The 144,179-nt window shown below is 39.1% G+C and overlaps 4 protein-coding genes across 6 annotated transcripts in view; 2 read left to right on the top strand and 2 right to left on the bottom strand.

Moving 5' to 3' along the window:
- bcl7a (BAF chromatin remodeling complex subunit BCL7A) overlaps positions 1-6,176 on the top strand; it is a 14,504-nt gene extending 8,328 nt beyond the window's left edge. The window contains exons 5-6 of the mRNA XM_022206762.2: positions 640-743; positions 2,849-6,176. Of these exons, the coding sequence (XP_022062454.1) occupies positions 640-743; positions 2,849-2,923 (179 nt within the window). The 3' untranslated portion in view covers positions 2,924-6,176. The remainder of the gene's footprint in view (positions 1-639; positions 744-2,848) is intronic.
- A 3,219-nt stretch (positions 6,177-9,395) lies between these two features.
- On the bottom strand, positions 9,396-77,387 carry clip1b (CAP-GLY domain containing linker protein 1b). 2 transcript variants are annotated; one of them, XM_022206763.2, is made up of 23 exons: positions 77,256-77,387; positions 71,141-71,342; positions 67,508-67,888; positions 65,335-65,468; positions 65,053-65,177; positions 64,585-64,786; positions 64,269-64,466; positions 63,256-63,359; positions 62,628-62,688; positions 61,721-61,825; positions 59,120-59,281; positions 58,442-58,537; positions 51,624-51,681; positions 51,439-51,536; positions 42,308-42,382; positions 30,782-30,888; positions 22,352-22,397; positions 21,941-21,984; positions 17,945-18,050; positions 17,696-17,861; positions 17,556-17,608; positions 16,069-16,175; positions 9,396-14,642 (listed from the first exon to the last, which is right to left on the bottom strand). In XM_022206763.2, the coding sequence occupies exons 2-23, from the start codon at positions 71,247-71,249 to the stop codon at positions 14,408-14,410; spliced, it is 2,772 nt and encodes a 923-aa protein (XP_022062455.1). In that variant the 5' UTR covers positions 71,250-71,342; positions 77,256-77,387; the 3' UTR covers positions 9,396-14,407. The 2 variants fall into 2 exon arrangements, with proteins under 2 accessions (XP_022062455.1, XP_022062456.1); XM_022206764.2 differs by lacking the exon at positions 61,721-61,825.
- Positions 77,388-80,578: 3,191 nt separating this feature from the next.
- lrsam1 (leucine rich repeat and sterile alpha motif containing 1) lies at positions 80,579-119,893 on the bottom strand. 2 transcript variants are annotated; one of them, XM_022206765.2, is made up of 25 exons: positions 119,673-119,893; positions 111,737-111,900; positions 111,478-111,534; positions 110,856-110,900; positions 109,310-109,387; positions 107,767-107,835; positions 107,591-107,675; positions 107,375-107,496; positions 107,196-107,286; positions 103,658-103,764; positions 103,483-103,512; positions 101,100-101,222; positions 97,963-98,102; positions 97,814-97,858; positions 96,494-96,564; positions 94,530-94,629; positions 93,264-93,351; positions 93,095-93,169; positions 92,583-92,663; positions 89,542-89,637; positions 89,210-89,308; positions 88,995-89,126; positions 87,695-87,761; positions 85,190-85,407; positions 80,579-83,465 (listed from the first exon to the last, which is right to left on the bottom strand). In XM_022206765.2, the coding sequence occupies exons 2-25, from the start codon at positions 111,806-111,808 to the stop codon at positions 83,343-83,345; spliced, it is 2,214 nt and encodes a 737-aa protein (XP_022062457.2). In that variant the 5' UTR covers positions 111,809-111,900; positions 119,673-119,893; the 3' UTR covers positions 80,579-83,342. The 2 variants fall into 2 exon arrangements, with proteins under 2 accessions (XP_022062457.2, XP_022062458.2); XM_022206766.2 differs by having other exon boundaries at positions 119,805-119,888.
- Positions 119,894-124,959: 5,066 nt separating this feature from the next.
- Positions 124,960-144,179, top strand: part of lmo4a (LIM domain only 4a) — a 22,368-nt gene continuing 3,148 nt past the window's right edge. Inside the window, exons 1-5 of the mRNA XM_022206767.2 lie at positions 124,960-125,730; positions 136,401-136,648; positions 141,135-141,231; positions 141,357-141,515; positions 143,008-144,179. The exon at positions 143,008-144,179 is cut by the window's right edge and continues 3,148 nt beyond it. Of these exons, the coding sequence (XP_022062459.2) occupies positions 136,407-136,648; positions 141,135-141,231; positions 141,357-141,515; positions 143,008-143,016 (507 nt within the window). The 5' untranslated portion in view covers positions 124,960-125,730; positions 136,401-136,406 and the 3' untranslated portion in view covers positions 143,017-144,179. The remainder of the gene's footprint in view (positions 125,731-136,400; positions 136,649-141,134; positions 141,232-141,356; positions 141,516-143,007) is intronic.

Raw genomic sequence — 144,179 nt, forward strand, 5'->3', positions numbered from 1 at the left:
ACAGAGAAGTCGCTGGCTTCTTTAATGGGAGGCTATGCTGCTTGACGACTTTATAATGATGTGAAATGATGAAACCGAGGAGCCGCTGTGGAAAGAAGCACCTTGACTAATGACGGTCAATCATTATGAATTGAGCGGTTTTACAAATCAATCAGAGAATGCAGCCTGTCGGAAAACAAACACTCTTCTTACTAACGTGAAGCTGTGAGAACAATTTACAAAAACCCGTCAGCTTTTATAATACTTTCATAATACAGAAGAGAATGATTTTATGTTTTCATGTGTTTAATCATTTTTTTCATTCATTGTATTGTCAGCAAAATGTCAGAAAGTAGTAGCAAAATATTACTATCATAGAAGACTGAGAAGAAGACCTGAATTATTTTATTTAAGAAAAAGGGAACTTTAGATTTGAAAGCATTTATGCATTTGACAAAAAGCAGTCGAAAGTGAGTCCATGTGGATTCAGTGATGTGAACACCTGCTGCCATCAAACTGTGCAGTTACTTCTAACAACCACACAGTGTCATTAATGTGTCAGAAAACACAGGACCTCCAGTGTACAGTCCTCCTCTGTGTTTGCTGCCATATGAAGTAGTGAGCTCCTGTCCTGATGTGTTGCTCTATTACCATCTTCAGGTAAGACCATCCCTTCATCAGAGACCTCAGAGAGAGCACAAAGTGCCAAGAGAGAAAGTCTGTCCTCAGGGGAGAAGGACTCTTCAGACAGCAAAGCCACTCAGGTACCAACACATCTACATTAAACTACAAAAGTTTTTTTTTTTTTTTTTATCTGTGTAGAGATGAATGTAAATAATCTAAAGTTAGGTTCAGCCAAATTAGACAATACCACATTTTCTTAATAACCCATGTTTGATGTGTTCAGATTCTGACATGTCAGCTTGAGATTTCCAGTAAACTAAAGTAGCTTTCTCTGGGGAGGGGGGAAAGGCAGATGAGAACTTTGAATTAGCTCCTTTACACAACCAATAAGCCATGACTGACTCCACTGTGACCAGCAGTTACAAAATTCAGGAAGTTTTCTGCTGAACCACAGTCTATAGAAGACACATGTGGAAACACAATATCTATAGTATGGAGTCACCATTGTTTCTGGTTTTGGTAAATTGTAATATTGTTGTACATGATGATTTCAGATTTTTTCTATTTTATCTCTTGTTCATGATGTATGAAACTCTAACTGTGTCATACTGCACAGGAGACATGTCTGAGATGTCTCTGCTGCTATCAGTGGTTGTGCTGTTTCCATAGAGGAGCACAACTTTACATTGCAGAGAAAAATGAGGCGACAGTGAGGAAGACTATGACAGGAGCAAACTAGAAAAGCAGTCAAAGAGTGCAATACTCAGCCAAGGCTGCTCAGTCGTATCATTTCAGACGGCTGAAATCTTTAAAAACTTGTAGCAGAAATCACGGCACGATAGAAACAAAATGATCTTGCTCTGCGCACAGGTGTGTGTTATGCATGTATACGTTATGTACGGATAACAAATGCTAAATATGTAGCAGGCGGCAGGAATTGATAGGACTCGGAAACATCCCCACAATTTAATCAATTGTTCCTTGTATCATTTCTAATGGATAAGTCCACAGTGGTGGATTTATAGTAGGATCACACTCGTATGTTTGTCAGCTGTCTGCTGACGTAGTGCTCATGTGGAGCCTAAGCCAATGCTTGAAGCCTGGGAGGTGCTTCACCAGGACTTAAGTAATTGACGTGCCAATAAATTTAACCGCATCTGATGAAGAGAGCCCGAGACAATAGCTTGCATTTCAATAATCTGTGCATTTATTGCTCCAAAGCAGTTGTAGTCCAACATTCTTCATCTGAAACTAGGGCTGGACCCGAATATCCCAATATTTGTTTGCTACGGCGGTATCCAGAAATTAATTTTGGTATCTGAGTATTCGGCCCGCCCCCCGGTCGGACGTTACCTGGCGGAATGAATATTCGGCATTGCTGTCTTCCCTCCGCCTTCAGCCCACATCTGCTCATATCGGCTCATCCCGTCGTGTGATCACATAAACATATACACATAGGTCTATGACATATACACGCGTCTATGTGATCACCCCCTCCTCCCCCCAGACGAAAATAAGAATATTCGGAGCTCGTCTGTTCCCTTCGCCTTCAGCCCACTTCGGCTCATCCCGCCGTGTTCGGCTCATCTATTCATGTTTGTTACCACCACCTGAATGGCCGGGTGGCTGCCGACTCTGACGTCACGTTTCACTTCATTGCATAAACACAAGACAAGATGCTGAAGACCTCTGCTGTTTGGGAATTCTTTAGTTTAACTGAGGACAAAATGAAGGCAGTGTGCAAAATTTGTGTCCGGCAGACCAGAGGAATGGATCCGAATATTCGGGCCGTCTCCGCCACAGGCGTAGTGGTTAGCACTTTGGCCTTGCAGCAAGTAGATCCCTGGTTCAAATCCCATCCTGGGCCTGGGATCTTTCTGCATGGAGTTTGCATGTTCTCCTTGTGCATGCGTGGGTTTTCTCCGGGCACTCCGGCTTCCTCCCACAGTCCAAAAATATGCTGAGGTTAATTGGTTACTCTAAATTGTCTGTAATTGTGAATGTGTGTGTGATTGTGTGTCTGTCTATGTAGCCCTGCGACAGACTGGCGACCTGTCCAGGGTGTCCCCTGCCTTCGCCCGAGTCAGCTGAGATAGGCTCCAGCCACCCCCAACCCACCCCCAACCCACCCCCCAGGATCCTCGTGAGGATAAAGCGGTGTATAGAGAATGGATGGATGGATGTTGCAGTAGATCAGAGCTGTGTTTTGTTGCACACATGACTCTGGTTTTGTGTCTCCCTACAGGACCTGGAGGAGGAGGCCCCACCCAGCAAGAAAAGCAAACTGGAGTCCTCATCTCAGGACTTTGAGGAGAGTTAAATGTTTGGGGCTGAGTGATTCTCTCCTTCCCCCACCTACCCCCTCTCTGTACCTCCTCCATTAACTCTAGATGATTTAGGGCTAATGGACCACCGGCTCTCCTCTCACTCCTCTTTTTTTACCCTCCCCTTCTCTACCCAAACTCTTCAATACCAAAGGGAGAACGGACATCTCCCTGCTGCCCTCCCTCCCCCTCTAACACTCCCCCGCCACAGAGGGAGAATGGATATTACCTCTGGTCCCCTCCGTGCTTCCTTCCAATCCTCCACACTCTTCACTAATGCCAAGAGAAGTGCTGACCCCCTGGCTGCAACCCCCTCTGTGACCAGGGGTGGCACTGTCAGCCCAGCCACCGCCAGGCCAGACTACAAACCCTGACCTGCATCTGTGACTAAAAGAGTAAACACTGGGGATCTGAGATGAGGACGAGGTCGGCCGCAGACGCTGCTCTGAGACCGCTTTCTAATCACTGCTAACGGTTTAGCTCAGGAGGCTAACCCGGTCTCAGATCAGCGGCCGCGGGGGGAAACCTCCACCCTAAGACCACGTCGCTTCAATCCTCCCGATTCGCCTCCTGTTAGACTAATGTTCTATATTTGTTTAGGAAACGTTTAGGGTTTTTTTCTCAGGAGGGTCAATGCACTGTTATGGTATGTCACAATCGATCACAGATAGATTTGCTGCTGTAGTGGATGTCTTTTTTCTCCATTCACGTGTTTTTTAAAGTGAATTAGTTTGTGGTTTGTAGAGGAAGAAGGCGACGGTACTGAACGAGATAAACTCTTGGATAAGTAGTGAAGACAGGTAGCGTAGGTCCTGGAGGTGTGCCTTGAGTTGCTACGATTTTAAATACACGTTTTAGGTCAAGCAGGTTTTGAATTACAGTTTTGGTGCCATGTTTTTATTTTATTTTTGCCTTATAATTGTCACTAATTAGTTACATCCAATATTTATACTCAACCACAACAGTAATAGTTTAACATTTTGGGAAACATTTGCTTTCTTGCAGAGAGCAGCTGAAGTTTGACACAGCCAGGAGATGCTTAGCTTAGCTTAGCTGATATTCTGTAGAATATATTCGTGATTAATCGATTAGCAGTTTGGTCTCTAAAATGAGTAACAGAAAAAATAATAATAATATCAGGAGCTGGATTAGGAGAATTTTGATTTTTAAAAAGAAAAGACTCCATCTGATGAATCGAATACCAAAACTGTTGGAGATGAGTAGTTGACATTGCTGCAGCTCTAAAGCACAGTCTCATTATTTGACAGCCACACCTCACATGTTTTCTGCCAGAGTTTGAAATGTTCTGTGTTTTTTTTAAATTCACGTCCTACTTGTGACAGGTGCACTTTTGATGATGTCTCCTAGAAAGCACATGATTTGAATCTGAGTGTCAAACTACAGTTTGACTTTACAACTGTGTCGCTAAATATTTCCCCCAAATCAATCATACGTTAATTGTGATTTTTCTGAGAGATACTGTGATTATATTTTTGATACAGTTATTATATGATGGAGGATTCTAACTTGAGACGCCATCTAAAGTGTGACTGTCGCCAAGACGACAACATAGCTATAACACCACAGACACAAACAGCTTACAGTCTTTGGAGTTTGCTAATCGCATCACTTCAAATTCTGATTAGTTTAGCCAACTTTGGCATTCTCCAGAAAGTCGCTGTTTCTGTCTCAGAGGTAGTCTGGCACACAACTAACCGTAACACCACCACTTCTCTTTTTTACACTTTGTTTTTGTATAAATAAAATGAGATTTCTTATGTTAATTTGTGAGCTTTAGGAGTGCTGGTAGGTGGATTGAACTCACTAATTAGCACATTTTTTCTGACTTATGTGCCAGATTACTTCTTGACACGTGACCTGACCTGGAGGGAAACTAACAGCCAACTGTATCATGTTCATTTGTGAGCGTTAGGGGTTCTGTGGGTGGCCTTTTTTTTTTTTTTTTTTTTTTTTTTTTTTTAACTTTTGTAGTAATGATCACTTTCACTATTGATTTAGTCTGTCAGTTATGTTCCCAATTAGCCATTTGGTCTAAAAGAAATCCAAAAATATTGATGTTTCCCAAAGTCAACAATGACAAATGCCTTGTAATATTCAAACCCCAAAGACATTCAGTTTACTGCCCGAGATTAGGGACTAAACCAGAAAATACACACATAAATTGATTATCATAGTTGTTGACGACTAGTTGAATAAGTAATGGTTGCTACGCTAACTGCCTCCTGGCACATGCAGCTCTCGGCAAGGAAGCTCGTAAGCACATTATTCCTTTCAAAGTGGAAATTGAACACTACTCAGAAGTTAATTTGACCATCTGCACACCTCATAAGTCAGATCTCCTGGTTGTTGATCTGTGTCTCCTTCTGGTGGTGTTTTTGTGCACCTGAAGCAGAAACGGAGCAGTTTCTGGTTTTCCCGTCTCATTTCTCCTCTGTCAGTGTTCTGTGTATCACTACTTATCTTCAGCCTGCAGGTGTTTTGTGTAGCTCCCCACACAAGGGTCCAGTCTTTTAGCTCAAACATTGGTTCTGATCCTAATTCAAGGTGCTGTCTGTCGGCTGAATCCACGCACGTGTGGCGTCCAGCTCTCGGTTTTGTGCAGATTTGTGCAAATTTACTTGAACTTTCTCGTATGGATTCAGACCTATGACCTCTAATGTGCAAACCTCACACGTGTCACACTTATGAGTCAATATTGTGAGTATGGATTGAGATGAATTGAATCACTGCAAACCAATGACTTCATAACCTAACAGGGGCTACAGATTACTGATTTCAACAAATCAGCATTCACATGGATGGAGAGAAAAGAAACTCAAAATGATAATTGTGTCAGTTTAGAGGATGGATTAGCATATACCTCATTCCCAGTCCAGCAGCGCTGGAACTTAAAATGCTATTGTATTGACATTAACAGTTATAGACAGCATTATGTACACTCAGTTTAAGAAAAAAAATCTCACTTATGTTGTAGCTTTCACCTGATCGAGCCAATTGCTTATAGTTTGCTCATAACTGTGTGTTTTAAAAAAAACAACAAAAAAAAGATGAGCTGTGAGATATAAAATCTTGTATGTTGTTTTTTTTTTTTTTCCTTGGGACCATTTTGTTTTTTCTTTTGATCTTGTACAGATTTATGGTTTGGTTTGACTTATTTATTCCATCAGTAGTGCTTGGTTTTTATCATGTCCAATGGTTTTGTTTTCTTAATAAAAGTCACAAAACAGCTGTTTTTTCTTTGTTTCACCTCAAAGGAAAACTTCTAACGTACTGATCTTATCATCATGCATCTGAACATATCTGCTTTTAAAAACTACAAGGTATTCACATCTCTTTATTATTTGGACATTTTAAATAGTTGTAGATTTGATTTTAAACCATTTGAAGTGCTGCCTCATTAGTCCACATTCAATAACTCATGAAATACAAAAATTCTACTTCAAAATGAGGGGGAAAAGTACAAACAGGTCATAGAAACTTTTAAAATTTAATAAAAATTGTTAACTGAAATCTTAACCTTACAAAACCTTGCTTTACTTTTTTGGCTTTAAAGTTTTTAGTGGTTTAGATTTCATTTTAAATAACCAAAATTGCTATTTTCCCCTCATTATTTTACACATAAACTATAACAAATTAAAAATATGCATTTTTAGAAGCTTTTCAAATTGATTCAAAACAAAAATCTTGCAAGTGTTTGAGGTTGTGTTGTGGCTCCGAACCGTGTCCAGGTTCATGTGCTGGTTGCTGATTTCCCCTGTAGCACACTGGGCTGACTTACAGTGGGTATGGAAAGTATTCAGACCCCTTGAAATTTTTCCCTCTGTGTCATTGCAGCCATTTGCCAAAATCAAAAAAGTTTATTTTATTTGTCATTAATGTACACTCAGAGACCTCAAAATGACTGTCCACCAACGTTCACCGTCCAACCTGACAGAACTGGAGAGGATCTGCAAGGAAGAATGGCAGAGGATCCCCAAATCCAGGTGTGAAAAACTTGTTGCGTCATTCCCAAGAAGACTCATGGCTGTACTAGCTGAAAAGGGTGCTTCTACTCAATACTGAGCCCAGGGTCTGAATACTTATGACCATGTGATATTTCAGTTTTTCTTTTTTAATAAATTTGCAAAAATTTCTAAATTTCAGTTTTTTTCTGTCAAGATGGGGTGCTGAGTGTACATTAATGAGAAATAAAATGAACTATTTTGATTTTGGCAAATGGCTGCATGACACAGAGAGTGAAAAATTTCAAGGGGTCTGAATACTTTCCGTACCCACTGTATCTGTGTGTTCGCTCTGAGCCCCAAGTTTAAAGTTTAGAAATGAAACGTCTGTTAGGATAGACTACAAGTAACTTAGAGATTTGAAATCAGCCTTTTTGTGAGTGATCACAAGAAAAACAGTGTAAAATCCAGGCCTAAAACTCCTAACAGCTGTCAGACAAATGGAGTGGAGTAAAAGTTTACATAAGGAGCAAATGTGAGCATTTAGTTTGTGTAGTCAGATGCTTACAGTGTTGCATTTAATTTATTTCAGTCACAGGGAAGGGTAAAATGCTGTGTGACGGTGTTTACTGTCACTGCTCACAGCAGCATTGTTATGATAAAAATACATTTAAATCCCTCCAGACTGTCTGCTGGCCCTTTATAGTGGTTCATACACAGATTTGTGGGTGTCAAAATTATTCTAAACGGCATTCAAAGAGAGCAAACAGTAAAAATCTTACTATGAAACTACAGCCAGGGCAATATCTGCATTATTTTACCTTCAGTGCATTTATTGGACTAAAGTTTCACTAAAACTCTTACAATTAAGAACAAATGGTGAGAAGTTCCTCATCATGCCACTATTCTTGTTTATTTTAGGCTGTTGGATGCTTCAGTGAGCCCTCTAATGGACAACTTTTGGTTTGGAAAAATGTTGCAGGACAAAAATGGATAAAAATACATTTGTTAAGTGAAGTCATCCATCCATTATCTGTACACTGTTTAATCCTCTGCAGAGTCACAAGGGGCTGCAGTCCATCCCAGCAGACTTAGAGTGAAGGCAGGGGACACCCTGGACAGGTCACCAGTCTGTCACAGGACTACATATAGAGACAAACGAGAACACACACATTCACACCTACAGACAATTTAGAATCACAAATTAACCTCAGCATATTTTTGGATCATGGGAGGAAGCTGGAGAACCCAGACAAAACCACTGTATGCACAGGAAGAACATGCAAACTCCATGCAGAAAGATCCCAGGCTGGGATGCAAACCGGGGATCTTCTAGCTGTGAGGCACCAGTGTTATCCTCTGGGTCACTGTGCCACCATGTTGCACATAGAATTTTAATATTATGTTGAAATTTCAGTTACTATTGGTCCTTGTCTGTACTGTATTTTGTTTGAGTCCTATTGTTCTGAGGTAGTCATAAATTTACACGAATGGAGCTCCACATTCCGGAACAATGTTTGTGTAGAACGATGCCGAGTTAACTTATTGAACCCAGCGCAGAAGTATTTGTGAAGCTTGTTCTGATAACAATTAACCTCAGCATGTTTTTGGCCTGTGGGAGGAAGCTGGAGTAACTGGACAAAACTCACGCATGCACAGGGAGAACATGCAAACTCCATGCAGAAAGATCCCAGGATCTTCAAGCTGTGAGGCAACAGTGCTAACCACCATCCACTGTGCAGCCCTAAGTGAAGCCAACTCAATGTTTGGTTGATTTTTATGTGAATATTCTTAAAGAAAATATTAGAAGTTTTACTGATCTATATGTAACCATTTTAGATATTTTTAGGATTTTTTTTAGAAGACTTTCCCTCATTTTTTGAAAATGTTTAAAAGAATTTTCTTGCCAAATTTGGGGGATTTTTTGAAAATAAAACTTTTAAGGGAAACTTTGAAGGAATTATTGAAATTTTCTTCCTGAATTTTTGCAAATTTTCTGAAATTTGGGGAAATTTTTTGCTGAGTTTTGGATTTTTTTTAAGACAAGGAAACAGTATTTTTTAGTGCCTGTAAATGAGGACAACAGGAGGGTTAAAAGCACATACAGTGACCAGAAGACTGCATCTTTTATTTCATGATTTATGTTTATTTCATTTTTAATTAATTAGCATTTCTTTGTACAAATCTGTTTTCACTCTTCTTTTTTTGTAATTATTTTGTCAAAGTAGCTAAATTTAAACGACAATCATTCAATGTTGAAAAGAAATGAAATGTTAAAAAAATCCACAGTGGGTAAATACTTTTTAAAGGAACCGTATATAAAGCAGAACATCCTGAAATTAAGATGTCTGTAAGCTTGAATTACTGAAGTCAGGCTTTATTTAACAGATTATTTCTCTCATGAAGGCTGGAGCAGTGAAGCGGCTTCAACACTGGTGTCACTGCAGTCTGAGTGTTGGTCTGGTGAAAAAAAAGCTGCTGAAGTGAAGAGAGAACAACAAAACGGTGTTTTTCTTTCTAATTTTACTGCTCAGGAGTATACAGTACATAGAAAACAGTGACAGTTCACACCACATCCACATCTGTAGAACGGTCCTGAAACCACTGATACATGGTGCCTGAAATCATTACATATAAAACAACAATAATTAGACTCATCACTTATAAAGTACACAATGTTTTAAAGTCTATACAAACGGGCTGTTTTCCCCACTGGAGCAGAAACCTCCTCATACAACGCTATGAACAGGGCAGAAAAATAACATGTAGTACACATAAAAGCTATCTTTAGTTCATGGCACTGTGTACACGTCTGTCAGAAGGAGGCTTCTGATCAGTATTTACAGAGAAAGTGTCCCTTCCTGTGCTATCTGCACTGTTACACCACAAGATTCAATATGATCCAGAATTGTGCTTTAGAACAAGAGAAGTCAAATACACGTCACTAAACAGGGTTCTTTTAAAGAGCAGCTCGGCATTTTAGGAAAAACTTATTTGCTTTCTGGCATAAATTACTGACAATAACTTGATCTTCTTTCTTTATGTGGTGCAAAATCCACAGTATAAAAAGGACAATTTGCTGTTTCATGGAAGGCGATGTGCAGGGCAGAGCAGGCTGGCTGTTTCCAGTCTTTGTGCTGAGCTAAACTAACCATGTAGACTTACAGTTTCACTCATTTGTACTTTAAAAATGCATGAAAATACATCTCAGCGGACATTTAGCGCTACCACAAGCTTTTCTTTACTCAAAAGTGCTCTCATGATGTATTTTGAGCTTGCAGAGCCCAGAAGGACTTGAAAATCTACACACTACCATTCAAAGGTTTAAGGTCACCCAGGCAATTTCATGTTGTCCATGAAAACTCACATTTTTATTCATGTGCTAACAAAACTGCACAAGGGTTTTCTAATCATCAGTTAGCCTTTCAACACCATTAGCTAACACAATGTAGCATTAGAACACAGGAGTGATGGTTGCTGGAAATGTTCCCCTATACCCCTATGGTAATATTCCATTAAAAATCAGACGTTTCCAGCTAGAATAGTCATTTACCACATTAACAATGTCTAGACTGGATTTATGATTCATTAAATGTTATCTTCATTGAAAAACATGATGTTCTTTCCAAAATAAGGACATTTCTAAGTGACTGTAAACGTTTGAACGGGAGTGTAAATCAACAAATACAAATCTATTGTTGCTTCTATTTGAGTACATTTGTAGTTGAAATCAAAGATATCGATATTGATAAGAGAATTAAAATGAAATGTTAGCACTGACAGGCAGATAATGAAAATCCTAAAAGAAGAACACAATAAAAGCATACAGTTCAAATAAAAAAATAAATGTGGCATGTAATTTAATGTTGGTTATATTAATTTTGTTATATTATTATCGCTATATTATTTTTCTTATTTTCTTTGTTCTTATTTTGCCCAAGAGTATTGCATTTAAAGCCTCTGCTACATAATAACAGTTGGAATAATCTGTTCAGTGGACTACAGGAGGGATTTAATGTTCTCAGCAAGTGGGTTTAAAGTATGTGCATTTATCAGTATCGGCCTAAATGAGTTGGAAAATGCATCTGTGCTGCTAATTTTTAGAGATAAATTGTAACTTTCAATATGCTAATTTTATTCCTTAATTGTTTTCTTTAGTTTCCATTTTTGATTTGAAATCAGTTCATTTTTCAGCCCTTGTGCAAACACTTTGACTAAAATCTGCAAAGAAATCTGCTCCTTCTACCCCTCCAGAGTCTGTAGTTATTCCAGGTTTTCTCAAGACAATAACATTTCAGTAAGAGAGTCCAAAATCCACATTTAAACAGCAGGACAGATTGTGTTAATCATCTCATCTAACTGCCAAAAAGCAAATAGGCAAATTAACCAAAATGTCAAAGCTGAAGAACCTGCACCGTCCATCTTCATAAAATAACTTTTAAATAACTTTAGAAGCATAAAGTATATTTCTGAGTTCTGAATCGTTAAAGTGAACAGTGCAAAACTAAGTTAATCGAGGCTTCTATAGTTAAATCTGTGTTGTGTCATCTGTACAGACTACATACCTTTTATCAGTGCAAGCTTATTTCTCTGTAGAAAAATCACTGGCAAGTAGAAGATCAGACAATAAATAACAAAACTTTTTAGCAAATTCAACAAAACCTCAGTGACTTTCAGTGGCATCCTGTAAGGATATCAACCCACGGGAGGGAGATAAATGTTCATCCTGACTTTGGAAATAGCAGCTAAAGCCTATTTAGTGGACGTTCTGGAGATTTTGACTAAGCTGTCATCAATCAGTGGCCAAAGATTTATTTGCTATTTTTAATCCAGTACAAGTGAGCAGTCCTCAGCTGCTGAAGAAAAACGTATGATTTTGATCAAAAGCTCCAGAGCGTTACTAAATGGACCTGCCAGTAAAGTTGTTTTGTCAAGCAGAGAACCACTTTAGACAAATAATTAAGAAAATCCATCTTTATGTGAAGAATCTACACAGTGGCTCTTCTACTCAAGGCCCACTTTTAAGATTTTTATTCAGCCTTCATTTGCACCTCACCTTCATTCATTGTAGATTAATGCTGAATATTCACACTTTTTGTTTACAACATAGTTCCACATGTATTCTTTTATAGTTCTGATGTCTTCAGTATTAATCTACAATGTAGAAAACATTTAAATAAAAATCACTGAATGAGGAGGTGTGTCCAAACTTTTGACTGTTGGTGTATATTTTTGTCAATTTCCAAAGTTAAGATTGAACTTTTCTCATTTTTTTTACAATATTTCCCACTAGTTAACATTTAAATTACAATAGAATATTAAGGCCACTAAAAAGTTGTATTATTTTAAGATGAAATTTGTAACATTTATTAGAAAAATATGAAATACTACAAGAAATAAGTCCAAACAATAATCAATGATATAACTAGTTTTGAGAGTAAACGAGTGACGTATATCATGAAAACATTAAAAGGGAAAAAGTTGTAATATTATAATATAATACGAAGAGAGTAAAGCTGTCAGAATAAAATTTTACTATTTTGATTTTAAAAAAGTTCACAACTCAATGTTAAACAATAAAGTATTGATATTTCTCTGACAGAGCAGTATTATTGTGAGAATGAAGTTGTAATATTTAAGAAATGCATGATGCATAATTACCCCAACAAGGAACACGGCAGAGTAATGTGACGATCGGCGTACGTTTGTCTGTCTGTCTGCAACATTATTAAAAAACGGAACAACGGATTTGGATGAAATTTTCAGGGAAGGTCAAAAATGAAACAAGCACCAATTGATTAGATTTTGGCAGTGATGTGGCTTATAATTCGGATCCACGGATTTAGTAAATACTTGTACGTTATTGCGAGATAGTGGCACAGCGTCACTGTAACTATGACAACAAGAGAACACTACGTCAGCTGACTGCTGACAATCACATGACTGCAATCCTACCACAAATCGACCGCTGCAGACTTATTGGGACTTATCCATCAGAAATGACATGAGGAACAATTCCCACCACCCGCTTCATGTGATTCGATATCCGTACATGAGGTACACATGCATAACACATGCCTGTGTTCAGTGCAAGGTCATTTTGTTTGTGGGTACATCTATATTAAATGACCACTTTCTATAGTGCCGTGATTTCTGCCACAATTTTTTAAAATATTTTAACTGGCGGAAATTAAATAACGACTGAGAAGCTTTGGTGGAGTACTGCGCTCTCTGAGTACTTTTCTTGTTTTAAAATAGTAACAATTTTATGAAAATGAAAACATATTTGAAGTATAAATCATATAACAAGATTTTAGTATGTGACCTTGTAATACACAGGTCAGATGTTATTATCAGCTTTGGACATAAAAAGAGAAGTTTCACCAATAAGTCCCTAAATATCAGAGCTTTTAACGTTCTGAAATGAAACCAGTTAGACGCTGTATGAGGAATCTTTTGTTTGTATTGTCTTTGTCCTCAAAATATTACGACTTCTTTTGCTAAAAATTGAGTGACCATTTCTCTAAAGGTTACTACTTTTTAGCTCAGCCTGTGACAACTTTCACCTCAAAATATTACAACTTCTTTCCTCAAAATGCCATGAATTTTAGCTTTTTGTTTCAAATAAGTTTGTTTCCATAACATTTTAGTCAATATGTTGCAACTTGTTTTCTCAAAGTATTAAGACTTTTTATTCTCAAAATACAGCAACTTTTTCCCTAAAACATTAAGACTTTTTTAGCTAAATATTTAACGTCATTTTCTGCTCAAAATGTTACAACTTTTTTATTTTTGTTTAAAAATCTTAAGTCTTATGGCAACATTTCTCTTCAATATTGTGCCCTTGTCTTATAAAATTCTGACTTTACTCTGAAGGTTTCTATTTGTTTTCCTCGTAAATGCCCAAATACTCCTTTGTCAGTAGATGCACTGGAAGAGAGGCTTTTAAAAATATTACTAAACATAAAACATCAGTGTAATTTGGCAGTATCACTCTGTGATTGGTTTAAAGCCTTCCAGACTGAGGAAAGTGATGCAGAATAAAGGAGTGTTGAGGCTGATAGAGGTGCTTCATTTTCCCTTCAGCTTGAACTGTGCTTTGCTCGGTTGCATCACTGTGTTGCCAATCAACAAATAAAGCATAAAAAACAACAGATGTGAAATGTCACCGCTAGCTATTTAAGAAAGAAACAGAAACGCAAAAAACACATTAGAAATGATGAGTGCAGAGGACGGATTCCTTTTGTTATAAACATCAATATTGCACCAAAGCAGCATATTTGGACGAGCATTCTGCATTAGAGTCAGAACAGTACATCTTCCAAGGAGAGGATTTAGATCAAGACTGTAGCTACTAGTGTTATGCATAAATACAGTATAAAAATACATTATGGAAAATCTGCAGGGGCTTTAGTTGGGCATATTGGGTTGTGGGAAATGTAGTGGGAGAGGAGAAGGAGTTTGAAGGGAGGAGGAAAGAGGTAAGAGGAGAGGAAGGGGCTGAGATGCTCAGCACCTCTAGAAGGTCTGATCATCGTTGCAGGACTCGGTGGCATGTCCGAAGGCCTCGCAGATGTCGCAGTAGGGCCTCTCATCGGCCGGGTTGCCGTGGTAGGTGGTGTGAGGTACGGAGTCAGGGCTCTGAGCCTGAGTAGGACAGTCCTCAGTGTCATGGAGGTCGAAGCAGTCGCAGATGTCACAGAACAGACGAGGGGTCGCCTTCTTTTCACGCTTCGACACACCTTCATCAAAACTACAGGACGGAGACAATTGAAAGTGTATTACAATGAGTGTTGGCTAAAGAGACAGATGATGATCTGTATTTTTCTGGACCTGTAGTCCACAAATCTTTTGAAAAGATACAAACCAAAAGTGTTTCCTGTTCCCTAACCAATTTACATGCTCAACATGACTCATACCAGAAGCCACATTTAACCTCAGAGTAAATTTTGATTTGACCAGTGGGTCTCTTCTGTCTGGAAATTACATTAACAAGTGGCAAAAGACAGGAAGAAAGTCTGTTAGAGATGTTAATAATGGGCCTGCACAGTGGAGTAGTGGTTAGCACTTTCGTCCTGCAGCTAGAAGATCCCCAGTTCACCTCCTGGCCTGGACCTGGGATCTTTCTGCATGGAGTTTGCATGTTCTCCCTGTGCATGCGTGGGTTTTCTTCAGGTTCTCCAGCTTCCTTCCACAGTCTAAAAACATGCTCAGGCTAATTGGTGATTCTAAATTGCCCGTATGTGTGAATGTGAGTATGATTGTTTGCCTGTATATGTAGCCCTGTGACAGACTGGTGACCTGTCCAGGGTGTCCCCTTCCTTCACCTTAAGTCAGCTGGGACAGACTCCAGCCCCCCGTGGCCCTAATGAGGATTAAGCGGTGTATAGAGAATGGATGGATCACTGTTAATAATGCATTTGAACCTTAAACTTCTATGTTTTTTGATTATATTTGTATGATTAATGAAACACCCAGTGGGCTGTACCACAAAGCAAGTTCAACATATCTAGCCTTTCTTTGTGTCAGCTAGCTGTTGTAAGGCTGCTGATGTGTCACTTTTCTCCTTATGAAAGGAACACCAACAATCATCTGTTCAATGAAAATTTAGTCTGATGAAAGCAAACCAACCCACATATTGATCAACTCACCAACATGATTCTGGCCTGACAAAGGCAGCATCTTAAAAATTTCATCCTGTAGGTAAACAACGCATCCACCCCAATCAGATATTATTATCATTATATGCTGCATCAGACCAGTCAGTGAACGAGATGACTCAACAGCTCTCAGCCCTGCGTGGCCTACTTCTCACCTTGAATTTATTCTGAAAGAAGTTTTGATGGATAATCTGAGGGATGACATTTGATGTTTCCAAAACAGAAGGAGAAAACATAAACAGTGACACACAAATGTCAAAGTGTGGAGAGACGCTAAGGGCTGGTTTTCATCAGCCCACAGTCTAAAACCTGAAAAAATTTAATTTACAAGAATATAATAAAACTTAAAAAAGCTGTCAAAGTTCAGATGATGGAAACAGGAACTGTTTTGATTTTTTTTTCAATATACATGTTAAAATAATCACCAAAACGGCTGCTGATCAAATGGAGTTGTTTGAGCTCCTCTTGTGAAGCTGCAGTTTTCAGTCATTTTCATTTTTATTTACATTTATTTCTTACCCATCAGTGTTGCCATTGAACTCAGCTAGAGCGAGCTTCTTCAGTTTGACTTTCAGCTCCTCGTTCTTCCGCTGCAGGTCCACAATTACACTGTTCAAGAAGTTGATCTGAGGGAGACAAACAAACATCACCACCTGAACAGTGCTGCATTTTACATGGCACAAGCAGGAACTGAAAACTAAGGATGTCCTGATCTGATCTCAGAGGTTGGGGTAGGGGCCGGTCGAGGCATTTTTTAATTCATCAGTGTTAGCACAAACCTAAGCCTGATCCTTTGTTTTTCTGCTATCACACCGGTATTGTAAAGAGAATGCAGAAGTTGCAGCAGGATGCCAGGGAGACAAATTTTGAAAAGCTTTCAAGATCAATAATCAGAAGTGGTTTCAATCAAAAACACAAACTGAACAAATTGGACATTTGTTCTGTGTTGGAATGAAGTTCTCATCAGAGGACATCAAGCGTCACAAAAGTCTCTGTCATGGTGCTCATTGCTAGCTAAACTCCCAAAATGCTCTCTTCTTGCCAACATAGATCTGGATGCAGTGATGCCTCCTCAGGTTGCTATGGCATTAAACAATAAGAGGCTCCACCTGGTGGAACAACGAGCTGCTACAGCTAATCTACAACACATTTTCACACATGCATGCAGAGAATACAGGTTTTAACTGTCTTTTGGAGCTTGTGGAGCCACAGTTCACCCCACCATCCACACTACATTGCAGACAGTGTTTAACAACATACCTACATACATCAATCAGCCACAACATTATGACCACTGACAGGTGAGAGTGACAGGTGAGAGTGAATAACATCAGTGATCTTGTTATAATGAGTCAGAGTGCTGACATTCATGTGGATGTTTGATATGTACACCCACCTAAACATTGCAGGTCAACCAACCCCCCACTCCTCATGGCAACAGCAGGCCTTGATGCACCCCGACACACCACAAAAACTGCTTGGGAGTGGCCCAGGGAACAACAGAGCTAAGGTGTTCACTCGGGTTCCACACTCCTCAGATCCAGATCTTTTGAGCATCTGTGGGATGCGCCAGGTTAAGCCTGATCTAGGCAGGTAGCACCCTGAAACCCACAGGACCCACAGAATTTACTGCCACCACCTTGGTGACACAGGACATCCCCAGAGGTCCTGTGTCCATGCCCCACTGGGTCAGAGGAGTTTTAGCAGCATAAAGTGGACCAACACAATATTAGGTAGGTGGTCGTACTGTCATGCCTGATCGGTGTACATTCAGTCACAATCTAGATGCAGAAATGCATTTTCTTTATGTGTTGGAGAGCTATTCAGTTGTAAAATATATGCTTTGCATTGATTTCAAGAATCTTTATGTAGTTCAAGTATGTGTAAAATCATGGAAAATGCTGTCAGATTGGGGCTCAGATCAGATTGGGAGCAAAAAAACATCCGTACACATCCCTACCAAAAACCCTTGAAGGCAGTGTAAAAGGCATTTACGGATGTCTCACCTGTCCCTCAGCAAACTCCTTCTCTTCCCTCAGCTGCTCCAGAGCTGCTTCGCCTGTGGAAGAGCACCGAGGTTCAGAAAACACGTCAACAAACACAAGTTTCATCTCAGATGCAGAACTAATGGGAAATATCTCCTCACCTGAGGGTGGAGCTTCTCTGTCTTCTCCCTCTGAGGCCTGTGTTCCCATGAGACTTTGCTCTAAACTGTGAACTCGGCTTTGCAGCTGGGCTTTGTCTCTCTCCAGTGTCTCTACGGCCGACTGCAGGGTCTTGGCCATGGCATTTTCTCCTCGCAGCACTGCGATCTGCAGTGACACAGCAAACAGATAAACATTTTACAAACCTGAGATTACACTGGATCAATATAGAGTAGGTCATGCTTTAGTACCTCATTCCTCAGTGTTTCCAGCTCCCGGTCTTTGTCGGAGATTAAGGCTCCAGTAGATTTCTGGAAGTTGACATCTCCCTCTGTTTCCTGATTAGAGACGGTTTCTCTGCAGGAGATTTAGTGAATATAAAAATGATGAAACTGAACCTGAGTAACCCAAAAGTGTAGGATGAATGAAATCACAGACAGACAGAGAACCAGACAGGCAGACATCGCTGATTCTTTTTTGTTGCTTTTCCTTTGTTAATTTGCTTTCTAAAATGTCTCTCAACAGTGTTCTCTGACTGTCCAATTGCCAAAATTCAGATACAAGAAGAGATGCACGTATAGAAATGCTGATGGATTTTTCCAGGTCACCTTCAATAATTACCGGAGACTCCGTGATATTTTAAGCTTTGTGTGTTTCGGGACAGTTTTGGCCCTCTAAAGGACTATTAAAGTGACTGTACTTGATTTTATGGACTAAAAAAACCCCTGTGTTGTGCTGTAGAAGGACTCTACTATGTGCTTAAAAACCTGACATTTCATTACTTTTTTCTGCATGTTTTGAATTATTAAAGACTGTGTAAAATAAATTGTTTGTATTTAAGCAGAATATTAAGAAAAAATATAAATTCAGCACTTCTTGGCACGACTGAGATACCATTAGTGAGTCAAAATGTCAAACAAAGACTTTTCGGCTGAACTGCAGGTAGTGTTTACACAGAGCAGGTATTAGACAAGCACACAAATGATAACTGTATGTAGTAAAATGTAATTTGGTGACATGTTTGTGCTCCAATGCACTGTGCTGATGACAGCTCAGTTATTACATAGTTTATTTTTTTGCCACAATGGCACAATTTCCCCTCTCCACTTGCTCTACCAGGCTCCCCACTTCTTCATTTTCCGAAAAAAGGGATCTGAGTTAAAGGGTTTTGGCACAGTTTAGGAAATTCAGCTCATCACAGATGGTGCTTGACATGTTTACATAATAGCACTTTCAGGGAGAGTTACAGGAGTAGTACAGCATTGAGAGCTTTGAGGCACAAAGAGGTGATGCAGAACTTAGCTCCCTATTTTTCATATTTTCATAACTTTGTAAGATTGAATGTCTCACTCTACTTCATATTATCAGGATAAGAAGTTCTTTTGACACCAGTAAGTTTGTCCTCTTGGCCTGCAGTAACAGCTAGCTAAATATCTAGCTTCTGCTCCTGAGAAAAACATTAGCATGGATTAGCATCCCTGTTACTGTGATTAGAGTAGGGTTACAAATAACAAATAAAAATGGTAGCATTGATGTGTAAGCTGAGCAAATCAAGCTTTGATAGTTTATTAGCTATTATTGATGAGTATGGAGAAGAAAACTGTAAAAAGAGAACTTTTTTTCCAGATATTTCGAACCCCAAATGTCCTCCAATTCTGGAATAACCCATATATCTATTCTATAATAGATATATAAATTAACACTCCACCTAATATAGCATCAGTTTGAAAGCAAAAACACAATTTTTTTTACATATATAATTGTAAATAAATTCAGGTGGAGGAATTAAACCAGTTATGGTTTTTGACTTTCATAGGGCCAGATTGTTAAGTTTTTGATGGCACCTTGTATGTATCCCACCACCTACATGCTTGTATCTTGCAGGAGATACAAACAAGACTCTAAATAAAACATGACTCTGTTACACTACTAGTAGTCCAAAACGCCACAGGATACCTTGATCCTAAAGTTTGCTCAAGTTACAGCATCAATACAGTTTTAACACATAAACCAAGTAAGACAATAAGAAGCAAGAAAATGCCTCCAAAATCAACCATAACAGACCACAGCTGACAACAACTTCTCTGCTACAGACATCTTAAAGAGTCAAAGTGAAGTGAAGCAGTCTGTTTCACTGCAACACACCTCCCATCTTTCCTAATGTTCACTTGAAATTTTTCTCTCCCTCCACATCTATTATTTCTGCTCTAATTGAACAACCTCTTCGTTTCCTTCCAGCCGACACCACACAGCTGCCAGCTCATTTCTCATCCTTCTGCCTACACTCCTGTCGTTCTGATCTTACACCACATACTTTGATACATGGCTGTCATCCTGTTTCAGTCATCCGTCACACCCTCTTTATTGAACATTCAACTTCAGTCACTGTTCTGTGCAGACACCTAGGTGTTTTAATCTTCTCATTATTGAGAGTGAAGTTTCTGTTTCTGGCGTGTACAAGTACAGAAGAGTTATATTCACGGCTTCTTTTGTTTCCAGACTTAGAAAGACCTTAAAATAAGACCAAGAGCGCGATGAATAGATGTAAAAGCAAAAAACAGATTTAGAAATGCAATGGCCATCTTCAACACAGTGCACACCTGGCTGTTTTGCAGAGAAAACTGATCTGATCAACATTAGCCAGGCGAGCTAACACGGGCTAGCTAGCTTCGTTGGAGAACCGCGGGGAGGGGATAGAGGAAGGAGGACTTGGGGCAGGCCGCTCCAGCCTTTTTTTTTTCGTCTGCAACTAATTATTTTATTAACCCTATGAGCGCTGGAATACTTCCAAGGTGCTGGAAAGGAGGTGCTACCTTCACTTTTAACATCTTACTGGTCATTGTAAGGACTACTTATACATGCAGTATCTTGCTTTTTCAAGGGGTGTCAAACATAAGGCCCGTCAGAGGGTCCAATCTGGTGCTCAGGATGACTTTGCAAAGTGTAAAAATTACAGAGGTGAAAATGAATACTTACTGTGAAAATATTTAAAGACATGGAACATTGTGCAATATAATGTCAGTCAGCAGCTTCAGTTTGACCGAGTTTGATTGGGGGAACCCTATTGTTGATAATAGGGATAATAGGCATAATATTGTTGAAATTTCATTTATTTTGCTACAGAAATTTCAGGTTGTTCGTAATATTCTGGAAAAAGAAAGTTCATTAAATGTGAACAAAGTCAGAATGTCATTTTTTCACTAAAACAAAGGGAAATATTTGGAGTTGTGGTTATTTATAGGTTACTACGTTATGATTTCATTGGTTCTGGCCCACTTGAGATCAAATTGGGCTGAATGTGGCCCCTGAACTAAAATGACTTTGACACCCCTGATCTAGATCCAGAACTTCCATCATTTTATATGATAACACTAAAGATTTCTTGTGTTATTATGAAATTGTTTTTTGTATGGTAACTGGCAACATCAGAACCATGATGGTAGGATACTATAAAAAAAAAAAGAGAGCTTAGTGCTTAACAAGAATATTCATTATATTATTCACTGAAATGTACACATACAGTAATCTACTTGAAGAGGTAGAAAACTAGGCAAATGTTTAAGAAAATGGCTCTGTTCAAAAGTAATGAAAGCTCATTTTGTATTTTAGAACAGTCGCAAGCACTCCATTAGGCCACTAGTCAGTTGACAGCAAGTCAATTGGTTACTCTTTCAGTAATTAAACAATGGTTTGGTGGTCATTTTTTAAGGAATAAAAGCTATATTTTTCTGTTTCCAGTTTGTCATAAGTGAATATTTGTACAGTTTGTTAGTTTTTCAATAAATCAACAAAAATCTGCTAAATAAAGCTGACAATCAAAAGATTCCTCTCTGACAATTAAAATGAAAATAATCATTAGCTGCTGCCCTATATAAGTGTATATACACAAGGTATGGACGCTTTGTCAGCTTTTGAGACAAACATCAGCAAACACTAAACCAACGTCCTTAAATCTGCACATTCAACATCACAGTGTGTATGAGCACACTGTGATGAGCACAGGTTACAAAGGCTAAGTAAGGGGTTAAAATAAAGTCCAAAACTGGAGAAAAGTTACAAAATGTCCTCACACACAAAGTAGATTCTAATGTAGACATGGTAACCATGGTTATGATGCAACAGCAATCTAATCACAAATTTTTTGAAATATTTTTAAAAGGCCAACAAATAATATTTTTGAAGTGCCTGCAACTAAAGTTAGATTTTCAAAGTGTGATATAAATGCAGAGAATCAACAGACGTCTTACCTGCTCTTCATGTCTGCCTGCTGACTGTCTCGGTCGTCATTATGCTGAGAGGCAAACACACACAAACACAGAGAATTTAAATAGAACCTAAAGCCATCTGAGCTTAAAGAGTTTACTCTCCGCAGGAGGGCAAACTCACAACGCCAAATCCTATCTCTAGAAATCATCGATTCTGGACTAACAACAACTGTATCTCGAACAGGATAAAGGAAATCCTTTCCATAATATGAACTGTGATTGTGTCTCTACGTGTAGCTCTGTGATAGTCTAGTGACCTGTACAGGATGCCCCCACCTCCACCCTAAGTCAGCTGGGATAGATTCTAGCCCCACATGACCCTAATGAGGATTAAGTGGTGTATAGATAATGGATGGATGGATTTCCATAATATGAAATGATAAAGGCCAGTACCTCATCAAGATGTTGTGACTTCTGGGAGGCCAGCTTCAGCTCCTCACTGAGAATGAAAACAGAGAAAAAGGAGATGACATATATAAGGATTGAGCTGAAGGCCGTACAGTCAGATATTTGTGTCTCGATGACTGCTCTTTGTTTAAATCTGGTGGTGACAGATGTTCACATCTGTTAGCATCACTGAGACACACACGCTTGCACAGAGTATGTACAATAAACATCAAGCTACATTTTTGCTGTGGTTCTTTTTGTGCACTGATACGTGATCCAAATGCAATGTGTGTATATATATCAATGCTTATGCCTTATTTATTTAGTCAGCAATTGTAAAAACCTTCCAACAGTTGTTGAACTAATCATGTGTGATAGCAGTTCAATTGAAAAAATTATTAAATCTAAGCTTAAATCCTGATATTTCATTAAAATCGCTTTAGTCTACAGACGTCATTAAAAAAACACAGTAAAATTTCTGCACTTTTCTGTACAACTGAGAAGCCATGAGTGAGTCAACTGTGACCAAAAGCTGTGATTAAAATTAAGAGAGTTTCCAGGTGAACTGCAGGCAGTGTTTCCACAGAGCAAACAGGAGACGACAAGAAAGACTGAGAGGAAAATAAAACACACTGCAGCAATTAGAGAAATGCAGCATGGCTCAAAAACGGTACTTAAAGGAACAAGTTGTTGGAAGATACATTTATGGTGAAATATCTTCCATGAGCTGATGAGCAAATGCTGAGTTTGTATATTGCAATAAAATAGCTGCAGCACATGGGGCCACTATTTCTTCTCAGTACTGGGAGCAACTGTGGCCACTGGGAAAATGCTGGACATGCTGATCCTATTTTAAAAACACTTGTAAAATAATTCAAAAATAGAAAATTCAACTTGGCCTGAAAAGGTGGTGATGAGTGCTGGTATCCTATCTCCCGAAGGCTGCTGTATGATCATCCAGCATGTGTGTTTTCTATTTTATGGATTTTAGATATAGTGGTCTATATGTTCTGCCTTTTTCCTTTTAAGTTCCCAAGGAGTTGGATTAGCCAGCCAATTGAATGGTATGATGTTAAAGCCAATGCAAATGTACTTTATAGTTACTAGATGCTGGTTCCAACTGATTGAAATTCAAAGAGAATCCGCTTTTCTACAACATTACTGTAAAATACTTTTTCAACAAATCATTACAGTCTCAACATAAACTGTATATAAAGCATAGATGTAGCTGCAGCCAATTACTTTGAGAGCTACAGTTTTGAAACCTCAAGTTTCGAATTTAGCCATCTTGGACTTTTGAAACCAAACAAAACCTTCCCTAAAACAGACCTTGCTTTGTTGTCTGTTTTCCTACAATGGGGACCGTAATTTACCATGCTTTACTGAAGGAAATTTGAAATTAGCGATTGAGGTTATAAACTCATTACGAAAATGTTTACCGAGGTAACAGATCAAGTAAGAAACAGGGTCGTTTTCTGATAGAATTTTGTACAAACAGACTTGTTTTTGCCACTAGAGGAGTCGCCCTCTGTTGGCTGTTAGACAGAATGCAGGTTTAAGACACTTCTGCATTCTCATCATTTTTCAGACCCGAAGGCTTCGTCCATCATTTATATACAGTCTATAGATTTCCGTTACTAAATTTAGGCCACCTAATACAAACTTCATTTTTAACATTGCATGTGAGGACTGACTCTGGAGCACACAGAAAATGTATGCCTTTTTTTTAAAAGATTCAACAACAACAAAATTTCTGACAGGACACTTGAACTATAAACAAGGTCAATCGCTGCTCGTAATGCAATATGTTAAAGCATAAAGTATGACTGTCCCGATCCTGATTGAGCCAATCAGGGAAACTTCTAACTGATCAGTGGACCAGCAGAGAAAACAGCAAGTACCAGAGACATTTACTTTTACACTACCATTCAAAAATAAGAACAATTCTAAATGGCCTCAAACTTTTGAACGGTAGTGTATCTGTACAAAAACCACAACTAAAGCCTGAGACAAAAGGGTTGAAAGCTGCATTGGTTTCCACAAGAAGTGACTCATATAACTAAAAACAAAAACTTCATAAAGAAAATGATCAAAATCAATTAAAAGATGCTATAATCACACAGAAATTCTGCACAACTTATTTTTTGTATTATTCTTGACATTTAATTCAGCATGGGCTTTAAAAAAAGCAGTCAAATGTTCAAAGACTTTGGACTAAAAGCATCCTGAGTTGAGTGAAGACCAACACTAATGAGTAAATATACAGTGCTGAAATGCAATGATTTCTAATCTGCAGACTAATTCTCATTATCCAGGAAACCATCTGTTGGCCCATCTCTGCTGCTACACCCTCTCATTTTAAACATCTTAAAGGATTTGCTGTGTTTTTTTATACAGTAATGATATCCGAGACAATGTGTACCGCAGTGACTGTAAACAGCATCAGACATGCTAAAGCTGATACTGTAATCTGTGCAATGGATCAAATGTGGACCCAGACACAGCTAAATAAATGGTCCTGTCTGGGAGTTTATGAATCTGGATATTCTTGGATGCTGGAACTAAATGATTTCCTGGAGAACTTGAGTTTAGCCCCATGTGGGTCATTCATAGGATTTGTGTCAAATGAAGAACTCTGAGCGCTATGTGTGACTAATAGCCGGGTCTGAGCACCATCTGGGGGAAATATTTAGCGGCCTGCTGTATAATTACATCCACCAAGCTTTTAAAACGTACTGCACTCTGACACAATAAGAGCTGGCTAGCAGAAAGAAGAACAGGACTGGCTAACAGAAAGAAGAACAGGACTATTAGAAATCCAGGCTATTGATATATTCATCACTGTTTTTGTTGGTACACAGATTCACATGGATAAATGCTCTGTTGCAGTAGAGCCAAAGATGTAGCAGAGAGAACCAGGTGGGATCAGCTTCTCCAATCTTACTCATGAAATAGTTTGATACATTATGTATAATTTAATGCTGCTGGTTTAAAACTGTGGGCCTGGGATCTTTCTGCATGGAGTTTGCATGTTCTCCCTGTGCATGCGTGGGTTTTCTCCGGGCACTCCGGCTTCCTCCCACAGTCCAAAAATATGCTGAGGTTAATTGATGACCCTAAATTGTCCGTAGGTGTGAATGTGAGTGTGATTGTTTGTCTGTATATGTAGTCCTGTGACAGACGGGCGACCTGTCCAGGGTGTCCCCTGCCTTCGCCCGAGTCAGCTGAGATAGGCTCCAGCACCCCCTGCGATCCTAGTGAGGATAAAGCGGTGTATAGAGAATGGATGGATGGATGGCTTAAAACTGAAGAGAAACAGGGTGGTTTTCTGATAGAATTTTGTATAAACAGACATGGTTTTGCAACTAGAGGAGTCGCCCTCTGCTGGCTGTTAGACAGAATGCAGGTTTAAGAAACTTCTGCATTCACATCATTTTTCAGACCCGAAGGCTTCGTCCATCATTTATATATAGTCTATAGATTTCCGTTGCTAAATTTAGGCCACCTAAAATAAACTCCATTTTTAACATTGCATGTGAGGACTGACTCTGGAGCACACAGAAAATATATGCTTTTTCTTTTTCAAAGATTCAACAACAACAAAACTTCTGACAGGGCACTTGAACTTTAAACAAGGTGCAATATGTTAAAGCATAAAGTATGACTGTCCCGATCCTGATTGAGCCAATCAGGGAAATTTTTAACTGATCAGTAGACCAGCAGAGAAAACAGCAAGTACCAGAGACATTTACTTTTACACTACCATTCAAATGTTTGGGATCACCCAGACAATTTCACGCTTTCCATGAAAACTCATACTTTTATTCATGTGCTAACATAACTGCACAAGGGTTTCTTTAATCATCAATTAGCCTTTCAACACCATTAGCTAATGCATTGTACCATTAGAACACAGGAGTGACTGTAGGTTTGTGCTGCAAGTATCTTCAGTTTCTGCCCCCATAAACACAAAACTAAATCTTAACGCTGCTCTAATCTTGTTTAATTTCAGCAACACTGGATGCATTTCCATTAAATTTTGTACAAACTTTTAGGGTCACCCTGTGGACTCTGATGATTGGATAACTCTTCCTCTCACATCCTCACAAGACTTATTTCTGTGCTTGAGCCCTCTGAATCACAAAACATAACAGCAGGTATAAAAGGCCTGTTTTCTTTTTTAAAAAGTAAATTAAATTTAAAAAAAAAAAATCGCTAAATTCTATCACTTATCGGTGCAAAGAATGCACCATCAGCTGCATATCTCTCCAAAATAACAACATGTTGACTGAAGTCAAAGAAGAGTCACATGGCATGTTAAACATGTCCTTTTATGTGAAGAAGGCCTATTAAACAAAGGAAGGCTGATAACCACTGTTGTTATTCCCTATAGGTTTTGTTGAGCCAGAGAGCCTGGTTATGTCAAATTTGCTTCATAGTACACCTCTCGGGTCCATTTTTCTGCATTTTGCACAATAATTGTGTGTTGATCTCTGAGTATTTACAAAACACGGGTGAATTTACAGCTCAGTGCTACACCTGAACACCTCCCATGGAACAAACAAAGCAGCTGCTCTGCTAACAATGCTCCTTCCATGGGGTAAAACATGTTTTGATTGCATAATTTGTAAATGAGGAGTCTTTCTGAACAAAATCAGCAGCAAATCAATACTGTACATGAATGTTTCGGCATCAGCTGTTGAGTTTAACAGACAAACTAATCTGGATTTGACCTGCAGTGGCACAAAAAAAGTATACAAGCACTAAGTGAGATGCCACAAAGCCACATTGTTTCCAAATGCACAAGCTTGAAAACACATTCACACAGACACACTCTGTGATGTCACAGTTCCATGTTGGAGCCAGGCGGTCCTAGGAGGAGAGGAGTGATTACATAACAGCATCAGAGAGAGGAAGGAGGAGCTCGGAGAGGATGGAGGAACACACTGCTGGGACGAGGAAGGATGAAAGCGGAGGCTGGGACAATGTAATCTAGGGTTTAACATGAATTGTGCATTTAGAGGTATTTTAAACTATTCAGGCATACACAGAAAAGGACAAACTTGTTTGACTGTAACTGAGGTCATTTGTTGACACATTGTATTTCCATCTGCTGCTCCTCCTACAGGACTCTACACATTGATGACTTGACTGCAGCCAGTTACATCCATCTGGAGCTGTGACGTCACAGCTCGGGGCTCTGATGACTCAGGGTAGGTGTGGCAGGATGATGTAAACACACCAAAACATACTGCACACACACACACAGACACACAACAGCTCCACACAAGCACAAAGTCTAAAAATAGATCTCAGCATCAGGCTGGAGATCCACCGTCAACATAACGGAAGGCAATTAAAAGATGGAGTATTTTCACCGCATCATGTTTGTGCTGCACAATCAGTCAAAGATCTGCAGCTAATTAGTTCTTCAATCAAAGAAATTGTTTCCATGCCAACACTGTGCAAGACTTGGAGGAAGTCAATTATCCATCTTGATTTGCCGTGTTATTAATCTCATCTATCAACGGTGGGGATCTTAAAGGATTTTTCATGCTTTGGCCAAGAGATTTCTGACACTGACAATCTGAGAATGTTAATAAAGTCAAGCTTTGAGTGGCAGGTTTCCTAATATTTCTGCAAATTGGTGCCATTAAAAGCAGCTGAATTAGCTATTATCACGCCCTATTTAAATGTTTTCATGGATGCATAGACAACTAATAAGAGATTTTAATAATACTGAAGAAAACTTAAAAATTTGACAATACTCAGGGGAGTATTTGACAATGAACATGATGCTGTTCTGAATGTAGAAATGTGTGTCTGTGTGTTCACATTAGAGATGGAATGACAAATTCATTAATTGACTCATCAGCTATAAAACTAATCATCTACTATTGTGATAATCGATTAATCAGTTGAACTAATTACAAAAATGGTGTAAGTTCTTCAAATGCAGCTACCGAAATGTGAAAACTTTTTGGTATCTTTTCTCCTGTACGGTGGTAAACAAACATGTTTAACCATTTTATTGACCAATAACTAATCAATTAATTGAGAAAATAATCAGCGAAGAAAATCCTTCATTGCAGTCTCATTTCAGATTTGACTAAGTTGACTCAAACCTCATGTTTCTTCTCCTCCCTTCAACTCTCCAGCGCCCCCTAAGGAGGTTTGCCTCAGTTTAAAAGCTTCTGCTTCAGTCAATCATGCATCTTTTTCTTCTGCTTGATGCATCTACTGATTATCAATACTTTCTACTCCACACAACAAATAATCAGTTAAATTACATAATTCCATTATATAATCCATTTCATTTAGTCAGCGTTAACGTTTGTCAAAGTTACATTATCATTATGAGGTATTGTACTGAAGACTTTGCACAGATTATCTACAGCTGATTGAATGCTGAGATACAGCTTCGGACAACTTGAGTGACATTGATTACCTTATTTACAAAACAGCAGAGTATTTGCTAATATAATAAACATAAAGGCAGCATATGCTACGGTTCAACAGTTTAGAATCACTTAGAAATTATTTTTGAAAGAAAAGCAGTTTTTTCAATGAAGATCACATAAAATGAATCATAAATACAGTGTAGACATTGTTCATGTGGTAAATGACTGTTCTAGCTGGAAACAGCTGATTTTTAATGGAATATCTACAAAGGGGGGTACAGAGGAACATTTCCAGCAACCATCACTCTTGTGTTCTAATGCTACATTGTGTTAGCTAATGGTGTTGAAAGGTTAATTGATGATTAGAAAACCCTTGTGCAGTTATGTTAGCACATGAATAAAAGTGTGAGTTTTCATGGAAAACATGAAATTGCCTGGGCGACCCCACATCTTTGACTGGTACTGTATATATGAAAACTAGGAATACTGTTTTGCATTAATATTCCTGCACTACCAAGTAACACTGGATTTTACACTCATTTTTGTCCAGACTTAGACGATATCTTTCATAAAGACTTTGCATAGATGAAGATCCAAGATTATTGGAACAGTATCTGACCAACACTGAAATATGGTGACAATCTCTACTTCTTTTCCTGAGTTATGGTGTTCATTAACCTGAAGTGTTTCTGCAGAACATTTTGATAACATCTTATGTCTTTGTTCTCCATAATTGTCGTATATTGATTTTTTAAAAAATGTCTGTTTCTTTAGGTTGAAGCACATTTTCTTGATGAATCTACAGATCCAACTAACCACAGAGATAGGCAATTGGATTACTGGTGGTGCAACAGACTGTAGCTGATTGTTGTAAAATCTGGTTTTACTGCTGCTATTTACTTTTTTTGAGCAGCTAGGAACACTTGGAGTGCACAGTTCTCCAAAAAAGCAGACTACTAATCTTGCAAATCTGAAGAAAACTTAATAGCTCTACATCTCCAAAAAGATTCATGAATTTCAACTTGGTAGTTTAGCGTAATCCTGTTTACACACAAACAGACAGACATACAAATGGTACTGAAAACATTCCTGCGCTTCAACGAGGGATAATTCCCTAAATTCTGATGTAGAGTTTCAGTGGCAGGATGCAAAAGAGTTGTGCCTTCACACAAACGGCACATGCTGACAGCAGTTTACAGTGACAGTCATGCCAGTATTTGTCTCCCATTTTAGTGATATGAAAAATGACCTAATCTGTGATTCAGAGGCCATGATATGATCTGAAACCATTGCTTCTCTATGGAAAGCTGGTGAATAATTTTCTTACAGGAGCAGAAAATGCACATCTGAAAATCTCAATACTCTAAGGTGGTGGAAACTTTATATTTTGCTGCTATTCCTTTATTTCCTTTATTTATTTACTTATGTCAACCGTGTGCTTGCTAATGTGAAGGTTTGTCTGTCATACACTCTTGGTCCAAAAAGACACTTTTTCTTTGTGATTTGCTTTTGTGGAATTTCCACAACACATAACATGGATTATGCTCATGATGTACAGTCAAGGATACTAAACTTGGCTGTACATCATTTTAAACAAACATTTCCAGTGAGTGTTCATAGTTTAGAAATGTTTTATAGAGAAGCCATAATACCCAGGAGGGGTTCTTTATAGTGATTATGAGCATTGTGCATTGTACTCCACTCCATCATCACATCCATAATCACATAATAGCATGCTCAGGCTAATTATGTGCTTTACACAACACTTTATAGCATATTTACAAGTGGGAGCTGGTCTCTAGAGAGTTATAGATGGAGCCACTTTAATAACATTTGACATTTTAGTTAGACCAATAATTTTGCATGTTTTCTCAATGCAATTCAGTCGAGTTGCAGCATTAGAGCCTGGCAGACTGGCTGTTTAATCATGAGTGTGGACCCCCAGGACAGCAGCAGTAATGAACTGGCTGGCTGGGGTCACCTTTACAGGAGAGACAAGGCAGGAAAAAACACATCACTTATCCTGAGTACTCACATTTCCTTGCATAGGACGCCGATGCGCTGGTTTTCTGAGCTACTTCGCTCATTGGAGAGACTGAGCTCCTCCTGGTATTTGGAGTTCTGCTGTTTCAGCGCCTCAAGCTGGAAGGAGAGGAGACACAGATGGAGGCACCAAGTTATTACATACACACTTACAACCTTGTTACACTCAAGCCCCATTTAGACTGGATTTATTTCTCCAGGGGAACTGGGCTGATTTTAACTTCCCCCATGTTGGTCAGTGATTTTCCCTTCTGAAGCACTCATGAGCAGATTTCATCTGAGATATAATTACTTCGCCAAGGAAAGCGGCGTAGTTATGTGACCATCGGCAATGGTTTGTCTGTCTGTCTGTCCATCTGTCTGTATGTCTGTCTGTTCTCAACATTACTCAAAAATGGACCAACAGATTTGGATGAAATTTTCAGGGAAGGTCAGAAATGACACAAGGACCAAGTGCTTAGAATTTGGCAGCGATGCAACTCATGGTCTGGAACCACGGATTGGTTAAAGATTTCTTTATCATTATGAGATAGCAGCACGGCGTCTCCGTAGCTATGACTGATAAATGTGAACACTCCATGAACTGCCTGCTGACGATCACATGATTGCGATCCTACAACAAATCCACCGCTGCAGACCACAAACAGTTTAGAATTTCATCCTTTGGAAATCCTATAACTGAGCAGCCTTGACAGAGTACTGCACTCTGCATACTTTTCTTGATACAACTACAGTTACCTGACACTTATTACAGTTTTGTTTGGTCCTCATGGACTTTGAATGCCATCCGCAGTGAAATTCTTCACATCATAAAGTGGCTGACTGAGCTGTTTCTGCAGGAACATCAGTTTATCGTTATACTTTATTGATAAGCTACATATGAAATTACATTTTGCAAGAAAATTTGATATTTTTTCACAAATCTGGAAACATGCCAAGACTAATATACAGGAAAAGATGCTAAAAATTAAAGCCATCAGTAGAAATCGACCTCAAGAGCTGATACCCTCATTAAAGACCTGTGTGTTTATGTGTATATTTATTTGCATTTATTTGTTTGTGTTTTGGTGCCACTATTAACAGCCTCTGTTTGCTGTGCATTCGTAGATGTACAGACAACTATCACTGCATTGCTCTGACACTGAAGAAAACTTCAAGATGTAAAGACTCCCGGGCAATTTCTGAAGCATACTGCGGCATGATTTCAATATAGATTTACAGACATTTATTCCCAACATACATTACAAGTAATGAGGGCGGTGTAAGTCACACTGAATGATAGAAATATGTTCGGTGTCTGTGTGCTAAGAATTGGAAGAAAATACAACAGAATGCTATTTCGGATTGATGCATTAAGGCACACACAGAGAGCAACCCGAAAAACAAAGTGATTAGTGATTAGATTAGATTATGAAAAGGATTGTGGTTTTTACATTTTTCAGAGGACTATTGGTTTTGTGCAGCACAGTAGAGACAGACAGAAAATGGAAGTGCGTCCGAACCATTTGGATGTGTTGACCTCAACTCTCTCTCTCGGCGTTCTGTTGAATGTGCATGTCTATTATCTAGGGTTAAAATGCAACTTAGAAGAATGAAACTCCTGAGAAGCACAGCAGAAATTTCTTTTGCCTCCTCCCCTTATTAATAGTAATCCTGTTACAGCTTTGTGAAGCTTCACTTATGCTACACACGTGGACAAAATTGTTGGTACCCCTCAGTTAAAGAAGGAAAAACCCACAATTCTCACTGAAATCACTTGAAACTCACAAAAGTAACAATAAATAAAAATGTATTGAAAATTAAATAATCAAAATCAGCCATCACTTTTGAATTGTTGATTAACATAATTATTTAAAAAAACAAACTAATGAAATAGGGCTGGACAAAAATGATGGTACCCATAACTTAATATTTTGTTGCACAACCTTTTGAGGCAATCACTGCAATTAAACGATTTCTGTATTTGTCAATGAGCGTTCTGCAGCTGTCAACAGGTATTTTGGCCCACTCCTCATGAGCAAACAGCTCCAGTTGTCTCAGGTTTGATGGGTGTCTTCTCCAAATGGCATGTTTCAGCTCCTTCCACATATGTTCAATGGGATTCAGATCTGGGCTCATAGAAGGCCACTTTAGAATAGTCCAACGCTTTTCTCTCAGCCATTCTTGGGTGTTTTTGGCTGTGTGTTTTGGATCGTTGTCCTGTTGGAAGACCCATGACCTGCGACTGAGACCAAGCTTTCTGACACAAGGCAGCACATTTCTCTCCAGAATGCCTTGATAGTCTTCAGATTTCATCGTACCTTGCACACTTTCAAGACACCCTGTGCCAGATGCAGCAAAGCAGCCCCAAAACATTACTGAGCCTCCTCCATGTTTCACCGTAGGGACAGTGTTCTTTTCTTCGTATGCTTGGTTTTTGAGTCTATGAACATAGAGTTGATGTGCCTTACCAAAAAGCTCCAGTTTGGTCTCATCTGTCCAAAGGACATTCTCACAGAAGCTTTGTGGCTTGTCAACATGCATTTTTGCAAATTCCAGTCTCGCTTTTTTATGAGTTTTTTTCAGCAGTGGTGTCCTCCTTGGTCGTCTCCCATGAAGTCCACTTTGGCTCAAACAACGACGAATGGTGCGATCTGACACTGATGTACCTTGGCCTTGGAGTTCACCTTTAATTTCTTTGGAGGTTGCTCTGGGCTCTTTGGATACAATTCCAACGATCCGTCTCTTCAATTTGTCATCAATTTTCCTATTGCGGCCACGTCCAGGGAGGTTGGCTACTGTCCCGTGGGTCTTGAACTTCTGAATAATATGAGCCACTGTTGTCACAGGAACTTCAAGCTGTTTAGAGATGGTCTTATAGCCTTTACCTTTAAGATGTTTGTCTATCATTTTTTTTCGGATGTTCTGGGACAATTCTCTCCTTCGCTTTCTGTTGTCCATGTTCAGTGTGGTACACACCTTTTCACCAAACAGCAGGGTGACTACTTGTCTCCCTTTAAATAGGCAGACTGACTGATTATGAGTTTGGAAACACCTGTGATGTCAATTAAATGACACACCTGAGTTAATCATGTCACTCTGGTCAAATAGTTTTCAATCTTTTATAGAGGTACCATCATTTTTGTCCAGGCCTGTTTCATTAGTTTGTTTTTTTAAATAATTATGTTAATCAACAATTCAAAAGTAATGGCTGTTTTTGATTATTTAATTTTCAATAAATTTTTATTTATTGTTACTTTTGTGAGTTTCAAGTGATTTCAGTGAGAATTGTGGGTTTTTCCTTCTTTAACTGAGGGGTACCAACAATTTTGTCCACGTGTGTATATACTAAAAGTCAGCACATTGTAACCTCTGCTGCTTTGACTTTGATAGTTCTTTATGTTCATTTTAAAATCAAATTCATATACCCTCCAACTCAGCTGTAGTCCACCTTTAAACAGTGTCAGGTTAGCATAATTTTTGTAATTGTTTTATTCATTAGCTAATCACCAGATTATGAAATGTCAGACATCGTCAGTAAATTGCTAATTTTGACTGACCAATGTTCCAAAATCCTACTGTGATCCAACTGTATATGTGCACATTAACAACAGCTTCACTTGTCCCTCAACAACAAAAATATTTTACCTGAAATTTGTCTCTACTTCACATAAATAAAGACATTTCCTCCACAATTTGCGGCAGAAAAGGAACAAATTGGTGCACAAAAAAATCCCAACAATGCAGGAAACTCTTGAGAAAGTTCAAATCTCCTACCTGATGTGCCAAACCCAGCTCAGTGTTCAGCCTAAATATACACCCATGGCAGTTTAAATTCACTGGGGACCTTTTCCACACCTCTTTCTGCCTCATTTCAACTAATTGTTTGAGCTCTGCAGCACAACAATGTATTCACCACACTGTTTCCAATACAAGCATCTGCCTCCAACCGCCATTAAAGAAGAGAAATTCTGGGTCATTAGGAGTGAAACCGAGGGTGATACTTAAAATACACAACGCTTAGATATTCCTGACGAGCCTGAAGACAGCAGCATGAGTTAAGTCCACGTGAAACTAAAAATAAAAGCCCCAGAAACAGCTGCTCTTTTAACTTCACCTCAAGCAAACTTTCTACTTCTCATCTGAGTCGGACATCTGGGATTCTGAACGCGTCTGAAATCACTCATGACACTTCAAAGTGCTTGTCAGACACGTGCAGCATCGTGATATGAGCAGCCTTAGGATGGCTATGGTCAATAATTAATTAACAACAGTGAAATCAGTGCCCTAGCTGCAGCTGGCATCACAGACGCCATGTGTAGCATGTTTATGTTTGCACATTAACACATGTCAACTGTGAGCATCGGATGAGATTTTTTAATGTTCAATGTGAGATCTAATCTGCAAAGCATGCACACGGCAACACATAAACATACATGAATGCAGAGTATTTATTTCTGCAAGTTCAATTATGTGGGGGGTCGCAGACAGAGGCTTTGATATGAATCAACCATAATTTACAACAATAAAAAGCACTACGACTCTTTAATTCACCTGCTTACAGTAACAACGAAGTGCTACTGTCATGTGACTGCAACACTGACCACCTCTCAGTGTGAGTCCTGTGCTAAATAACAAAACAGACATCCTACCTGGTAGTGAGGCGAGTAGATGTTGCTGGAGTAACCCTGATGCAGAGCAGCTATGTCCATATCTACACAGCTATGCACTGCTGGATTTGTCAGCTCTGTCTACCTGCTAAACGGCAGCAGTGTTGTTACTTTGCCTCCGCTCTCGCTCTCTCTGTAACACGCAGAGTCGAACGCCAGCTGGGCATCAATAAACCATCAGCTCTCGTCCCCCACTGTGTACGGCTGTGAGAGGGAAATGGAGAGCATGTCGCCCGAGCAGCCTCACTCTCTCTCTCTCACAGCCAAGCACTGCCATTATGTAAGCTGGAGTAAGCTCCTCCCCAACCTCACCCCCACCACCTTCCTGCAGCTCACAATGTTGTTTGCTCACAACATATCTACACTCACTCCTCAGAAAGCTTCGCTGTTCATTCATAGTGCAGCTCAAACTGAAGAATCAGCCAGTTCCTGCAGCAAGGTCTGATAAAAAAAACAACCTAACATTTCCAGCAGCCACTATTTTTAAGATCAATGAATTTATGATCATGGTAGCGATTCGTAATTAATCTAAACAGAAATATAATTTTTATCCAAAAAAGCCCAGTGACTACATTTCTGTTCAAACGTTTGGGGTCACCCAGGCATTTCAGGATTTCCATGAAAACTCACACTATTATTTATGTGCTAACATAACTGCACAAGGGTTTTCTAATCATAAGTTAGCCTTTCAATACCATCAGCTAACACAATGTAGCATCAGTTTTTAATTGTGTTTTTGCTCTTGTCATATTTTTACTCACTGTGAACTTAAAAATTTAAACAAATGGAAAAAAAACCTTAAAAATCCATATCTGAAATTATCTGTAAACTGCAATTTGTTTTTAAAATTTAAAAACCGTAATACAATTGTGGTCAAACATTGTAAAGGAACAAATCTCACTTTTTGTAAAACTACAGATTTTGATGTGGACATTATTTACAGTTTTGGTCTGCAGTTCAACAAATGGACGAATGCCAATTAAATTTTTTCTGTGATTTTTACTAATTATCTCTAATTTCAAAAAACTGTGAAAATCTTTAAAAAAAAAGTAAATTGTAAAAAAAAAAATGTCTAGAAGCAGCGGGCACTTACACATTCATTAATTAAATCGAATAAACATATAAGCTAATGAAACAGCAGATGAAGGACATGCATCTCAAAAAATGTATTGTAGATTAACTGCAGTATCTAGTTGTTTTACCAGATGGAGCCTCTTATTGTTTAATACTAGAGACTCAAGGGGCTGCTTGTCGGACTACAGGTAACTGATGTTGGCAACCAAGAGAGCATTGTGGAGGTTTAGCTAGCAATGGGACAACATGATAAAGACTGCATAATTAATGGTCTACAGCTAGTGGTCCTTCTTTGAAAACAAGCTGAAGGTTACTAGAATTGTGTCCTTGGAGCTAAATGACCAAAATAAGAATCAATTATGATTGTTAAAAATGACTGCATCAACATAGAGAAAAAAATGTCCACTGAACTTCATTTGTTGCAACAAATCCTGGGTACAGTATGACAATTATAATGCTATGCATCATGATAAAAGAAAAAAAAAAAGACAAAGTTAAATTTCTTTGATTATTTTGTGAAAACTACACAGAGACAGACAATCGCACTCACATTCACACCTACAGACAATTTAGAGTTACCAATTAACCTCAGCATTTTTTTGGACAGAGGAAGGAAGCTGGAGAACCCAGAAAAAGCTCACGCAGGGAGAACATACAAACTCCATGCAGAAAGATCCCGGGAAGGTGATGATGCAAACCAGGCTACGAAACCAGGCTTCTTCAAACTGCGAAGCAAAACTGCTAAACCCCAAGCCACTGTGTAGCCTATAAGATATTTATGATTTTTAAAAATTCATTTTCATATGCGTCTCTTTTTTTTTGACAAGCTGCATGTCATTGTATAATGTAGCGCAGTGCAAATGTAAACAAAAGTTTACATATTAAAGTGCAATGTGTAAATATATAAACAACAAGGCTTACTATTTAGGTCAACAGTGCAACTCCAAAAGAAATACAAAATTTTAATGGAAAAATGTAAATGAGAACAGCTTTATTGGGAATTTAGCTGTATTAAAATACATTATGTGTGAGCACAGAGAGTAGCCAACAGATGTAAAGTGCCTCCTGTGGGGTTCTCTTTAGATGTTTGTACATTGTATTGTGCTGCAGTGGTTTGCCACCGAAACTCAGCATAGTGTACAAACCACCTTCATGTTCTGTGATCACTTGAAATATTCCCAGACCTTCAAAGCCTTCAGGTCTTTTTAAACTTTTACTCTGAACAGAGCCACTCTGTGCAGCTGTCATTGTGTGAAACTGTAGTGCACCTGACTGTAACCAAAAACAACTGATGCCATAATACTGCAATTACACAGTGACACTGCAGAAAAACATTTGTTATCGTGAATTAAAGCCCTTCAGAAAGATATTCTACAACCATGCGTTCGGTTAATATATTGATGTTAACACATTTTCAGCATCGTTTATTGTGCCCACTGCACTGATTGTGCCTTTTTTTGTTGTTTCAGCATGTCTTGCACTTCTTTCTCTCATGTCAACATCTTTCCTGATGGTTCGTTCTCACTGCTGAACTTCATTGTCAGCATTCAGCAGCTGTTCCTTGACGTCAAAGAGCTTTGCAGAGTGACTCCCGTTGATGCCACCGAGTCGACGGACTTCCTGCTCCCTCATGGAAATCTGTTCTTGCAGGAAATCGATGCTTTTCACCGTCTGCTGACGGATCCAGACTTCTTCCACAACTTCTTCTCCAGACTCCTGATCTGGTGGAAGTTCTTCTGATCCTGGTCACTCAGCTGCGTCTTTTCTTGTCTTGTCTGGAGCTTTACAGTGCGTTTGTTCATGCGATTGTTGATGCGCTCCTGCAGAGGGTTGCTGCTCTTTTGCATCTGTTGCATCTTCAACCCAAGCTCTTTAGTCATTTCTACCATCTTACTGTTGTCCAACCACAGGTTAGCATTTTCCTCTTGCAGGTTTTTATTCCTGTGCCCCATTACTTGGTCTTCTTCTGTGTGGAGGTTTTTGGATTCCTGCAGCATTGCAAAAGAGGCCTTTGTTCTCCAGTTTATGCGGAGAGACTTCAGTTTCTCTGAGGATGAGCTGCTCCTTGACGTCATCCTCAGCCTCCATGATGTCAACCCAAGTCATGGTCTGTGAGGAGGCCTGGTCCTGTCTCTGGATGGCCTTGTAGTTACTTTTAACGAGGTTGGCCCATGTCATGATTGACGTCTGGCTCTGTGAGGCCTGGTCTTGCTGGGAGGTGTTGTTTTTATGGCTCCCACCCACCTGCTTTTCTTGCAGCTCTTTAAGCTGCTAGCTCTGATCCATCAGCCGTCCCTCCAGCCTGCAGGTTTTAGCCTTGCTGGTCTGAGCCCAGCAGAGAAAATGCTCCTTCTATGTGATGAGCTGTTGAAGGCGGCAGCCCATGGTGGTAACTCGCTCCTTCAGGTGTTCATTTTCTTCTGTGATAGCAAACACCCTGTGAGATCCAGGTTACTCTTTGCCATTGAGGAAGCAGCCTGTTCAGGGGTAAGGGCAAACCTGACTTTCCATTCAGTTTGACTTTTCTGAGCCATCGTTGTGGAAACTGAAGCAGTGAATACAGAAATACACAAGTAATGAGGGACACTAGTCTGTGGTAGTCAGTTGAGTCTACATGGGACTTGCAGAACATGGTCTGTGGTTTGTAGATGTTGGCTGTCGTTTGTCATCTGTTGTAGATGGTTTAAAAAAGACAGTTGCTGCTCTGACTGTCAGAAAGTACAAAAAATGATAAGACCTGTCCTGTTTTTCTAAACTTTGTGACATCATCAGTGTGTGTGCTTGTGTGTGTGTGTTGCTAGGTAACAGGGAACAAACACACACAGGCGCACACACATGTGCTGTATTACATCACAACCTATATCATCATCATGGCTGAGCAGAGAGGCAGATGTAAGAGCATCCCTGCTGAATCATTGCTCGACATGTGTTCCTCCGAGAGTCACAAGTCCTGCTTGCTCTATCTTGTAGCTACGAAAACATTTTCAATTTTTGATTACAGTCGTGTTCTTCTGAGCAGTCTTGCTGTCTTGATGCTGCTAGATTTAAGACAGACTGTACAGTTGAATGTACATCATCTCTCTTTATCCTGTGTTTGTCAGAATGATTATGCATGAAGGCACCCTCCAAACACATGTGCAGGTAGATGCACTACCAGTCTTGATCATAATGTATTTATTAATAATGATTTTTAAAATCACTGCACTTAAGCTGTATGAAAAATAATTAACTAAAAGCTTTAAAAATGTACACAAATAGTACCTGAGTAAATTTGTGGTTGTGCAGAAGATATTCAGCTTGGGTGCATATTTGCACAATAATAGCGCTCCAAAACTATGGAACTCCAAAATGACTCATGTAAAATATATGAATAACTAAAACGGCATGAAACACATGTAATTTAAAATATTAAAACACTACTCCATTGCATCATCATAGTCTCAGCAAAACAGAGCATTGTCAGATTTGTAACTTTCCAACAGTTTTTAAGTAATTATGTGTGATGTAAAGTTCTGTTTAAAAACTTAAAAGTGTGATATTTTATCAAAATTACTCATTCATTTTCTGTATGTCTAATTAATGAAATTACCCAAAAAATAAACAGTTTACACAAGAGTCTGTAAAAAGCAAAAAAAAAAAAAAAAATGCATTCCTTTTTAACTATAGTCAAGAGTGGTTCTGAAACTACTGCTTATTTTAACTACAAAATAATTCAAATTTCTTTTCAAAAATTAATTTTTTAATCTCTCAAAGTTTCTAAAAGTAAGAGCAATATTCCTCATTGAATCTTGACCAAAAAGAGCAGCAGAGCAGGGTTTTAAACGTGCATGAAAGAGACTGCTGCTATGGAATGACAAATATAATTACTATCAAACAGAAAGCATGTTTATGTCTAATCTCTGATCCATTTCTCTTGCTATTATGAGACTGACCATCTGGAGCTCACTGGCAGCTGCAGTCAGAGCAGAGATGAATGTAGAATAGGTGAGTAAGAGGGCACCAGAGACTGAACCATCTACAGCAGGTTGGACCATAGTTATACTGAGTGGCATGGACTGAGTATGAAATGATAAAAATATCAAGTTACAGATGGCAGTGAGAGCCAGTAAGACATGGAGGCTGAGAGGGATGAGACACATGCAGAGATGGGCCGTGGTATTTCATGCATGACTGATCTTGATGTGGATGAGCAACAAAAAAACGCTGCAGGCAAAAGATGCTGCGCTGCTCTATGTGCATGTGCAAATTCTGACATCAGGTGTACACGATGCTCACTGCACATGCTGGAAATATTGGTATGTTTGCATTAAAAGAGCACAAGTGGATGGATTGGACAGTGTATTCATCTGCTTTGATGTGAGCTGCCATGGTTAGCAGGTCTAGCTCACAAGGAAAATTTCATCTGTTTGTAGAATTGCAGATTACATTAAAAGATGTTTGCAGTTCACTGAGTAGTCTGTCCTGGATGCTACTACATCAGTTAACAGAAGTATAAATATGTCAACAATACATATTGTACAAATCTGTCATTAATTTAAACACTAAGGTTTAAAACACAGGTTTTACAACACTACATCTAATACAAATTAACATGACTAACTTCAATATTAACAAAGATTGAAAGCTGAAACATACTGTTTATACAATAAAGCAAAAGTTTAACTTCTGCCTTTCTTCTCTGTATCTGTGCTAAACAGCCAAACGGGGATATACTGAAAGAAATAGCTTACATTGCATTCAGCATATTGCACTTTACACTAATTTGCTCTAAACTGTAATAAAAGAAGATCAACAGCTTATCGGACTCATCTGCCGGACTGTAAAGCTGAAAGCTCGGTCATCCATCCACTCGCCATCCGTGCGATTTTCAGATGCGGTGTGTTGCCGTGCGGGAAAATCACATCGAGTGGACACACACCTGTAGTGTGTCTGGCAGGCTTGTATACATTGCACACTGCATCCAGTTGTTAAACTGTGGATGTCCTCTGAACCACAGCACTGGCTGTGACTCATATGTTAAAAACTCAATGTTTAAGAATTTTGAAAGTGCAATAGTGACATTTAGAATGCCATAATTTTATAGTTTTTGGATCTGTAGCATCTGGCAACAGTGATGCTACCTTAAATCCACTCTGTATCTATCAAATGAGCTGTCATCTGTCTATACTCTACTCACGCTCAAGCATGTGGAATTGTGACATTTGTGATGGATTTGGGGTCAGAATGGCGAGAAGAACATGCTGGATTGAATGCTGCACTGCAACCGGATGTACGAAGACATCTTGGTATTTATAGCACTGATAACATAACTCATATATTTGGGTGACTAAAACATTTTACAAAGCAATATGTCAAGGTAAGGTGAAAAGGTTGACAGCCATTTGTGCAATTAATATACTGGAATACTATATGGTAAAGTAATATAAGCGTGAAAACGTCCAGAAGCCTTCACGTACCTTTCTAATAACCCTTTACAAAAGTCAGCTTGAAACATAAATGTAAGCCTGACACAGTGTTTGTCCCAACTTCCTCATGCAGCTAACTTAACTTGTCAAGTAGCTACAGCTAGTAAAATCTACCAGTGAGAGTCATTTCAGCCAGAAAAACGACTCAAAATAAGAAGCTGCTTTGGTCTGAACTGCCAGTCCCAGTTCTGCCACCAACATCAATGTAAACTAAAAGCAGCATAGCAATCAGAAATAAGTCAGGGAAACAGGACCCTGGTGATTTTGGTATTCACCAAATTCTGTAGATAAATATGACTCCACATATTTTCTTTGAAAACCTGTGCTCACCTGCATCTCCAGTGTCTTCTTCTCACTGGTGAGCTGGCCCAACAATAGCGCCGTCCTCTCCGACTTCTCAGAAGACTGGAAAACAGAATGTGGACATATCAAACAGAATGTTTCACAGAGCACAATCAGTGTATTTGAATATACACACAAACACAATGTGTGTCTCTAGGAAAAACAGCAGAAAAGGCAAAAATCATTTGTGTTTGTGAAAAACTGTATATTTTCATTTGTGAGCTGTCAGAACAATATTTCTTTTAACTTAAAGTGAGCGGGTTAGAACCACAGTGGTCTAACCCACAAAAAAAAAAAATCTGAAGTGACTTAGCTATTATTCTATCAAATTTTGTCAAGTGGTCTAGATTTTAGTCGTAAAGTGGTCTAACCAACAACCTAAATATAGTGTTACAGTGGCAGTTCGAATCATAGACCATCCTTGAAAACACTAAACTTGGTTTGGACCACTCCAAACTCCTTAAGTGCATTCAATAATTTTCTGTCATTCAGAACATAATGTGTGTGTGTGTGTGTGTGTATACACACAGTGCCACTGTAACACTGCATAACACATGTTACACTGTAATATGCACACAATTTTTTTGTATTCTTCCTTTAAAGAAAGAAAAAATGACAATTGACCAAAGTAATAAATAAAAAATGTGCTGAAAATTTTGAATTGTGGTTCAAGAGGATCATTAGTTTGTTCTAAAAAAAAAAACTAATGAAATTGGCCTGGACAAAAATCATGGTACCCTTAACTTAACATTTTGTTGCAGAACCTTCTGAGGCAATCACTGCAATCACGTGATTTCTGGAACTCTTAATGAGACATTTGCACCTGTCAACAGGTGTTCTGGCCCACTCCTCGTGGCCTTGTAAACTCTTCCAGCTGTTTCAGGTTTGAAGGATGTCTTCTCCAGACTGCATGTTTCAGCTGTTTCTACAGATGTTCAATAGAATTTAGATCAGGGCTCATAGGAGGCCACTTTAGAATAGTCCAGTGTTTTGCTTTCAGCTATTCTTGAATGTTTTCGCTGTGCTTTGGGTCATTAACTTGTTGGAGGACCGATGACCTGTGATTGAGACAAAGCTTTCTAACAATGGATCGCACATTTCACTCCAGAATGCCTTGATAGTCCTGAGATTTCATTGAACCCTGCACAGATTCAAGACACCCTGTGGCAGATGCAGAAAAGTAACTCCAGTACAAAAGCGAGCCTCCTCCATGTTTCACAGTCGTACAGTGTTCTTTTCTTTGTATGCTTCATTATTGCCTCTGTGAACATAGAGCTGATGCGACTTGTCAAGAAGCTCCAGTTTTGTCTCGTCTGTCCACAGGACATCCTCCCAGAAGCTTTGTGGCTTGTCAACATGCATCGTAGCAAATTCCAGTCTTGCTTTTTAATGATTTGCTTTCAACAGTGGTGTCCTCCTCAGTCATCTTCCATTAAGTCCACTTTGGCTCAAACAAGTGACGGATGGTGCAATCTGACACTGATGTACCTTGAAGTTCACCTCTAATCTGTCTGGAAGTTGTTCTGGGCTCTTTGGCTACCACTTGTATTATACATCTCTTCAATGCGTCATCAAATTTCCTCTGGCAGCCACGTCCAGGGAGGTTGGCTACAGTCCTGTGGACCTTAAATCTCTGAATAATATGTGCAACTGTAGTCACAAGAACATCAAGCTGCTTGGAGATGGTTTTATAGCCTTTACCTTTACCATGCTTGCCTATAATTTTCTTTCTAATCCCCTGAGACAACTCTCTCCTTAGCTTTCTGTTGTCCATGTTCAGTGTGGTACACACCTTTTCACCAGACACCCTTTAAATAGGCAGACTGACTGATTACAAGTTTGAAGACACCTGTGATGCTAATTACAGGACACACCTTAGTTTAACATGTCCCTATGGTCAAATTATTTTCAATCTTTTCTAGGCGTACCACAATTTTTGTTCAGGCCAGTTTCATTGGTTTGTTTTATAAAATGCATTTGTTGAATCACAATTCAAAAGCAATGTCTGATTTCATTCATTCATTTTCAGTAAATTTTTACTTTTGCCATTTTCAAGTTATTTCAGTGACCATTGTGGGTTATTCTTTCTTTAACAGAAGGATATCAACAATTGTTAGAACAAATATATGTACATGTAATAAAGGACATTCTTCCACGCATAAAATCTCAAAAACAACATTCTATTAATACACTCTAGCGATCAGAGGTGATTAAGAACTGCAGCTATAAAAGGAGAGTTGGCTCTTAACTCTAGTCAGCCTCAAGATTCTGGTGCTGATTCACTTTTTACATTCATCTCTAATGAGTTTCATGAGGCAGAAATATGAAGACTCTGGCTGTAGGGAAAGAACAAAATACTCTCTTGTAACTCCAAACTGCACTTTCAACTGGGGCCTTTTTTAGAAACATGAAAGCAGCAGAAAGAAACTCCCTGCATCCATAGCTATGGCAATTGAGTAACTAGGCTTTCAGCCTGTGAATGCCCTCTTTCGGTTGTTTACCACTGCATTTATGCACCTGCACATATATATATATGTATATATATATATATATATATATATACACAGCGTCTTACATGTGCAAAAACTACTGAAAGATGTGTAACGGCATAAATACTAAATGAGAAGATTCAGAGTGTTCTTGTAGTTAGAATTTGTTTAAAGGTACAGAACGAATGAAAGGTGAAAAGGAATTCAACAACATTCAAGAAGGAAATATCTGGAACTAGTGCTAAAGAGAAAACCTGCAGAGCAAAGGTTCTCAACCTGGCAGCCAGTCTGAGTCATTGTGAAATGACATTGTGGCTTCTCTATTCTTTGTTTCATTACCATAAACTACTGAACAGTTTTACCTCATCAGAGATCTAAAATCTAAACAATTATAATTGATCTTTCGTTGATCTGCACATAACTCCTTCACATGTGCAATGTGTGACGAAGGGTATGAGACAGTGCTTATAGCTAATTTATTCCTAAGTCTCCTTCTTAATAAGTCATGAGGTGGTACAAGAAAATTAAATCTTGTACCAAATTGATATGTTTTCTTTATATAAAGGGTGTACAGCTTGGTTTGAAATGAGTGTGCTCAGATAGAAATATGTCACAAATCTCTGTGTACCACACACAGGTGAACAACAAAAACATTTGCATCAGAATCTTACAACAACTGTCAGGTTGTTTGCTCAGGTTAACAAATCACACCACCTATCAAACCACAACCACACCATCTGATGAAGCTGAATTTTTAACCTTTTGGGGCTTCTACATACTACTGATACTTTACTACATAGATCTTCATTTGTTTCCATACTTGTCTCCTCTCTGCTGTGTGTAAACACAGCCAGCAGAAAAGTATTTTCTTTTACAAGATCTTGTGCAAATGGTTTATTTTTGGCAAATGTTGTACATGAGACAAGTAGAGTAAAACGATTTTGATGAAATATCCTAATTTTAAGCTTAGATTTGGTTAATTTTCTTGAACTGCACACACAAGTAGTTCAATGACTGTTGGAAAGTTGAAAATCTGATAAGCCTCCATATAACAATCTCGGGCTTTGATAAATAGTGTAATTTTGTCAATTTTTAAAGATAACATGCTTTTCAACCCTGCTTGAGAGAGTTAATTGTTAAACTCTTAGTAAATATCACCAAAAACCATTTTCTACTTGATAAAACATGTTGAAAATTCTTTTTCTTTAAAAAATATCTAAAAGCTGCACCGTTTCTGTCATCTTGTTCTTTTATAGGCCCTTTGGTCATTACTACATCCATTCTGTACATGAGTATTACTTAGTTTACAGCTCAGCACGACAATGCCAGTTTAGTCGAAGAAAATTTAAATTTCCATCTGCAGCAATGTGTTAGCTGGTGTGGCTCAGTGCCTTCCCATGCATGCGGGGGGCACGAGGTAGGGAGGGAAGCAGCAAAGACCCCCCAGGGTATAGAACAGAGCAGGCATCAGTGACAGCACATATGCATTGATGAAGTCAGCATGATGGCAGGAGGCAGGCTGCCAGGTGACTTGCAGAGGAAGCAGCAGGCAAAAAAGCAGCGTAAAACGGGCGCCATGTATTAGATTCACCAACAGGATGGCCAGATGGGAATCAGCTGACATGCTGGGATTGTGGGCTGAGTTTGACTTTGAGTTTGACACCCAGGTTGCTTTTGAACACTGGCAGACCTGCATGTTTAACCATCTGAATGCCAAGCAGTTTCTTGACATTTTTTGTTCCTATCACATTTTTTCTCTCTGTAGGTTGATTTTTCACTGCAATATAAAGTCCTGTACCTCTATGGAAACAGCATAAGCACAGTTTGAGTCTTTTGCAAAGTATGACACAGACTGCCATAGATCATTAAAAAGAAAAAAAAAAAGATTAAATTCCTGTGATTATTTATTTTACAAAAAATGAACACAATCAGCTCATCCTTCAGTCCACGTGAAAATATCTGAAGAAATTCTCTAAGGGCGCTCAAAAGAACGTGATTGACAGCTCAAAACATAATCCATCCATCCACAACTATAGCAAGCACAGAGACCTGAAAAATCCCACTAGATATTTTTTTACATAATTCAACTATTATATAATACAATATATAGAACATTTACAGGCCGCATCGCTGGATTGTGGCAACATTGCTAATTACACTTAAACTGTATTGACAAGCAGCCACAGCTGATAAGTTCTACAAGACTGTACAACTTGAATAAAAAAAGACTGGCCGCCTCTGTAGACTTATTAAACTCAAATGGGGGTGAGAGTAATGTGTGCATGTGTGTGTTAGTAATGTTCTAACAACACTGCATTAGCCTGAGGCCTCAGTCAGCTTTAGAGTAGGAGAGCTTCGACGAGTGAATGCAGCTACAGTGGAAAGAAGGATTACTTAAGGACATATTCTATCAGGACATGCTGCTGCAAGCTCCCAAAACTAAACTAAAACTGATTTAGTTGGGAAATCAAGTAAGCTATTTTCCCCACTTTCTGTCTAGAAAATCCCCCATAATTTGTCAGAAGCAAACTGAACAATCTTAGTAAAAAACAGCAAATGGCAACACTTTGATTCATTGTCTGCATATAGAGCTTTTCTGTCTGAAGCTTCAGTCAGAAGCTAACAGTCAAATAATGCTCCAAGTTGTTTTTGAGATAAAAAAAAAAAAACAAACAAAACTGAATTGCTTTATATTATCATGGACAATGTGAAATGGCTGGATAATAAGACGCCCTGGTGAGGACTCAAGCAAGGGACTACTGTGAGTGTAATGCTATGTGTTTCTCAGAGACACGGCAACAGAAATTATTCTGGACCTCCTTGTTCTGACAGCTGGCTTTCAGAGCATACAGGAAAAAGAATGACACGTCTGAGAACGGCAAGAAAAAAGGGGGAAAGGTTTACTGCTCGGGCTGCACAGTGTTTGGAAAACTGGCATTGCGATATTTTGTTTGTGTGTGATGCATAATGTTATATGAAAAACACAGGAATTTGTACCAGATATCTTTAATAACTTGATTGTCCTAGAATGATTGTTGTGATTTTGTTGGGCAGTGCCTTTGCAGTGAAAATAAAAGAAATATTTTGAAAAAAAATGAAAAAAAAAGCTGCTGGGAACCTTACACATACAAAAAATTGGTTTCTGCTTTGAATGTCACTCAGATCTGACTTTTGCACTCGTCATACAGAGCTTTGCGGTTCTGATTTAATTGGTCAAACAAATTAGCCATGTTGCTTCATGTGGTGGAGACACTGCTGACAGGGAAGCTTTGGGAAGATTTGTTCAATATTGTTAACCACGCCTGACGTACATCAGCGGGGTTACTGCATTCGCTTCGGTATCTGGCTGGGTAAGTACACACGTGGACAAAATTGTTGGTACCCCTCAGTTAAAGAAGGAAAAACCCACAATTCTCACTGAAATCACTTGAAACTCACAAAAGTAACAATAAATAAAAATTTATTGAAAATTAAATAATCAAAAACAGCCATTACTTTTGAATTGTTGATTAACATAATTATTTAAAAAAACAAACTAATGAAACAGGCCTGGACAAAAATGATGGTACCTCTATAAAAGATTGAAAACTATTTGACCAGAGTGACATGATTAACTCAGGTGTGTCATTTAATTGACATCACAGGTGTTTCCAAACTCATAATCAGTCAGTCTGCCTATTTAAAGGGAGACAAGTAGTCACCCTGCTGTTTGGTGAAAAGGTGTGTACCACACTGAACATGGACAACAGAAAGCGAAGGAGAGAATTGTCCCAGAACATCCGAAAAAAAATGATAGACAAACATCTTAAAGGTAAAGGCTATAAGACCATCTCTAAACAGCTTGAAGTTCCTGTGACAACAGTGGCTCATATTATTCAGAAGTTCAAGACCCACGGGACAGTAGCCAACCTCCCTGGACGTGGCCGCAAGAGGAAAATTGATGACAAATTGAAGAGACGGATCGTTGGAATTGTATCCAAAGAGCCCAGAGCAACCTCCAAAGAAATTAAAGGTGAACTCCAAGGCCAAGGTACATCAGTGTCAGATCGCACCATTCGTCGTTGTTTGAGCCAAAGTGGACTTCATGGGAGACGACCAAGGAGGACACCACTGCTGAAAAAAACTCATAAAAAAGCGAGACTGGAATTTGCAAAAATGCATGTTGACAAGCCACAAAGCTTCTGTGAGAATGTCCTTTGGACAGATGAGACCAAACTGGAGCTTTTTGGTAAGGCACATCAACTCTATGTTCATAGACTCAAAAACCAAGCATACGAAGAAAAGAACACTGTCCCTACGGTGAAACATGGAGGAGGCTCAGTAATGTTTTGGGGCTGCTTTGCTGCATCTGGCACAGGGTGTCTTGAAAGTGTGCAAGGTACGATGAAATCTGAAGACTATCAAGGCATTCTGGAGAGAAATGTGCTGCCTATAGTGTCAGAAAGCTTGGTCTCAGTCGCAGGTCACGGGTCTTCCAACAGGACAACGATCCAAAACACACAGTCAAAAACACCCAAGAATGGCTGAGAGAAAAGCGTTGGACTATTCTAAAGTGGCCTTCTATGAGCCCAGTTCTGAATCCCATTGAACATATGTGGAAGGAGCTGAAACATGCCATTTGGAGAAGACACCCATCAAACCTGAGACAACTGGAGCTGTTTGCTCATGAGGAGTGGGCCAAAATACCTGTTGACAGCTGCAGAACGCTCATTGACAAATACAGAAATCGTTTAATTGCAGTGATTGCCTCAAAAGGTTGTGCAACAAAATATTAAGTTATGGGTACCATCATTTTTGTCCAGCCCTATTTCATTAGTTTGTTTTTTTAAATAATTATGTTAATCAACAATTCAAAAGTGATGGCTGATTTTGATTATTTAATTTTCAATACATTTTTATTTATTGTTACTTTTGTGAGTTTCAAGTGATTTCAGTGAGAATTGTGGGTTTTTCCTTCTTTAACTGAGGGGTACCAACAATTTTGTCCACGTGTGTATGTATGTGGGTATGTATGTGGGTATGTTCGGTCAGATATCTCTGCAAGTGCTGAAGTCAGGATAATCAAACTTGGCACTGAAGATCAGTCTAAGGTCCCCTGCTCAGTTGTGGAGTTACAGGTCAGCAGATCAAGTAGGGAGGGATATACATAGGATGATCAAAATTGATACAGAGTATCATGCATGGGCGTGGTTCTGCCCTCTACTGGGGGCTCGTCTAGTTCTTTCTGTAGTCTGTTTTGTGGTTACAAAAATTGGTATTTTTTGTGTGCCATACAGGGGAGTTTCCTTCTCTGTGCCTCAAATAGTTATTTAGACAAATCCACATTTAAAACAAGCAACCCAACAACATTCTGCTTTTCTAGCAGCCATCGTAAGCCAGAAAGATAATGTTTTCATGTACAGTCCGCCTTTAATGCAGAACAGCGAAAAGTATAAGGATCATTCCAGAATTGGAGAACATTTGGGCTTCAAAATTTTTGAAAAATAAACCTTCTTTTTTAGTTTCCTGCTCCATATTCATCAATAATAGGTAATAAACTATCAAAGGCTTAATTAGCTCAGCTTACACATCAATGGTACCATTTTTATTCCATGTTTTTTTGTTGTTTGGTAACCCTACTCTAATTACAGTAACAAGGTTGCTAATCCATGCTAATGTTAGCTATTTCTCAGGAGTAGAAGCTAGATATTTAGCTAGCTGTTACTGCTGATCAAGAGGTCAAATTCACTGATGTAAAAAAGTAAAAAGAATTTGTCTTAACCTGATAATATGAGGTAGAGTGAGATATTCAATCAAGGCTGACAATGTTATGAAAATATGAAAAATCTAAGAGAAAACATAGCTTTGCTCAACTCATTCTTTAGAAAAACTGTTTGATGATGTCAATTGGTCTGTATTTATATAGCGCTTTACTATACCTGGAAAGTACCCAAAACGCTTTACAAGATACGTCACATTCACCCATTCACACACACATTCACACACTGATGGCGGAAGCTGCCATGCAAGGCGCTAACCACAACCCACCAGGAGCAATTAGGGGTTTGGTATCTTGCTCAGGGACACCTCGACATGAGCATGACGAGGATCGAACCGGCAACCCTTCGGTTGCAAGACGGCCACTCTACCAACTGAGCCATGCCACCCCCAGCGTATCATGTGATTCACTATGCTAACATGTTGTGGGGCACACATTCCATGAATAATAATCATTATTTAAAATATTATATTGATGAAAAAAATAATACCATAAACAGAAGATTCAAATTTCATTTTAACTGTTTTATTTGAGATTCAATTTGGTCATCTTCGGCGTGGGACGAGAAAAATGGTATTTTAGGGGGAACTCCAGACTTATTTGGTATTTTCAAAAATATTTTCAAACATCTTTTCTCCAGTGGTTTTTAGATTTGGTCTCAGAACAAGAACATTTACACAACAACTGCATGTTTTAGTATTTTGTACATGGATTATTTGAAGATTGATGGGTGGGACGAAAAATGTCCTCCAATGCTGGAATGACCCATAAAGATGCATCAAATTAAAATACGGGAAACTTAAATTTACAATGCAGAGCCTGAGTAAATGTACTCAGCTGCTGTCTACCATTGACTACATGGGTAAACTTACCTGTGCCAGCTGTGCTCTCAGATCTTTCTCTCTGCTCTGACTCTCGTCTGTCAGGGTTTGGTAATCTTTCTTTGAACGCTCCACGCTTTGCTCCAACTCTGAGAGAAAACACAAGGACAACATCAGCTACAACCACAAAGACGAAGTAAACATAAAGCCAGTAGAAACACATCAGATGTGTCTACCTTGCATGGTTTTTGCCGTCCTTCTGCTGTCCTCTTCAGTTGTCTCGAGCTGTTGTCTCTGCAGTGAAGAAACATTTGAATCAGCGTGACTGCCAGTTAATCACTTTCATAGCAACATTCCTGTACCTTGAGCTAACCGGGGAATAATGACTATGTCCAGAAAACATGCGAGGTTCGTGGATGAAATGCCTCTCTTAATGAGGCCACTTTTACAATGCCCATGAGCAAAACACCTCACAATGAAAGAGTAAAATTGGACAAATCCACAGTTACAGATAAGACCCTGACGAATGTACTTCATTGGAATAATATGCTTCATGCAATTTTCAGCAGGCTTCATGTTTCAGTCACTTTTGACTACAATGGCAATATGGCCATGTCTTGGCTTTGTAATGTGGCATTTGTAGAGATGACACAGTTATGTGCTATTAAATTTGTTGATAAACAGCATGTTTATCTGCAGCTCTTTTTATGATGGATGAATGTTTAAGTCACTTTAATTCAAAAATACCCAGGATGCAGTTTTTAAAAAAAAAAATATATAAACACAGGAAATAACTAGCTTAGTGTTTCAATGCCAGGCCAATTTTTTACTACATTATTTCTTTATATGTGTATTTCGATGTTCTAGTCATGATTGTTTTTTTTTTTTTTTTTTTGCAAAATCCATTATCGAAAGCTTAAAGTACAGTTGTAAGCAAAACTATTCAACCCCCAGTCCCAATTTGGTTTTTAAGTACTATCTACAACTTTTAAGTTGTTTGGCATAAATTTAACATACAAGTGGATTTTAAACAGCTGAATGTATCCAATAATACAAGAGTTTTCTCTAAATTCTAAACAAAATGTTAATTTTAATAACTAGTGCAGTTTCAAAATTATTCAACCCCCTAATGACAAGTGTCTTTAAAACTTGCTGGAGCATTTTATGACTGTTATAACCTTTTGCAAATAAGATATTTAACCAAACAATACCTTCTGGCAATCCAAACGAAGAATCTGAGTTCCTTCCTCATGGGAAAGTGTCCTAGTTCAACATAATTCTTGAGTATGTCTGCTGCAACTGTCTTCACCAAATCCCAATAAAGATTTCCTGTGAGATTTAAATCCTTCAACTACCAATATCACTCTAGAATATTCTAGGATGTCTTGGGAAACCCAGCCTTAGTAGACAATGTGATAAGCATGGTCTTGTTGCTGGAAAGCCAAATGTCGTCCCCAAGCATCATCTTATTCAATGTCAGCATGAAATTAGCTTCTGAGATTTCCTGATATTTGATCAAATTCATCTTGTTTTCTACTTATTACAGTTTTGCAGTACCAGATGAAGCCAATCAGGCCAAGAACAGCATTCGGCCACCGACATGCCTTACTGTAGATAGGGTGTATTGTCATCTTCCATCTCCAGCCATATGTACTGATAAATCACAGGCCTACAGAAGTTCTTATTTTCTTTCAACGCTTTGGAAAATATGATTACAAAACAGCTATGGATTATATAAATGGTTTTAAGAAATTTTGAGCTGATTTTTATGTGTTTGCTGTGGGTCAATAGAGGTTTCCATCTTTGAGTACCTGAAGAAGCCCTTTGGTGTGAAGTTGTATCTTACTGTACCAACTAAATATCAGTTACTGATTAGTTCCTGATGTCAGAATATCTTATTGTAGCTTTTTTTATAGTCACTCAAGCTATTTTGCCACTCGTCTCCATAGAAATCTGGTGGTAGTGGTGGTTAAGGTATTCTTTCTCCCTGGTCAGGTAGTGTGGCCACTTTATGTAAATCTATTAACTAGCGAACTGCGCTTTCAAAAATATCCTTAGAACAATTTAGTACACATGCTACCTATTTGGATCCATTTCATTGCTTATGTACGGACATTGCCATTTTTCTTAATTTTTTAGGGTAGTGTTCTTGACTTTGATACAATATTAAACTATAAGATGCAAATCTAAGCATGTAGAAAAGAGAATTTGCAACTGTAGTACTAATGTTAGCTTTCACATGTTATAAAAGCTTGGGGCATTATTAACCACACTTGATTTGCAATTGTGTGTCTTTATAAGGAATGCTCCTTAGGGGGTTGAATAATTTTGAAACTGCACTAGTTATTAAAATTAACATTTTGTGTGGAATTTAGAGAAAACCCTTGTACCATTGGTTGCATTCAGCTGTTTAAAATCCACTTGTATGTTAAATTTATTCCAAACAACTCAAAAGTTGTAGATAGTACTTAAAACCCAAATTGGCACTGGAGGTTGAATAATTTTGGTTGCAACTGTATGAAGCCATTACATCTGGAATAGTTTTTATTGTAGAGCTGCAGACAGGCAAGTGCAGGAATACTAACTAGAAAATTAGCCTTAGAAAACTGTCGATTTAGACTTGTTCTGCATTCACAACTGTAGAACATTTATCACCACAACATTTTATTTGGCTTCATGACTGAAAAATTAAATGAATTTAAAAACTGAGGATTTCTGAATGTAAGAAGACTGTTTGCAATAAGAATCTCTATCATGTACTGACCCGTCATTACCAACTGCAAGCACTGAAATAAACTAAATAAAGTGAAATTTTCAGGTACTTCTGAGATTCCAACATTTCCTAGAAGACAAGACATCATTAAAAAAAAAAAATACCGGTTTTACATATTTAACAGGGAAATTTAGCTTTAGCTTTATCATTTAGCTTTGACTATGTATGATGTTTCTTTTAATGATATGGGTCATTCCAGAATTGAAGGACATTTGGGCTTCATAATTTTTGAAGAGTTACCCTTTTCTTTTACAATTTTTAGATTAGATTAAAAAAATTATTCGTCACACACTTACAGCATTTTCTGCTCCATATTCACCAATAATAGGTAATAAATTATAAAAGGCTTGATTGGCTCAGCTTACACATCAATGGTACCATTTTTATTCCATTTTTTGGTTGTTTGCTAACCCGACTCTAATCACAGTAACAGGGTTGCAAATCTACACTAATGTTAGCGTTTTCTCAGCAGTAGAAGCTAGCTAATTAGCTAGCTGTTACTGCTGACCAAGAGGACAAACTTACTGAAGTAAAAAAGTAAAAAAAAATAGTCTTATCCTGATAATGAGGTAGAGTGAAATATTCAATCAAGGCTGACAATGTTATAAAAATATGAAAAATGTAAGAGAATACATAGCTTTGCTCTACCCATTCTTTTGGAAAACTGTTTGATGATGTTAATTCCAGCATATTATGTGTTTCACTGTTTTGTTCTTTTTCTACCAGTTAAAAAGGTTATGCTAACGTGTTGTGGGACACACGCTCCATGCATGACAATTATTATTTAATATATTATGTTCTTAAAAAATAGTTTCCTAGAATTACAAGACATCAATGAAAAAAATAATACCAAGAAAAGGAGATTTAAACTTAATTTGAACTGGTTTACTTGAGATTCAGTTTGGTCATCGGAGGGTGGGACAAGAGAAAAATGGCATTGTAGGGAGAATTCTAGACATGTTTGGTATTTTTAAAAATATTTTCAAACATTCTTTTCACTGGATTTTTTAGATTTGGTCTCAGGACAAGTACATTTCCACAACAACTACATGTTTTAGTATTTTGTACATGGATTATTTGAAATTTGATGGGTGGGACGTAAAATGTCCTCCAATTGTGGAATGGCCATATATAGTTATATTTGCTGTGACAGAATATCATGTGTTACATGAAAGTGGCATCCAGAACTTATCCATCCTGTGAGAAACAGCTGAGTGCAGGCATTCAAAAGGTCTCCACCACCACTCCCTCCTCTTGTTCTCATGAAGGCAGGCTTTGTGTGGAAATTTTAGTTGCAGCCTCCTTTCAAAGCTCGTTGTACTAGGGCTTCTTTTCAAATCCTCACACAGTCATTTTATCTTTTGATGCAACAATTGTGACTTTAACCGTAGAAATACTCTGCTGACTATGTGCTTGCAGCACCATAACTACCTGCATTGCAGCAAAAGTGGAGCGTTTCTTGCAGGACACCTCCGACTTGTTGTCACAAAGTCCTCTGTCCCCCCGACAGACTCAGTCCATTTTATGTCACACTAAATATGACTGTTGTTTTAACTTAAAAAAATATCAGTTTTACGTGTACATTTGAATTCCATGTATTGATTATATCAAGAAACAAAACGTCTGAGCCCCCTATAATTTGTGTTTGTTGATTTATGTGTCTCTCTCAAGTGTTACTAAGTACAATAATTCCAGATACAGGCTACTTATGCATGAATATGTGGAAAGATTAGTTCATCTACTTTCAAAATCTGACATTACAATAAAATTTTAAAATGTTTTGACTGATTAGTGTAACTGTGATGGAGAGAGATCTAAAAGCGATGGAAAACAGCTGAAATGATAAAGCTAAAAGTAACAGATAAATGGTTGAAATACTTATGCAAATATAGCTGATACAATCAATATAGAGAGCTGAAATAACTTTCATGTAAAAAGTAAGATGAGCTTACAGTCAACCAAAGCAATGAATCAAAAAGTTTCATAACGCTGGAATGATTTGCAAATTAAGGGAAAACAAAAAATAATAATAATAAAAAAAAAATATATATATATATATATATATATATACACACACGTGGACAAAATTGTTGGTACCCCTCAGTTAAAGAAGGAAAAACCCACAATTCTCACTGAAATCACTTGAAACTCACAAAAGTAACAATAAATAAAAATTTATTGAAAATTAAATAATCAAAAACAGCCATTACTTTTGAATTGTTGATTAACATAATTATTTAAAAAAACAAATTAATGAAACAGGCCTGGACAAAAATGATGGTACCTCTATAAAAGATTGAAAACTATTTGACCAGAGTGACATGATTAACTCAGGTGTGTCATTTAATTGACATCACAGGTGTTTCCAAACTCATAATCAGTCAGTCTGCCTATTTAAAGGGAGACAAGTAGTCACCCTGCTGTTTGGTGAAAAGGTGTGTACCACACTGAACATGGACAACAGAAAGCGAAGGAGAGAATTGTCCCAGGACATCTGAAAAAAAATTATAGACAAACATCTTAAAGGTAAAGGCTATAAGACCATCTCTAAACAGCTTGAAGTTCCTGTGACAACAGTGGCTCATATTATTCAGAAGTTCAAGACCCACGGGACAGTAGCCAACCTCCCTGGACGTGGCCGCAAGAGGAAAATTGATGACAAATTGAAGAGACGGATCGTTGGAATTGTATCCAAAGAGCCCAGAGCAACCTCCAAAGAAATTAAAGGTGAACTCCAAGGCCAAGGTACATCAGTGTCAGATCGCACCATTCGTCGTTGTTTGAGCCAAAGTGGACTTCATGGGAGACGACCAAGGAGGACACCACTGCTGAAAAAAACTCATAAAAAAGCCAGACTGGAATTTGCAAAAATGCATGTTGACAAGCCACAAAGCTTCTGGGAGAATGTCCTTTGGACAGATGAGACCAAACTGGAGCTTTTTGGTAAGGCACATCAACTCTATGTTCATAGACTCAAAAACCAAGCATACGAAGAAAAGAACACTGTCCCTACGGTGAAACATGGAGGAGGCTCAGTAATGTTTTGGGGCTGCTTTGCTGCATCTGGCACAGGGTGTCTTGAAAGTGTGCAAGGTACGATGAAATCTGAAGACTATCAAGGCATTCTGGAGAGAAATGTGCTGCCTCGTGTCAGAAAGCTTGGTCTCAGTCGCAGGTCACGGGTCTTCCAACAGGACAACGATCCAAAACACACAGCCAAAAACACCCAAGAATGGCTGAGAGAAAAGCGTTGGACTATTCTAAAGTGGCCTTCTATGAGCCCAGTTCTGAATCCCATTGAACATATGTGGAAGGAGCTGAAACATGCCATTTGGAGAAGACACCCATCAAACCTGAGACAACTGGAGCTGTTTGCTCATGAGGAGTGGGCCAAAATACCTGTTGACAGCTGCAGAACGCTCATTGACAAATACAGAAATCGTTTAATTGCAGTGATTGCCTCAAAAGGTTGTGCAACAAAATATTAAGTTATGGGTACCATCATTTTTGTCCAGCCCTATTTCATTAGTTTGTTTTTTTAAATAATTATGTTAATCAACAATTCAAAAGTGATGGCTGATTTTGATTATTTCATTTTCAATAAATTTTTATTTAATGTTACTTTTGTGAATTTCAAGTGATTTCAGTGAGAATTGTGGGTTTTTCCTTCTTTAACTGAGGGGTACCAACAATTTTGTCCACGTGTGTATATAAAATTTTAAATGTTTAAAATGGTTACATATATGAAGTAGCAGTTATAACAGTAATGTAAATTTTACAATGCTCATTTACACAATGACTGTTAATTACCAGTGACAGCACTCAGTTTAAAGTCAAATCGGGTGAACATTTATGAAACAAATGTGTTGATGAAGGGCTGTATCTGACAGGCCTCTAAAGGGACATCTGACAAAAAAGGTTTATGAATAACCTTCTTAATACGCAGTTTACTAAAATTACATTTTGAATCCAAGTCATTATATATCCATGGCTGATATTTACATTAAGACTGAAGATAATTATTTGCTACGCTAGAGTTTTATGTGTTTGGTTTGTTTATCATTTGTACCATATGTGTCTCAAAAGTTCTAAAATAAAAAATAAACGTTGATTGCAGCCATGTGTAAACTTGCCCAAGATCCCTGTCTGAAAGAGGCTTTGCATGACAGTAAAACCCCAAAAACCAGTATTATTATTATCCTTATCCTCTTTAAGAATGTCATGGAACAATTTTTCTCTACTGTGTTCATTTCTGATGAGTTTTTTTCCCCCCCTTCTTACCAGGCTGGTCAGCTGCTGTTCCACAGAGGTCTTATCTTGTTGTACAGACTGAAGCTCTTTCTGTTTACTCTCCACATCAACACTCAGCTCACTGATCTGATGGGAACACACAATATAGAATGTACAGTATGCACGTGTACATCCGAGTAGGGCCATGAATTATTTACTGTCACAGCAGCAACAACAAACCACACATAGGAATAATCGAAAGGCAGACTGTAAACGGAAATTACATGAATTCTACATCATGCCATAAATTAAGTGGACTGTGTTATGTACACAACCGTTCAGAAGTTTAAGGTCATCCATGCAATTACATGTTTTCCATGAAAACTCACACTTTTATTCATGTGCTAACATAACTGCACAAGGGTTTTCTAATCATCAATTAGTCTTTCAACACCATTAGCTAACACAATGTAGCATCAGAACACAGGAGTGATGGTTGCTGGAAATGTTCCTCTGTACCTCTATATAGATATTCCATTAAAAATCAGTCGTTTCCAGCTTGAATAGTCATTTACCAAATTAACAATGTCTACACTGTATTTCTGATTCATTTAATGTTATCTTCATTAAAAAAGTGCTTTTCTTTCTAACTGTTGAACGGTAGTGTATATAGTTGGTGCAGCTGAACAGAAGATCAGTGCTTGGAATCCTCTGGTGCTTTCTACAAACCTTTTTCTCCTGAGACTGAACCTGAGCCTTGAGGCTGCTGATCTGCTGCTGCGACAGAGACACAGCGTCCTCTTTCTGCTGGGATGCCCGGAGCCTCAGCTGGAGATCTGCCACCTCTCTCTCCAGTTCCATGATCCTGGAACGCTCCGACACTGTAGCCACCTGCAGCACAAAATGGAAAGAGATAGGATGAGGGCAAAGAGGAGGCAAGAGATTAGCAGTGGTTGCATATAATCAACAGTCCGAAGCCCAAATATATGTACATTACAGTTATATAACAAAGGGAAAACCAGTATTGGAGAAGCTGGAATCAGTCACTGACACCCTGAACAACAGAACTTGTGGAACTCAGTGAGTTTCAAACGCATGCTGACAGCATTTATCAAAACTAGAATTTTCTGAACTTCTCATCTGCGATGCACTGTAAGGCTAGTTGTTTTCCTGGTGATGTAAGCTAACTGGCTGCTGGACACAGCTATAATGCTACAAATCATTAAAAAGGAAAACAACCAAAGTTGATTTTCTGTGAATATTTATTTTACAGAAATTGAAAATAAAAAACAGAATCAACACAAGCAATACTTGTCCAAGTACCCAGAGGGTGATAGGTTAACACTTGAAAACTGGACCCTACTTACATTTTTATTTGTTTCCATACTTGTATTTGCTCTGTTCCATGTAAACACAGCCTACAGTTCACCTGAAAAATGACAGAATTTTTGTCACATGACTGTTGTTCCAGCTATTCATAGCTTCACGGTTGCAGCAAGGAGAGCTGCTTCTTCTTTTCCTTTCCGCTTTTCCCCTCAGGGGTCGCCACAGCGAATCAATTGCCTCCATCTAACCCCGTCTTCTGCATCCTCTTCTCTCACACCAGCTACCTTCATGTCCTCTTTAACCACATCCATAAACCTCCTCTTTGGTCTTCCTCTAGGCCTCCTGCCTAGCAGTGGGAAACTCAGCATCTTTCTACCAATATATTCACTCTCTCTCCTCTGAACATGTCTGAACCATCTCAGTCTGGCCTCTCTGACGTTATCTCCAAAGCCTCTAACATGTGCCGTCCCTCTGATGTACTCATTCCTGATCCTATCCATCCTGGTCACTCCCAAAGAGAACCTCAACATCTTCGGTTCTGCTACCTCCAGCCTTTTCCTCAGGGACACTGTCTCCAGACCAAACAACATGGCTGGTCTCACCACAGTTTTGTAAACCTTTCCTTTCATTTTAGCTGAAACTCTTCTATCTCACATCACACCTGACATTTTTCTCCAGCCGTTCCAGCCTGCCTGTACACGCTTTTTCATCTCTTTTCCACACTCTCCATTGCTCTGGACCGTTGACTCTAAGTACTTAAAATCCTCCACCTTCTTGATCTCTTCTCCCTGTAACCTCACTCTTCCACTTGGGTCCCTCTCATTCACACACAGATACTCCGTCTTACTGGGGCTAACCTTCATTCTTCTCCTTTCCAGGGCAAACCTCCACGCCTCTAGCTTCTCCTCCACCTGTTCCCTGCTCTCACTACAGATCACAATATCATCTGCAAACATCATAGTCCATGGAGACTCCTGTCTAACCTCGTCTGTCATCCTGTCCATCACCATAGCAAACAAGAAGGGGCTCAGAGCTGATCCCTGATGTAGTCCCACCTCCACCTTGAACTCCTCTGTCACACCTACAGCACACCTCACCACTGTCTTACAGTCCTCATACATGTCCTGCACCACTCTAACATACTTCTCTGCCACTCCAGACTTCTTCATATAAAACCACAGTTCCTCTCTGGGCACCCTGTCATAAGCTTTCTCCAGATCTACAAAGACACAATGCAGCTCCTTCTGACCTTCTCTGTACTTCTCTATCAACATCCTCAAAGCAAATATTGCATCTCTTTCTTGGCATGAAACCATACTGCTGCTCCAAATGTAGGAAGCAAGGAGAGCAGAATTGTTAATTTTTTTCAGAATCTAGTTGATTTGTGAATACTGATAAGTGACGAATTAAATGAGAAATGGAAACAAGTAATTTTGATGAAATACTATGATTTTAAACTTAGATTTGGCTCAGTTTCCAAATGGAACAGTGCGTCACAGATGAGTTGTTCAAGGACCACTGGAAAATTAAAAATTCGACAGTTCTTTCAGTTTTCAGTTTCTGGTTCTGATGAACGATGTAATTTTGATTATTGATTGTGATGATTCTTTTCAAGATAACATGCCTTTCAAACCTGCTGGGACATTTTGGGATTCAGAGAGTTTACTTTTCTTTCGAAATGACATACTGTGGGTTTTGGTTTTTGTTTTTTTTTTGGACTTGCTGACAAGGCAAAAAATGTCAACTGATGCCAAAAGCACAGGCATCTCCAAACTATATCTTTCCATAAAATGAGATGTGCACATGCATGTTGTTCAGTGTGATAAACCTGGGTTACTCAGGAAGCTCAAGGCAGATGAGATTTTTATGTCCCTATGTAGGATCTATAGACCATCTGCAGTGTTCCTGCCCTGCAGTTTCTTCAGTATAAGCTGTGTAGCAATATTAAACTTTGTGGAGAAAAGCGCATCACTCAGTCCTGTGGACTGCGAATGCCAGCATTACCCTAGTGTCCTCTAAATCCCTCTGGAGTTTTTCAGCTTTGGTCTTTTCAAAGAGCAGGCTCTGCTCAAGCTCCTTTATGTGGGCATGCTCCAGCCTGGTCTGCGTCTGTTAGTAAGAGAAAGCAGGAAGAGAAGGAGAACAAACACCAATGCAACACTGACATGCCAGCCATGTGCCACAGACAGACAGAAGACGGGACTTTTAAGAGAAGAGCAGTAAGTAAGAAAGCACTGATGGTTCCCAGCATTTCAGTTGCATCAGCTCAGTCTGTTGTTTGAAATGTTCTGATCATCTCTCAGATTCCTCAGATCCTTCTGTTTGTGCACTTGAAGGAGTCTGATTCAGCCAGTAATTCCTTTCAAGAGTGGGAAAGAGGCACATGCAGAGGAGTGGAAGATGAAGGCTTTCAAAAACAGGCATGTGGATGAAAAGATGACAAGAGGATAGAAAGTGCTGCAGATGAGTAGAAAAATCTGAGTAGAAGCGCAAGTGAATTAAGCATGAATGAATAAAAAGAAGCAGGAAGGAAGATGAGCATGAACAAGAAGGTAACTGAATGATTTAAAGAGTGCAGGAAAAGGAAAAAGCTCAGGCAGAATGATTGATTTAATCAACTCTTCTTTTTTTATGCGGAAATGAAAAGCAGTGCTTCATAAAAGAGAAGCAAAAATAGCCAGAAATTATGGAGAGATGAAGGAGATTGAACTAAAATGACTAATAGAAACTTGCAAATAGGACTGGTTTGATAGTAGATGTGCTAATAAAGTCTAACTATTCATCTAGTTTGTCAATAATTTAGACAAGACTTTCATTAAACAAGCCAGATAAGCGAGAGACTGAAAGCTCAGGTTGACAGGAGAGAGGGACGATTTTTAATTGACAGTCAGATTATGTAACGACAGGTTACCTCCAGGTCTCCTTTGGTGATGCATGCCTCCTCGACACGAAACTGCAAATCCTCCACTTTTCTGTCAAACAGGGACAACAATGAACCTCTTTCACCTTACGACTAGCAAACATATGTGTATCAACAGCTTGTTCAAATCCATCAGAGCAACAAAGTTATACAGATTCAATGCAGGGCTTAAATGAGGAATTAGATGATTTTAACAACCTTAAAGCAACTTAACGAGAAACAAATGCAGAAAAGTGTATGTTAACGGATTGGAATCAGTTGCCAAATTGCCAAAATCTTAACACTCAGAACCCCATAACCTGCTGGCAGGTTTTTAAAGGCAATTAAAAAAAAAAATCAAGATAATTAGATCATTTATCGGAGCCAGAAAGCGTAAAAAAAGGAACGAATCATCCGATTTTTAACTTTTAGAAGTACATGTTATGACTGACTTACAGTAGCCCTGCTTGACTATCATCATCATAATCTTTATGTAGACCTAATTAAAATTATTTAATGTCTGTGACCTGTAACTTGTGCTGCCCACAGTGTCATCTGCTGTAGCTGATGATACTGTGGGCTTTAACAGTGTCCATAAACAGCATCCTGTGTAAGCTACAGGTGAAGTCAGAGCACCCACCTCTTCTCCTCCTCCAGCTGATTGAGCAGCTCCACTTTGTCTCGATCTGCTGCTTCCACCAGCGAGCGTAGCTGATCCAACTTGGCCTCCATCTCCAGTGCATACTGTAACACACAGAAAGAGCAGAGCCGACTTGGTCAGTGCACATGCATGTACATTGATCATGTGGTTTTTTTCCAGCACTTTCCTATGTTTTTCTGAAAAAGGATCTGAGTCAGACTTATAACAATATACATGTAAAAATCAAAATAAAGACTAATTGTAATCTCATAAATATCTAATAGCTTTAAAATTCATTTCTTTCAAAATTTATTTTAATCAGCAAGACTGTAAAGACACATGCTCGACTGCCTTCTATTGTTATGGGATACCTTGCATGGGTGATACAAAAATACAAAGAGACAAAACTGCAAACTGTGACTAATGCAGAAATTACTATTTATTACAATACAGTATTTAAGAAATTGTCAGATCATTAAATTCAAGGCATCTGTACATGCTTTGGAAATAAATGTTCATGCTTTTTGGGAGTTTTTTTAACACATGAACACAGAAAATGCCATAAGTTTTTCGGAACAAATGCATGTTAAAGCTGGATAATCGATTTTTCAATACTGAATATGGTGTCATATTTTATCATATTTGAAAATATAATAACGCTAAATGATCTGTTTCAATGTTTCTTGAGACTGCTGTGCCTGTCAAATATTTGTTTTAGCAATTAATGTAAGCCAAAATATAATTCCAGAACATTCACCATGTCTTTAAACCATTTCTGAGCAGCTTTGACTGTATGCTTCAGGTCATTGTCTCCATGGAAAACAAATCTTCTCCCAATTCACAGTTTTCTTGCAAACTAAATCCAGGTGTCTTCCTTCGTCTCTCATACTTTGCTGCAGTTTCTTGTCAAAAATGGCAAATTAAATGAACCATTATTTAATGTGAAAAAGCAATAAAACAAGAGAACCTGAAAGGGAGGTGGATACTTTTATTAGGCACTGTATGCTTCTGACCTGGTCTCGTCCTTTTCTTAGCAGGACCAGCTCCTGTTGTACCTCTCCCGCATGGCTGGTTGCTTTCGCGACTTCACACCTCTCCAGGTCTCTCTCTGCCAGCAGCTGCTCAATGTGTTGCTGCTTCTCCTTCAGAGCCTCCTGCAGCGCCGTGGTGCCCGATATCTTACGGGCGTACCGAGCAGATGTCTCTGTCAGCTGGAAAATGACGCAAACACTCATGTTTCAGTCTGTAGGATGTCAGATGATCCACAGAAACCAAAAACTGTGTCAGAAGCCTGTCAGGACTTGGGCAGATAATAGCACAGAGTCTTACCAGTCCTGCTCGGCTGGGTTTGCCACTGATGGAGGATGTGGCAGAGCTGAGGGAGCTGATGGAGGAGGCGCTGGGGCTCCTCTTGAGAGTAGACCTTCTCCGTGAGCTCTTCGCCTTGGTCGGGGTGGTGCAGGGGAAGCCGATCCGCGTCACTTTGTGGACCGGAGCAAACAGACCATACCTAGGCATGCACTGGAAGTATCTGAGAAGGAGCATTCACAAATGTCAGCAAGCAACATTATAAAATTGAAAGGCAGGGAAAACGAGACAAACAATGATCTCATTGATGGAGATGGAGCGTCAGTAACAAAATCACTCTTTTAAAGTATACAAGGAGGTGATAACGTGGTTCTATAGTGACTCTTCAAGAAGTTCTTAGAAGGTTCGCCAGTAGAAACATCGCCAAACCAGCACCAACCCAGGACTTGCATCCAGTAAGCATTAGCAGACATTAACAGTATTGTTTACCTGGTTCCAGCTACAGCTCCATCATTCTTCCCAAGAGGTTCATCTAGTTCCACTCCACACCACTCTCCTTTGGCAAAGTCCGTCTCTCCAAGAAACCGCACAACTCCGGCCTTGGTACCACCAACCTGCACACCAAACAAATTAATTAAAATTCAGCATTCATCAAGTTCAGTTCATCCAAAATGGAACACTTACACTTTGCAAAAACAAAAAGTGAAACTTAGCACAAAGCACAACTTTCATATTAGAGATCCAGCAGTCTCAGTTAGTTCAGCTTCTTACCAACACTCGGTCTCCCAGCCTCAGCTCCCTTCTGATCTTCTTCATGGAATCTGGGTCTGACAGGTTCGACACCGACTCACTGGATGCCGCCATTCGGTTAAGCGCACTGCTCATCTTTATGCCGGTGCCATGAGCTGAATACAGGAAATCAGTTTGAGTTTGGTGACATGAGAAAATACACTTAGGAGGGCAGTGGTGGTGCAACGGTTAAGTTACTGGACTGTTGATCCGAAGGTCAGAGGTTCAAACCCCTGATGTGGCCCCAGTTGGGCCTTTGAGCAAGGCCCTTAACCCCTCCTGCTCCAGGGGCACTACACCGTGGCTGAACCTGCACTCTCACGCCCCCAATTGGGAGGATATGCAAAAATTCGAATTTCCCCTCAAGTGATTAATAAGAGATAACAAAAAAATAAAACAAGATGACATGGTCATCAATATCCCCTGCCACATGTGATGTCTATGAGTCTATATCCAAAATAGTGATAAAGGGCCATAACTCTGTTAAATATTATCGCACAGGTCTCATTTTCGAACTTGATCAAGGTGTCCATGGTGTGAAGTTACACACTAAATTGTTAGCTGTAAAATTAAATGTTCACTCACATAGTGTGCATCTCCTGGGAGGCTAAGCCCCCCCTGTCCTGAAAACCTAGTGCCGCCCCTGCAGCAGTTTACAGCTTGTCAGCTGCAGTCGCGTTCTGTCGCTAATTACGGGCTAATCGTGAATGCTAGCTCAAAAATAACCAGATGGTGAGTGGCAGGATGAGTCACGGAAGAGGTCGGTATGTTTAATGTTGCTGCAGAGTGAAAAATGACCGAGAAACGGCAGTTTTAAAATCGCTGTGTGTGAAGCAGCACAAGGCATAAATTTGCATTGAGCCTTATGGAGGGCGATTCAGGTTCCCACGTCAATTAAGGGCTGGCACGTGACGTATCAATGTGCCAGGTGAACAATGTCGGACTCAAATGAATGTAGAGAGTCTTTACTATAGTCTGTGAAAGGATTGTCCTTGTAGTATGTACCGTTTGGCCAGGATGGCGATTTAAGTTAAAAAAAAAAAAAAACGGACAGATTTTGTCCCTCTCCACACTCTAGCACCAGAGGAGCACATGCTCTAACATAGGATTTTTTGCTCAATCTAGGGGTTTTTGGAGGCTCCTGTATGGAAAATCATAAATCCCACCATCACAATATGTACATGCCTGAAAAGAAGAGAGTTGGGGCTTTTTTTAAGACTAAAATGAAGTCTGTAGGTGAAAGTATGGCGAAGCAGTAGCGTTTGGAAAACAGTGCATGACATGGTCATCAATATCCCCCACCACATGTGATGTCTATGAGTCTATATCCAAAATAGTGATAAAGGGCCATAACTCTGTTAAATACTATCGCACAGGTCTCATTTTCGAACTCGATCAAGGTGTCCATGGTGTGAAGCTACACCCTAAATTTTGAAATCCTAGCTGTAATAGTTTCCGAGAAAAGCTGTCCCCTTCATCTCGGACGCACGGACGGACGGAGGCCAAACCTATATGCCCCTTTTCCACTTCGTGGAGGCAGGGGATAATAAACTATTAAGTGTAACAAAGATCTTGCTTAAAGTGAACCTAAACTCTGCTGTATCAGAAAATTTGAGATTTAACAATGCTAAACAAGCTATTCAAATTTCTTCTGCTGATACAGGAAACTAACATAGACAAATCTTAATACTCGACATGTTATGTACCAATAAACCTTTCACAACAATCTGTAAATAAAGTCTGGAAAGAAACCTGCTATGCTTAAAGAGAAAATAATTTTTGTCATGTGACTGTGGGTTGCAGTTGAGTCACTACTGGTTTCCAGCAGAATTTAAATTCTGTTCATTTTGTCCTTTTTTAATGAAACATGTAGAATTTAGTGATGTAAATGAAACATGATTATTTTAACCTTAGATTTGGTTTGTTTTTAGAGAGTAGTTATAAGTCCTTTTGAAAGTGCAAAATCCAACAATTTGTTCTTTCTTTACAGTTCCTCTCTCTCATAAATGGTGTAATTTGGGCTGTTAAACAAATAACATGCCTCTAAAATCTTCATTTATGCAAAAACGACAGATTTTCTTCTCTGAGATGCTTGAGAAATACAGCTGCACATCTTTCAAACAGAATTTTTGCTGTAAAGCTTTCTAGAAGTTACCAGTGGAGGTAGTGCCAGCAGGTGCAGACTCGCTGGTTGCTGGGGCTGCTGGTGCTGGGCTGGCCTGACCTCCGTTTGCCTCCTTCTCTGGCAGTGCAGTCCTTGACAACTTTGATGGCCGTGTGAATATCCCCCGGCCGTCCTCACACTGGAAGTAGCGAACTCCTGCTACTGACCCATCGTTCTTCCCGATGGGCTCGTCCAGCACGATGCCGGCCCACTGCCCGGGAGCAAACTGTGTCCCTCCAACAAACTGCACATAGCCGGGCTTGTTGCCGTTGACCCAGACCTTCTCACCAATCTGGAAGTCTGTGTTTCCATCCTGGGTGGGGGAGGTCACACCCCCGGAGGACTTCTCGGGAGGAACTGGCTTTGGAGTACCTGCAATCAGAATCATATTTTACTGAATTTGCACAACTCCAACTGAGATTTGATTACATTTGCTACAAAGGATTATCATTGCTAATTAAATATCTGATTTAATTTCATGATGAATGAATTAACTGTTCAGCCTGTAAAACGTCAGAAAGTCATTAAAACCCCAATGTGTTGTTTGGTCTAAAAAAACAGCAAAATGGTATCAGATTTATACTGTTAACCCTTTAAGCTTCAGTCAATTCCAGCCATTTTCAGTACAAAAAAAAAAAATCGCTAATATTCTATTTTTAAATAAAAAAAATTACGAAAAATACAGGGAATATTGGACGCACATCGCGAGGTGCATTTCCTTGAAAACGACCGATTCGTGGATTTTATACCGACTTCAGGACATGTTTTGGACAAAATAGTTTACTGGCTTGTGTTGCCTGGATGTAAAAGGTTGGATTATGGCCGTTTTTTGTGGAATCTTTTTTCTGTGTGTAATAATGAACCCGGAAATGTGAGTCGCGCTGTGTGCGTTGAAGCCGTGTATAGAGAACGGATGGATGAATATTTGTTTTTGTCGGACAAATGTGTTTTTCTCACCCGCTGTGGTAATCACATCTGAAAGTGGTTTATACCGGCGGATTCATGAGAATCTAAGCTTTCCATCGGCGTATAGTGTTTGTATAATCGTGTTTGCAGCCGTCGGACATTCTTGAAATTCCTATGCAAATTAGTAGGTGTACCGCCGGCGGTACACCTACGACGCACTGAAGCGTAAAGGGTTAAACAAATACAAGCAGCAAATCTTCACATGAGAAATGACATTTTATTAAAGAGTCAAAATAAAATCCTGATTTTAAACAATACAATTAACAAATCACAAAGGCTGCAATTACATAGTGTGTCTAAAGGTTTAAATTGTTGCATCAATGATTTCAGTGAATTACTTTCACTCATTTTGCACTTCACTCTTAAACATCATATAAAGACAGATGAAGGTTCGTCTATGGTTCCTTCCAGGGTCAAGTTCTACCTCTTCTTCTCCAGTTAAACAAAACACCAACTCTACACGGTTCAATGCAAAACACAATAAGTAATATGTGAATTTCGGTTTGCAGTCGGACACTGTTGGGTTGCAGTCACCTAAAGTGTGGAACGAAAAACTGTTTACTGCTACTTTTGAAAGGTGCATTTCTGCTGCATTGTGTCTCCACTGGAGGAATTGGCGTATAAATAATTAAGTTCCATTGACATGATCTCTGCTGTGGGCCAGAGTAGGAGTCTGAAGTGCTGAATTCAGTGCTGATTAGGTAAATATGCTATCATATTATGTAGCAGAAAGAGACAACTGCTCTACAGCCATGCAAAAAAATTACCATAGTCTAAACGAGTAGTGAAACAGACATGAATGTTTTTTAAATTCCTAGGGAGATAGTAAGATTTTCAAAACAGTTAATGTCTAAACTGATTAAAGCTGGTTTTGATCACAGCTGCACAGTGGATTAGTGGTTAGCACTTTTCCCTTGCAGCTAGAAGATCCCCAGTTTGCGTCCTGCATTCCTGGGATCTTTCTGCATGGAGTTTCCATGTTCTCCCTGTACATGCGTGGGTTTTCTCTGGGTACTCCAGCTTCCTCTCACAGTCCAAAAACATGCTAATATTAATTAGTAACTCTAAGTTGTGCAAAGGAGCAGTTGAAGGTCACTCTAAAGTTTTACACAAAACATCGACTGTATAAAGCCAAAGGGCTAAGAGTACCGTCAGAGTCATTCAAAAGATCCTTTTCAAACAAACTGACCACTTCGGTCTAATTTTTATTACACAGCTTAGATGCACAGCCAGTGTGCTCAAAGACCCGCAACCACCCACTTGTAGTTAGATTGTAGTTTGTGACCAACAGCAATCAGGGTGGAGCAGCTCAAGAGATTTTACAACAGATGGACTGAAACAAAGTCCAGGCTTTGTTGTCCGTACTTTTGATACATCGGTGGACTAAGCTGCTTACTCTTCCAGGGTTTTGACCTGGCTGTAGAAACCGAAATAACACTGTGCTGGAGAAGCCCTGGGAAAGTTTTTGGAAAATTAAAGTTCCTGGAAGTTTCAGTGGAGAAAAATCATAAGTATTTTGCTTTTAACAAGCACACTGGCTTTTGACAGACATGAATATTCAAATAGATTCTATTGAATATTAAAGTATTATATGTAATATTTCATCTAATATATTGTTTTTTTTACTTATCACAAACTGTATTAAAGTATTGCTATGTCTAATGATCAAAGTAAATATGTCAAGAAAAAGCAATATATAAGTTATTATAATAACATTATCCAGACCAGTGCTAGAGCTAGAGATCACTGGGAATGTTTATGTATTACAGCAGAACAATCCGTTTCCTTGGTTGTTATTTAAATAGAAGACAACAACAACAGTATCTATTTATGTTTTGATGAAGTACTAGACAAATACTATAGGTTTGAGTTTAACTAATGATATGTGCATTTTCAGTGAAGCAGACGATGCCCATCACAAGCTTCCAGCGTCCATGTTGACATCTTTAAAAGACAGTCCAAAACACATTCAGTTTGTATTTTCAACTAAGAAACTGGAACCAATACATTTTGTAAATCTTTCTTTTATAAAACAAACGTAGATAAATCTCCTGTTGTTTGTGAGAGATACATTTATTAATCATCTCTGAATTAGAAAAGAATACTGTGAAATAGTAGCTACTGTAGGAAATTCAGTAAATCCGTAAATACAACCTCCTCAATAACAAGTGTTTCCCCACCTCATAAAAGATGAAAGAAGTAAAGGACCACTATGACATTTCAGTCTGAATGTTGTTTTCCTTTACACAAACATTTCCACTATAAAATGATGCAGAAAATAAACAAACTGGTGTATAAAAATTCACTAGAAAGCAGAAAATGAAGCGTTTGATGCTCACATTCAACAACTCAGTTCAACGGTCAACAAACTCTACGCCCATGCCTCTGTCACATGGAGGTCGCTGCCTTGTTGAAGCAGTTCAACAGGGCAGCAGCTCACTGCTTAAAGGATGGACTGTGTAATCAGATTGACTCCCTGCTGGGGCCTAAATGGTTAACTGGGACAAAAAAGCACATCCTGTTTTTAACAAGGGTGCATGACCTTCCCTGATACTTACAAGGTCAAATTTATTTATTGATTTTACACAAACACGCTCTCTTGTACTTTGTTTTCATGAGAACTAATCACATCTTTAACTTTATTCCACTGCATCTTACCAGATGACGGGGACGTCCTTGTGGGCGCCCCTGAAGGACGGACTATTTTGCTGGGAGGTTTCAGCCCGCTGGTCTTGGCCGGTGCACTCGTGGCTCCGTGTTTGTCCATGGTTGGGGGGATGTGTGGGGTGTCTGGCCTGATCAAGGTGGGGGACTAGGCCTTCCCCACCACCCAACACAGTCCCAATGTGACAGAAGGGAGCTGGGAAACCAAAAACAAACATTTCATTAGAGTTGTACAAAAACATCACACTTGTTAAAGAGACAATGAAGGAATATCAGGGTTGTTTCCTATTCTAACCTTTGATCTTTAAGCTATGTTTGTCTGCTTTAGATATTAAACTCATCACAGTCAAAGTTTACTCAGATGTTTTCTTTGTCACAAATGCTTAATTCATGCTGGTTAAGACATACACAAAGCTTATAAAATCAAACACAGATGTTGTGAAAAAGAGTAATATGAAGTAGGGCCTATACACTTGGACTGCTGACAATACCAACAGATTCCAATAATAACAAATGGGACAGTCATCATTATTCTATTTATCTTTACTTTAATATAACTTTAGTATATCGGTATTGTTGCAAACTATAATTCACTCCTGACTGTTAAATTACACTACTTTTTATTACATTTACCTCACCAAAAAATATGATTATTGTACAGGTATTTGCAGTTATTTAAAACAAAAAAAAGTCAGCGTATTCTGTCTAGAAAATGGTAAATTTTTTTACGCTGTCATTTTACAGATTTTTTATATTTAATTACAAGTCATACCCAGGGTTCTCGCCAGCGCATTTCAGCGTAACGGGCCGTTACGCTGTCAGTTTAAAAGATTACACTGTGATTAGGGCCGCTACGCTGCCTTTCAAGTTGTGGTATTGTGTTTTGAGCACATTCGCTTGCGTAATATTTCCATATTTATGCGAGAAATATTTTAAATATAAAATTTTATTTGGGGCAGTTGGCGCTGTGAAAGAGAGTTATTTTGACAGATAACGTTTGTTTTTATCGACTGGGTGCCTATCCAGGTTAATTTATGTCTCCCCACCTCAGCTGTACTTTCCTGTCGATTGACCCGTTCCCGTCTAAAATTAAGAGTCGCTTCCAATCTCGGGGTTACAATTAGCACGTCTCGGTTGTTTCCGTGATGCCATGTATGGTGAAAAGTGACCTAAATCACGAGCATTTGGAGCATCTGCATGACGCTCATTGGCTGACATCTGGGCCGTCCGCTCGCGAGATTTAATGAAGGCTCGTGCGTGTGCGCATAGCAGGGTTCTCGGGACCTGCCATTACGCTGTAAAAAAATCCTGGTGAGAACCCTGATACCTAGTAAGCCCACAGAGAAAATATTAATTTAAATGCTAACTGTAAAAAAAATAGGTCAAAACTGTAAATAATACAGAAACCTGTATTTTTAAGAATAGTAAATCTTTCATGATTTACTTTTTTTCAAACAGTTTTTGAATGTTACTGTATTCCACCACTTTAAACTAGCTTTTTTGGCAACTTTGCTGCCAGATTTTCACCATTACGTTTTACAGATTTTTTTTTTTTACAGTGTAGCATTGACTTTAGATGTTGGTATCATCTAAAAATTGCTGTTTGGTTTCTGGATCGAGCACACGTCTGCACAAGTTGAGGCATATTCTCCCTCAAAAACATCAACTTCAAAAAAGAAGTTCTCCTCCTATAATATTGTGTAAACAAATGTGTCAGGCAGAAAACCTTTGCAATCCAGTGGGCCTGAGGTGGGAACACTTTAACATTTGCTCAAAACATCCTCACATTCTTCAGCGGAAAAAAAGCAAGCTACAATTTTTTTTTAAAGGTAAACTTTTCCAGGACGATTTATCTAGGTGTGTGTTTATGTGTCTAAATTCTAAACAAATTTTCATCAAGAATAACAAAAATAAAACAAAAGACATATAAAATATAGCAGTGCTTGGAAAGATAATTTATAAAACAGAAACAAGCATCAAATCTTCAGATGTTAGAAACTGAACCGTCCTCCCTGTTTGATGCTAGTGGTGCTACCACATGTTGTAATGCTCATGTTATAAATCTCAAGAATCACATACACACGTGGACAAAATTGTTGGTACCCCTCAGTTAAAGAAGGAAAAACCCACAATTCTCACTGAAATCACTTGAAACTCACAAAAGTAACAATAAATTAAAATTTATTGAAAATGAAATAATCAAAATCAGCCATCACTTTTGAATTGTTGATTAACATAATTATTTAAAAAAACAAACTAATGAAATAGGGCTGGACAAAAATGATGGTACCCATAACTTAATATTTTGTTGCACAACCTTTTGAGGCAATCACTGCAATTAAACGATTTCTGTATTTGTCAGTGAGCGTTCTGCAGCTGTCAACAGGTATTTTGGCCCACTCCTCATGAGCAAACAGCTCCAGTTGTCTCAGGTTTGATGGGTGTCTTCTCCAAATGGCATGTTTCAGCTCCTTCCACATATGTTCAATGGGATTCAGAACTGGGCTCATAGAAGGCCACTTTAGAATAGTCCAACGCTTTTCTCTCAGCCATTCTTGGGTGTTTTTGGCTGTGTGTTTTGGATCGTTGTCCTGTTGGAAGACCCATGACCTGCGACTGAGACCAAGCTTTCTGACACTAGGCAGCACATTTCTCTCCAGAATGCCTTGATAGTCTTCAGATTTCATCGTACCTTGCACACTTTCAAGACACCCTGTGCCAGATGCAGCAAAGCAGCCCCAAAACATTACTGAGCCTCCTCCATGTTTCACCGTAGGGACAGTGTTCTTTTCTTCGTATGCTTGGTTTTTGAGTCTATGAACATAGAGTTGATGTGCCTTACCAAAAAGCTCCAGTTTGGTCTCATCTGTCCAAAGGACATTCTCCCAGAAGCTTTGTGGCTTGTCAACATGCATTTTTGCAAATTCCAGTCTGGCTTTTTTATGAGTTTTTTTCAGCAGTGGTGTCCTCCTTGGTCGTCTCCCATGAAGTCCACTTTGGCTCAAACAACGACGAATTGTGCGATCTGACACTGATGTACCTTGGCCTTGGAGTTCACCTTTAATTTCTTTGGAGGTTGCTCTGGGCTCTTTGGATACAATTCCAACGTTCCGTCTCTTCAATTTGTCATCAATTTTCCTCTTGCGGCCACGTCCAGGGAGGTTGGCTACTGTCCCGTGGGTCTTGAACTTCTGAATAATATGAGCCACTGTTGTCACAGGAACTTCAAGCTGTTTAGAGATGGTCTTATAGCCTTTACCTTTAAGATGTTTGTCTGTCATTTTTTTTCGGATGTCCTGGGACAATTCTCTCCTTCGCTTTCTGTTGTCCATGTTCAGTGTGGTACACACCTTTTCACCAAACAGCAGGGTGACTACTTGTCTCCCTTTAAATAGGCAGACTGACTGATTATGAGTTTGGAAACACCTGTGATGTCAATTGAATGACACACCTGAGTTAATCATGTCACTCTGGTCAAATAGTTTTCAATCTTTTATAGAGGTACCATCATTTTTGTCCAGACCTGTTTCATTAGTTTGTTTTTTTAAATAATTATGTTAATCAACAATTCAAAAGTAATGGCTGTTTTTGATTATTTAATTTTCAATAAATTTTTATTTATTGTTACTTTTGTGAGTTTCAAGTGATTTCAGTGAGAATTGTGGGTTTTTCCTTCTTTAACTGAGGGGTACCAACAATTTTGTCCACGTGTGTAGTTAACATCAAACTGACACTTGATTGTAATATATATATATATATATATATATATATATATATATATATTGCAAATCCAATCTTAATAATCTGTCACAAAAATTACAGATTTTTTTGTAGAAATGTTTTACATATTTTGCAATATCATTTCAAAATTGCAGAAATAAGCACCATTACAGAAGAAAAATACAATTTTTGCATCTTAAATCAATAATAAATTTCTTCATTAGCTCATCGGTGCAGCGCAGTAAAAAAAAAAAATCATTGGCACAGCACTTGATTAGTGGAGACCTGCAGCACCCACCACTGCACCAGTGTCTCCGAGAGAGCTGCTTCACCGCTCAGCAAAGCCTCAGATCACCGTCAACACCTCCTACTGGATGTAACCCAGTCACAGCACGTTTATTAAAAAATGATTTAGGATCACCAGCTGATCTTTATTGGAGTAAACGTGTTTTGCTTATCTCGCATTTACTAAATAAAATGTGGTGCATTTTCCCTGTCAAACACTAAAATAAGAGCCGAGTTAAAACAAACACGACTGGATTGTTTTCCTGTAAATCTCTGCTGTGGTGGATTGTAGCCCGACACAGCTGCAATGCTGTTCATGGAGTTTCTGATTCAACATGACTTGAACAGACAGTCACTATGTTTCACACAAAAGAGACTGTGTTCAAAACGAAAACATTAAACTTAAACCACTGCAGAGAGGTGTCAAGCCAATATTACTGTAGGACCGATTTTAGTTTTGTTTTTTAAAAGAATAATTTATTTGGTTGGTTATTTCATTTGCTTGTTAATTTGCCTACAATATTTATAATAATAATCTGCAGTGCAATCAACAGAAAATAAGATTAAATCTGTTTGTGCTTTGTCACAACATAATGTCATTTTTGAATCAAATAACAAAAAGTGACAACTAATGTAAATTACAGGGATATGTAAGTATCAATAAAACCTTTTGGGGGCCTTTGAGGATTCCAGAAATGCTTACCAAACAGAGCCCGATGTTGCTTGTCAACAATTAAATTCGTCACCATTTATTTTGATAATCAATTAGTTAGATTTGAGATTTACTTATTTTTTAATCCTCTAATTGCAGGTTATGAAATGTGAATATTTCTTGCTTTCTGTCCTTTATGCCAATAAACTGAATATCTTTCTGATGTGGAAAAAGACAACATTTGTCATATTAGCCTTTAAGAAACACTAATACACATTTTTCTGGCATTTTACAGAACAAATAACTAACCAGTTAATTAAGACAAAAATGACAGATTATTCAAAAACTAATAGAATAATCTGTTGCATCCATTTTAAACATACCTTTCCTGTTTTCTGAAAACTTTTTTTTCTCCAAATTTCAAAGTTGTGTAGATTTAAAATGTGTAGAGTATTTGCTTTTTTGTATGACAGGACAGACAGAAACAATCAGTGTATCAATTTAGACAAATATAATTCATAATAAAACTTTTTGGGATCTTACAGAACTATGGAAATATTTCCAAAAAAAAAGCATCTGTTCTTAAGTGCCTTAATAGAAAAGTGCTATATAAATCTAATCCATTATCATTATTATTATTATTATTATTATTATTATTATTAAGAACAGAATAGAGTATTTATCTTTTCAAAATCAGATCCTCAGGGGCCCCATCTTTGCCACTGGGGCCACTCAGTACATTGATCCACCCATGGTGTCTTCCACAGGGTGTGTACAAACCTTAGCAACCAACACAGTGATTTAGGAGATCCTGACAAAAGCATTTTGATGAATGAGGAGGAGACTCAGTTTGACTTACTGCACTTTATCTCTGCACTGAAATCCTTCTAACTGCATAGAGGGAGAGTCTGATGTAACGAGCAGGTAACAGGAGGAGGTTGTCAGTGGTAACATCATCTCAGCATCATATCACCCCGCCCAGGTGGTGCCACCACACCAAAACAACCAGCACACCTACAGCTGTCAAAGCTAATTCAGGCAGCACCTCAGGGACCAACATTGCAGCTCTACATCACCCATAAATACATGTAGGAATCTGCACAGTACAGGACACACACGAGCAGACTGGCCCGTGTTGTTTATGTCTGGGCTGGGCATCTGTGGAGTCACTGGGAGAACTTAACCGCCTCGACACTTCTCTCTCAACACGTTACACATTTTAATAAAGCACTTCAACTTGGCTGGGTGTTATGTGGCACGGTGATTTGGTTAAAGACACTCGTTGTTGTCACAGAGTGCCGCTCTGCTCCTTCCCTGCTGGAATGCCACAGCTAGCTAGCTTCAGATTAGCAGTAAAGCACAAACTGAGGGAAAGCAGCTAACGCCCAACACAGGAGCGACTTCAAGCAAATAAAAGCAGACAACGGAGGAGAAAGTTGCTGTGGAGCTTACTTGGTCTCCTCAGGTGAACTGGTTCTCAGTGAGGGATGTCTCGGGAAGGTGCAGCGAGCCTTTCTCCGTTATTCCATGTTTTCCCAGCCCAGCCCCGGACCGACTCAGTCTGACGTCAGCCTGGGAACCCGTACTGCGTTCACGGACACAAACACCAGCTCGGACATCCGAAATCCTCTCGGAAATCTGTATTCCCCGCCTTTTATGTCAAAGCACTTTGAGATGCATGTGCTGCATGAAAGTTGCTTTACAAATAAAATATTCTAAACAGACTGTCAGTATTTCATTATTGCTATAAGGGTCTGATCCGTGATCTGTCCTGTCATCGGTCTGCTGTTTGTGTTATCTTGCTGGTTGTCTGTTATCTCTGGCCTGCACCCTCAGCCAAACCTGTGGAGGCAAATGGATGCCCTGCCTGAGCCTGGTTCTGCTGGAAGTCTCTCTGTTTTAAAGGAGTCAAGCCTCTCCACTATTACAAATAAAATACAATAATCCATCCATCCATTGTCTACATACCACTTACAGTGGGTAAGGAAAGTATTCAGACCCCTTGAAATATTTCACTCTCTGTGTCATTGCAGTCATTTGCCAAAATCAAAAAAGTTCATTTTATTTCTCATTAATGTACACTCAGCACCTCATCTTGACAGAAAAAAACAGAAATGTAGAAATTTTTGCAAATTTATTAAAGAAGAAAAACTGAAATATCACATGGTCAGAAGTATTCAGACCCTTTGCAGCGACATTCATATTTAACTCACATGCTGTCCATTTCTTCTGATCCTCCTCGAGATGGTTCTGCTTCTTTATTGGAGTCCAGCTGTGTTTAATTAAACTGATTGAACTTGATTAGGAAAGGCACACACCTGTCTATATAAGACCTTACAGCTCACAGTGCATGTCAGAGCAAATGAGAATCATGAGGTGGAAGGAACTGCCCAAGGAGCTCAGAGACAGAATTGTGGCAAGGCACAGATCTGGCCAAGGTTACAAAAGAATTTCTGCAGCACTCAAGGTTCCTAAGAGCACAGTGGCCTCCATAATCCTCAAATGGAAGAAGTTTGGGACGACCACAACTCTTCCTAGACCTGGCCGTCCAGCCAAACTGAGCAATGGTGGGAGAAGAGCCTTGGTGAGAGAGGTAAAGAAGAACCCAAAGATCACTGTGGCTGAGCTCCAGAGATGCAGTCGGGAGATAGGAGAAAGTTCCACAAAGTCAACTATCACTGCAGCCCTCCATAGTCGGGGCTTTATGGCAGAGTGGCCCGACGGAAGCCTCTCCTCAGTGCAAGACGCATGAAAGCCCGCATAGAGTTTGCCAAAAAACACATGAAGGACTCCCAGGCTATGAGAAATAAGATTCTTTGGTCTGATGAGACCAAGATTGAACTTTTTGGTGTTAATTCTAAGCGGTATGTGTGGAGAAAACCAGGCACTGCTCATCACCTGCCCAATACAATCCCTACAGTGAAACATGGTGGTGGGAGCATCATGTTGTGGGGGTGTTTTTCAGCTGCAGGGACAGGACGACTGGTTGCAATTGAAGGAAGGATGAATGCGGCAAATTACAGAGATATCCTGGAGGAAAACCTCTTCCAGAGTGGTCAGGACCTCAGACTGGGCCGAAGGTTCACCTTTCACCAGGACAATGACCCTAAGCACACAGCTAAAATAACAAAGGAGTGGCTTCTGAACAACTCTGTGACCGTTCTTGACTGGCCCAGCCAGAGCCCTGACCTAAACCCAATTGAGCATCTCTGGAGAGACCTCAAAATGACTGTCCACCAACGTTCACCGTCCAACCTGACAGAACTGGAGAGGATCTGCAAGGAAGAATGGCAGAGGATCCCCAAATCCAGGTGTAAAAACTTGTTGCATCATTCCCAAGAAGACTCATGGCTGTACTAGCTGAAAAGGGTGCTTCTACTCAATACTGAGCACAGGGTCTGAATACTTATGACCATGTGATATTTCAGTTTTTCTTTTTTAATAAATTTGCAAAAATTTCTTCATTTGTTTTTTTCTGTCAAGATGGGGTGCTGAGTGTACATTAATGAGAAATAAAATGAACTATTTTGATTTTGGCAAATGGCTGCGATGACACAGAGTGAAAAATTTCAAGGGGTCTGAATACTTTCTGTACCCACTGTAATCCTCAAGCTGATATAGGGCAAAGGCAGGGGACACCCTGGACAGGTCACCAGCCTACCACAGGCTGCACACAGAGACAAACAATCACACTCGCATTCTACAGACAATGTTGACCTCAGCATGCTTTTGGGCTGTAGGAGGAACACACAAACACACACACACACATACGTTTGTTTTTCTATACCGGTGGGGACTTACCATTGACTCCCATTCATATCTAACTCCTAACCCTTACCCTTACCCTAACCTTAACCATCACCAAATCAATGCCTAACCCTAAACAAACGTTTTTGCACTTTTACATTTTTTATTAACAACAATATGGCCAAGAAAACGGTGTTGCCACCCGTGGGGACCTCATTTTAGGTCCCCACCGTAAGACAAGTCCCCACCTTTATAGCAAATAGTCAGGTCAAAGTCCCACCGGTATAGCAGACACACACACACACACACACACACACACACACACACACACACACACACACACACACACACACACACACACACACACACACACACACACACACACACACACACACACACACACACACACACACACACACACACACAAACTAAATAAATATCTAAAATGTACTTTATGGGATGAAGGATTTCGGAATTTTATGTTTCTATATTGCATGCTAAGGACCTTATTTATTTTTATGACATTTGTTTTTTTCAAACACTTGGCAACTTTTCTGAAAGTGGCATACAAATGATCATCAAAAGTTAAAAAAAAAACATTCTAACTTTCAATCTGTTTGGTAGACCGTTTTTTTCATATGAATCATCTCACGTGACTGTACAAATTAGACAGAACTGGCTCCACGTTAACATGATCTCATAATAACAATGCATCAGGTTTGACAAATAAATAATACATAAAACAATGCATCAGTCACTGGGGACCCTTTCCTCAAAAACAAATACATAGTGCTAAATTGTATCCTCACTGCTTTTACCTTCTGCTGATTGCATTTTGTTGACTTATGAGAAAGGATAGAACTTTAAAAGAATATTACATCATTATTTTTAATGGTCAACAGGTGTCTGACTATATAAATTTGTTTTTTCAGATGTAACAAAAAAGGATACTTCAGTGTTTGCAGATGTTGCAGGTCCAGTAGAGGCAGTGCATCTCTCCCATGACAAAAACCGCAGACACAGAAAGATGACGTGTATTTTATCTCATTTTATCTGATGACATGAAGTGTCAGCTTTACAATGAAGTGGAATCTCTTACACACAACATCAAACTGGATCATTTACAGTTAGTAATATTTCCTGAAACATGCTGAGAAGTTAAGAGCACTTGGTATACTATAACAGCATTAGTAATGCTACAGACAGGTGATGCGTTCTTAGGTCGTACATATATAATGTACAGTAAACAGCAACTAAAAAAAGAGAGTGGGATCCAATGATATGTCAGAGACAAATGGACAAGAGACTAAGGAGGTGCCAAAGGTTGGACGACCATCCAGGGATCTCCAGTGCGACCATTTAGCAAACAGTTTGCGGTCATTTGATTAGTTGTGATTTAGTCCACAGATTTAGGAATTTGTGCACCACTAAAGCACAATGTTGCCTGTAATGACAAGAGAATAATGTGGGTCCTGCTTTATTATCAGAGCTGAAAGAGGCTCTCTGCTTAAAAAAATAGTTTCAAAGGGATACTTCACCAATTTAGTAATGCATTTTCACAGGAAGAAGAGCAAATTGTCAAAATGGCAGCAGCAGATATTGGAACCTTTACTTCCTCCTATGAGTCAAGCTCCAAAAACAGCAACGTTTCCCATAATGCCACAAAAGAACATCTCAAACAATCAAATGCACAGTGCGTAGTATGAACATCAACAAATACCAAAAATATGCTCATCATTTATGAAGCTTCCCAGTTATTTACAGCTGTTAGAACCTTTTAAAAGCATTTTCCAGGTCGCATTGATGAGTTACTTCCTGTATCTGTCTTATCTTCTAGAAGTTCTCATACACTGACATCAAATCACAGTTGCATGATGGAGGTTACTGCAGCCCGGATGTTGCACAAAGCACACCCTGCTCCACTGTTTGGTGGTCAGGTGTGGATGAACAACCAAAGCATCTCTAGTGGTTTAGTGGGAGGTTTTCAGCCGAGGGGGTTCTGATCCAAACTGAGGTCTTTTGCAGCATTTGAAAGTTGTTGCTCCTCTGTTTCTTTTAATCCAGCCAAATGCCAAAGTTTACCTGATAAGCTACTTGTCTGGACACACGGCAGGAGCAGGAGTGAGGCAGGTGAGGGAACTAGAAGCTTCCATGAGTCCAAATTTGCCTTGAGACACTTACTGAACATATGTTAGTTGTTGCGATTGTCTGATATGCGTTCTGAATCCCTCCATCATGCTCCGATTTAGCTTTAAAATGACTTTGTTCACGATTGGCATGAACACTCATTTCTCACGTACATTTTATCTGCAGAGCTTTTGTCATCAAAACTCTTTAATATGAAATAAAATGCTTCTCTGAGCTAAACCTGCACCCAGCTGCAGCTCCACCATGTTCCTGTGACAGTCAGTTAGAAATGTGAAACAATACTGTCTCCATCAGGTTAAACTGGAAACTACAATGTTGCCTCTTTCCATTCAGGGTTTCATAACATATTACAAAGCTTTGCATCAGTTTTGATAGTATAACACCAGACTACTGGTAAAGACAGAAGTATCAGTATATGAAGAGTTCATTTGCTAAAACAGATAACTCTGTTTTATAAATTTTCAGAAAACTCATTTTTTTTATTGTTTATTTGAGATAATAATAACACTAATAATTTATTTTTCTCTATTTTGTCATGTATTTTTCTACTGAGTCAAATCCACTCAACTTCAGTCTGATTGATATCTCAAGTAAACAATAAACAAAAAAGTTTTCTGAAAATTTATCAAAACGGAGTTATCTGTTTTTGCAAATGAACTCTTCATATTCTGCTTAACTGTAGATAAAAAATAAAATGACACGATGTTAAGAATAATTGAATCTTGTCCATCGGGTAAGCACATCTTAAAAAAAGCTACACGCAAGAAGAGTCTGAGTAGAACTGAAACGAAATGGTAACAATTGGTGGAGCTCAACTTTATGATGTTCATTACATCAAGTGACATTGTGCTTTGATGGTGCAAATGAAAATATTTGTTTCAGATTACCAGAGTGTGAGAAAGTGAGGATTAAAATAGGGGACCAGCAGCTGGTTTCTACTCTGATCAGAATTTGGTGTCCTATTAAATGGTCTCGATATGCATTAGTATATAATTTACTCATATAAAGACAAGATAAGTGATTGCATCAGACCCAGACAGCCCAGGAAGGGAAGTGAAAGAGGTCACTGACAGTGAGGTCACAATGACTTGAGAAATGGATTGAAGTGCAACAGCATTAGATTGCATTAGTGATAGCAACCAGCAATGGCAGCAAACAGCAACAATCAATAGATTATATTTTTGTCAACTTATAGAAATGTTGGAGTTATGCTATTTTTGAATGACAACAGAGACAAACTCAATTGTTTAAAAAAAAGAGATTTCCAGAAAAAGGCACACATCAATTGAGAAGGTATGCTAAGGCAAAGAACAGTCGGTCTTCAACCAGTGAGTGGTGTAATCCACTCAGCTCTTAATATATAATACAAATAAAACATTAAAAAAGAACGCAAAAATAAACCAGGCTCATACATCACAGACAACTAGAAATACAACCTAATTAAAAAGATTATTACTCAAAGTTGTTGCTGCATTTACATCACAAAGTACTATTTGGTTAATACAGAAAAGTGGCTCAGCGCTTTAAAAACCTGCTATAAGCTTTTTTTATACATGACAAAGTTTCCTCACAGCAGCTTTATGATCATGCATAAATAGAGAAAGTGGTGGTCGGTGAAGGAGGAGCACAGTGATGCGGTCGGCTCTAGTTGTGGTAGAGGCGTATGCGTTGGGATATGTTGCTGCGACACAGAGGGCAGTTCTGCAGCGCCTCGCTACAGACCTGACAACAGCATACATGACCGCATGGCAGGAAGATGACCTGAGACTGCAGAGAGGGAGAGACAAGACAGTCAGCCATCTTTATCACGCATATATGTATGGTTTAACTCTCTGAATTCCAAAACATGCCAGTAGTTTTCAAGTGATGCTATTTTTAAAAACTAATCAGTTATCACATTAACCCTGTAAAAACCACTGTATATATATTCTGCTTTATTTATTGCTCAAAAAACAAACATTTTTTTGCTAATGTTTTTCTATATTTGACTTTTATAAATTAAAAAAAAAAATATATATATATATATATATATATATATATATATATATATATATATAAACATGTACACACCCCCAAATATAGAAAAAAATTTGCAAAAAAATATTTATTTCTTTTTCTATATTTAGCTTTATGTGCAATATTTATTATCTTGTTCTTGCACTTTCGTGACTTTTGCACTCCTCTGTTTTTTTGTTTCTAAGAGCCCTGTAATGGTAAATTTCTCCTTTGTGAGATAAATAAAGTCTATCTTAATCTTAATTCATCCATATATACATATAAACACACACACACACACACACACACACACGTGTGTGTCTTGCTATCATTGTGGGGACATACCAATGACTCCCATTCATATCTAACCCCTAACCCTAACCAAACCCTAACCAAAACAATGGCTAACCCTAAAGAAACGTTTTTGCACTTTTACTTTTTTCAGTAACAACAACATGGGCAAGAAAACACTGTTTAAACTTGTGGGGCCCAAAATGAGGTCCCCACAAGTGACATAGTTTTCGGTTTTCCTACAGTTGTGGGGACATTTGATCCCCACAATATAGCAAAAACATGGGCACACACACACACACACACACACACACACACACACACACACACACACACACACACACACACACACACACACACACACACACACACACACACACACACACACACACTTTTTCTTAGTTTAATTAATTTATTAGTTAATAGTTAATTTTATTTTTATTTGTGTCCTACATTGGAGCAAGGAAGAACATTAGGTTTTCAACTTTCCAACAGTCCATGAACTCATCTGTGACACACCAATGTGTAGGAAAAATAAACCAAATTTAAGTTTTATGATATTTGGTTCAAATCATTCTATATGCATCATTCAGAGCTGTTACAAAAATAAACCATCTACTCAAGATTCTGTTTTAAGAGATAAAATTTAACAGTCACATGACAAAAAATTCCAGGACTTTTCAGTTGAAGTGCAGACACACCTGTGGGCACTTCTCAAAATAGAGACATTTTATGATTTATGGGATTATAACCTAATTATACTATATAAAAGACATGTCCGAGTTCTCTCTGCTTCTAGCCGTGGTTGTGCTATTCCCATAGAGAGATAATGACATGTTCAGAAAGTTTAAAAAAGTACTCAGACACAGTTACTATCAAAGTCAAGATGCCCGTAGCTAAATGTGTTTTGTGAAATAGTAATCATATTAATGCTAAACGTGTATAAATTTCCTGCTTTCTGTAGGCTTCTGTTGATCTGTTTGTGTTGATTAAAGGAGGTCATCTAATCATTTGGCAAAGAAAGAAAGCAGGACCCACGACAGAACTTTGGGACAAGGTACTGCATTTACATAATACATATTATACACTAGAAATTCTGAGTAATGGAAATATTATACCTGATCTGAGCTTTGGTTTTTTTACATCTAATATTTATTAATAGTAGAACTACAGTGACTACTTCCTGGTTTTGCTGCTGTTCTTACCCCAGTCTCCATGCAGACCACACATTCAGAGCTCCCTGGTCCCTCGACAGGAGTGGGTGCAGAGGGGGTGACGGGAGTCCCTGGAGTGAGCGGCGGGCTGGGCATCTGGACGCTCGAGGTGGTGGGAAGAGGAGGAGATATGGATGGGGAAGGAGCTGAAGGAGCTGAAGGAACTGTGACTTCTGCTTCCTCCTCCATTTCGACAGCCTTACAAGCTCCTGCAGGAAGAGGACAGCAAGAGGTTAGACAAAACAAGACAACACAAGATAAGCCTTTATTAATGGTGCAGTGGGGAAATTTGCAATGCTACAGCAGCAAAAGATAGTACAAACATATAGGAAATGTAGTACAAAAATAAACATAAACCAACATACACATAAGTGCTAGCTAAAGAAATAACAGCATTGCACATATCAGTGGTACAGATTCTTTCACGAACAGAAATACTGAGAAGTTAGTCAGGAACACAATTTTTAAAAAATCATTGACTTGCATGAGTTTCATTACTCCAAAGATAACCAAAGATAATCTTCCACACTTAACACATCAAATAAATTTTTATGTAAGCCATTCTTAGAGCTGACAAATTTTCTGTCTTCACTCTTCCTTCTTGGATTCCAGCTTTGGAGGGAACCTTTCATTCACAAGGAAGACATATTTTTTTGCTTACAATTTGCTTTTTTGTATGTTCTGTTTTGAGGGTAACTGTATTTATTACAAACATAAAAAGAAATGGAAAACATTAGGTATGTCTCCGTGTGTTGGCCAGTTCGAGACAAAAACTTACTAAGCCAAACAACCCACAATAAAAAAAGAACATTTAATAATTTCTTAAAATATAAACAGGCTTTATTTACATTTTAAATGGGCACAAAGTCAGTCTGCTATTAAGTGCTGCTGGCTGAAAGCTTAAGGATGCCATGTCCTGACCTTGCCCAGTCGCTTGTGGGCTGGGAAAGAACCCCATCCGTTTTGCTTTACTTGCATAAGGGTGAAGCACGCCAAGACATCGCTGGAAAATTCAGATTCCTGCAAGCACTGATGCATGATACCAGTTCGAATTTGGAAGCATTGTTTGCCAGTGTTGGCCCATTCTAAAGACAACCTCTGTCTCTCTGGCACTACAGCAAAGCCCAGGTTGAGCCTGGCTCAGTCTGTGGATGCTGGAGGCACACTGTCAACAATCAAGGCACAGCATTTTCTGCCTCTATGCATTAAGCTCCTCGAACTCAGGACAGAATAATATTAACCTGGATCTCTTCGACAATGTTAACAATGGGGATGATTAGGATGTCTTTTTTTTTTCTCCAACGCAAGTGCTGTAGCCTGGCAGTTTTATGGCAGCAAGGCTCAGTCCTTTCTTGTGCTCTGTGAGGCCAACTTGCAGCCAGTTTGGCTATCGACTGGCCCACATCGCAGGATGACAAAGGGGAAGAGAGAAATTTAAACAGCGAAAAACCATGCCTTTTCACCAGGGCCCTGCCAAGCCACTAATACTAGCTGCTTGACGTTATTGCGACAGATCCTTACACAGAGTCCCTGTTAAGAGGTATTTTGACCTGGATCTCCCCAACAGTGAAGTTCTGGGGCTCACTGATCCACCTAAAGCGGAGCAGCCAGTGACATACCATCCCCATCCTCAGTGCAGTCTCATACTAAAACATGCAATTGCCAAGTTTGTCCATGAAGCAAAGCGTAGTGGCACGTGGCTTCATTGTAAAAATGTGGGATGCCAACATTTGTTTTGGCTTATTGCTTTTATTTGGTCTGCGTGAACACTTTTCTGCATAATATATTTTAAAAAGTAGCTGATTGTCCTTTACTTGCCTCGATATCAACTAAAATTAGCTATGTGATGTGATAACTTAGATTGTATTAATAGAGCACAGCAGAATGACAGAGCACTGTCTTTTCAATGAATGCAGATGTGCTTCCAGATCAATCCAACCATCTTTGATAAACCGTAGAAGGCAGATGCCAGCATGTAGAGATCATATTTACCAGACAGCAGCCAAGAGTTGGATTTAGTTATCTAGTGAAAAACATTCTGACCGGCTTGCCGTTTTGTGGTGAGGTCCAAGATGCAGCATTGATTATTATCCACTACGAACACTACATAAGATCAATTACCAAACTTGACACCCATATCCAGCATTAAAAGGGCTTAGTATCAAATTGTCTCACTGCATCTTTGAATTGTCTTTCACTATCAGTTGTTCAGCTGACTGTAAACATCACTAGCCTGTAGGAATGGTTCCAGACAAACACATTTCAATTTGACTAGCAGACTGCCAAATCAAACTCCAGGCTTCCAAACTGGTCCTCAGTCTGGTGCAGTTTGTGTTTGGCATGCGGCATGCTATTACGTTTGCTGAGATGCATGGAAAGAGGGGATTTCTATGCTTTGAAACTTTATACACCAGAATACAGATGGCCCAACAAGTAGTAGCTCTATGTACAATATATCTGTCCAGTACACAGTAATATAGTTTGTGTGTGATTTACCTTCAGGTTGGCGTTCCCGGGCCCAGTTCAGGAGAGCTTTCTGGATTCCTATCTCACTAATGCCAAGCTGAAAACAGAGAAATGAATAAAAATCGTGATTCAGATTCAATAACAGGTAAACCCGCATTAATTATTTTTGGTATAGCAAGCTATATCCACAACACTGACATTTTCTCAGCTTTGATGGAGATATGCTACATATTGTAGCAGATAGTTGCCTATTTACGTATTGGAGCAACAATATTCCCGGTTTAAACTCTGCTTTGGTCCTTAGGTGACCCATGAAGAGGGGATATAGTCCCTGACGCAGTGGGCATGGGTTCGAGTCTGACCCACGGCCATTTGTTGCATGTTCTCCCCATGTTTGCTGTGTCTCTCTCCACTATCCTATATAATAAATGCTAAACAGGCCAGAAAAAATTACTTCAAAAAAACTGCTCTGGTCCTCAATGTCTCATGAGGGAAATATCCGGTTGTTTTCCTGCTAAATGCTCTTCTCTGTACAGCAGCTAGTCTCTAACTGTGTCTATTTGCTGGTTGGTGATGGACAAGTCATATACATTGAGTTTTTAAAACGTTATCATAAAAACACATCTCCCAGCTGCAGCCAGAGACAATGCTGACAGCTGTGAAAGTGAGCAAGAAGAGTAAAGGCACAAGTCAGAAAATCAAAACATTGAGCTGAAAGATGCTCTAAATCCCCACATAGCTGAGAAATGTAGACATTTGATTCACTATTGCTATTAAAAAATGTCTTTGCTGTTTTAAAAACGGTGGCTAATTGTGATTTCAAGAATGGACCTAAAGTTTGGAAATCTGGAATTTCAGCTTTTGTGGGAACATAAAATGGCTGTCTTAGAAATAATGAAATTCTGTCTTGCTATCAGGCTATCAGGCTAGTTTCATAGTGGACATAATCCTGCATTTGAACACTTCAATATGAATGAGTACTGATGATCTGTGTTGATGACAGTGGAGAGTGTGTCTACTCTTCGACAGATGCTGGTGCAGAAATTCAAGCTAACATTACTTCTCAGTGGGCTGGTATGGGCAGGAAGGACAGCTGATGTTAAAAATGAATGTTGCATGGTTAAACAACTAACTGATGGGGTCCAGATACCTCGACTGGTTGAGTGGGCAACCCATGAACAGCGGCTGGCCTGGGTTCGATTCCCGCTCACAGCCCTTTTGAGCACCCCCCCACTCTTCTCCCCACTTTCCTGTCTGCCTCTCAACTGTGCCAAAAAGATTACTTCAAAAACATCTAACTGATGTGATAGTGATGTTTTTGTGAAGAGACCTTCTTGAGGTCAGAGGACTTCATGTGGCGAAGCGCTTCAGTTGTCACTCGATTATGGGCCAGAATGGGCAGGTAGTGCTGCGCCGACAGTCTGCACAGCAGGTTGACTAAATCCTTCTCCACACCAGCCTCCTGTAGTAAGATCACAGTTTTAGAACAACATACTCAGCTTTCAGATGATGTGCGTGTTGATCCTGCTCTGCTCTGTACTGTACCTGCATGCGTAGTGACAGGGGCTTAGCATCCAACAGTCTCTGGTATTGTATCATCCAGTAGTTCTGTTGGTTAGACTCAGACTTCAGCTCCATCTCCGCCTGGAAAAAAACGAAGTGATTCTTACATATTCAGTTGACACGTGAGCAATTTCAACCTCCAGAACAGCATAACTTCATGACATGAAATAAAGGAGTCATTCTCCAAACAGTGACATCAGTGCTTTTTCCCTATCTTATAAGTACTATCAGTTTTTCTGATTTTACAGTGCATGAGGCACTATTTCACAGTGAAAGAAAGAGAAAAAGAAGTAACCACTGATGTGTTTCCTCACCAGAACCTGCCGGAGTTCCTGCTCTCTCTGGTCCCTCTGCTTCAGCAGCTGCTGCAGTAAGTCACTGAGAGCTGTGCGCTGGTCTACCAGAACCTCCTGCACACAGAGGTGAAGTGACAATACAAACTCATCAGTAAATGCTGTCTAAATACTGATAACAACGTAAAGAAAACAGGACTTCTATCGTGCACATGTAGTAAGAAATCAAAATTATCACCTCTCACTCATTTTCCTGTCCAAAAGCAGCTCAAAATGCACACAGTACCATCACCAAAATCCAAGTAGTAAAAACAGAAGAATGTGAAATACATCGTCTGCAGCCATGTTTACCAGTTTTGGTTCATTTTTCTACCATGTAAAATCTAAGTGTACTACTTTACTTTAGTGTGTTTTCATGCTAACATTTGCTATTTACCCTACAAACACAAAGTAAAGCTCAGGCTGATGGAATGCCATTTGTTTTAAAGGTGCTTTTATAATAAACTTCCAACAATTGAGCAATCCAATTATTCAGCATTAAAGCAGCCACATGTGGGTTTCAGGCTTCACAAAGCTGAGCAGAGCCACTTCAGCTATACCTCCAAAAATATAAACACATGTGATGCTTTATAGTGGAGTAGTGGTTAGCACTTTCGCCTTGCAGCAAGAGGATCCCCAGTTCAAATCCCGGCCTGTGCCTGGGATCTTTCTGCATAGAGTTTGCATGTTCTCCCTGTGCATGCGTGGGTTTTCTCCGGGTACTCCTGCTTCCTCCCACAGTCCAAAAATATGCTGAGGTTAATTGGTTACTCTAAATTGTCCATAGGTGTGAATGTGAGTGTGATTGTTTGTCTGTATATGTAGCCCTGTGACAGACTGGCGACCTGTCCAGGGCGTCCCCTGCCTTCGCCCAAGTCACCTGGGATAGGCTCCAGCACCCCCCGCGACCCTCGTGAGGATAAAGCGGTGTATAGAGAATGGATGGATGGTGATGCTTTATTAAATTCTATGTATAGTTTTCAATAATTATTTCTTTCAACACATGGCATCTCTGCAACATAATGGGTGTTAACCAGCCAAGTTTGTAATATGTTGAAAGTTACAGTGGTAAATGCACAGACTAGAAATCATTAACTTCTGTTGGCAGCCCTCCTCCTTCTTTTCATCACCTACCTCCTTCCCCTTGGCAGTATCTTCCGTAAACACAAGATTAATTTTCACTGTTAGACAGGTGACACCCAGCTCTACCTATCCAGCAAACCCAACTCCATACTCCCACCTTCCTTCCTCACCACCTGCCTGTCTAAAATAAAATCCTGGTTCACCTCAAACCTTCTAAAACTAAACAGTGACATTCGTAATATTGACTCTCTGCCTCTCTTTAAATCCAGACTCAAAACTCATCTGTTGAAAACTATTTATTCTTTAGAATTCCCTCTTTCTTGAATGTATAGTTTTTATCTGTTCTTTTGTATTTGTTTTTCTTGTAAATCAACCTTGAGTGTCAAGAAAGGCACTTACAAATAAAATGTATTAGCAAATCATTGTTATTAACAAGTCAACCATGTGTGACATGGAGTTAATGTAGTTGTAATGTTGTCCCACTTTTCCCAAAGGACTTAGCAAATTTGGTGACTTATAAAAATGTACTGTATTCTTATTATGATTTCATGTACATTCTCTGTATTATACTGAACTTGTGGTAAACTACTGAGAACTCCAAGGTCATGCGAACTGATAAGGATCACCAACTGTTTGTGCGACTACAGGAACTCATTCCCACTGAGCTCCATCACACCACAAGTTCTTCTTTGTTCTAAATATTAATATTAGGTGTTCATTTGATGGTGATTGTAACAGCTCATGCAAACAGCTGCCTGTGAAGCTTGTGTGTAACCTACAGTCCATAATCATTTGCTCTGTCCTGTGCATATTGATTCACTTGCTGCAAATAAAGAATTGGACTTGAACAAGAGGAGCATTTAGGACTCCACTAGAGAAGAAATTTCCCAACAGTGACATTTTGGGAGACAACAATATGTTGTCTATCCAGAGCATCACACAGAAGGTTGATGATATGTCTAAAGAATGTGCAGATCGTAGATGGACTGGAACACTTCAGCTGCTGGAGGGACAGTGCATATGTACTCTGGAGACATGGGGTTACTCGTTGAAAAGTCAAGTGATGGCAGAAAATGGACAAGGTAACCATAGGTGTGCAGGTTTCATCTTGATATTGAGGGCCATTGATATTCCCATTAATAGAATGCAGAGATGCTCTTTGTCCATGATAAACAGTATCCCTGGCCACACCATCAGTCTTCTGTCTCTATGGGCCACTGTTCGAACAATCTTGACACCTGCATAGCATTCCCCTGTACGACATCAGTTTCATTGTCTGCCATCTGCTCTGTATAGCTGAAAATGAGCTTCAACAGTGAAAAAGACTCTCCTCTATCTTGCTACTATCCAGTGAATGTGAGCAATGCCTACTGGGGCCACTTAGACTGCTGTTCTACCACTAGATTAAGACCTTGGTGTGGACAAAAAGATCACAAGCGGCTTCGCTCAGGCAGTTCTTCACAGTCTGACCAGATATTCTCTGCTTCAGTACATCAACAACTTCATCAGGGTCTCTGTAGTCAATCTCACACCATTTCACAGATAGATGTGACAGTCTTGGGTTTAGGTGGTGACACATGTTTTGCAGTCATGTGGCAGATGCAGTGCTGGCTGAAACATTTTCTAAGATGACAAATCTTGTGAACACTCAAGTGCATGGCTCCAACTCATTCTCTTCTTTCTTATTTTTTGCTGTACTTGTTTTTACAAAAGGATAAAATAATACATTCAGCCAATTTTGTAGCTGCCATGTTTACCTCAATCTCTCTATTGAATTGATGTATTTGATGCCACTTTACTTCTGAGTATTTCCTCAGAACGCAGTGTGTACAATGTTAAATCGTTACAATGGAGCAATGACATGGAAATAACCAAAAGAAAAAGAACAAAATAAACAAGTCAATGTGGGAAGGCAAAAAAAAGAAGGTGGTGACACCCACCTGCAGGTTCTCAGCATCCAGATTGCGTCTTTTAATCTCCAGTTTAGTCAGCTGCATTAATTCACCCTCTATGAGCTTGATCTGGGGACAGTGGAGAAGCAGACATGAAGCTAGCAGGGAGAGGGGACATGCTGCTGAACGCAAAGTCAGGGTGAAAAACATTGGTAATGAGTAGGTGAGATGAATTTCTGCCTTGTTACAATAGTACACAGGGTTCTGTTGGCACCCAGTGGCTCTACCTTGAAAATAGTAAAGAAAATCAGCAAGAACATTTTTGTTAGTGTGAGTACAAATTAATTAGATTATGAGAAGGCTGCGGGAAAAACAAGAGAAAGAAAAAGGCAATAAAGCTCTGTGGCAGCAGTCTGTGTTTTCATCTTTACCAGGATCATTTTACCAATCCAAACAGTGATTTGCTTAAACCTTCATTAACCGAGTCTTTGGCCACTTAGCAGCAGTGGAAAGAAGCTGTAAACACAGCACTGAGGTATCTATCACCCGTCCATACATACCTGGTTGCGGATGTAGCCATGTACAGCATCTTTCTGCAGCTGCAGGGCCTGGAATGCTGCTTTCTGCATCTCCTCCTGCAGAGGAAAACCCGACAACACAACAGTTCACAGAGTCTGGCTGCTAAAACAAGCTCTTAGGACAATTAAGCCACATCAAAGGACCACCTACCTCCTGTAAGATATGGGCAATGGCTTTAGATTTGTCCAACACTTGGAGGGACAGCATCTTGTCGAATTTCCTGTCCAAATTCTCCATACTGTTACAGGACAAGGGAGAAGCAATTACAATATGTTTCTCAAACCTTTGATCTGTTACGTCCACATCATAGACTGTATAAAAGATGGATGTAGAAATCCTGACAACACCTATTGATTTGACTACTGTTTTCAAGCCTTCAGTTTGGGATTGGCCATCACTATATTATATTTTTGAAACTAGAACTAACAAGTGAGGGATGGATCTGACTGAGAACTCCAGGACCATATGAGACACTGACAGGGTGGTGACGCTTCAATCCTAAGGTAGCCTAGCCACGCTAGACCCAGCTCTGATGACGCAAGGGTCTAGTTACCCTCGGTAAGCCTCGAGGCTGTATGCTCCTAAAACTGGCCGACGAATCACCATGAAGTGTAGAGTCAGAAGGCGGGCATAACTAAGTGACGACAGAGGCGCGACGATTCTGACAGAAACAACCGGAAACAACTAGCCTAGCCGCGCTAGACAACCCACGGCAACGAATTCAATTCTCTGCCAGGGTCGACAACAAAAACGACAACAGTCATTGAGCTCCATTAGCACCCACTCTGAATAATCTTTCTGTTAACATGTCTTTAATATACTTGAGCTTCACCCATTGACTGTATAAATAAGGCTTCACCGAACTCCCACATCCTCTGATTTCCGGCGCTCTAGGAACTACGTCAGTCTATTCGTTGCGCTGATTGGTTGTATACCTACCCAACTGCTGCAGAGTGATTTGAAAGACAACCTTTAAGCCTGCCTCCCTCCCTGCTGAGGGTAACTAGACCCCTGTGTCGTAAGAGCTGGGTCTAGCGCGGCTAGGCTAATCCTAAGGTATCCTGCCCTAAAACATCTTACTTTAACTATACTCTTATTAAAACCGCAATTGACAAAATGAACGCCATGTTTTATTCAAAAAATTTTGTAACTACTGATTGAGACCAGAAACTTATTAGGAAAATGTTCACTGAGGTACCTGATGAAGGTTTCTAATGAATTCCTGTGCTTCTAGCTGCTTTTTTTCTGAAATCAGAGGAGTCGCCTCATGCCAGTTGTTAGAAAATAATGCAGATGTAAATCACTTCCTTGCTGGCTTCTCTTTTCAGATGTAAAGGCTACATCAATCTTTTATATAGCGGTAATGTTCCACATAAGTCTGATCTGTGCGTGCGTTGGTGAGAGTGCATGTTTAACCTCCTGCAGGCCTCAGAGACCAGGCTCTTTCTGCGACAGTCACTGGCCTCTTGGAGCATGCTCATCGCACAGCTGTCCGACAGCATCTTTTGCATGGCCGCTAAAAACAGAGAGGGAAGGGAAGAGAAAAGTGAGAAACAGTTCAGAGGAAAACAAAAATGATTCAAGGCAATGGAAAGACAAGCAGGCTTATGAAGATCGTATGTACTAATCAATGAGCCTGCAAAGTTTCAGGACCTTAGCTGTATTATTTCTCAAGTTATGGTACTTTAAACATTGCTCCAAAGATTTGGAGCAAAGGAAATTGCAAAAATTAAATTTTTATCCCAAAAATTTATATTATCTATGACCCCAGCTTTTCCACATTTTACTTAATCATATATGTATGCACCAAAAAAATTACATGGTTATATATGTTTTACATCCTTCTAAAAGAGAGCTTGCTCTCAGTGGTCCTCAGCGTTCAGAATACAGTAAAAAACTAAATAAATAAATGTGTGCAAATGACCATGTACGCATAGCCCTAACTATAGCACACATAGCAACTTGTGCTTGTCCAGTGTTGCCTATCTATGCGAAAACTACGAATGGGCCTGAAGTGACTATTGGATCATTTACTTCACTCATCTAATTACATTATTACTCCACAAAGGAACATGGTTGGTGTTTGTTTGTCTGTCTGTTAGCAGCATTATTCAAAAACGGACAAACAGAAATTTTCAGGGAAGGTCAGAAATGACACAAGGACCAAGTCATTAGATTTTGGCAGTGAAGCGGGTAATAGTCTGGATCCACGGATTTGTTAAACATTTCTGTATCATTGTGAGATAGCAGCATGGTGTCACAGTAACTATGACTACAAGTGAACACTACGTCAGCTGCCTGTTGACGACCACGATTGCAATCCTACTACAAATCGACCGCTGCGGACCACAAATTTTTTTTAAAGGTTTCATCCACCAGACATCATACATTGACTGAGCAGCTCCCAGAAAACCTGCTTCATAATGGAGGTAGTTCTGCATCGCTCTTGGTGGAGGGCACATCTAAAATGTGTTGTAATTCCTCCATCATTCACCTGATTTGGATGGAAACCTCAAATTAAAGCTGCAAGTCTGCACTTAAAGCACATCTTGATTGTTTCATTTCAAATCCAGTGTGGTGGTTTACAGAACCGAAATGCAGAAAATTTTGTCACTGTCCAAGTATTCATGCACTTGACTGTATTATGTATCTGAGGAAAGAGACACTGTCCCTCTTATCAAATTAAAACAATGCAAAGCATGATGGATGCAGGTCTGTTAGGAGACACTACCTGAACCCTTCTTATGTAAGGCACTTGAGTCAAATATTCAGAATATTTAGGAACAGTGCTGCAGGGCTAATTGTGACTGCCAGCTGTACAGGACTGGCTGTCATGAGAGATGAAGCTTAACAATATAAATGCAATATATACTTTTTTTTAATAAAAAGAACCTTAGCGCAAACCAAGAACAGAAATAAATAGCGTGAGGTGTAATGTACAATATGTCATTCTAAAATGGAGCAAAGCGAAAGTTTGGTCAATTGCTTTGTTTTCTCTGTTGTTTGTTGTTTTACAGTACATAACCATGATTTTTGCTAAAGATGTTTTAAACAAGACACTGTTTTAAAATTACATCAAAGAAGCCTTTGGTGTTTCTGTATTAATATTTTGCATGAGGGACAGTAATGTCATATCAACATGGAAATCCTCTGAGGACCTTTAATACGTAAATGTCATGAATACATTTCTGTATTCTGTACAACTGTGAAAATCATCAGCATCAAAATCATCAACATCATGAAAATCCCCCAAGATCAGTGTATTTCTAATACAGTGTTGAAAAAAAAAACAAACAAGTAGAACATGAGTCAAAAAACAACAATACTGCACATCAAGCATATCTGTAACAACAAATTCCTAATAATAATTACTTCCATACCTGCCACTTCCCTCTTTCTCAGTGAATTGGCCTCTTCTTGTGTGATGGCTGTCAGATGCTCCATACGGATCCTGATGGAGAACAATGACAACATTTTGAAAGTTCTCATTGTGCTAGAGAGCTGAACGTCATGGTAAAACGGAAAAACATCATAGGTACAAACATCTAATAAACTGCAACACAAATTCAGTTATTCTCATTATAATTATTTTAATCTACTTAATGAATTAGTGGTTTGAATACAACAAATAATATTCTATGTATCAGAAAGTGTAGGATTTAAATCGTGTTTACATCAAAAGTCAGAAATGTCCATCATCTGTCAAAAGGTTAATTAGAACGAAACACAGAGCACAGCTGAGGCTGATGGTCACTGCAGTTTTGCAGGTATTTAACCACAAACCAAAGTACATGGAAAAATTAAATTTTTACCAGAGAGATTCTAAAACTTTGACAGGGCTTTGTTTTTACTTGGTGTTGGTGCTAGATGGAATCAAAGCCAATTCATCCTAAAGTAAACAACTGATTGCACCAAATGTCATGGCATTCCATCGAACAGACATTAACTTAATACACTCTTGTCCAGATTGTTAAGCTCGTCTAGATTTTAGCTTTACAATCTTTGCTGCAGTAACTAAACTTTGCATTTTGCTCACAGTATTAAGACTGTAGATTTTGTCTCCACCTCTTACAATAAAGTGGTGCTATGGCAGGATTTGTTGAAATGACTTTAATCAAAATAATAGTTTTTTTTAGTGAATTTTTAAAATGAGAGTTTACAATGCTTGGACAGAAAAGCAGGACACCGAGCAGAGCATGCATGGCAAAATTAGGGTGAAAGTAGCATAAAGTTAAAACAAGAAGAAAAAAAATATGTCAAAATACCAAAAAAATAAATACAAGTAGAATAATAAAAACAGTAAAAACTCTGAATATCATTTCTGATATGATCACTGATTATGACTAAACAGCTAGTATGTATGGGAGGAATGCAGAGAGCAAAATTATTTTCTAACAGTACTTCTAACCTGTGAGCAGAGCGCGAAGATAGACTGTCCTTCAAACTGAATTTGCTATCAATACTCTGGTGTGTTATTCTTCTTTACGGTGATGTTTTTCAGACCTGTTACGTTGTGTTCTTTGGATTATATTTTCCCTCCCCTGAAAGCACATTGTGTATTTCACTTGGAAAGTGTTCTATAAATAGTCTGAGTCTGGTAAGTGGATAACAATTGGTTGAGTGCTGTCATGAGTTGGAGTGACTCGTATCTCTTACGTTAACAGATCTGGAGGATATGGATATGTCATTTATTCACTCACCGATCTTCCTCCATGGATTGGAGAAACTCTGCACTCTTTTTCTGCCTGTAGAGATCCAAATAAACACACTACAGTTAACAGAGATTTATCTGTGGAGACTGTATATTTACAGTGAACAACACAGTTTAGCCTCCGTCTTCAGGTCCTACCTGCTGTTGTCCATCAACATGCTGCTGATGCGACTGGTGATGTTGTTTTCAGCTTGTCGGACTTTCTCCAGCACCAGTAGCCTCTCGGCCTCCTGAGCCCTTTGCTGCTGACTCACGCCCAGCTCCATACGCTCCTGCTCCTAAACATCAGGCACATTTACACAGTAATGTGTGTGAAGCCAAAACAAACAGATAAACAAAACTCCTAAAAAGGTAAGATCTTCACTCACTTACATAAAGATGTAAAGTCAGCACCTTGTAGTTTGATGTGATTCCTTAATCCTATGATTTATTTGAGCTTTCGTATATTTTATAAACACTATTAAAAATGAATTAGATCAGAACAAAAAAAAAAATAGTTTGTGCATAGTGACTGTTTGTGGTAATTCCTGAATTACCAAAATGAAAACATGACTGAGTTTTGGAAGAATAGTATTCCCTACAGGTTGCTGCCAAATGATTCTCACCCGCCTTGCCAAGAATCCAGGCTTTTGATGGTGGTGTAATGTGCAGAATGATTTCTTGGACAATTTGGGTCATTAACTTCTTAAGCAATTTCTCCTTAGGGGTCAATGAAGTATTTCTGATTGTGATTCTTAGTAAGCACAATCATAGTTTGACAGTCTGAGTATTGCTGCTGACCATTTGCATTCCTTTGTGCCACAGGTTGCCATCTTCTAATGCCTGCTTTCAACCAGATAATGCACCATGTCAAAAAGCAAATGTTGCCTTCACTGATTTCATGAACATGACAGTGAATTCAGTCACCAGATCTGAAACCTGTAGAACACCTTTGGGAGGCAGGAAGCGGAAAATGCACAACATGAATACCTACCAAATCAGTCAAATCTCTGGTATCATTCCCTCTCCTGTTAGTCTCCTTATATGCATTCCTCTGTTACTGCCACTGTTATTTCACTGGGATTAATCAATAAAGAGGACTTTCCATCATCCACTATGAAATGGTTCTCACTCACCTCAAGTGTTTGTCCTTGTTTCCCCTACTGAGAAGCCCTTCAGATACTCCTCATACTTGGAGAGCTCTCCTAAATTGCCTTCTTTGACAGGACTGTTGCTGACTGGAGTCTTGTGTTGTTCATTCAGCATATACTGTATGTGACAAAGCAGCTTTTCTATCTGTCTGTGAGGCATAATGTTTCTATCTTCTGATGGTGAGCTCACACAACTGATCCAGTTTCCACAAAGTGTTTAGAGCCCTGTGCACTGCCTCTTAGAAACCTTCAATCTCTATATGATTCGACACTGAGACAGCTGCTCTGTCCTCAAACAACTGATTTCTAACTCTAAACTTTCTGATTATCTCCAGGTTTATGAAAAAACAGGAATTATTTCCAATGTGGTCTTGGATTTACTGTATACTACTGTATAGCGACATATACACACGTGGACAAAATTGTTGGTACCCCTCAGTTAAAGAAGGAAAAACCCACAATTCTCACTGAAATCACTTGAAACTCACAAAAGTAACAATAAATAAAAATGTATTGAAAATTAAATAATCAAAATCAGCCATCACTTTTGAATTGTTGATAACATAATTATTTTAAAAAACAAACTAATGAAATAGGGCTGGACAAAAATGATGGTACCCATAACTTAATATTTTGTTGCACAACCTTTTGAGGCAATCACTGCAATTAAACGATTTCTGTATTTGTCAATGAGCGTTCTGCAGCTGTCAACAGGTATTTTGGCCCAATCCTCACGAGCAAACAGCTCCAGTTGTCTCAGGTTTGATGGGTGTCTTCTCCAAATGGCATGTTTCAGCTCCTTCCACATATGTTCAATGGGATTCAGATCTGGGCTCATAGAAGGCCACTTTAGAATAGTCCAACGCTTTTCTCTCAGCCATTCTTGGGTGTTTTTGGCTGTGTGTTTTGGATCGTTGTCCTGTTGGAAGACCCATGACCTGCGACTGAGACCAAGCTTTCTGACACCAGGCAGCACATTTCTCTCCAGAATGCCTTGATAGTCTTCAGATTTCATCGTACCTTGCACACTTTCAAGACACCCTGTGCCAGATGCAGCAAAGCAGCCCCAAAACATTACTGAGCCTCCTCTATGTTTCACCGTAGGGACAGTGTTCTTTTCTTCGTATGCTTGGTTTTTGAGTCTATGAACATAGAGTTGATGTGCCTTACCAAAAAGCTCCAGTTTGGTCTCATCTGTCCAAAGGACATTCTCCCAGAAGCTTTGTGGCTTGTCAACATGCATTTTTGCAAATTCCAGTCTTGCTTTTTTATGAGTTTTTTTCAGCAGTGGTGTCCTCCTTGGTCGTCTCCCATGAAGTCCACTTTGGCTCAAACAACGACGAATGGTGCGATCTGACACTGATGTACCTTGGCCTTGGAGTTCACCTTTAATTTCTTTGGAGGTTGCTCTGGGCTCTTTGGATACAATTCCAACGATCCGTCTCTTCAATTTGTCATCAATTTTCCTCTTGCGGCCACGTCCAGGGAGGTTGGCTACTGTCCCGTGGGTCTTGAACTTCTGAATAATATGAGCCACTGTTGTCACAGGAACTTCAAGCTGTTTAGAGATGGTCTTATAGCCTTTACCTTTAAGATGTTCGTCTATAATTTTTTTTCAGATGTCCTGAGACAATTCTCTCCTTCGCTTTCTGTTGTCCATGTTCAGTGTGGTACACACCTTTTCACCAAACAGCAGGGTGACTACTTGTCTCCCTTTAAATAGGCAGACTGACTGATTATGAGTTTGGAAACACCTGTGATGTCAATTAAATGACACACCTGAGTTAATCATGTCACTCTGGTCAAATAGTTTTCAATCTTTTATAGAGGTACCATCATTTTTGTCCAGGCCTGTTTCATTAGTTTGTTTTTTTAAATAATTATGTTAATCAACAATTCAAAAGTAATGGCTGTTTTTGATTATTTAATTTTCAATAAATTTTTATTTATTGTTACTTTTGTGAGTTTCAAGTGATTTCAGTGAGAATTGTGGGTTTTTCCTTCTTTAACTGAGGGGTACCAACAATTTTGTCCACGTGTGTAACTCATTTAATTTCAGCTGAAACAAACATTCAATAGGTTCTACTGGAGACTGGTGCATTTACATAAAATAAAAGACCAGGACAAAGTGAGTGAGTGCTTTACCTGTCGTACTGAGTTGAGGATGTTTTCCTTGTGGGAACTATTCATGAGTAGAAGCTGGGTGTGCTCATTTTGCTTTTCCTCCCGGTGACGCTCAAAGGCCAGCTTTTCCTGCTGCTTCTGCACCTGAAGAACAAACACAGCAGTGAGATAGTTTTCATACATAAATGAGTGTGTCTACTGAAAAAATAATAATAAAAAGAACTTATAAAAGAAAGGTGACATGTAGTAACATCTAGTAAAAAGGCTGCAGATTGCAATTAGCTGAATGTCCTTCCTTCACCTTTTCCTTTCCAGGAGAACCTATGGTGGCAGACACCTAAAAATAAACACTTCCCTCTCTGAAGGCAGTGTCTGTGTGTTCTGGGCTACGATAGAAACACGGCAGCGCAAAATGTCAAGCTCTGTGGAAGATGAAAGAGTGGAAGGGGTCGTTCTAAGCTAACAAAAGCACACTGATTCATGGTTACAGGCGGTTCTACATTAGTGACAATATTATTATGACTACCATAGGAGGAACCTGCACCTGTGAAAGTGGCTGCAAAGTTTTGGAACAAAGTTTTCCAGAAGAACCTGGAGTTTATGTGAGAATCATGTTCTTTGATTTTTCAAATGCATTCAACTCCATCCAACCCACCATCCTCAAAGACAAGCTCACGGAGATGGGAGTGGATCCTTCCTGTGTTTCATGGATTACAGATTACCTGACAGGAAGGCCACAGTTTGTCAGGCTGGGGAACTGTGTTTCTGGGACATTAATGAGTAGTACTGGGGCTCCACAAGGAACAGTCCTGGCTCCATTCCTGTTCACTCTGTATACATCTGACTTCAAATGCAGCACTGAGTCCTGCCACATTCAGAAATACTCTGATGACACTGCTATCGTGGCATGTATCAGAAATGGACATGAAGCTGAATACAGAGATCTGATAAATGCCTTCAGTGACTGGAGTCACAAAAACTGCCTGCTACTCAATGCCTCAGAGACAAAGGAAATGATCATAGATTTCCGCAGATCCAAACCCCCTCTTCAGCCAGTCAACACTTGTGGCGTGGACATCGAGATGGTGACATCATATAAATATTTAGGTGTCCACCTTGATAATAAGTTGGATGTAAGTAAGTAAGATGCTGCAGATGTTTTATCAGTCTGTGGTAGCAAGTGTCCTGTTTTATGCTGCAGTCTGCTGGGGAGGCAGCATAAAACAGAAGGATGCAAGGCGTCTGAACAAACTGATTAAAAAAGCTGGCTCTGTGGTTGGAATCGGATTGAACACATTGGAGGATGAGGTGGAGAGACGGGCATTGAGCAAGATGGAGGCCATTCTGACAAACATGGATCATCCACTTCACATCTGTCTCAATGAACAACGAAACATCAGTGGACAGCTCCTATCCCTGTGCTGCAAGACCAAAAGATTTAGGAAATCTTTCTTGCCATTAGCAGTCAGGCTATTCAATTCAAAATTAAACAGATAAGAACCCTGACAACTGAATTTCCCTTCGGGGATGAATAAAGTGATTCTGATTTTCCTTTTCTGCTGTTTGATCCTCTAAATCCTAAACACTGATTCGTTATGGTAAGCGACAAACCTACACTGCATCTGTTCAAAAATTGGTTGCAACTAATCAAAACTAGCATTAAAATTAAATATAATTACATCTCTGTTAAAATTTAAACAATGAGCTGAAAAATGTTGAAAAGCTAAAAAAACAAATCAGATTTTTTATCAGTGTTTGGTCATAGTTGAAAGGGAGCTTGTGTGCTTGAGCTGCAATGAAGGATTATTTACATGGAAAAAAAATTACAAAAACACTCCCCGACCACTTTATTAGGTACATCTGTTTAATTGCTTGTTAACACAAATAGCTAATCAGCCAATTACATGGCTGCAACTCAACACATTTAGGCATGTAGACGTGGCCAAGACAACCTGCTAAAGTTCAAACTGAGCATCAGACAAGGGAAGAAAGGAGATGTAAGTGACTTTGAACATTGCATATTGCTGGTGCCAGATGGAATGGTCTCTGTATTTCAGAAACTGCTGATCTACTGGGATTTTCACACACAACCATCTCTGGGATTTACAGAAAATGGTCCAAAAAAGAGATAATATCCACACCTTGTACTAGCAAGGTGTACCTAATAAAGTGACCAGTGAGTGCGTGTAACTTTGATGCACAAAGATGAGTTTTCCTGGATTTAATCAATGGCTGGAGGGAGACACAAATATAAAAATATGGAATAGTACAGATTTAATTACAAAAATCACTGAAGGTAAAAAAGACATCTCAAATCATCCCCAACACGGTATGCCAGAGAAATGAGAGGAAAGATGAGCTGACACCAACAGTGACTGTGTTAATTATGTGTGGAGTCACAAACCTTTCTCTTCTCATAGTCACTGAATTTGTTCTGCAACAAAGAGTGAGGAAAGGTTGAATGAGACTTTCATAGTGTAAGCAACACATAAGGTCCAAGCAAACAGTGCTACACAGACATAAAACAGACTTTTCACTGCTTAGTATGTCCGTGTGTGTTAGCATGTCATCTGCTGTACCTGCCAGGCCTCCTCCAAGCCGTCCAAACAGTCAGACTGTTTGCAACAGTCACTCTCCAGTACCGGCAGGAGATACTGGGATGGTGGGCAGTACTCTTCTCCCAGCTCTGAAAATCATATCAGCCAAGATAATAAATAATATTCTCCAGTGCTATTAAAGTAAAGTGATACTTTACACTAAAGTAAAGTGATACTTTACTTTAGTGTGGTTGATCCTCAAATTACTCTATGACTGTATCTTCAATCTATTAAGAGTAGTTCAGAGTCATGTTAATGCATAATAGTGCAACAGGCTGTATATTTTAAATTTGATATTAATTAAATAGTACATTTTAATTCACTACAAACATTTACAAAAATCTCACTATTTAATACAGTAAAAATGATTAATTACTCATGTATTCAGAACTAAAATTTCATATTGGTTCCACCAGGACTCTAGGGTAGTATCACCAGTGCTGGATTGTGCGGTTCAGTGGAACAGAAAGAATGTTATTCTATCATCAGATAGGGCTATGCTCATGAAGAAATTAAAAGAGAGATAGACCTAAATGAGATAAAGTGCAGTACCGCTAAATGTGGAGCCAGAAGTGGTGCCAGCTAAATGTGGTGACAGAAGGTCAAGAACAGGCTGCAAACACACCTCTGGGAAATGATTAAAATGCATGGCAATTGTAGCCTGTTTTGTAGGGTAGAATCTCAGGTTCAAATTCAATAAAAGGTGACCTGATATGCCATGCTGATAGCTTGGTTTTCTCACTTTTGCCAGGTGACCACTTTTTTATTTACACAGAAAGCTGGTGGAAAGGGGAGCAGCTATTTGTCAGAAGTCCCTGGAATGTTTGTGTCACATGTTATTGTTCTGCAGTACTAATGTTTATTGAGACTGTTGGAAACTTTGTATTGCAGTACTGACAACACCATATTCTCTTTACTGTATCTTATGAAAATTCTACAAGCTATTTGTGCCCAAATACATGTTTGCTTGATATGTATCTGCACTCCCTGTCTACGGTGTCTCTCCTGCCATCTCTGCATGACCTTGTGGCTTCTTTAGTTCTCGATTGACTAAACCTCTTAGAGAAGAGGTGAAACATGTTCAAGGGCCAGAGAGAGAAGTCCAGCTGATTTGTACTGAAGCCTTAGGATAACCAGGGCTATTGTCTTTGTTGTTTATTTTACACGTTTATAATGCTGATGTCTATGTGCCCCAAAATGCAAGAAAGACAGTGTAGGCACATGTACAGTGGGTACGGAAAGTATTCAGACCCCTTGAAATTTTTCACTCTCTGTGTCATTGCAGCCATTTGCCAAAATCAAAAAAGTTCATTTTATTTCTCATTCATGTACAATCAGCACCCCATCTTGACAGAAAAAAAAAACAGAAATGTAGAAATTTTTGCAAATTTATTAAAGAAGAAAAACTGAAATATCACATGGTCAGAAGTATTCAGAACCTTTGCAGCGACATTCATATTTAACTCACATGCTGTCCATTTCTTCTGATCCTCCTCCAGATGGTTCTGCTTCTTTATTGGAGTCCAGCTGTGTTTAATTAAACTGATTGGACTTGATTAGGAAAGGCACACACCTGTCTATATAAGACCTTACAGCTCACAGTGCATGTCAGAGCAAGTGAGAATCATGAGGCTGAAGGAACTGCCCAAGGAGCTCAGAGACAGAATTGTGGTAAGGCACAGATCTGGCCAAGGTTACAAAAGAATTTCTGCAGCACTCAAGGTTCCTAAGAGCACAGTGGCCTCCATAATCCTCAAATGGAAGAAGTTTGGGACGACCACAACTCTTCCTAGACCTGGCCGTCCAGCCAAACTGAGCAATGGTGGGAGAAGAGCCTTGGTGAGAGAGGTAAAGAAGAACCCAAAGATCACTGTGGCTGAGCTCCAGAGATGCAGTCGGGAGATAGGAGAAAGTTCCACAAAGTCAACTATCACTGCAGTCCTCCAACAGTCGGGACTTTATGGCAGAGTGGCCCGACGGAAGCCTCTCCTCAGTGCAAGACGCATGAAAGCCCGCATAGAGTTTGCCAAAAAACACATGAAGGACTCCCAGACTATGAGAAATAAGATTCTCTGGTCTGATGAGACCAAGATTGAACTTTTTAGTGTTAATTCTAAGCGGTATGTGTGGAGAAAACCAGGCACTGCTCATCACCTGCCCAATACAATCCCTACAGTGAAACATGGTGGTGGGAGCATCATGTTGTGGGGGTGTTTTTCAGCTGCAGGGACAGGACGACTGGTTGCAATTGAAGGAAGGATGAATGCGGCCAATTACAGAGATACCCTGGAGGAAAACCTCTTCCAGAGTGCTCAGGACCTCAGACTGGGCCGAAGGTTCACCTTTCAACAGGACAATGACCCTAAGCACACAGCTAAAATAACAAAGGAGTGGCTTCAGAACAACTCTGTGACCGTTCTTGACTGGCCCAGCCAGAGCCCTGACCTAAACCCAATTGAGCATCTCTGGAGAGACCTCAAAATGACTGTCCACCAACGTTCACCATCCAACCTGACAGAACTGGAGAGGATCTGCAAGGAAGAATGGCAGAGGATCCCCAAATCCAGGTGTGAAAAACTTGTTGTGTCATTCCCAAGAAGACTCATGGCTGTACTAGCTGAAAAGGGTGCTTCTACTCAATACTACGCAAAAATTGCAAGAATTTCTTCATTTCTGTTTTTTTCTGTCAAGATGGGGTGCTGAGTGTACATTAATGAGAAATAAAATTAACTTTTTTGATTTTGGCAAATGGCTGCAATGACACGGAGAGTGAACAATTTCAAGGGGTCTGAATACTTTCCGTACCCACTGTAGCTCCTACTGTCTCCTGGAACAGACTACAACTGACAGTTTTCATAGGAAACTCCTAAGTAGAAAGTAATTTCCAATGAAAACTCTACGCATTGTTCTCTGTGGACGTGTCCTGAGTAATGACAATGTTCCTGGAAGGAAATGTTGCCCTTAATCTTGTAATTTAAACTTTGTGTCGAATCTTCTAAATGTGAGATATCCCAAAAGAACTGTGAGGCATATTGAAATTCTTGCCATGCATTAAATGGACATATGTTTGCAATGAGGCAACTGCAGTATCTACAGTAACATACATGCTAGGAACAACAATTTTTAATAAACTACTGTGATTCGCCAAAGGAAACCATATTTGGATTTCTGCTAAAAATGATGGTCACTTAAAATTCCTAGTGATTTCACAGTAGACACCAAATCTGTGTGCAGTTGTTCATCTACTTGATGTGAAGAAAAACATTCAAATTCAGTTACTTCCAATGATATCAGATTTATTGCAAATACTGAATTATGGTATTGCTGCAGTGCTACATGCCTAAACTGGGGAAACATATGGGGTAAATCCTGCTGCTGTGTGATCTAAAGCATTTTAATAAAGCTAAAGAAAGGGACCTGATATTCTACATTAATTTAGTCAGTGTCAGACACTATACTTTGCTGTAGTTTCATGCTTGATTCTGAGTGTAAGAAGTATGTAACATATAACAGACCCTACCAGTGCATAAGAAGCGTTGGATGCTCTCTGTTCCTTCTGCACACACAGATGCAGGTGGGTAGGACATCATGGCAGCATCAAGAGTAAAGCTCTGTCACAGCACATACATACACATGGTTTACACCAATACTATCGCTACGTCTTTTTCCTTTGTGTATTTGTGGACATTTACCACATACCTCTAATGTGCGGATGTAGGCCAGAGCTTTGGGAAGCTGACCAATGTGGTTGTCACTCAGGTCCAGGGTGCGCAGGCTTCTCAAAGAACCAACTGAGGACGGCAGCTCACTGAGATTGTTCCCTATTAAATACACAGTGATGAGAAAAACACAACAATATCATCTACCTTGTACATGTCGTCTCACTTACATTCAAGCAGACCGTGAGCATCATACCTTTTAAATTGAGTGTCTGCAGGAGCTGCAGATTCCCAATAGATTCCGGTAAGGTTTTCAAACGGTTCTTCTCCACATTAAGAATCTGACAGAAGAAGACCACATGTAGATGATGAGCACCATCTATTCACGCTTATTTTTTTGTGTATTCGGAATGGAATACAATTTGGTTTTACCTGCAGTGCCACCAGCTTCCCAATGTCCTCTGGGAGTGAAGTAAGCTTGTTCTCATGCAGATCCAAAACCTTTGGAAGCAGGCAGATTCTGGTGTTTATATTGTAATAAAGTGGAGGCCAGAAACTTTTCAAATGTAGATTTGTAGTCTCTGTCTTGTCTAGTCTTATGGTTCTAATGATCTGACTGCTCTGGAAGTCTCTGCCCAAGACTCATCATTTGATCTCAACAAAAGTGACAAAAACTGAAGGTGATACAGGAGAAGAATGCGACTTGAAGTGGTTTTACACAACCAACTCAAAGTAAGTGGAACTGCAGTTTTTAAAGTAGCTCTTCATACCTTGGACTCATTGATTTATGTCAGAGAAAAATCCACTCAGGAACATGTGAAACTTGCTCAACATAACAACTATAGTGTGAAACATCTTGGCACTTGGCACTATGAGCTACCATTATTTCATTTCTGGAGGATTTGTGGAGATCTGTAAATCTGTAAATCATGCTGAGGTCACTCAGCCTCGTCATTTAGCTGCCACATCATTCCATTCAGCGGCAGTAGTGTTCGGAAATTCATCAAGCAATATGAATACTTAACAGACAAGGGTGTCACTAAAGCTTGTCATAATTCTGTCAGGTAATGGAAAGTTATTTTGTCAACCTTAAGTGTGGAGGGCACTTTTAACAAAATAGTATATGATGATGAGGGGTTCTAATTACACTTTCTAGACTACAACGGTTGCACCAGATCAATTTCAGGAGGAGAACAGTATACTGAGGAGGAAATGGTGCTGAGATGAGCAGAGAGAAGGAGAGAACGAGAAGGGACACTGATGGTACATCACTGGATCAACCAGAAGTGAAGAACCAACAGCAGCTGCTGATGCAAAAGTAACACAGGCCAGACTATGCACTCCACAACTGCACTACCTGAATGTTTTTGAATGAGATTTCCTCTGTGCTGGAATGTTTTAGACAGAAATGTTGTTTGTTGTCCTCTTTAATGACCCAGAAGGAATGTGTATCTCCACTGTTGAAATCAGTCTTAGTTCAAAACATTCTTTTAAAGACAAAATCATGAATACAGTGAGTGAACATAAATCCATATGTTTGAGTTTTAGGAGTTTTTTGTGAGTATATCACCTTAACATGACTTACTCAATACTAAGTTCTAGTATTAAAGTTGCATGATCAACTAGTGGAGAAAAAAAAAAATCACCAGGTTTACAGGTTAAAAGGCCACTGGGTCTGTTGACCCAAACCTCGTGGAGCTGCTGAGGCAACAATAAAGCAAAAAAAAAAAAAACACAGCTGAACTACTGTTCAACATGGTATTATGGACAAATCAGCCATCCGCATTACATGGGATCCTAGCTGATAATGAAACATAAAGATATATTATCGTGTATTTGTGGTGAAAGCACTTTGAGCCAAACTATCATCTGGCCTGTATATCTTAAAAGTGTCAAAACGTGTTCATTAAATAATAAAACACTGTTATATGAATTCAGGCATATAAGTGCCCCACCATGCTAATGTCTGGTTTACCTTTAAAGTGGAGAGAGCGTTGATGTCACACCCTTTGGGCAGGAGACTCCTCAGTTCATTGCTATGGAGAATAAGAACCTGAAGGAGACAAACAGAGGACATGGGTGAGTGCTGACTGTTCAACTCATGACATGAACACATGCTGGCACATGAGAACTGTATCCACGAGATTTGAAAACATGCAGTCAGACTTTAATTTTTGTCAACTTAGTTGTGTTTTAAAATTAAAGATTATTTTCTATTAAAATCATGTTTTCTTGCACATTATATGGTGTTTTATATGCTGGAAGTCACAACATGAGCAAAATAAACAGCCAATGTCATGGTTGACCATTTTAACTGTGAAAGTCAGTGGATCTATGGCATGGAAAAGCTTGGATTCAGACTCCTGGGGGTTCATACAGTAACCAAAAGTTTGGGGTCACCCAGACAATTTCATATTTTAGACAGAAATTCACATTTTTATTTATTTGCTAACATAATTGCAAAAGGGTTTTCTAATCATAAATCAACCCTTCAACATGATTAGCTGACACAATGTAGCATTAGAACACAGGAGTGATGGTTGCTGGAAATGTTCCTCTGTACCCCTATGCAGATATTCCATTAAAAATCAGTCGTTTCCAGCTAGAACCGTCATTTACCACATTAACAATGTCTAGACTGGTTTTCTGATTGATTTAATGTTATCGTCATTAAAAAAAATGAGAACATTTCTGACCCCAAACTTTTAAACAGTAGCTTACGTAACAAACTACAGGAACCGACGCTGTCAACTTGCAGGAAGGTAACTTTATGTACCACTGTTTCTCTTTTGAAAGCATTTCTAATTCTAACACGTTTAGCTGAGCTATTACTCAATATTACAGCTTGCCATTGTCGAGCAGAGAGTAATTTTACAATGTCTGAGCAAAATTATAGGTGAAGTGGTCTGCTCGACTAGCAGCATGTGTCGAGGGATGCGTGGAGAGAAAAGGACGATATAGATCTGGACATTCTAGAGGAAGCAACAGTGTAGAGTTACATCTAAGCCATTTTAAAGAAGGAAGAGATTATTTTCAAATAATAAATAAAAATGTGTAACTTTCATACACAGAGATGGGTTTTACAGGCTTAATCAATGATGGGAGGTAGACTGATTTTAGAATTGTTTATAAATCTTAAAAAACAAAAAACTGAAGTCTCTCACTTTGAAAAATATTCAGACCCTTAGAAACTACATTGACAGCAATTAGTTTCAAGTCTTCTGGGGTAAATTTCTATAGGCTTTGGACATCTTGATTGAGGCAGTTTACCCCCTTTTTTTCTCACAGATGTTCTCCAGCTCCATCAGATTGGACAGAAAATGCCTGAGCTGCTATTTTCACATTTGTCTCTAGGTGTTCTGTGAGGTTTAAGTTTGACAGTCCTCGCGTGGTGCAGCCAAAGCTCAGAGACTTGTCATGAAGCCACTCCTGTGCTGTTGTGTCCGTTTGTTTCAGTTTTTTGTTTTTCTTTTACACATTTGTTTATAATTATAATTTCAAACTTTATGTTGTGTTCTTACCTTCTTCTGTAGCACCTTGCAAATGGAAAAGGCACTTGAGGGGACCTGTGGCATAACAGATCGCACAGTAGATGTCATTATCTACAGTATTAACCACGTTAATGAATTTTACACATACATCTTTTACACATATTAAACCCTCCCCCACCCCGACAAATTGATTTTCTATTGTAGGGCCAGTAGTTTTAATACAGTATAACTAAACTGTTCGTTTATAATTCCATAAAGGAACAAACACCTTCTGTTATTTTATAATTAATCCAAAAATTGCAAGGAGATGAAATTTTGAATTATTGACAATTAAGTGATATTTCACACTTACTTCTGTTGTATACTGTAATTATAGTTTTACTAAGTATCAAAAAAACCTCCTTAACAGTGTAATGTTAGCAAGCATTTAAAGGAAGATGTAGTTAGACACGTGACACGACCACTGCCCTAGATTTTGTTGGATTCAGCCTGATGAATTAAGTTGCTTCAGGAAAGACTTCAATCATCCATCCACCCATACACCACTTAATTCTTTGTAAGCGGTGGGGTCTGAAGTCTATCCCAGCCGACTCAGGGTGAAGGCAGGTCACACCCTGGACAGGTCGCCAGTTTATCACAGGTACATATTCACCTCTGAGAGCTCACAGGATGAGATGTCTAGGATGTCATCAGCACCTGCTTCCTTAGACTGACGAAAAAAGAAAACAGTTACAGGGTTAGTTTTAGAAGAATTTTCTCTGTTTCACACAATAAAAACAACTTACAGTTGTTCTACCAATAAAAATAATCTCATGATCATAATCACAAAAGCAGCAGTATTATACAGGCTGGTGTTGTCGCTGTCAGCACCAGCACTAGGATGTTCTCAAGCTACGAAGCACTCTTATTACCCGGCACAGCTGATATTCCAGTCTCTTCTGGCAGTCCTCGCTGGGCTTCCTCTTCCTGAAGAACAGAGGCATCCTGTGTCCTACCTGTCTTCCCTCCTGGACCTCCACTACAACAAGACACTTGAGAGGCCTGATGGACAGGACAGAAGATATGGCCACACTACCTGCAAAATGGAAAAGTGTAGATGCTAAGAACTAATCAGATGAAGCAGCATAACTTCAACATGTATTCCAATACAGGGCTCCAGACTGCGACCAAAACAGTGGAATTTGGAACCTTTTTTTTTAAATGTTTGAGTTGAAATTTCAACTGGCTGCATTCGTGCGAGTGAATAAAGATTATTAAGCTGCACTGGTGTCACTGTATTACTTTTATAACTTCACTGGCTCTGTCAGTCTACCCTGCCTGGTGTGTAAAACTAGCTGTTTAGCTGATGTGTGTTAAAAAGATAGAGTTGATTATTTAAAAAGAAAAGGAGGGAAGAGGTGGACAATATGAGGTCCGACACAGACACCTGATGATCAGAGGGCAAGTGGAGGCAGGAAGATACTGAACCGAGAAGGGAAAAAAGCAACACATTCACTTAAAATGGCTAACGCAAAAGTAGATCCGCAAAATTAAACAACCATTAAACACAATTATTTTAGCTTTGCACCTTTAAAGGAACACTATCTACTGTGGTATTTAGGCTTAAAAGTGTGATCTTTTCATGAAATGCAGAGCACACCTACAGTACCAGTCAAAGGTTTGGACACAACTTTTTATTCAATAGTTTAATTTATTATTAAAATTATTTTCTACATTATAGATTAATACTAAAGACATCAAAACTATGGAAGAACACATGGAATTACATAGTAAACAAAAAAGTGCTCAATCAGAATATGTCGTATATTTTATATTCTTCAAAGCTGCCCCCTTTTGCTTTGATGACAGCTCTGCAACTTTTGACTGGTACTGCACATGCAGTGTTTATTTCTGCTCACTGGAATTCAATCTCTTTTCAAGGTCATTTTTGGTCATACACCTGTCTGAACACATTGCAGCTACCAAGTACCTGCTACTGCATCCTGCAATGTGGGGCATTTATGGAACGTCGTTAAAACGGGGTGTCTATTGATAAGAAAATGCAAGTGATGCAGTTTGCCTGTGACAAGATGGGAGGTTCGACCTGATGAGAAAGCTGATCGCACCAGTGCTACCAGTGTATTATTTACTATTGTGTACTATTTGCACATTTATGAGATCCCCATTTACTCATGACTCATGTAAAACATATCCGTCTCTTCAGCCACTTAACTCTCCAGCATGTCCACCAACTACGGTACTTGCTAACTTTCTGTCTGCTGTTTGCTGTTGGGCAAGTAGCACTTTATAAGTGAAAATGTTTGCCTGTTGCCTGCTGGGTCTGGAAACAATGTCGACAAAAGTGAAGTCTGAGACTTTTGTATAGTGGAAAGACGTGTGATGCACTATCCATCTTTATAAACAGCACACATCCTGATTTTCTTTCATCTGTTGACCTTTTAACTACATTTCTACCTGCTCTACTGAAAAAGATGCTAATAAATATGTACACTTACAAGTGGGCCAACTTTTATCATGTTTTAACAGAAGTCTGTTGTAGCTATGCTTGGTAAATACTGAAAGTCAACAGGGCCTGCAGCTGCTATATTGTAAAAGCTTACCCACGTCTCCATTTGTTTGTGGATAATGAGAGAATTATTGGTTTATATGCAGCCAGCAGAAGACCAGCCCTATCAAATATGGTGTGTATAAAGTACACACACATTTCAAAGAAGCAATTAACAAAATTCATAACAACAAAAAAGAAGAGAAAAGCAACACAAGACGAGTGGTGATAAAGTCTACTATTAAAGAGGAGTTATCATGGACACATCTAACATAGTGGATTAAGAAAGTCTTCGAACCACTTCACATTATATTGTGTTGTAATGGTATATTTTAATAGGATAAATCTGCCTGTCAATCTACAATCAGACCCCCTTTAGTGTGGCTCCAAATTGTGGTTGGATGTATCATGTTTGCTTAAAAAATTTTGGAGTTATATCTCACAGTTCACACTGCATTTCAGGACAAAAACCAAGTCATGTAGTCAGAGGAAGTCTCTGGAGACCATGAAACTGTGCTGATGCATAGATCACAGGGCTCCAGACTAACTTTTTTTCCGAGGAGCACAGTGGCCCCTAACTTAAAATTTTAGGAGCGCAACCAGAAAATTTAGAGGCACACACCAAAATCGACTTGCAAAGTAAATATTCACATTTCCTCTCATTTTAACTGTATTACTGATAAATACTTGCTCAGTAAATGCGGAAACTATGTTTTCAATTAACATTTCACTGTGCAGCACTTGACAAAATATAACAAGAAAAGCCCTTATTTTGTGTTCAAAATAAGGCTGAACGTAAATGAAGGCTTTGTGAAACAGCAGGAACTTCTCGCTCGCCTTCTTCTTTGTAGTTCGTCTCCTTTTTCTTCTTTTGGAGTTAATGTCGGTTCGTAAACCAGCTCATTTGCGCATTACTGTCTACTGGGCTGAAGTGTGGAGCAGAAGTTTGTCAGCAACAAAAAATACTCAATAGTAATTTTTTTTTTAAAATCGGCCAATTTACTGGTCGCACCTGCACGACTAGATGAAAAATGTACTCGCACCCGCTCAAATTTTGGTCGCAAAATGCGACCATTTAGTCGCAGTCTGGAGCCCTGGATAAGGGTGAGTGTATGAAGCGATTTCTAAAGCTTTGAACGTTTCCAGCAGCAGAGTGGCCTCAACAACACTGAAGGGAAAAAAGGATTCATAATAGAGTTAATGTCCACTCAGACTAAGAAAGAAAAAAGGTTGTTGATCGTTGGTCTTCCTTGGGAGTTGAGAATGTTTCCCCTTTCAGTACAACCATGATGATGATGCCTGAGATGCTTCATGACAAATCTCTGACTGTCTGTGAGTGGTTCAGCAAAAGCCTAGTCTTAAACTCCACATAGTATGGCTTGCCTGATGTAGGATGAAAAGTTTTTCTGCAGTACCTTATGCATAAAAATAGAAAGAGGTCAGCTGCATCTGTTTAATAGCTCACATTGCGAGCAAAACAAGTCCTGCATCACAACTTATTATGGCCCTGAACAACTGGATGGCTTTAAAACTCCTCTGATTGATTCATTCATTCATTGAGAGTTTTTTCTATGAAAATAAACCTTTCATATCTTAAAATGGTTTAGATGCAAGTCTAACCTTTGCCTCTTTTACCCTGTTCAGATCCATGAATCCACCTCTCTGCTGCTCGGGCGCATACCTGCTTACCATGGGACGCAACGGCACGTTGTAACATTCAGAAGGAATGAACAATGTGAGGAAAACTTTAAGATGATTCCATTGGCAGATATTGCAATTTGATTTGTAATATAGTTTTTGCTTCAGGTTAGTATTTAGTGTAGTAGATCTTAATTATATGAAGTATGGAATGCTGTTTTATTTTAATAGCATAAATGTTGTCATATAATAAATAAATATGGATACTAAATAATTTCTGAAATAAATAATGATGCAATTATTCTATAAATAAATACAATAACATTTATCTATATGTTTAATATTGAAAAACATGCATTCTATAGTGAAGCATGGCCACATGACATCGTCGGAAGCATAACTGTCACACAATGAGGACAGAATGAATTTGGCACAACATTTTAAACCCTGAGTCTGACATGCTACAAAATGAGCATCCTAAATTGCTGCCTTTGCAATTTGCTAATTGCAATGCTTCAAAGTCAAGCACTAAAACACCAAGTCAGACTCCTTGTATATAAAACCTTCTTCGCAATAAAACCTTTCTGATTCTGATCCAAAAATTCTGACTTCAATTTGAAATGCATTACTTATTTGCATTACTTATTTAGCTCTGTGATTCAGTCAGACATGTTCATGCTAGAAACTGATTCTGAAGAGGAGAGAGATACTGATTCAGAAAGCCCCACTTGCAAGCAAGCTGGTAAAATTGAGCTTGGAAAATCCAAACTGAATCTCCATGTAATCTCCTATCTCCATGTTAGGAGATACAGGAGAGTCAGTTTGGCATTGGGCGAATTGAATCGCGTTTCCCTCCCGGTACAGTTTGGTACGACCAATCATAGCACGGGAGGCGGGAGTTAATGCTGCGTCATCTTCAGCGCCTCGAAGATGATGCCGGAGGAGGAGAAGGGGGGACAAAGCGAATCTTTTTGTGGTCTCTTGGCGTTTTGGATGGCGTTAGTCGTTGCCTCTTTTCACTTGACGTTTCCGACGATGAGGAGGCAGTGGATGGCTCGTTACTTTCGGCTTCTTGCCATTGTTTGTACAGAAGAAAATCCCGTTCCAAACGTGCGAGTAAATTTAAGCAACTTTTACACATACGCACCGACTTGGTTTGGCTCCGATTTAAAGTTATTCCTAACACCGCTAATCGTTCGGAAGGAGTCTTTTGTTGCGTAGCCTTTTCAAAAATAAGTGTTGTACTTGAGAGTAACCCATGTATTTGCAGATTTTTGTGACAAAAACGGCAGTAATCATTCACCGCGACGCTTTCTCGGCTGCATGCCATTGTTGTTTGGACTATATGGACTTCAAGGTCGATTTGTTTGTGTGTCACATCAGTATTATATTTGGCACAACACATACTTTACAAGAACAGCCTGATTGAATCTTATTATAAATAATGTGCCTGTTAAACAAGTACAAGAAACAAAATTTCTTGGTGTCGTGTTAGATAATAAATTGTCGTGGACTAAACATATAGATAAGATGGTATCTAAGATGGGAAGTGCTGTTTCTGTTGTGAAAAGGTGTGCAGCTTTCATGTCACTAAGTTTAATTAAACTAGTGTTACAATCTTTAGTTCTGGACTACTGCCCAGTAGTCTGGTCTAATACGTCACAAGAAAATATAAAAAAGTTGCAAAGTGCACAAAATAGAGCAGCAACAATAGCTTTGCATTGCAGTTACAGAACAAACATCATAGCCATGCACAATTGTTTGGACTGGCTATTGGTTAAGGAAAGGTTATTGTATTCATTGCTGGTTTTCTTTAGAAACATTTTAATTACAAAAAAACCATCAATCTTGTATAAAAATGTATATTTTAGTTCAGCTAGACACAGCTATGCCACCAGACATGCTACTAGAGGAAATTTTACACTACCCAAATCAAAAACAAATACAATTAAACGAATGGTTATTTACAGAGCTATGCAAGAATGGAATAAATTACCAGAAAACATTACACAAGAAAATAGCAAAATAATTTTCAAGAAGTTAGTCAAAAAACATTTGTGTACAACAGACTTAATATAGGTCAATTGGAAGTACAAGTATTACTTAAAATTGCACCTTTGCAACAGAAATAGTTCTAGCGAGATGAATAGTAAAAGAATGGGTGACTGTCAAAACTGATTTAAATTTAATTGTTAAACCGGGTAAATTCAGGGTTTGTGCTTCAGTGGCGTTGGGTGTAATATCAAAGGGCAAAAGAAATTTGAGTTTTGTGTGACCAATATACATAATATATGTAGATCTATGTAGATATATGTAAATATTATATATCACTGCTGACCTGGGAGCGGTCTTGTATTGTCTATGTATTGTTGTGTTGTGTATTTTTTGGTGGGTTTTTTTGTGTTTTATGTTGTATTTGTATATGGATTGTATTGTAAGTAATGCAACTGCATTGACACATTGTAAAGATATTGTATGGACCCCAGGAAGAATAGCTTCGGCATTGCCAGAGCTAATGGGGATCCACATAAATCAAATCAAATCATGCTGTTCGGAGATGAATATACTCAGTCACTGTGTTGAGTTGTGTTCTCGCTGTTCTTGGGTGTGAATGAACTGGATGAAGTGTTGATTCTGATATATTGTCTTGACATTTTAAAGCAAAAGTGAAAATCTATTACAACATCATTAAATTCTGTGGGCAGCCCTTGTGGCTATATGGTGAAGTCAGAGCACATGTGACAAGAGATGCATTTCTACTTCTGCTACAAGGAGGTCAGCAGTCAAACATCCAGTTAACAATTTAGTGCCCCACCAGTTAATTTTACATCTCCTTTTCTTTCAGTTGATGGCAGGTGTCTGAGCCTTCCACACAAACCAGCCATTTGTTTGTCCTATCTCAGCATTCTCCTGGCTCTGTCATATGGTCCACATGGTTTTATGTATTTGTAACAACCACAGATACCAGCAAACACTACAAAATTCATGTTCCACGTCCATTTCAAAACCTTTGACTGATATGGCAGTTTTCAGTGGTGACTATTGCAGTATGTAGGAGAAACTACCAAGCATTCTAGTCACCTTTATAAAGATGAGAATAACTAAATGTTGTTTAAGAAAGAGATTGAGAGATAAAGACGAACAATAACACAAACAGGAACGAGATCTCTGGAACTGCTGAACAATAACAAATTAAGTGGAAAGCTTTTTGTTTTCTTATTTACAGTTTAAGGGCAATCATACACGATATATGACTTTCTCACTAATTTAAGCTACTAAAGGTGGAGAATCTGATCATCTCACATCAAGGACAATCTTAATGTGGCATAAAATCTTCCCATCACATTGTGAAAGTTCAGTGCTAACCCTGTCCGTTAGCAGTGACGACTAACGGGGCAGATTCAAGAATAAATACTTCCATATAGCACCTTTAAATAAACAGAGAACAATGTTCAATACTACAATACAATGTTCACTGGACAAATTATGGATTTGAGAGATGTAACTTATTTGGTCAAGAGGAGACAGTATGGAGGATGAAGAAAAGACCAGACCAACATCCCGACAGGAGCTTCAGAGTGGCAAAAATACCACCACTACTGGTCAGACCTTTCAGAACCATACCGGAACAAAAACAGGGTGCACTGATGTGGGAAATAGGCTTTACGCCTTAAGTTGAAGAGAGAAGCTGTTGTCCAGAGACTTAATCAAACCAGAGCCATTCCAAACTGACTCACTTAACCCTACTAGGTCATGTCATAGATTATGTTAACAAAATAAAATCATGTGAAAACGTCTATTAATATCGTTGGATCTAGGTTTGCCCCCAAGTGCTGAATTTAATCATTTTCCTCCTAAGATGCACCAATCACTTCTTTTTCACTGGACTGGGTTGAAACTGTACTGAAACTGCAAACCCAAAGGATAATTTACAACAGTTGTTTCTAAATGTTTAGCACTACCAAATTATAGGTGATAAACATTATTGTTTACAACAAATGTCAGTTTCCAACAGGTAATTTCCAAATTCGAAAATTATGGCTGCATAATTTCAGATAAAATTCGTTTAAATTTCTTGAATCTTTTGTATCAGAAAGTATTATTATTCACTGCAAATACATCTACAGCACTGAAAGATGTTTTTATTAAATTAAAGATATTTAGCGGCTACGGATTATAATTTATGTGATATTAGTCCTTGTGTCTGTTCCCTGCTAGCTGGGAGGCAGCAGGCCTGTGGGTGTGGATGTGGGTAAGGGGAGGGAGGATGACCGTAAACTACGTAGCGGACGTCACACAGTGCAGCAAGCATAGGTGCGGCAAAAGACATGATATTTAAAAAAAAAAAAAAGGCAAAAAACATGATAAACCCAACACTAGTCCTGTAACCACCGCTGTCAGGCTACATGCTAACGTTCATAGCATCAATATCGATGATAGCTCGCTGTATGTGACTCTCCAATTCTGAGTAACGTCAGTGCTTCCCACAAGTAACAAGAAGATGGATAATATAAAGCTTTCTTAATGCACCTTGTCAGTCCGGATAAATTAACTTAGCACATACGTGCTAACAAAGCTAGCATGTCAACCAAAAGACGTAAACAGCAACAACTCTACGTACAGCTAGGAAGTGAAGTTACAGTGATGCTAGGCTTCGTACTCACAGACTGCTGGTGTTGTTTCTCAGCTTTCTCTCCTAAAACGTTTAAAGGACAACTTCCGAGATTCGCTAATTTAGTTCAGTTATTGACTAGTCGAATCAGGCCTCTGTGAATTTATAATATTCTACGTCTCACCACAGTAATACTTCTACTGAGTCCTCTCCAGCTGCCTCCTCCTTTTCTATGAAGGCTGTTTAATCAAATCATAACATGGTGACTTCTTCTGATTATCGTTAGCGGGTTGCAGCTATCTCTATATCTAGAGGTACATCGCCCTCTACAGTATGGAGTGTGTAGTTCAACAACCTACCCATTCCTATATGTTGGGATGTCAAACTCATCTTAGTTCAGCGGCCACATTCAGCCCAGTTTGATTTGATCAGTTATATCGCATCATAGTAGCCTATAAATAACCACAACTCCAATTTTTTTCTTTGTTTTAGTGCAAAAATTTTCACATTTAAGGAATTATGTTTTTTTCAAAAGATTATGAACAACCTGAAATTTCTCAAGAAAAATAAATTCATTCTCAACATCATTATGCCTCAGTTTATCATTTACACCTGCAGATCACAGTGAATTTAAAAAAGCACAAAACATTTAATCACAGGTATCTGAAACTGAATGATATAGTGTTTTACTTTATGATCAAAACAACAAAAGTCAGACAAAAAAGACAAAAAGCAACAAAAACAAGACAAAAATATTAGAAAAATGAGACACAAAACAACAAAAGTAAGCAACACAATGAAAAATGGAGGCAAAAACACAAAGCAAAAAAGAGACAAAAAAGATACAAAAGACAAAAATGAGGCAAAGGATGACAAAAGCCAGAAACAAAATGACAAAAGAATAGACAAATAACATGAGTGAGACAAAAAAAATCACAAAACAACAAAAACAATGCTCAAAACAGCCAATAAAGAAAAACAGAAAATGATTTAAAAAAAATAGGACAAAAACAAAAAGGGACAAAAAAGGAAGCAAAACGACAAAAAAATGAGACAAATGACTAAAGTCAGACAAAAAAAACAACACACACACACACACACACACACACACATATATATATATATATATATATATATATATATATATATACACACACTGACAGTCATTAAAAACTTTGAGACCATATTTTTCAACATAATTTTTATTTTGAAGCCCAAAACTGGATTTTCTTCATATGAATCATTTGTTTAGCATATTGGCATACAGAAACAAAAATCTTAAGTCTCAAGAATGGTTTCAAATAAAGAATTTCACAAAAGAAAACAGCACCTGCCAAACACAAAGTCACAACAGTCAATACCGAGTATGGCCTCCATTTGCTTCCATGCAGGCAGCAATCCGTCGGCGCATGCTTTGGACCAGGCTTCTGATTGTGGGTTGGGAACAGCCCATACGCCTGGCTACATCACTGTAGCTCAAACCGGCCTCCACCATACCCAGTGCCCGGAGACATTGTTCATGTGAGAGACGCAGCGTGATGCTGTTCACTGGACTAACAATGGTGGCCTTTTTTGGGCCTTTATATAGGCCTTCAAAACCCATTGTCAAATTGTGCAGATACTCACAGAGTATTGCTTGGTGTGTATTTGGTTCACTTTTGCAAAGTGACCAACCCATGTGCAATGAATCATGACAAAATGACAACTCATCATTATCTCAACTACCAGGGCACTAGATCATCAGTAAATCCACAATGAATAATTACAACCCCCCTACAAGTAGAATTCTGCGTACATTTCTACCTCAAAATTTCTATTGACTGTCAGTATATATATATATATATATATATATATATATATATATATATGTATATATATATATATATATATATATAGAGAGAGAGAGAGAGAATGACAAAACAATAATGAACAATATGTTATTTTACTTTGTGATCATAATAACTTGTCATGGTCTTGAAATTATTTAAAATTTTATTTTACAAATTTACAATTTGCAGCTAATATCTATTCTGTAATTTTTACACTTTACAAAGTCATCCCACGGGCCAGATTGGACCCTCTGGTGGGCCGGTACTGGCCTGCAGACCTCATGTTTGACACACCGGTGTTACATGGTTCTTTATCAATTGGTTACATAGAGAATACTTGGAAGTGAGTAGCTTAAATGTTAGATGGTTCAGCGTTGTATAGTAATTGTGTCACTTCTAACTTAAATAATACTTGTTCTGATGCAAAATTTAAAAAAATACGATTTACTTCATTAAAAATAAAAAGTTTACAATAGGAACTTAATGCAACAGAGGTCAGTACACATTTCATTACTGAATTTCTAATCAGTTATTTTTTTAAACATTTCACATGTTCACCTCGATAAACACGTGGACAAAATTGTTGGTACTCCTCGATTAATGAAAGAAAAACCCACAATGGTCACAAAAATAATATGAATCTGGCAAAAGTAATAATAAATAATAATTCTGTGACAATTTACCAATGAAAATCAGACATTGCTTTTGAACCGTGGTTCAATGGAATTAAAAAAAATACACTCATAAAGGCAAATACAACAAGGTAACACAAGCGCCCATCTTTGATCTGTAATAAAATCTTAGTTGTGTGGTTGTTCTCAGTTATTGTATAAAAAGTGATTTTTTAAAAAATCTGTATTTTTTCAAATTTCGTTTTGATAATATGTTATGATTATTGGACACCTGGCATAATCATGAATTAACTTGAGCTGATGCACGGATTGCCTCTAGAGATCTCTTTATGCAGCTGGGAGCCTCAATCACTTAAAAACTTTTTTTTTGCTCAGAGAAGTGCAGTTTCAGTATTACTGCAATATTCCCATAGATGAGATTACCACCCTCCCTGTGCATGCGTGGGTTTTCTCCGGGCACTCCCACAGTCCAAAAATATGCTGAGGTTAACTAATTACTCTAATTGCCCATAGGTGTGAATGTGAGTGTGATTGTTCGTCTGTATATATGTAGCCCTGCGACAGACTGGCGACCTGTCCAGGCTGTCCCCTGCCTTAGCCCGAGTCAGCTGGGATAGGCTCCAGCACCCCCCGCGACTCTAGTGAGGATAAAGCGGTGTATAGAGAATGGATGGATGGAGATTACCACCACTTCCATAGAATGCATTTGGTCTTGCATGTGAGCATTTTGTCCACCAGAGGTCAGACTCTACACATTATTGTGCAATCTCATAGGAAAAATGTAACACTATTGCTGCATGTAGTAATGATTACAATTTCAGTATTCGTGTCTCATGAAAAAAAAATCCCCAGTCTCTACCCTTTTATACTAAGTTCATTAATGTGTTTGGACGTGTTGAGCGACACCACATTGTAATGTTTTATAGCCACCTAAGGTGTTTGCTGTTGGAGCAAATAACACAGTTAGTTTCACCTGTGCTTTATTCTTCCTGCCAATCAGTTGAACAGATTAACTCCCCAGCATCTTTACATATAAGCCTGTTCTGGTTAGTAAGAGCATTAATATGACCAGATAACTTCCGAGACTCTGAATCCCTGAGCAGCACTATGTCAGACACTAAACCTCTGTTGTGTTTATTACAGACCTCTGCAGTTGTGATGTATGCCTGTGGTTCAGGCTATAGGCTTCGTTAAGCCACAAGAGGCACTGAGGGCACTATAAATAACCACATAATTAAAGGTGTTGACAGGGAACTGACATTGTGGTTAGAACAGTTTTCCCCTGAGCCCTCCTTTGGTTATAAAAAGCTTCATACAGCACTATAGCCCTAAAAGCGCTTGTGTGTCCCTCGAAGATGCACATATGCTTATCAGTAGATATTTTTTAGAAACTTAATCTCATATAATTACATTTTTATTGTTGTCTTATTGTCCTTCAATAGATGCATAGGGACAACAAATAAAATGTACACAGTTAGCTTCTTTTGCTTTAACACATCCTTTAAAAAAAACAAGTAATATTATTTTTAGAATTCAGTTTATAACTCTGATTCAGAGATTGATCTTTTTAGCACTGTTTTTGTCTATTGTGTCTTTTTTTTAAGTTGCTAAATTCTCTATTGTGTTTAGACAGGTAGTTGCTGACTTGTAATGTGATACCAGTGGTAATTCCAGATATTGATAGTTAAGGATCAAAGTGAATACTAGTTGAAAATATTTTGACATTATTATTGTTCTTGACATGTATAGCGATGCTTTATTATAGATGACTGCGATGTCATGCAGTAACAACTGTAATAATATTACCTTCTTATCAATATCAATAGATGGAAAATTAAATTCAAGTCATTGTGAAATAACCTGCATATACTAGCTCCCCCCTTCTATCAAACATATTTGATAATTTCCTCATTAATATTTGAGATTTGGACATTTTCCTACATATTTTCAGCAGCCTACCTGTCTTTGGTTGGCCAGTACTCGGTAGGGTACAGTGGGTTTATCTGAACTATCTTACTAATGATACATGCCTGCCACATTTGAAACCATCAGCTCACTTTCAACCAAATGTTGAAGGAATTTTTTTTTTTTTTAATTTAGAGAAAATTATCTAGTTTCCATCTGCTGCCATCATGTGAATACTGCTTCATTGAGATAAATGGCTGGTGGAACTAGTTCTCCACTCAAGTGCCATTAAATCATTGTAGAAAAAGGGCACAGTGAGATGATCATTTCAACAGGGTTCTAGACAGCGTTTAAAGTTCAAATGCCCAACAGAAGTGTGAGCAGGGAGATTAGGTGTATAGTTACACAGCCAGCTTGTGCTGTTCTCTGATCTGGATAACAAAATACTCTTTCAGTATGTGCCCTGTGTCAGCTACTTATTTCAGCAGCACAACAGTCTCAGAGACCTGTCAAAGCACGGAATAAATAGGAATGAAGAGATTAATACAGAGTAATAATAATACATGAAGGTCTCATAAGTGAATGTTGGTCACATGAAATACATCAGTGCTGATTATAAGATAAGATAAGATTAGATAAGATAAGGTAGGATAAGATAAGATAAGATAAGATAAAGTAAAACAAGATAAGATAAGATAAAACTATCCTTTATTGCTCACCATGCCAGAGGAAATTTACATTGTCACAGCAGCAACAATTTTACAGCAGCAATAAACATATGTATAATAATAATAATATAATAACATGTACAATGTGAAAACATAGTGTGAATACACTGTAGACAAACAGCAATATAAAGTGGCTTGTAAAATAAATGTAAAAGTGCAAGATGCAGCAGTGCAAAAATTGCTGTGCCAATTTTTTTATGCTGATGTTGTATAGTCTTACAGCAGATGGTATGCATGACCTACGATAGCGCTCCTTCTTGCAGGGGGGATATCTTAGTCTGCTGCTGAAGGAGCTGCTTAAAGCCTCCATGGTCAAGCTCACTGCATGGGTGGGAGGGATTGTCCATGATGGATGTGAGCTTGGCCGACATCCTCCTCTCATCCACCTCCTCTATGAAGTCAAAGGAGCAGTCCAGAACAGAATTGACCCTCCTGACCAGTCTCTTCAGTCTCTTTCTGTCCCTGTCTAAGGTCTCCACTCCCACAGCAGACCACTACATAGAAAATGCTAAATACTAAATCAGAGCTGACTGTTAGATAAGCCGCGAAAATGAGTAAATGATGAGCAAAACATGATGATGGATCACTTCTTCTCATCAGTTTGCAGATACTTTGAACCTCCATCACCTTTCCTGACGGCAGACCGGAGCCACGCCCCCTGTGACGTCAGAGGAGGCGTGAGTTCCAGCTGCAGTGCTGAAGAAAAGCTCCACCGAGTGTCCGTAGCGCTGACCTGCAGGATTTAAGTCCCGCTTTGACCAGTGGAGAGGTGAGCGGCTGTCGGAGAGCTGCTATCCGTCCACGGGTCTACAGCCACAGCTAGAAAGCCCTGTAAATGGAAACAGAGAGGAGGAGCGGCTTCGTATTTCTCCGTTTTTTTGCGCTCAGACAAACCGGCGCGGGGAAAATATAGCAGCAGAAAAGTTTCGAATATCTGTGTGTCCTGGACCTGAGCTGAGGGCGACAGCAGTCACCAGCAGCTTTACAAGAATTCAGTCCAAGTTCACAGCCGTGAGGTGAGTCAAATACAACTCCTGTGCTTTATCTTCAGTCAGCAACATGCTGCTTTTGGTTTTTTTGCACTTCTTCTCCAATGTAAAACACACTTTATTGCAACATACAAATGAAAGGAAGTTTTACAAACGCTAACATTAGACGAATGTGTACTTTAAGCTAGTAGTACAGGCGCCATAATGTCTTTCTTCCTTTTTAAAAAAGCGTATTAAAATTGGTAGTTTAGGTTGAATAGTATATATATATATATCCATCCATTATCTAGATCGTTTGATCCTCATTAGGGTCGTGGGGGGCTGGAGCCTATCCCAGCTGACTTGGGCGAAACTAGTTCTACAAAGTCGAAAAGTCGTGAGAAGAAGTAAACAAACACATATTGAATCCCACCCCATTTGCATAAATTACTGGTTGATAATTTCTAGTTTCATAAGTATTTATATAATATGCAATTTATATATATATACATGTAAGATACAGTAAAAATATTATTATTAATATTACTCGAAGGACCCTAGTGAGGATAAAGCGGTGTATAGAGAATGAATGGATGGATTACTAGAAGGAAAGTGAAATTGAAGTCATAGTGAAATAACTTGCTCCCCTCCTTTTATCAATGTTTGATCATTTCCTCATTAATGTTGAAGATATGAACATTTTCATATATACTTTTGGCTCTACTGCACTGAAATGACATCTTTATAATTTGTCTGTAGCAGGTTTCTGCAGGGAACACTTTTACCACATGAACTTGCCCTTGGTGTTAATTAAAAAGAGAGCAGTTTTAATGAAACGGCGTGTCTCTCTCAGGAGAATGAAACTGAATCTGCCTCAGTGTGGCACCAGTCTGACCATCACTCTGCTACTGGAGACTGTGGCTGCCCTCGGTCAGGCTTATTTAGTGGCTTTTCATAGACGTAATTAGCTGAGGTTATTGGTTAATGGCACTTCAGTTGAAGAGTGTGTGTGCTGGTTTTGATGGGGGATCCATGATTTAATTGGTGTATTATATGAAAGAAGGAAGGGGATAGTAATCCTAAAAGCTTAAAAAAAATGCAACTGGACTCCTCTTCTTGATTACTAAAGAGGTTTCACCTCTTAATCAAAGGGCTTCTTCAGTTCTGCATCTTCAACAACCAAAAGAGAAATCCAGTTGCTTTTTACAGAAGTTCATAGAATTGCTATGACCAGAATCTACCCAGATAAGCGGGGAATAACTTCTGAATAAAACAACAAGTTTAATGAAATTGCTCATCTCAGCTTCTAGTGGACTGTAGATTCAGTTGTCAATTGCTACCGAATGTGAAGGAAGCAAAACTGATCACCACACATGTATATGCATTCTTTTTTATAAACGTGATATATCATTTAACATTCTTTGGCTAGTGCTTTCAAATTCAGTCCTCTTACATGTAAAAAATATATTGGTAATTCTGAGAATTGACCTGTCATCATCCTAGGAAACAGCTACACAGTCCTGCAATCCTAACAGGCACGCATACTGCTGCAGTTATTTGGTTAGTGCTTTAAACTGTCCAAAAAGGTCAGAACAAGATCATTCATAACTCATAAAAAGTGTCACACAGTGTCATGGCCTGATTCAACCTCTAATTCAGCAGACCTTCAGTCCAGACACAACCTTGTTGAAGGAATCAGGCAGCACATTATACGCTTTAAGGCTCATCTTTTGTACTAATTAAGACACTGCTGTTGTCATGGAATCTAGTCCATCAGAGCCTGGAACTGTGTCTCTTCATTAGCTCCATTTTTTATTGACCCCTTCATCACTTTCAGAACATGAGTAGCTGTTTATTTGCAAGCCTTTGTGTTGTGTAGGGAGTGTACGAGCACCTAATAAAGACAGAACAATTAGAGTATGTCTCTCTCACAGTAGTGACATAAACCTGCAGTGAAATCAGGGTGTTTGTATCAGCATCACCAGGAAGTCACAGACATCTATCACATCCTAAGTGAATTAAATATTAATAATCCACCTGGCTTTTACTGATTTGTCAATAATTGTTCCTTAACTCAGTGGCTTCATTAGAGCCAATCATTTGGTTTTAGTAAAACTGGTGTTTTAATTTAGCTGAGCTGACCGACTAATAAAACACCACACACGATTTGACGGATGCATGCAGGTTGCTGCTGGCACCATCAGTATTTCAACTGTAAACCATGTCGCTGAGGTAGGTGGCAATAGCAAGGCTCTGCAAAAACACATACTGTTTGCTGCTACTGTTTTGGAGTTGTGAATTAAATGATCACATATTGACACCTGCTTAAAATAAAGGCCGTTGTCATTTTTCAGGTTTTTCGGTAAACGCACAAAACTGAACGACACCACACTGAACCTTGACCTAGGCCATTTTACTACAGGGGTAGAATTGCGTGATCTGTTCAACTGAGGATGTAGGAAATTTTACCAGAAGTGGCCAGCATCATGAGGAGATGATTTAGCCATAAATATCCTTTTTGTCAAAAAATGAATTAGGCTGTTATTTTAGGAAGGTGACTTTATGTATATTTAGACAATTAATTTTGTGAAATCACTTTTATTTTTTTATTTTTCAAAAGGAAAAATAAGTGGAGGACACTGAACAATTCTAAGATCTAAAAGACATACAGTCATAATACTACTCTTTCTTACAGGACCAGGTTCTTATTTCCTTACAGAACAGACAGCAGCGGCAAGTTCTCTTGATTCTCAGGAGAAGTACGTAATCATTAGCTACACATATACATACATAGCATAATAACAATTCAGTGTATTTGATATAGGAGGGACAAAACAAATTTTTCATTTTTATTTTAATAGACAGGGTAGCGGCACCACATATAGTACAAAGGAACAGTGTGTAACAGTCCACAAAATCTATGGCTTTTTTAAGCTCTGTTTTACAGTTGCCATGTAGTTTTTTCATTACAGCTGAGATTTTTTTTATGTTTAAATTAACATTATTGTCATTTCTTAAAAAATGTAAACATTAAATGTCTAATTGGTCGTAGTTCATATTGTCAATAAGAAAAGATTGTTTACTCTCAAGTATAAAATAAATTTTAAAAATGTGCAACATATTTATAATAAACCTAAATTTTCCATTAGATTCAGCAGTGATAATTCGGCTTTAGACTTACATGATGTGAAGCTGCCTTTCTGTTTTTCTGACAACACTGAAGACATAGCCAAATTGTTGAAAAAATGTAGGGACTGAGCAAGTAGGGCTTTACTGTGAGCTTCACATGGTGGCCAGTCGATTGTGTGAGCAGAGAACACACAGGTTCTAGCTGCAGGGAGGCCACAAACCTCCCTGTACTGGATGGTTCAGGATTAATACATGTTCTGTATGCTGTTACATTCAGAAGTGACAGAAATGAAAGCTTGAGAGAAATTCAAACCCTGTTTACTTTCTCACCTCCACACACTGTGTGAAATGATTGCCAGATTGTGTTTCAGAAAGCTACCAAAGCTGTGAGACGCATCCTCCCCATTCCATTGTGACAAGATGCTTGTAGAACAACCAGTGTTGATCCAATAAGCTTTAGGTTTTTTTGTGTTTTATGGATAAGAACGGAAGTAGCCCTGCGATAGAATGGCGACCTGTCCAGGGTGTCCCTTTCAGCTGGGATAGACTCCAGCCCCCCCGCAACCCTTATGAGGATTAAGCAGTGTATAAATAATGGAATAATGTATAGCTAATGGATGGGTAGGAATTAAATACATGCATGAAATGTTAAATTAATGTGTTTTCAGGTTATTTCAAGTGAGATGGATTCACCATGGCCAAGTGCGATGTCGAGTTGAATTATAGATTGAAGCTAGGCTCTTTATACACACAGCAATGTGCTCTACTTGTGTACTGTATATTGTGGTCTTGAATATTTTTTACCTACCACAGTCAAAATCAACAGAGCAGTGCTTTCCAGTCTCTGGATAGCCTTGAACATCTCGAGCTTGAAATATCAACATCACTGCTTCCACTGCCTAAGACTGATGAGACGTTTGTGTTGCAGGAGATGATTAAATCAGGATTTGCATTTTAATTGGATAAAAATTGTATTATAGAGCTAGCTGGCAGCTGTCTTGAATCCTCCTGAATTATCACAGGTGTTTGCATGATGATTACATTGGCTTCTCCTTCGCGCTTAGTTTCACGCTTGGAATATTTAGCTTGTACTGAGATTAAGGACATTTATGAGGTTTAGCTGTTAACATGCCAGTTGTGTTTTCTTTTGAAGGATTGAAAAGGGCTCATTAGCTGAGGACCCTGATCTTCTTTGGTTGAACCTTGACTGCTGGATCTTCCTCTGAACATGACACGATACAGTGCGTCTAAGCGTGAGGCGGTCAGAGTGGTTCTGCCAGCAACCAGCTGTAAAATATTCTGATGAAATGTTTTTCGTCATCGACTATAGATGGCTGTGATACCTCTAAGTGTATGACATAGGAAGACAAACTGCAAGGTTGAAGAAGCCGTCACATTAGTGCATGAGCTGTTTGTTCCATCCAGAAATTGCTCTCACTTTATTTCATGGGGGTGGAAGCTGTTATACTATGCAGCCTCAGCCCACTAATTGATTTCACGGCTGGTGATGTGCCGCCCAAAGGAATCTGGCACTGACGACAGGAAATGAAAGAGGAAGAAAGACATTCAGAAACATGGCCACATAAAGCGTCCCGCAATCTCAGCACAAATTTAGTCAAATATTGTAATAATTATACATAATAACTACTTACAGTCACATTAATGGCAGGGTGAAGTCAGAAGTTGAGCTTCAGGATAAATTCAGTGATATAAGAATGTAACATACTTTGGATCCATGCTGTGTTTTAGTCCTAATTGCAACTAAAAATTCCATGTTCTGAAGAAAAATACCCTGATGGTAGTGTAGTGTTTAATCCAGCTTCAATACAAGCTCAAGTTCAAACATTCATAAAATGTCTAAAATAAATTATATAGTAATATAAATTTATTGTATCTGCATACTATATAACAGAGACTCTCTTCTGGTCGTGTGCTGATAAACACATTGTTTGATTTCTGTCTGAGAGTTAGTTTAGCTTAGCACAAAGACTGTAAAGAAGTAGAAACGGCTAACCTGGCTCTATCAAACATGAACAAAACCCAGAGTTTAGCCACATATTAGGGTGTTACAGAGGGCCGTGGGGTTCTCTTAGTCCAGTGCTGTTGACTTCTCTGAGTCTTGTTGGAAGCGTGAGGTTGCAAGGCAGCCAGCAGAGACTCCAGGGTATTATTGAATCTCATCAAAATGCGTAATTTTTACCCGTTTTTTTTTGTTTTTTTTTACAGATTTAAGAAACAAAATGTAACATGTTAATTAGTGAGATTTAAAGGTGCTGGTAGGCAGATTACTAGTTAGCTTTGGACAGCTCCAGACTGTTTCCCTCTGCTTTGAGTCCTCAATCTAAGGTAAGCTAGTCGACAGCAGGCTGTAGCTTCATGTAAGGAATAAACAGCAAATTTTCTTAATAAAGACCAGCCGAAAAAATGGAGCTCTCGTTCTTCCGCCATGTTTTCCCATAGAATGTGTGTTTTCCATGCATTTCCATCCACATTGTTAGAAAAATGTCGAGGTGCGCAATGCAGAAATTATCAGCTTGAGAAGGGCGGTGTGAGGGGGCATGGCTGCTAAAATGACATAATTCATCCACGTGTAGCCACGTGGACCTCACGGCCACGTCAAGCATAAAACAAGCTTAAAGGTTTGATCACGCAACCAAACTTTTGTTAGCGCTTTCACAGTAGTTTACATCTAGTGCTTTAAAGTAGAACTATCCAACATTTTTTCACATTATTTCTTATTGCGGTTGATGAACTGTCCATCTGCATTACATATTGCTATCGTTTTATCATCCAGGCCTAGCTTCATATTGACTATCTAGACACAAGAGTAGTACAGAGCCTCATCTGATGCTTCAATAGTTCTTTTAGAATACAAACACAGATTCTTAAGCATTACTTTTGCTTTACCAGTCATGAACTTGTTAGGTACAAGTTCATGACTGGATTCACCATGGCCAAGCTGACATTAAATAAATGTTGTGTAATTTTGAGGCCAAGCCAAATGATACAAAAACATGAAAAAGCAAAATAAAGCACAACGATAAACAAATATGTGTCCAGTTTCGTTTCATTTCCAATTGATTCTTTATGTAAACCATAAAATTTAAGATAGAAAGTTTGCAGTAGTGAATATAATCATGATTCTATGTGAATTTGAACTTCAGAATTAGGAAGCTTTGTGCCTGGTGTGATGCTCTCTCTGTGGTGGGAGTGTTGTCCGTGGCCAGCTACTGCAGCTGGTGTCTGAGCTGCCCTCATAAAGGCTTCAGTTGTGATTCCCAGAAAGGCGAATGCCACATTTTTTTTCTTCTTTGACCTTCATAGCCTGACACATACAACCATCACAGGGTTGTTCCTGCAGTATTTTACCCAATACATTTCAGAACAGTTTGATAATTTAACAATGATAGTATAACTGACAGTCTAGCAGTCCATCAATGTCCTTATTCAGCTTAATCCATCACAGTGGTAGGGATCCAACTGTTTTTCTGCTTATACCAACTGCAATACTAAAACTGAGGGAGTATTGTTCTGACAGAATGCACACTCCTAAAATGAAACTCTGTAAACTGTACTGCATACACAATGTGACACTGAAAATGCATCAGCCTTAGTGTATTGTCATAACCAGATCTTGACCAATCCATCGGCTTTCATATTGATGCTAATAAATAGCAGTTATTAATTTTGATCAGTGACATCTGGACATGATATACTTAAAAAGTTTACCATAGGCATTTATTTAGTTAATTACTGGAAATATTTATGTTACATAATGGAGCGGCTTATGAAGACAGTATGCTGCAATTTTCAAAACCGCAAGAAGAAACAGAAAAAGTCAGACATTAAGAGTTAATAACATGCTGATCATCCTACGTGAAAGCTTACATTCATTTTAGGAATGCTTTAAGACTGGATCAACTGGTCTTCCATCACTGCAGGTCACATGTTAGGTTCTGTAAAGCATTTTGAGACAGTTTGACCTGTAATTGGCGCTATATAAATAAAATTGAATTAAACTCAATTGAAGACAAATCCAATGTGGCAACTCTGTTGGTTCAGAAATGACTGAAAGTGACTGAGATGCCAAAACAAAAACACCCCTGGATGTACACAGACACAAATTCTGCTGATTACAACTTTGATTCATAAAGGTCTGCCTGTGTGAATATAAGCATCCCATATGTGTTCTACTGCAATTTAATCATCTTTGATTTGTGCTGATGTGTACAATAAACTGTCATTAATACTGTAGAGCTTTATACAGCATCTTAAATAGAAAATTTAATGATAATATTATAAACAACAGAATTCACATGATTTCACACATTTAATATTGAAAATTTGTTTGTGGTTTAAATGAATGCATTCACTTTTCATTCAAAGGATCAGCTCATTCATGAATGAACCATCACTAATAAGGTTTGCTCCCACTGCATGAGGCTGTTTGTGGTTTTAATGTAGCCTTGGGCTTCTTAACATGGTGTTCCTGTGGCTGATTAGAGCCAGGTGTCTACTCTAGAAAATGAGGGTATTGAGGGCAGCCTGTTTCACTGCAGAGGACCAGCTGCTGCAATCTCAAATAATCTTGTGGGAAGGCTAGTCGTAAAGCTAAACATGCCCTTGCTGAAATTAGACGCTCTAGAGGACAAATTGTGCTGCTGTTGCTCATTTGGAAAATGAAATCTAGCCCTGCAATTATTTTATGTTGTTGTTGGCGCTAATTATAAATCATGGAAGCGGCTGAAAAGGCAGTGTTGCTGACTCATTGCTGAGTAGCACACACAGCTATGGTTGTACTCAAAAGCAATATTATTCCCAGCTGTGCATGAAATCAGTTGAGTTTTGCAATGGAAAAAATGAGAGTAGGAGGAGTACGGTAAATGTTGCTTGATGGTACATCTGTAGCATTGTTTCCAACTACAGTCACAGCTGCTTTACTTACAGTCATTTACATTTTTCAAGTGTTCTGCGATAGTTTTGTTTCTAATATGGGTGAAGGAAGTGTTGAAGAAATGAACAGCTGAATAAAATAAACTACATTTCCTGAGAATGTGAGCCTCTGCATTCAGTCAGAACGCTTGTTTGACCAAATGTTCCACAGATTCAAAGAGCCTCCTCAAGGGACATATTATCAAGTTAAGATGAGAGTTATTTGCAAACCCAGAGAACTGTGTGTGTGTGTGTGTGTGTGTGTGTGTGTGTGTGTGTGTGTGTGTGTGTGTGTGTGTGTGTGTGTGTGTGTGTGTGTGTGTGTGTGTGTGTGTGTGTTTTGAGTTGTACTCCAATTTTGAACTTGTTCGTTGTAAAACAGCATCTCTGTGCTGTGAGCATGCATATGTACGTGTGTGTGCCTTCCTGTTGGGGTTTCACATTCCAATACCCCCACAAGTAAATAGCCCACAGCTTTTTTAGCAGGAAGTTGCAAAAACCAATTGATTGGATCTGGTGCCAAGAGCCACATTTGGGAGGACAGGGCTGTGTTCCTGTCTCATGTACTTCTCTTTACATTCTCAGTCAGTGTTCAGCATGGAATTGATTTACTGAGGATAAGACGTTGACTTAAGCTCCCTTCTGTACTATCCACTGAAAGGAGCTTGTTCATGTGGATGTTGCCACACTGACACACAGCACAGTCAAAGCCTTGGATTTACCCATCATGAGTGCTACCTTGGATGTTACTGGTTAGGGTAGAGAACTCATTTAAGATGTTCATTGAATAACAATCTCTGATATCTCTGATCCCAGCTTTTCACGTGGGAAGATTTGCTGCTTTGTTCTGTTATATATTGCTGTAAACTGAATATCTACTGATCAGAATCACATTGTCCCCTGGGAATTTGTGATGAAAACATTTATTAACTATTTCTTTTTTTCTTGTTTTTTTTTTTTTTAATTTTATTTAATAGACAGTTGTTCAGTTTACTAGGCTGTTCTAAATCAGGATATTCTACCTACAGCCATTGCATTGAGCTATGATCTTGGCATTAAATTAAATGACACTATTGTGAACAGATTTGTTTTCTACCCGGTCACAAAGATGAAAATCTTAATCTATCACAAAATGTCTCTCTTGACAGCTGGATGACAGCAGAAAGGTTGTGGTAGCGTCTCTTTAAGAGCAGCTTAGCCAACTTCACGAGAAAGAGCATTGGAGTAGAGAGCAAAAATGAGTCTGTTGTTTCCATTGCAATCGGTGTTTAAATGAACTGTGAGATAAGACTGGCTTTGTAAAAGTTAACAGACTGTCATGCTGTTGTCTCTGAACTGAAGATCATTTACGTCACAGCCCTTAAGAAATGATTAGGGTTAGTAAAGTAAGTTAATGAAAGAATATGACAATAATACATTTTGAGTTTACATCACTGATGCCAATAACAACAGTTGAACAAAGAAAGAAAAAATGTAAAATAAACAAAATTTACAGTTTTGTCTGAAACTTTTACCGAAAAATCAATAGGACTAGTTTTGCATATGCTGTAAGTTAAAGTAGCTTTGTTATTTTGCCCAGTGAAAACTTAAATTGAAGATATTGTTTTCTATTTCAGCACCTACCATTGAGCTGTCACAATAAAGAGGCATAATAATTGATTGCTTTTTTTATCACTGATTTTTAATATTTTTTTAGATTGTTTTATTTTTGGCCTTTTACGCTTTTCTATTATATAGGACAGTGGAGAGAAAAGTCCCTAAGCAAAGGGCCATGGGCAGGACCCGAACCCATAACCACAGGGACCACACCCCGTTCATGGGTCGCCCACTCAACCAGCCGATCCACCAAGATGTCCATGTCAATGATTATTTAAGATGGATGCAGTTTACACATTTTATCTTCTGAGGAGGCTGAGGTCCTTCGGAGTGTGCAGACCTCTACTAAGGACTTTCTATGACACTGTGGTAGCCTCTGCTTTCCTCTACGCTGTCGTCTGCTGGGCCCCGGGCAGCACAGAGCGGGACATGAAGAGACTGAACAAGCTGACCAAGAGGGCCAGCTCTGTCCTGGGCTGCCCACTGGACTCTGTGATGGATGTGGGTGAGAGGAGGATGTTGACCAAGCTCTCATCCATCATGGACAACAGCTCCCACCCACTGCACCGGACTCTAGTGGAGCTGAGCAGCTCCTTTAGCACGAGACTCAGACACCCTCAGTGCAAGAAGGAGCGCTACCGCAGGTCCTTCATCCCCACTGCCATCAGACTGTATAACACTACTGTGTAGTTGTTATTATGTGCAATATTTATTATCTTGTTCTTGCACTTTCGTGACTTTTGCACTCCTGTTTTTTGTTTTTGTTTCTAAGAGCCCTGTAATGTTAAATTTCTCCTTTGTGAGATTAATAAAGTCTATCTTATCTTATCTTATTTTATCTGCTAATATTCAAACAAAAACTCAGGATCATGGAATTATTTTTTTCTTTGTACATTGTGAACTATCTAATGGAAACTCTTTGTTACAGCATTGAGTAGTCTGCCAACATATATTAAATATAAAAACGTACAAGCTGATTCATTGTTTGTGTCACTGTCCCTCCTCAGCCATCTGATACTGACCAGTGCTCTCTTTTGCTTTCCCTTTTGCCCTGTCTTCAGGTTGCTATGGTGAACAGTAGGGTGGAGGCGCCCACAGTGGCTGTGATGGGCAGTGCTGGAGGGACAGCAGGCAGGTCGTGTGCAGGATGTGGAGGGCGAATCTCAGACCGCTTCCTGCTCTTCTCCATGGAGCGGTACTGGCACACACGGTGCCTCAAGTGCTCCTGCTGCCATGCTCAGCTGGGCGAGTACAGCAGCACCTGCTACAGCAAAGGTGGCTTGATCCTCTGCAAGAACGACTACATCAGGTGAGCCCTGCTGATGGACTGGACATATGGCTTGGCCTTTTCTGTCTGTTTTTGCACAATTCAACAGGACAATTCCACAGTACACAAAATGTGCAGTCGCATAAAATCTCCAGAGTTTCTGAACAATCAGTTTTTATATTGCCAATGAAAACTCTTGCCTTTTCATTACTCACTCCATAACATTGTTAGCAAACCACTAATTACAAACCATGCTTTCATCTTTTGCAGTGACTGACATTTGTTATTGATGGTTACCTTGAAAATAGAACTCTCAGTTTAGAGTTTTTTCTGGGGGCAGGGCTGTGACCTTTTTGACTTTAAAGTAAGTCATGCTTTGCTTCTGTGAAAATGCCCAACCTGCAACAGACTATCTGAGAGCAAAATGAAAACTGCTCCATCACTACAGACCAGCAACTCAAGTTGCATAAGATCAAATGTTGATCAAATGGTAAAAAGGCGCTGCTTAAATATGATGCCTAAAGGAGGGATTGCTACAGGGACCAGGCTGTAGGATAGAAAATAAGAAAATCAGTATTCTATTAAAAGAGTGCATATACCTCACTCACAAAAAACAAAAAACAGTTTAGCCTTAAAGGGGAACTTCGGTTTTATTCAACCTGGGGTCTGTTTTCATATGCTCTTTGTTGTGGTCTGTATCCAAATCTTAGGACGCTAGAAAGCAAATCTTGTTCCGAAATCGCGTGACAGCTCGCGAAATCGCACGATAGCTCGCGCCAAAACCGGTGTTTTGGCGCGAGCTATCGTGCGATTTCGGAACGAGATTTGCTTTCTAGCATCCTGAGATTTGGATACAGACCACAACAAAGAGCGATTGCCAGGTAATGTGGAGGTTTTCGTTCACTTCTCATCTCTCATATGTTGTGGGACACTCATTGAGACTATCCGAGCTGGTCAGTGTGGGGAAAAAAAGCATGTTAGGGCGGACTTTGACGCGGGGGGGGCAAGTTGCCCCATACTTTTCACTAGCTGAGCTGCGAGGCTGCCTGCCTGGCTAAATACTGGAGCTCTGTCGAAAATTCATTTCTCCATCACTCACATGTATGAAATGACATATGAAAACAGACCCCAGGTTGAAAAAAAACGAAGTTCCCCTTTAAGTCCTCACCATATTTACACATCAAAGCGTCATTGCGGGATGTAATTATTCTGCCTGTTCCTATTTTATCTACTTACACTGTGCATTGCAAATACACAAGTTATATTTAGTATGATAACATTTGTCACTGGTCGTTTATTTGGACTGGTAAAATTAATTTCTGTTGGTCTGACAAGAACAAACTCAGCATGGGAGGGAGAGAACCAAAAATCGATTCATCAAAGGGAAAGGCACTTATGAATGAAAGCAAACGATGATGGCTGTACTAAAAAATCTGTAGAACACAAATGTGTGTGTATGAACTTGTGCCAGAGTGACACTGAAAGTGTGTGAGGCGGAATGGTGTAAAACAGATGGGGATTTTGTGGATGCCCACATCTCTGAGGGCAAACAGAGGGCTGGAAGTGGAAACCCACAGTTCAAGGCTTGCTGAGAAGGAAGGGACTTTGTGTATCAGGCCAGTAATAATACAGTGGCTTTGAGGACTTTTCTCATACAATAAATAAAGCTCTTACTGTACACTCAAATTACACAAGGATATGCAATAAGACTGTACAGTCATAAGAGGCCTGCTGTATATTAAAGAAATTCCCTGTTTAGCCCACCAATAAATTGAGTCAGCAATACAGATATTTATTCTGGTGCATATCAAAATACCTCCCACAGTCCAAAAATATGCTGAGGTTAACTGATCACTCTAAATTGCCCGTAGGTATGAATGTGAGTGTGATTGTTTGTCTGTATATGTAGCCCTGCAACAGACTGGTGACCTGTCCAGGGTGTCCCCTCCCTTCACCCGAGTCAGCTGGGATAGGCTCCAGCACCCTCCGCGACCCTAATGAGGATAAAGCGGTGTATAGAGAATGGATGGATGGATATCAAAATACCCCAGATTAATATTCAGGGCATTACAGCAGTGTAATTTCAGATTAGAAATTGAATAATTTTGAGTCTCTACATCCTTGTGACTGGCCCTTAGCTTACACTCCTTCAAATCAAAAACAACACATCTTGAATCTGTCTATGAAGGGACACTAAGAATTGGATGGTCTGGATGTGCTTGAATCACCCATTACTGCTGTTAGAGAGACTACCTGCTGAATCTCTCAGCGGTGTGCCAGTGTTTAGCTGATGCCCCCTCTGCTCTCCGTAACCTTTCGCATCTATCGCAGCATCACCGTATCAATATTCATTGGAAGAGTATAAGAATCAGAATCAGAATCACTTTATTCATCCCCGAAGGGAAATTCAGTTGTCAGGGTTCTTATCTGTTTAATTTTGAATTGAATAGCCTGACTGCTAATGGCAAGAAAGATATCCTAAATCTTTCGGTCTTGCAGCACAGGGATAGGAGCCGTCCACTGATGTTTCGTTGTTCATTGAGGCAGATGTGAAATGGATGATCCATGTTTGTCAGAATGGCCTCCATCTTGCTCAATGCCCGTCTCTCCACCTCATCCTCCAATGTGTTCCATCCGATTCCAACCACAGAGCCAGCTTTTTTAATCAGTTTGTTCAGACGCCTTGCATCCTTCAGGGGAGCATTTTCAACCTGTGGTCCTCAGGAGCCAAATTTCCAATATTGTTGGAGTTGTTTAGTGGACTTGTTATACCATATTTCCTATATACTTTGTTAAACATACTCACGGGAACAACACCGAAAACTATTTCTAATATAGTAGCAATCTCTGTGTTTTTCTACATTAATCATAAATGAGCTGCAAACCTGCTTTCAGTGTGCTTGTACCTAAAAAAATAACACTCTTGTATTAGTGTTTGCTGATAAACTGGTCCAGACTTGCTCTAAACCCACACAGAGGTCTTCTATTTGTTTCTTCATCCAGCCTGAGACCAGCAGGGCAAACCTCTCATTTCAATGAAATGAGCTCCAAATTGGAACATTCTGAACTTCCAGTGTCCACTTCACTTAAGAATTACAGCAGCCTAAGGTTTCTCACTTGGCAGTCATTTGTTCCGTTCTGTGGCAGGAGCGCAAGAAAAGAGCTCACAAATGTGCATAGAAGGCCTTCAGTAGAATTTAGGTGAACTGACTAATTTGTGGAAAAACCTCGGCTGCCTGTGCACTGCTCTCACAGCCACAGGCACAACCTCTAACATGACGAAAACACATTACATGTTTGGATTTTGCTTGGTTGACTAATGTACAGTGTGCGTTGCTCATGTTATAAGACCGTTCTCTATGTTTCTGTAGGATCAGTCACATTTTGCAGACAGGAAGCCAATGCCTCAGCCCAGAGCTGAGGTGGACTAAGAAGTGCTTACCTTCGCCCTGGTTTGAGATTGGGTCCCCTGATTCTCACCCTTCATACCGCTAAAGCAGGATGAGCTGTAACTGAGACTGGGGAGGAGTGTGTGTGTGTGAGTGCAGGTTAATTAAGGAGGATAGAGATCCTCTCAGACGCTGTCATTAAATGACTGTTTGGATTAAGATTAAAAAAAATCATTACTCTGTGCAGTCATTGAAAGAGAGTGAATGGAGAAGAGAGAGAACCCAGACTGGTCAAGTAAGTGTCACAGGGTTTCACAAGATGTTGTAATGATGACAGTGACTTCCTATTAAAAGTTCAATCTGCTGCAGTTCAGGTGCTGACATTCTGTCAGCCTCAGACAGATAAGGACTGACTGCTGTTGTGTGCTGCAATGTTCAGAGACACCAAATCTGACACCTTCTGCTTGGACTTTGTATTAGAATTTGGTAAAGTTCTTTAACTGAGGCTGTTAATCTGGAATTGTGATTTTTTTTTTTTTGAACTGTAAATATGGTATGTACTTTTTTAAGCAACCAGATATGCACAACATACAAAATAAGAGTTAAATATAGCCAGAGCTTTTTTTGCAAAAAAAGGGCCTGATATTCTCTGTTACATGCAAATCTTAAGGGCCATATAATTTGATGGTGGTCTCAAGATGCCACCCGCCATGGCTGGGGTGGTAGAGGCATCAAATGCAAACCTTGACTTACAACAGTGAAGGTAACAGACTGATCCTACAGTCATGAAGTTTTTGTTTGTGCTGAAGGCTGAATATCAGTTAATCTATTTCACTCTTGTGTGTATATTTAAGGCCCAGAATGGCATGTTCAGAGGCATTCAGACTGAAAACAGCTCTGTGTGAATGTTGGAATGTTATTTCAGGTACCTGTGAAATATCCAGGGAGCCTCGTTATAGTAACAGATCCAAGAGTCTGAAGGCTTATCAGATGTCAGAAAACTACACAGAAGTTTGTGCTTTACACACAGGATTTTACAACTAAGGGGATCCTAGATACGACTCTATGTTATGTTAATGCTTATGCAGTGGTTGTAAAATAGTTGAAGTAACAGACTTGTGGCATGATTTTATCTGCAGACTGTTTGGACACAGTGGAGCCTGCAGTGCTTGTGGACAGTCTATACCTGCCAGTGAGATGGTGATGCGTGCTCAAGGCAGTGTTTACCACCTTAAGGTGAGAATGTAATTATAGCACTCTGACACTGACATGACCTCATCATTATGGCGCTGTCAGTGTGCTCATCTTGATCTTAGCTGAAAATATAAAATAACAGATGAGACTATTATTTTCTTCCTCAGTGTTTCACCTGTGCGACCTGTAGGAACCGCCTCGTCCCAGGTGATCGCTTCCACTACATCAATGGGACTATCTTCTGTGAACATGACCGGCCAGGGGGAGGCCTGCTCAGTGGACATTCTACTCCACTGCAGGCCAACAGTATTATGTCTGACCAGAAGGTAAGAGCCATGTTACGTTGATAGGCCCTTTCTTATCCTCCTCCTTTTAAATTGACCACAAAAACAATAACAAGGTCATTGTGTTGCCCTCACCAAGCTGTTGTTGTTCTTTTTATAAGTGGAGGAAATAAGGGGGTGAACAGATAATCACAACAACAGACCATCTTAGAGATAATGTATGTATTAGAGATTTTACTTTGACTCTGTTCCTGTGTTACTGTCTGTCTCTGATTAGGTAACTGTCTCTGTGACTCTACTTGGTGACCCTGTTAGTCTGCATGTGCCTGTGACTAAAGTGCTCTGCATTGCTCTGTGATTGTGACTTTTACACACTGACTATGTGTTTACCTACAAACGAGTGACTGATTGACTCTAACTTTGACTAAGCCACTTGCAGACATGCACTCCACTCTGTTATTGTGATGGTAGTTTACTATGTCAGTGTTACAGTGGGTACGGAAAGTATTCAGACCCCTTGAAATTTTTCACTCTCTGTGTCATTGCAGCCATTTTCCAAAATCAAGAAAGTTCATTTTATTTCTCATTAAAGTACATTCAGAACCCCATCTTGACAGAAAAAAACAGAAATGTAGAATTTTTTGCAAATTTATTAAAAAAGAAAAACTGAAATATCACATGGTCATAAGTATTCAGACACTTTGCAGCGACATTCATATTTAACTCACATGCTGTCCATTTCTTCTGATCCTCCTGACTGAACCATCATAATATGTGAAAATGATAGACACACATGAGTAATGGCACTTTGAGTTGTGTGAACTGATTTAGGGAAGGACTTTTTTACATTTCAGCAGCAGTATTTTTCCTAAATCATCACAGAGACACTTCATACACAGTTTGTTTGCCAAAATCATGACACGCTTATTGAAGCTATGAATCTGTGTCCTAGTAGAAACTTCATACCTACAGATATCCATTATTATGTAATTAATATTTATATAATATTTATATAGCCAGAAGCGGTAGAAAATAGAATACATATTGTCTCTGGTTATCAAGATTTTATAGAGTCATGGTTACATAGACAATACTCATTGACTGTTGTAATTTCAAACAAGCAGTAGAAAGCTAAATGAGGCCTTTTTCACAGTAGACGTCTTGACTTGTCACAGAAAGAAAAGCTCAGTTGTTACTAATACCATTAACAATGGCTCTGTTCTACTCAAGTGCCCCCAAAAACCATGACAGTGTCACAGTGAGCCAGCATGAACAATAGCAGCACCCTGAAACTCGTGCAGCTTCATGGAATTCAGCCATCATTAGCTTTTCATTCACTCTTGAGCATATACTACTAAAACATGTCAAAATGTCTTCCATGAAAAAGTAGCAATTATATCTTTGGGAGGCTTTTGAATAAAACGTGGCAGGTATGTGGCCGAGAAAGTACAGTCAGATTTTTTGTAATTTAATGCAGATGTTTCATAATGTCAACATGTCTTATTTCCTAACCAGCTCTCTTCTCTGTTTACAGGTCTGCTGAGGAAGCAGATGGAAAACCAAATGTGTGCCTTCTCCCCCACTTTTCTCCTCTGTCTCATCTTCACCTTCCTCCCCTAGCTGTAAGTCCTGCCATTGGCTGACCTTCCTCCATTCTGATGGACTGTCACTCCAGAATGGGGACACATTCACTCCTGCTGCTGGTTTAGATTTTATCTTCCCAAAAGAAACTGGCTCTTTGAGAAGACTCTGAGCAGTAAAATTTGGACAAGTCCAGTGCTCTGTTGAAGGGATGAGGATGCTGAGACTGAGTTAATTCATACAGTAGACTGCTGCTGTCTGTTGTGAACTGTAGCAATATCACTGGTAAGGATTGGTGTGACTCAGCAAGGAACTGTCCTTGAATTATCTCATGTCTGTGATTCCACTGGAATCATCTGTTGACTTCACCCAGCCAGCCAGTAACAGTGGACCTTGAATGAGGAGGGAACATCAAAACCAGGGTGATTCCTGCAGGAGATGAACTGTATTTAAAATTTTAAAAAAATGCACAGACTACATGCTTACTTTAGCTGTTTGTTTTTTGGGTTTGAGTAAAAATTGTATGGATTTCTTTTGTTGATTTCAGCTTCTAGGTGTTTCCTTCCATATTCTATGAGACAGCTGAACAAGATCATGTCTATATTGATACGTAAAGATTATTACTCTGTGTAATTCTCTGTGAAATATTCAAACATGTTTGTCAGTGAGTAAGGGAAAGTAATAGCTGCCTTTTGGTGGTCGTGTTTTCCATTACAGACAGATGATTGATTTCTTCACGCAAAATCTGACAGCATCAAAGAACATGTTCATTTCCTACTTTATGAACTATAGACTTCAAATTCTTAAAATTCATGAAGTGGCCAGAACAATTAATTGCCTCTGTGGCAGAGACAACCATGCCTTTATCAAAGACAGCCCTTTTCTCATTTAACCCAGCTCTCCAGATTACACAAGCTCAACACTTCCTCTATCTTTGTTTTGTCTCGATAAATTCACTATTTTGTCCATCTCCACAGCACACATTGCATCAGTACGGCAAGCGCCATGTCAAACCATTGACTGTACGTTAGAGATGGACGCACCCTCTGGGTCTGAAAAATGAAGCCGACATGTAAGTGCCTTAAACCAGCACTCTTACCTACAGCCAGCAGGGGATCACTCATT

The sequence above is a fragment of the Acanthochromis polyacanthus genome, chromosome 18, assembly GCF_021347895.1.
Source record: "Acanthochromis polyacanthus isolate Apoly-LR-REF ecotype Palm Island chromosome 18, KAUST_Apoly_ChrSc, whole genome shotgun sequence".
Classification (NCBI taxonomy): domain Eukaryota; kingdom Metazoa; phylum Chordata; class Actinopteri; family Pomacentridae; genus Acanthochromis; species Acanthochromis polyacanthus.

Coding starts and splice junctions, on each gene's coding strand:
- clip1b (XM_022206763.2), bottom strand. CDS start 71,249: ATGGACAAACACGGAGCCACGAGTGCACCGGCCAAGACCAGCGGGCTG. Junction 62,689..63,255: donor CAGCTGGAGGAGGAGAAGAG/GTGGGTGCTCTG, acceptor CCTGTTTGACAG/AAAAGTGGAGGATTTGCAGT. Junction 51,682..58,441: donor AACAGCAGCTGACCAGCCTG/GTAAGAAGGGGG, acceptor TCTTCACTGCAG/AGACAACAGCTCGAGACAAC.
- lrsam1 (XM_022206765.2), bottom strand. CDS start 111,808: ATGCCTCTGTTCTTCAGGAAGAGGAAGCCCAGCGAGGACTGCCAGAAG. Junction 107,497..107,590: donor GCAGACACTCAATTTAAAAG/GTATGATGCTCA, acceptor TGTATTTAATAG/GGAACAATCTCAGTGAGCTG. Junction 97,859..97,962: donor ATGTTGATGGACAACAGCAG/GTAGGACCTGAA, acceptor GGATCTCTACAG/GCAGAAAAAGAGTGCAGAGT.